The sequence below is a fragment of the Diabrotica undecimpunctata genome, chromosome 7, assembly GCF_040954645.1.
Source record: "Diabrotica undecimpunctata isolate CICGRU chromosome 7, icDiaUnde3, whole genome shotgun sequence".
Lineage (NCBI taxonomy): Eukaryota > Metazoa > Arthropoda > Insecta > Coleoptera > Chrysomelidae > Diabrotica > Diabrotica undecimpunctata.
Genome location: NC_092809.1, coordinates 136,607,365 through 136,751,543, shown reverse-complemented (window position 1 = coordinate 136,751,543; position 144,179 = coordinate 136,607,365). Strand labels below are relative to the sequence as shown.

The window sequence follows — 144,179 nt, the reverse complement described above, 5'->3', positions numbered from 1 at the left end:
TCCCAGTTCCGTCTGTGGCATAAAGGCTATCAAGATCTTCGTGGTTCGATTTAAAAATAGATGAAAAAAACAAAATGCCAAAGAACGCTTTTCCTTGTATTTTATTCTTGCAAGAGCCAGTTTTTCATTTGTCATTCTCATTATTTTAAAGAGAACATCGTCTGTAAAGATACACTGTCAAAGAGTTAGTGGTGTTGGATTTTCTAAAGCCCTCGCACTACCTTTGAGACTAGCAAGTTGCCTGAGTAGATTGGCAGCAGGAGTTTTTTTATGAGTTCTCTGAGCAGATTCCCTTGCCCATTTGTATCTGTTCCTCCCATAAAAGGCTCTTCTTTCATTAGTTGCTTGTTCTTCTTCACTACTCTCAGAAGAAGACTGTTCCATCACCGGATTCCTTCGCTTTGCTCTGTGTCGGAATTAGAGTCGTATAATTCTGCTACATTATTTGTTTCCTCTTCTGTATCGCTATCTAAATCGCTAAACCACTTCATAACAGTCTCATCAAAGTTGGGATCGTTGTAGGATATTTTTTTTTGATGACTCACTAGCCATTTTTCTACAAAAAAACAGTAATTACATAATTATCTACAGAACTAAAAAAATTACACTTACGGTGATTTGACAAAAGTAAAATAATAATTCACACGACGCTCTTCTCGCAACAGCTCTCATAAAACTGCTTAAACGAGGCATTTCTAAACGAGTCTGGCGATAGATAACCGTAACCTTGAGATATCACCAATATTTGGTAGAGGTGGGGTCGTGTATGGCACCACCTCGCCAGTTCAGGGTTAAGTATACTAGGTGCGGCAATTAAGTTTCTAGACTGTTGGTTTAACAGATTTTTTTAGCAATTATTTTAAATTTTTCATTTTTCACTTCAAATTGTTCTACAGTCGCATCCCTACACTACTCCGCCCAACAGGCTAAAGTCACAAGGTGCTAAATCTAGCGAATGGGGCGAGTGGCCTGGTTTTTTATCAAATAGTCCTTTACAGAGTGCGCGTTGTGCTCCAGGAGTTGACTGTCCACATTTCGGGCCTCTCTCGAAGTCTTCGTAAAGTCTTTAAAAATATTAATATTAATTAATTGACCTTGTGGTACTCATTCCGTATGAACTACACTCCGTGTATCGAAGAAAACAGTCAACATCGCCTTGAATGTGGACTTGTTTATGATCGCTTTTTTTACTTACGGAGCATTTGGGGTATTACACTTCACGGATTACCGTGTGGTTGCAGGATTCTATGGAAAAATCCATTTTTCAAATCCAAAATGTTATGACCCTTGACATACAAACGCCTTTACAATACATCTTCTATTCCGTCGTTAGGAGTCTAGTTAGAGCACAAGCTTAGCACACACTCCGTCATGTTTAGTTCCTCATGCAAAACGTTCTTACAGATTTTTTATTTTTGTCCATCTATTCAGCAATGACCCTAATACTTAATCAAAGGTCTTTTCGAATCGCTGTAGTCACTTTTTGCACGATCAAGGCACTTTTTTTGAAGTCACAGGCCGTCCGAAACGCTCGTCATCTTCAACATCCTCCCTTCTCTTCTTTAAACGTGTGTAGTCTGTACCACTCAAAAATTCTAGCGTGAGATAAACAGTCATCCCCGTAAATTCCCTGATAAGGTTCATAGCTTTCCAACTTTAACCCAAAACTTAAAATTCACTCTTTGCTTAATTTTTTTTTATTTTTTCGGCGCAAGCACTTGTTTGTCGTCGTTTACAACGAGACTGTTTGTTACAACTGCTTGAAATTTTTACTCAAAGTCAAGGAATATATACCACGCTCTTCCCTTCTCGCTATACAGATGTTCCTTAACAAAAATCAGTCTCAGAACTTTATTGTCATACCTCGTGTATTAAAAAATTATATACAGTATTTAGTAACTTCTAATTTAGTAGAACAAAATAGAATTCCTCAAGAATGGAGATCAAGCATCCTAATACCTCTCTTCAAATAGGAAGACAAATCGGACCCGGAAAATTACAGAGGAGTTAATTTATTAAACACAACACTAAAATTAACAACCAAAGTGATAAATAAACTGAATGAAATTATAACACTAGCGGAAGAACAAGGTTTTAGGTCGGGAAGATCATACACCGACGCTTTATTTATAATGTGGCAAGTGCAAGAGAAATTGTCTGGGCAAGAAATTGGCTAGTTCTCTATTGTTCAACCTGATTATGGATGAAATAATAAAAAAGCAAGAACTAAAAAAAGATACCAAATGGGAGAAAAGGAACTTAAAATAATCTGCTATGCAGACGAGGCAATACTACTCTCTCAAATGAAGATGATTTACAACGTATGTTGCAATAATTTAATAATCTCCAGGAAATTTAAAATGTTAATTTCCACAAAAAAAAGGGAAAATGCATGGTTATAACAGCAAATTTACTAAGATATAAATTGGAGATGGACGGTCGGATATAATATAATAGAAGTTTTAAATATAATTAAAACAAGAAAATTGGAATATCTCGGACATATTACATGTGGAGAGAAGTACACCTTGCTCCAACTGATTATGCAGGGAAAGATCCAAGGAAAGAGAAGCATAAGGAGGCGTAAAATGTCATGGCTGCGCAACCCGAGGGAGTGGTACGGATGTACATCAAATGAACTTTTCAGAGAAGCCTTTGTTCTTTTCAGAACAAATGATGAAGTTTAAAAATGTAGGCATCATACTATCTAGCTACGGAAAGCTCAAAACAGAAGTGGAACATATGGTGAATAGAGCAAGGAGAGCCGCAGATTACCTGAATAAAACAATATGGAGAAATAAGAATATCGGGAAAGAATTGAAAGGCAGAATTTACAAAACAGACATCAGACCAATAATGACATACGCGGCAGAAACACGCCCTGGCACAGAGAGGAGAAAAACACTAGAAGTACAGATAAACGACGTAGATGCAAGGTGGAGAACGTCAAGGATTGGGTAAGAAATAGAAAAGTAGAATGGAATGATCATATAGGCCGAATGACAACAAATAAAGTAGTAAAGACGGCAAGAGACCGTTCTTCAACAGGCAGACGATCAGTAGGAAGACCACGAACATGTTGGAACGACAACTTGCTGGATGCACAAAAACAGAAAGAGTCGTGTTTACATAAAAAGAAGAAGATTTAGTAACTTTTTAATTCTTTAACATTTTGCTCTTTTTTAAGCTAAAGAAGTCAGCTCAGCCAGCTAAGTCGCTAATGCAGTTTTTAGTAAGGAAATATATTCTCTTACTCTTTTTCTCAACGTATAGTAAATTCTCCCATCAATATAGAATCGAAGATTTGCTCTATAAAAATCAAAAGCTGTCCTAAATCGTAACCACATCTTTAGGACAGCGAGTTGAATGTTTGTACATCGCTCATTTTTTATTTATCATTTTAAGTGTATAAAATAGTATTGAGTGTATAAAAACTATAAAACTAAAGTCTTTTTAATGTAATTTGGTAGATATTTTACAAAAAATATGACAAAATCAATTGGGTAAACGAAAAATACCTTAAAATTGTTATAGATAATATATTTTGCAAAATGTTTGTTGTCGTTATTTCCGTTTGGTTACCGCAAAATCTATAATAAATAGTGCTAGAAAGCCAAATCAATTAATATCAATTTTGACTTGCAAATAAATTCATCCGACGCCTCTGATGTTTATGACATCTTCCATTTTCCAACGGTGTATGTTGCTTACCGTTAGGCATCCAATGCATTCCTCTCTTATATGCATTTCTATTTGCTTTATTTCCGCACGAGGAGACTTGAGTAAATAAATATATTACACGGAGGTTCAACATCACTTGTCATACTTTTTAAATAAAAGATGTACTTTTTCAAAGAAACAATTGTATTGGAATGATTTCTCCGTCGTTAAATGTATTTGTGAAGAAAGTTATTTGCTACTAACTTTGTATATCTACTGACATTATAATAATAATAGGTAGAAAAAAGTATTTATACCAAACAGAATATGAAGTAGATTATAAAGATATTCGCTTAACAAAAAACCCATGTATGTAGATTAGTGTGAAAAATTCGAATAGATTTGGAATCGAAAGGAAGTCTGTTATGATGCTGAATTAATTCCTGCTTGTTTTCCCAATAAGCATTCTGAACAAGAACTGTTCATTCATCAATAATTTTGTAACAAAAAATATTTTATATCATATGCATTTTATTGCCAATAATACTTAAATAAACATTGTTAAATGCAAATGTGTGTAATTATTTTTTAATCATTAACTATTCTATCGATCTAAAGTTTTAAATTAACATTTCGCAAATTTAATCATACACATTTGACCTAAAAATGTTAATGCAGTTTTGAAAATCAATTTATTTCTGTATTTACCGAATAAACAAAATGCTTGATTAATCGTTCCAGTTCGTTTCATATACATATGGATGAGTTTTAAATGAAGATGATAAAAGTATAGCTTTAAAAACAATTAATGTACAAATTGGAGCATTTTTTGCGCAATAGACAAAAATACACACTATATTTTTACTTGTGATTAATTTGAGAAAGATTTTATAGAATGTTGAATGTTTAAAAATTACTGGAGGCATTGTAAGACAATTAATATTTGTGTATTTATATAAACTGTAACTATTATAGGCTGTGTTGTCTTTACAAATTATTTTACTATAAAAACTATAAAACTATAGAGACTAAGGAACTATAAAAAAATAGACAGTGGTGGTATGCTGGTATTGTCCCGTATTGCATTGCTTTCCTTGACTGAATCTCTCTTCATTTTGATTTTCTTGGCTGAATCTTAAAATTATTATTGGTAGATTAAAAAACATAATAGAAGCCTTTTTAGGAGAAGAACAATACCGGTTTTAAAAATCCAGGTCCACTATCATCAAATTATTGAAAAACGGGAAGAATTTATCCTAGAGACGCACATTGTTTACAGATATGTAATGAGAAAGTATTCGTAATGAGTTTCATCTCTTTTTATTTCACGAGGTAACTGTGTTTTCTATCTCTTACGTTAAAAAGCCGGGTGGTAAGACACTCATCACTGTATTATAACATAGACATAATTCTTTTCTACCAGAACGAACTTATTTATAACCAGATGCGTAGATAACTCATTTTGGCTAAGTCCTTTTGCCCTAACACTAAAGAATAATATATTCGGAAAGATTTGTGCGGTTAGTACAATTGAACCTAAAGCTAAGATTAATACTATTACAAATTTTAATATTAAACTCACCAGGCTTTCGGCAGACTGAGACCTCGGAAGCTCTGAAGAAGACATTCAAAGACGCGGTTTAACATGGAAGCCTGGTGAGCTTAATATTAATTTTTATAATATATTAATTTTAGCTTTAGGTGAAATATATATATTGACTTCTAATAATTCTAAGAGGCTTTTTTCGAATTAGAGTCATCAGATGCCGTAATATTGGTATAAAAATTTGATTATCTAAATATTAAAAATGTATGTATTCTAATATTTATGTTTAATTTAATTTTTTACTACATCGTAACTCTAATAATACAATTTATGTTTGTGATCCACAGCTTCAGCTATACAAAAACTATTATAAGTAATATATGACAACAATAACTAACAGTAAATGAGGAGCATACATGCAAAAACCGATAAATCCATTTTTTGAATTTTTTAACCTGAATATGGATTAATATCAATTAAGTAGCCCTCTATGTTTCTAGAATATAAAATTCCAACAAAAACCGATATTTTTCCTTTAAAATGATGAACAAATTTCACCAGTTCGAGCAAATGCCGATAAATCCAAATTTCAAGCAAAACCCGATATATCTTTAAATAATTAATTCACCATCTATGATGTAAATCCATAATATAGTGCGTACTTATAGCAGGATTGTTTATGCTGTTTTGGGCTTCGTTTTATAGTAGTAGCATAAACAAAGAAGTATACTTCTTTTCCTATGGTAGTAGTTTGTAAATTAAAAACGAGAGGACTGTGTTACCATAATTACGTTGTCGGAATTAAGGGGGCAAGGATTAAGAGGTTATGTTATGTTGTTTATGAATTACGTATTAAGCAGTTGTTTAACATAATTTTATTTAGTTTTAAAAATGGAAGTAAGTGTGTTGAAAATTAGTATAGGAAATAGGAAAAAACAGAAAAGTGAGACCAAGAGACAGAAATTGCAAAAGCAAAGGTAACAGGTAAAAAATAAATTAAGACGTTCGTTACCTAATCCATTTTTTGTTTTAGATATCGTGATAGCGATCCTTATTTGGAAAACTTTACAATAGTTTGCAAACATAATGGCCCTACTTATCACTGCAATAGCATTGCTGAAAGTGACATTCGAGCCATTCAAAATAAAATTTTTGAAAATAATGTGAAGTCAGAACAGGATATCAAATTGTGTCATTACATGTCAGTAGTTCCAATTGAAAGGAAAAAATCGACAACAGAACGAGCAATCAAGGGGCGTAACTTTTCCGTACACTACTTCTTGTCAAAAAGAGTCAGCAAGAAAAAAGTTCAGGTATGTCAGGCATTTTTCTTGAAATGTGTGAATATTAAAAAAGGTCGCATAAACTACGTTGCTAAAACATTGTCAGACGGAAATATTCCAAAAGAAAATCGGGGTGGAGTCCACAAAATCTGTTGTCAAAAAGAATAAAATAAGAGAGTTTATTGGTAAACTACAAGGAAGAGAAAGTCATTATAATAGAAAGAAAGTAAGACGAATTTATTTGGCCGCTGATCTAAGCATAAATAAATTACATGGCATGTACCTCACTCAATGCGACCCTGAACATAATGTAAACTTTTCGATGTTTAGAAGGATATTCGTTAATGATTTTAACATTGGGTTTTCTACTCCAGCATCAGATGTGTGCGCACAATGTACCAGAATTAAATTCAAAATTAGAACGGAAATTAACGAGGTAAATAAAAGAGAGTTTCGAACTGAGTTAAGTATCCACCAAAAGAGGGCTAATGCATTTTATAGTCTGCTAAAAGAAACTCCTGAAAATTCCATTACATTCTGCTTTGATATGCAGCAGGTGCAGCCTTTGCCCAAAACACCTAATAATGATGCGTTTTATGCACAGCAGATTAGCATGTATGTTTTTTGCTGCGTTGATAGCGAGTCCAAACATCCAACTTTTTTTACGTGGACTGAAGATCAGGCAGGTAGAGGATCAATTGAAATAGGTTCTGCACGTGCAAATTACTTGGATTCTTTAGAGTACGATAATATTACGACACTTCGCCTCTTTTGCGACGGGTGCGGTGGACAAAACAAAAACTCCCATATTATTCATTCGCTGTATTTCTGGCTTAGATATAAAGCTCCAGTTCAAGTAACAGAAATATTACTTGTATTTCCGGTCAGGGGCCATTCGTATTTGCCAGCAGACAGGGTATTTGGGAGAGGAGAAAAGCTTCTAAGAAAAAAAAAAGCCACAATTCTCTCTAGAGAGAAATATGAAGAAATTTACAAACAAATTGGAGTTCTTAAAAAGATAGGCACTGATTGGAGATTGTTTAATATGAAAAAGCTTCAAGTTGGCTTGAAAAAAGTAAAAGCGCTAGCCGATACAAAGAAAATTGTAATAAAAAAATTTAACAATGGCAAGTTCATAAAAATACGTTCATTCCAAAACTATTATTTTACCAGTGGGTTGGAAAATTTTGAAAAAACTTTTGAAACCAAAATTTTCCGATATTGAGTTAACCATCTCAGAAAAAGAATTGGCTCGGGGTATCCCCGAAAAGAAAAAGAAATCCCTTAAACACTTACTAAATCAACAGTTCGATAAAGATTGGGAGAAATTACAAGAACTTGACTGGTACCGGGAATTGCTTAATGGCAAAAGTTCAAATGAAAAGGATGAGGAGAAAGAGGAAGAGGAGACATGTGACTGCCTTGACGAGGATTCAACACTTCAGATTTAACTTGACTTTTTTCAACTTGTTAAATAATAAAAATAATTTTCTACATTCTAGTTCGTTTATTTTCTTTTATTAACAACAAAAATATGGTGCTTTTGCAAATATCTTTCAGGCAAAAACCGATAAATTTCGGTTTTCAAACAAAACCCGATAAATTAAAAAAAAATGACAAATAAAAACAGTAAAAAAAGATAATATATTAAAATTCTAGGATTTTATTACATGACTTACTACTACTATTTAATTACAATATGATGTTTCTTTAAATTATTATGGGATTTTGCTGTATAAGTTTTTGGCATTTATCTCGAAATTGGAAAAAGTGGATTTATCGGTTTTTGCATGTATGCTCCTCAAATATGGATTCTGACAGCATTCTTTTAAACCACTAAATTTTGGCAACACTAAAACTTTTTTATTGCTCCATTCTTCTCTGTAACGTAACGTACGTTTTGTACAATACAATGAAAGTATTATACGGGATTCTTTTTCGTGAACAGTGAGACCACCGCTTAATATTTAGTTCTCCCAGAAAAGATTAATTGACAATTTACAATGTATAATCAAGTGTTATGTTCTATTGTTTGTTAACAGTACATGGTGAAAATTTGCATTGTTTAGCAGTAGCGTACCTGAAGTTTATTTACTACAGGAGTCTACGATAATACGTATAATAAATGAGACCCCACAAAATGAATATAATATTATGATCAATATGGGTGATTTTTGGCTTATGTTGCCGATGGCCTAGTATCAGGAATAAAACAGCGAAATAACAAAAATATAATTTAAAATGGAAATCTTTTGACTTCTGCCACACATTTATTATCTGATGAAACTCTTTATATTTGTTGTCATTTCGCCTTACGTGCGTAAATATTTGAACTATTTAAAAGACTTGTTTTTGCAGCCTTTGTAATATTTTTTCTGCATTTTAAAAGCCCTTAATTTTTTTGTTTTTTAAATTCAATAAAAACAAAAAAATTGGAATATCTCGGACATATTACACGTGGAGAGAAATACAACTTGCTCCAACTGATCATGCAGGGAAAGATCCAAGGAAAGAGAAGCATAGGGAGGCGTAGAATGTCATGGCTGCGCAACCTGAGAGAGTGGTACGGATGTACATCAAATGAACTTTTCAGAGCAGCCGTCTCAAAAGTTCGAATAGCTATGATGATTGCCGACCTCCGCCGCGGAGATGGCACTTGAAGAAGAAGAATTTTTTTGTTAATGCTTCTGTAAGAATTCATGTTTCAGTACCATAAAGAAAGAATCAAAAATATGGCTTTTAAGATAACCTGCGTATCTAATGTATCAAATGCCTAAACTTTTCGCAAACAGGAGAAAATGAACTATCTTAACCATTTTTTGTTCATTATTGAATTCAGATTATTATGGTTAAAACTTTCTTTATTTATTGATATTTCTTCTTGTTTATCTTGGTATTTTTTGTATTACAGGTGAGGTTTCTTCAATCTTTACAGTCTGTATGTTTCAATTTGGGGTCATTCTTTATTAATATGTTTCACAGACGTACCTTGACTGTCTTCGACAATGTATATTTTGTTTTTCTCTCCTGCTTTTGAACTTGACCATCAGCGTTTTTTAGTATTGTGTAATTCTCATTTCTTAATGATATTAAATTATGGTCTGTCACTTGGGCAACGAGTGAATTCCACTCTCTCATGAATTTTATCTCTCTGCCATAAATTACCGTCACTAGTTTTAATGAAATGTGACAAAATCATTATTGAATTAAATAAACTACATCATTTTTGTGTCTGAAATTATTTATTGTTGATGTTTCATCTGTTATGGGAGCCAAACAATGTCAAAAGCAACACTTTTAACAAAAAAAATGGTAATTACCCTATATTGTAACGAATTCCTGTAGACGATTAGTAAAAAGTGTTGACTACTATTTTAAAAGTCATTGTTCCTCCTATCATAAGACTAATAATAAATGATACATTGTTCGCAGAAAAATTCACACCTCATGAATTATTAACATCAATGTGCACTTGGAGACTGTCTCCGCAAAATTAATAGTCATGTCATTAAGATGCATTAATATCCTTGCACTTGCATGTGATATTATAAGTTATCCGAACAGCCTCCAACACAAAGATATGGAAATTTAATGTAAGCTAATATTATATATGATAGGAATGTTAAAAAGGTCAGACAATTTTCGATAGTATTTTACTAGAATTTTCGTAATAATAAAAAAGAACAAATTTGAAAAGCGAATATATATGTTACGAGCAAAGTCCGAAATTGGACAATCCTAGCATTGTAAAGAAATTATTGTCCACTTCTAGCATTGTACCACCAAACTGTACAATGTCCGAAATGATAAAAATTAAAAGTGATTATCGAAACGCTCATCGCATCAAATCGATTATTATTGACAAGCGACACACCAAATCAAAAATCCAACATTTATTGTTAATTATTTGATATTTTTATATTTTCTATGTATATATAGAGTTGTTCTTTTTCGAATCGACAATAATATGATAAAGTGCTGTGTCAAACTAAAATATAAATAATAAGAAGAAATTGTTCTACAATAGAGTGATAATGTTAGTGAAACATTTCAAAGATAAATACACCACTATTGTTGCGTTCTGCACATACGATAACCTCAATATAACAATTGAGGTCATCAGAGAGAGGAGAGAATATATTCTGTTCAATCTAGAACTCTCTGGTTTCTCCCTTTCGAATTGGGTATGTATATTCCTATAGAAATAATAAGACAGACGATCGTATGAAATTCTATTTAAAAATAAGTAAAATCAATAAACAAATTACCTACATTTAATTACAACAAATCCTTTATATCTGCAATTTAAAATATGCGTGACAAATGCTTTAAGAAAGGTGAATGAATTAACGTAAAAACGTAGCTGTTTGGAACTAAATATAATACGATGGATATCTATATATCACACAAACCACTTGTCTCCGGATGAAATTATAACAGGAATATGCTAGAATATGATACGACAGGCAATACCAAACTCAATGCAATAGAATACTTTAGTGTATATATAAAGGTAAACAAACGAAACAATATTATAAGCAATATACATAGTTACACATATTAATTAATAGTAAAATAAAATATACAATTAAACTATACAGTAAATACGCTAAAATGAATGTTTATATATACCTAAAATGTTCTTTTAAAAGTTCAAATCACGACACAATATGAAATAGCTAGTTCAGCACACTTAGCTGCGGTCTTGTGATACAGTCGAGTTTTTTCTTCCAAACGACAGACACGTGGGTTCCTGGTTGAGGATTGTGCATCCTACCACACAAACTTCGCTTGAGATTTGTGAAAAAGGCGAGCTTTTGGATTCCTGAATTTTCACCGAACCAGAGGGTTAGCAATCCCATCGTAGCTGAAATCATTTCATGAAGTAAAGTACACCTTATACTATTTGTTGCCAAAATTACATTGCTGCTTATCGAGTACTGTTTACTGGTATATGCATATTGTTAAGTGACCGAGAGAGTCGTTAAATGCAGTAAGGGTGTGGAGGTTGGTCCATTATCAACTTTTTGAGGTTCATGTACGTCGCTGAAGACATCTTTTGCAATAGCCCTTGGTGCTATCAGTTCATTGGGTAAGGTACAATACACCATTTATCTTGTTGCTGCATATGTCAAGTACGTTTACTTGGTATATAGATTTCATATTTGTTTAGAACTTTATATCAGCTGTGCCGCGATCGCGATTGAACATTGTCAATTGAACGTTTTGCATTTGTTTTGTTTTATTTACTGGTATATGCATATTGTTAAGAAATTCATCTTGTGTGCTAAACTAGCTATTTCATATTGTGTGGTGATTTGAATTTTTAAAAGAACATTTTACTTATATATAAACATTCATTTTAGCGTATTTACTGTATAGACTAATTCTATATTTTATTGTAATTGTTTTAATGTATGTAATTTGTTTATTAATTTTACTTATTTTTAAATAGAATTTATTATTAAAATTCTCTCCCCTTTCTGATGACCTCAATTGTTATATTGAGGTCATAGTACGTGCAGAAATCAACAACTATAATAGAGGAAAGATTTTTGTGAAACATTTCACATTTTCAAGAGCTGTCTATAATAATTTAAAATAATTTCATCATATAATCTAGAAGTCAGAAACCCTGATTAATTATAGCTTTATAACCTTATTAATGTTTGTTTGTATTTAATAAATGGGAATAATCGTAAAAATCGATATGACGCATCGATACTTATTGAAATTCATACATTGTACAGTTATTCTTTTATACAAAGTCCGACGATTATGTGTATTTCAGAGATTATACAGTAAAGGGGTACAATGCTAGAAGTGGACAATATTTTCCGTACCTACAATGCTAGGATTGTTCAATTTTAGGCATTGGTCGTAACATATACAAATAAAAAAGGAAATGGGGTGAGCAATAACGAATATTCCAGAGACAAATTCTAAAGAGATTTATAGAAATAACAAAGGAAAGTATAATACTACAAAAGTATAAAAAATCCAAGAAATATATAAACACTATGATGAGAATTTCTACCAACTGGCACAAAGAAACAGAGACTAGTACATGAGCCCAAGAGAGCGAATAGGAAGAGACGAGAGTTCTAGGTGTGCCTGTGCAGTGGTAAAATTCGGAAAAGTGAGGAAAGCTTCATATAAATTGCTGGTTACTTTTGTGCAATGTATCAAATGCCAGAAGTAATTTATAACGTTTTAAAATTTACAATAAATGAAGCAGAAAATGGACACTTGTTAATATATTTAAGTAAAGTGCAAACATGTTGATTTCATATTTTTCTTCAAGAGCGATATAAAAACATGTAATAGAAAATTTTTTAGGTTCCAGATAAGAGCAATGAGAATGATGTCTTTCCTTCTTTCTCGTTTTTTATGTTCTTCATATTTAGTTGCACAGCATTTTTATGCCCGTCAAATGTACGAGTAGTATTTTTGAATTTTATTCAAAAAATGTCTGTATATAGAGTATAATCTCCTTCTTAGACGCTAAACTATTAAAGGTATCGTGTTATCAAAGGTTACACCAGGTATATCAATTAGTTCACCATGGTTATATTTTCTATTTCTGATATATCATTTTGATCATTAGACCCCATTAAAACCCCGCGAAAAAAACCATCGAATATCTTTTGTATAATAACAATACACTCCCTCCTTAACATTTTTTACTTAACATCACAATAGAAACCGATTTGTCGTCTCTTTATGTTACGTCACTGGAAAGGTCCAGCTTTTCTTATTACAAAAGTAATTCACGAGAAATCGGATCCCGAATAAAAATTTTTCAACTCGTCAAAATATAGGTATAAAAAAGGGGAAAAGGATCCAGACAGACATACATATATGACAAGTCGATGTTCTTTTTTCCATCTCTAAAAATGCTGTGGAAGTTTTAAGTCAGGGGATGACAGAATTTCATATTTTAGTACGGTCCGTTGGTGGTAGAATCTTAAGGAAATGTAAAAGTATGTTCCCTTAAAAATGTTATTCTTTAACATCGACCTAATGTCATAATAATTACAAAATTTATTACTTTAATTATGTAATTTGAGGGTCATCTGACCTGACAAAGACTAGATTCCTTTTCTCATGTTTCTATTATCTGTTCCCCGGCAAAACAAAATTATCCACCCGGAATCTGATTTAATTTCATTTCTCAGCTATTCTTATTCACACAACCTACGCTCTTAAGACGCAATTTGGGCTGAATAAAAGGAACATTTATATTTTTGTTTAGTCTATTCTAAGAGACACTTAAAGTATTTTTATTTTATTTTTTCAACGGAAGTTGAAATACGAGTAAAGAGTTTTTTGAATCGTTACAGCATAAAAATATCAGCAAAATTTAAAACGGTAGGTCTTCGAATAGGGTTGTGTAGAAACCAAGAAATACACAAGAAAACAAAAATAAAATCAAATTGGAAAACTCTCTTCTAAGTTCTATTAGGATCACAAGAAACTGATAAGCCTCTCAAACAGTAGAATATGGGGACAAAAAGATGTGATCCCTGACTCTTCAACATATGGAGCAAACAATAGGGCGCAAAAAACAACAAGGTGTTGGGAGTAAAAGATCTTCACTCTGAAATACTCAAATTGTGAATTGTGAGGTGTTGTGCGACAACCAACCTATAGAACGAAGAGAAAAAGGGGTTTGTAGGCGCAATCACAAAATACAGTAAAATTACAACCGTCGTCAATAAGCGGCTCCAATTTATGTACTTTTTTTGGTTGCAGTTATCACAAAATTTGTTTGGAAAACGTGGAAATTGTGGAACTTTCGTTTAACATATATATTGCGCCTACATTCATTACGGTTTTGATGAAACTTGTTCTACTTGCTACCTCTTACTAATAAACCCGACACATTTGTTTTGCAAATATTAATTATGAGAAATTTTTATTTTTGTGCAACCCACACATAACGTTCGATATTGAGCTTTGAGTCTATTTCTATAGTAAGAACTAAAACATAAGACACTTGGAGCATAGTGGAAAGGGAAAGAGAGAAAGAACAACAGCGAACTGTGTTATCTGAATACTGTACATACTGTTCTAAAGAAAGAGCTAAAACATGATACATAACGATAGAGACTTTCCAGACCGTAGCTCAATACACATCGTTTATAAAGAGTGCAAACACCTGCTTTGTTGATGTATGAGAAGGTTGCTTTTATGTGTACTATTTTACCGTAAACTGATAGATTTTTTGCTCATACAGTCATTACGTTGTTGCTTTTAAAAGTTGCAAAATCGTATTACGACCAATAAGAGAAAATTTAAACGATTATAAATATATTTTAGTCAACAGTTTTAGGTTTATTCTATTATATTTATAGTTAATGAGTAGAATCTGGCAAATATTATAGTTTTTGACAACATCTGACCGTTCTATAAACCAAAAAGTTTCTAGGGTGACAACAATTTTACTTTAGCGAAGATGACCTCAGCCTTACGTGACTTTTTGATCCCCTTATTCTGTGACCATCTGATTCATCGGCGGCCGGTAGCCGTAGCGCCAGCCAGCGGGGGTGAAAATCACCCTCCCCCTTTCTCGTAAACACGAATTTATAACACCCTCATGGATTAATTCTACGAATTCGATTTTCTGGGTAAGTTTACCTGGACAATGGCGATCCCATTCTATAGGGTGACTGAAATGTAAAAAAGTTTTGATTTTATGGTATTTCGCCCCTACATGTAAAAAAAGTAATGGACATTTTATTACTTTTGCACATAAGCAAAGGTGGTAATTTGAAGTGTAAAAAATCTTGGAACTAAAGATAGAAAAACTTACTTATTCACACGATATACACTGGAGGTATGGAAAAAGCTGGAAATAATGTTTTTGATAAAATTAACCAATCCGCCAATATATTTTTGAAAGATTTTATGAATAAATTGCCAAATTGGTAAAGTTAAAGCCACGTACAAAGACCGCTTTGGCATTTAATGCTGATGCTGATTACTTTATTACTAGTTAACCAAGAAAGCGAAGATATCTTTTACAACTCTTTATGTATAACATTTTACTGCTCTGTTGTGTCAATCAGCGCTGACAGTTTTGATTTCTTTTATTAAAATAAGACGTAGGGAATATAATGTATCATATCCAATTCATACAGTGAATTTATTAACAAATATGTTTTAATGATTTTTGTTTAATTTTTTGTGGCGTGTAATGTACGTTTACCGAAGAATCAAAGTTATGTCTTTGAAAGAACGTATTGTTATTAGAAAAATAAGGTTTCAGGTACTGCGGCGGCGATATCTGTGAATATCGTATTACCATCAAATTCATACTTATCATCATCATATTACATTTTTGTTGATGGTTAAAAATTAAATGATCTGGTATTATTTTATATATTTGGTATTACATTTAGGTAACTGGTCAATCGTCAAAAATGTTATTTAACACATGCGAAAGGTTTTTACAATCTCATCGTTTAACTTATCGTTGGTATATGATTATATATATATATATATATATATATATATATATATATATATATATATAAATGAACCGATGACTCTTGGTAGCGTATAGGCTGAATAGCTCAATATTCCTTGAGCTTTTAACTCATTTAACTTGGTGGATTAGTCCGCATGTATTCGTTATACATATATCCTCTAGTAGTTGGTCTGTCCTTCTTATTTTTGGTCTTCCTCATGGTCTATTTATTACTGGTTTTTAGTTTGTTATCTTCCTAATTAGTGCATCTTCTTCTCTTCTTTATATGTGTCCAAACCATCTCAGTCTTTTTGCTTTAATAAATTTTACTATGTCTTCCCCTTCGGTTATATTTCTTATTTTATGATTCATTAGTCTTCTATATTCTCCTTGTTCGGTCTTTATTGGGCAGTGTATTCTTCTCATAATTTTTGTTTTCAATTCTTCCTTTTTCTTCATCTTTTTTCGTAAGACACATTATATTACCGGTCTAATTACCTGGAGTTCACTGGTCTTCTTCTTAGAGTGCCATATCCCTACGGAACGTCGGCGACTACCATGCTTATAATATTTTTATACAGATCTCGGTCTTGCGCTACGTGTAGCAATTGGTCCGCTGTCAAACCTGTCCACTGCCGCAAATTCCTCAACCAAGAGAGTTTCTTCCGTCCTATCCATTTCTTTCCTTCGATTTTACCGTTGAGAATTAGCCGAAGGAACTCATATCTTGGTCCTCTGAGTTCACTGGTGAACGCCGGCAAACCTGAGCAACCTTACCGAAGGTTGGGTAACCAACCCCAGTGGAGGGTAGGGTCAGCGCCGACAAAGAAGGGAGAAATGGTCACTTAAAAAATTGAAGTTTAAAGAAAATGCCAAAGACATTCGTAGGGAAGAGAAGTTCAAAATATATAAAACCGTCATATGGCCAATAGCAACATATGGCGTAGAAACATTAATCATGACACAAAAAGATAATAAACCATGTTAATACTTTTGAAAGAAAGTTATTGAGAAGAATATAATCTAAAACAATGCTATGTGAAGTATAAGGTTCAACCATGAGTTACATCTTACCAAGAATCCTCAATAGCAAATTATATAAAAATATAAAGATAGCAGAAGGCAGGCCACCTTATAAGAATATATATATATATATATATATATATATATATATATATATATATATATATATATATATATATATATATATATATATCAAAATAAACACATCAAATATGTATCTAATATTCTTCGAGTATGTAGTCAGTAAACATCTCCTGGACCTGATAACTTTATTTCTTAATATTTTCCTCTTTTTCAAAGGCTATATCAGAAGAAACAGTTTATGAACTAAGTATATCCTATTATTACATAAAACAATCAACGCTTTGTAACAAACAACATTTATAATTTAGTTTATGGAACAATTTATAAAAACCACCTTTACAATCATCAAGAAAGAAGAAAGTAACTTTGTATTACTTTTGTATAAGAACAATTACCTGTGCCGTAATGTAATGAACCATACATTTTAACAAAGATGCATTACCACTGCCGGTTATCCCAGCGACTTATGATCAATTATTGATTTGTATTGATTTGTTTTGCCTCACTCGTGCTTTTTGATTCCAATAGAGATTCTGGATAACTCTTGTATCTTTCTCATCAATGTTAGCGTTGTGTAGCATTTTTATCATTACATCGTGTTTTACGTGTTAAACGCTTTTTCATAATTGAGGAATGTGATTAATTCGTTGGTCCATGCAGTTTTGTACAAGCGTATTCAAGCAGAAAGCTGCTTCACGTGTACCCAGTCCACTCTTAAACCCAAATTGTGTCTCCCCATTTAGTTTTTTCAGCTTCCTGAACATTCTTGTGTGAGAGATGCGAAGAAATACTTAAGCAAATGGCTCATTTTAAACTGATCTGTCTGTGGTCTTTGCATTTTGCTGCTCTTTGTGATATAGGCGTCATTATAAAGGTTGAATAAAACTAATCGAATGTGCCCGGTATTATAGTAATGATCAAAAATTTGTTGTTAGTTACATTCAGTGATGGAATAAACTCTTCACTTATTTCTATCTGACTTATAATAATTCACAAATTATAAAGCAAGTTTCTTTTTTGAATGTTGTTGATCCAAACTGAGTATAGCACCACACAAAAACTCAGTTTGATATAAAAGAGAGTCAATACGTTCAATAATAAATATTGTTAGTTGTTTTTTCCGGCGGAAAAACAATTTTTTACTGCGCTTATACGGTCGCCTCACCCTGTATTTACAATCGAACATCGAGTGTCACGAAAAACGCGTGTAAATACTACAATATTGTGTTTGCGTGTTGTGGGTGTGAGATCAACCATCCACATGGGTGTGTATGTATGTAGTAATGTCATCGGTCAAAAATTTTTGTATTTATTTTTAGAATTCTTCGGTGTCACAACAATGTTAATTTAATAACGTTTTAATCATCGCAATTTATAAATAATTAAAGAGCTTCGTGTCTGCAACAACAACTGAATGAAATCAATTATCCACGTTATGGCAACAGTCGGTGAGAATGAACTGGAGTTTAGACAATTTCTTTGCCAATTCCTTGATCTCTTATAATATTTGTTATCATTAATAAACAGACAATAATTTTAGAATAGCTTATTTATTATAAGAGATATGTAAACAAACGTAGCTAAACTGTATTATTTGTGTACGACCAAGCAGTCCCTACGTATGATATTGACTATACTATGTGTGGGGTTAAAAAAATTAATGAAACAACAGATAAATGGGACCACAAATTAATTTCCGGATATAAATAGCAAAATTAGATTCAAACCATACATAAAACTACAAAAATTGTTGAAAATTTTGTTCATTCGAGTCTAAACACTCACTAACACTGTAACAAATAATGAATCAAAACTTTGTGAAATATTTTTGTACCTTTACATCATCATGCAACCTCTTCTGTCCACTGCTGGACATAGGTCTCTCCCATTTTTCGCCACTCTTCACGGTTCTGTGCTTCTGTTCCTTGGTGCGTGGTTCTGTCCCTTTACAGATGGATATCTAATCACGAGAAGGATGGGCACGGGAAACGCAGACTTACACCTCGTAGACAATGGTTTTAAAAGTGCAGAAAAATCGGGTAAAGGAACCTTCAGCGGTGGTAAAAAAGAAATTTTTGTTGTATTAGGCGAATATAACTCTGTATTCCAGGCAGAGATTAATGCAATATACAGCCCCGGGAAAAAGGATCAATTGGTGTTTTTAGTCAAAAGTTGATAGCCGAGCATTTATTGATCATCTAAAGTTAAACTGTCAAAAATAGAGATTCATCCGGGACGGGACACGGGACGGTACTTTTGCTGTATTCCGCGGGACGTCTGGCATGTCCTGCAAAAACTGAACTTTTATTATGTTTGCAACGTAAAAAATATTTATAGAAATTAAAAGGTTTTCTATTTTAATAATTCATATTGATCAATCATAATTAATATATTATATGAATGAAACAATATAGAGAAATAAAAATATCGGGAAAGAAATGAAAGGCAGAATTTACAAAACAGTCATCAAACCAATAATCCCATTCGCGGAAGAAACACGACCTGACACAGAAAGGACAAAAAGGATATTAGAAACAGCAGAGATTTCTTTTTATTAACTCCATTGAGTACAACAATCTGCCCATTGGCATTAAGCATTTGGTATTTTGGTATTTGGTATTTATATTAAGCATTTGGTATTTTTGGTAAAAAATGCAGACATGTAGAGAGTTACTTCAGTGAGTAACCTCTTTACAATTCTAAAATTAAAATTTTATTAGTTTGAATACACTTATTATGTTCAGTTGGACAAGTCGGATGGCAATTGCCGTTTTAGTCTACGCACTTCAAAGAGTTCCGCACATTTAGTTGTCGAGCAAACGCATTAGGATGCACTAGCACTTGTTCACAGTATTTAGCACTAAAACGTTGTGTGGCTTTTTTCACGGATTCTAGAGGGATGTCGTGCTGAATCACCTCGTTGAATACATAGTATGGCGCATTGACTATGGCACGCAGCACCTTGTTTTGGAATCTCTGTAAGATATTTGTATTGGAGACGCTAGCAGTGCCCCATAGCTGAATCCCATAAGTCCATATGCGCTTGAGGATGGACTTGTAGAGTAAAATTTTGTTATCCAGAGATAGTTTTGAATTGCGTCCAATGCCAAGTGCATGCCAAGATATTTAGCGTCCTCGGATTGAGGAATTAGACAATTATCAATATATACAGGGGGCATGTTTCTCTACGTAGCGTGAATGTAACATGTATTGACTTAGTTCCATTAGATTTGATGCGCCATACTTTCATCCATTGCTGAATTCTATTTAGGTTTGATTGAAGATTTCTTTATGCTGTTGATGGATCTGTGTGGGATGCCAGGATAGCAGTATCATCTGCATACGTTGCAACATTAGTTGTACTAGATGTTGGAATGTCCGCTGTGTATAAAAGATATAGAATTGGGCCGAGAACGCTGCCTTGTGGGATGCCTGAGTGAATAGGATATATCTTAGTGTGCTCGGTATCGTGCTTCACCAGGAAGTGTCTATTTTCTATGTAGGATTTTAAGAGGTGGAAGTGAGGATAGGGTAGGAGCTTCTTTAATTTTATTTGTAGTCCTATGTGCCATACCTTGTCAAAAGCCTGAGATATGTCAAGGAAAGCAGTAGAACAGTATCTTTTGGCGTTAAAATCCTTGTTTATTTAGTTGACTAGCATATGCACTTATTCTATGGTTCCGTGTTTGTCTCGGAAACCGAATTGATGTTCTGGAACTATTTTATGTTCGTCTATTATCGTTTTTAACCTTTTTACGTATATTTTTTCAAAGACCTTGCTAATCATAGGCAAAAGGCTTATAGGCCGATATGAAGATGCATTTTCCGGTCTTTTTCTGGGTTTAAGGATCATTATGATTTGTGCCACTTTCCATGAACTAGGGACGTAGTTTAGGCGCACGATTGCATTAAATATAAAGGTTATTTGTTTTATCCACTTGTCCGAGACTTCTTTTAGAATCTTGCCAGAGATCAGGGTCAAATCCAGGGACTTTTTTAATGTAGACTTCATTTATTGTTTGTTTTACTTGGTTGACTGTAAATATCGTGTGGGGCAGATCCATTTGAAACGGTGCTGTTAGGAATCTGCTTAGTTCTGTTTCTTCCTCTGTAGGTACTGTAGAAGGGTATGACGTGAATACTTTTTGAAAGTGCTTGCCAAAAAGATTAGCTTTTTCGTTATCGTTCCTAGCCCAGGTATTTGCCTCATTTTTGATTGGTGAGTTATGCTGTTGTGGCCGAGAAACAGCAGAGATGAAAACACTTACAACAAATGACAACAAATAGAGTAATAAAAACGGCAAGAGGCATTTCCCCAATAAGAAGACGATCAGTACGTCGCGTATCGAATGACCTTGAAAGTACAATGTTACAAGTTGCACTTTTTCTTGGATGGTATACAACGTAATAGGCATTTTATTAATTTTATTAATTATTTTTTTATTCTTTCAGAACTTCGTTTGAAATTTTTAATGCCAATGTCACAATTACAACAATTCGTACCTACTAATTTCTAATATTATATTATTTATCTATGGTACTTACTGTGAAACGAATATAGAGGTGGAAACGTGTAACATGTCACAGCGATTGCCATTGTGTTGTATGGTCATGGTCAATAAAACAATGTCGTGATCTGTATAAAATTTCGCGTTTAAAAAATTTTGTTATTTTACTAATTAAGACTGTTAATATTTTTTTCAAATTTCGTGTAGCGTTGTTTTTAATAAAACAACTGTTATTTTATTATGTTGTTATTGTAGTCTTTTATTGTATGCATATTATACATATTAGTATATTCCTGTTTGTCTAACACTAAAATAACCATGGTATAAATGGAAATCGGGTAAAAATTTACTTACAAACTTATTACAATTCGCCTAACCAACATTCAAATATAAATTTTTTGTTTTTCATTTATTCTTCCTATGTAAGATTTAAAATGAAATTCTTTGTATATAATACATGTTATATAAAGAACGATATCTACGTACCAGCATCGAGACTAGCGATACTAACATACTTTTTCTCTTTTTCAGGAATATGATTTAATCTGACTTCTGTATACGGGTATACATGTACAGACTGTACTTTCGAGTGTCTAACATCCCGCAAAGGAATGGTGCAATAATGTAACGATATATGATGTCACAGCCAAATGCAAAGCCTGCTCAAAGTCAACACAATGTGTATTTGAGAGAATGAACTACATAGACTACATACGACGATCGATTGTATATTGTGTTGTGTGTTATGTGACGTCATCTATTTATAATGGAATCCTCGCTAGGTTGATATTGTGCTGTTATTGCTTGAAAAATATGGAGAACGGTTATTTTTCCGCAAACTTGGACTAAGTATTCTTAATTTTCGTACTGGGACGACAGTTGGAACGTAGTCTATAATAAATAATTTAGTCTATACAATGATAGAAAAATATGTGGATCGTAGGAAATTTTTTATGATGTGGCAACGTTACAGTATTATTTATTACTTTTTTAAATCGATTTAGCCACAATTGTTGGTAATTTAAACAAATTAACAACTCACAATTAGGTCTAAAAAAACAATTTTCTTAACTGAGACTGTAAATTTGTTAAATGTTTGAATAGTTAAATATTTAAAGGTTGTGTAATTAAAATTAAAAGAACGAAAATGATTGTATGATCCTAAACTGCAAACTGGATCATGCTATAGGGTTAATATATCTCAATGAGATTGACTCATAAATCTTCTCTAAAGATACCATCTCTGAAGATAATAGAAATTAAGAAAGTTTTGTTGCCGTTTTTAATCGTATTGAGTGTTTTTTTAGTTTTTCTATTGTTTTTGTCGCATATTCCTCCTCCTTCATCTAAGTTGTTACTCTAAAAAGGCAAGTGTTATATATCCAAGTTGCTCATATTTTTATAATCATGGAGTCATTTATTATTGTTCCTTTCCGTTTGACTTCTTTATTTATGACTACAGTTTGTCCTTTTTTAGAGCAAACTTTTCGGCAATGTACATTCTCGTTCGTTTTACATATATTTTGATTTTGTTATCCCTTACCCTATTTCTCATTGTCATCGTATTTAAAATCTTCATATCGACTATTTCTTATTGTCATCGTATTTAAAATCTTTGTCCCGACAGATCTTAATGTGCTTTTGGTTCTATTTGTATTATGTCTTTGTTCCTCTTAGTTTTGTTCCTTTAATAAAAGATATAATAACATAATCGATAAGCACTCTTTCAAATTCATTGTTTCACTATTTATTGATTGAAATCCAGAATTGTTTCTCTTCAATGTTATTGTGTTCTTTTTCCAGTACCAAATTTTGTTTTTAGTATTTTCTTCTAATTTTGCTGGTCTTGTAAATGAATAGTATTTTCCATACACCACTGCATTAGTGGATTGTTTACATGTTGTGTGTTCCAGCTCGCTACTTTTTAAATATTAATAGGTTCTTTTTTGTTTGTTTTTTCATTATTCCTAGCTTATTAATCTAATAGTGCATGTGATAGCATTGTTGAGTACACTTTCAAGTGCATTATTTATCTGTTTTGTGTTTGAAGTCCATAGTGTCTAATTTTATTTATTTCATTTTTTTTAGTAGTTGCTCAAATTAACATTAGTTAACATTCACTAATAAATCTATTTTTCTAGTTCCAAATCCTCGGCATACCGTTAATTGGTTGGATCATTTGAACACGGAGTAGCAAGATTAGTTTACGTAAAATAAAATATCTATACGAATCTATAACTTTAATCACACAACTTAAAAAATCCAACTAATAACAAATACTATTGTTAATGAAAATATACAACTATTAAAAATCACGTGAATTTCTCTTATCTCTAATTCGCCTAGAAAATTAGTAAATGTATTTAAATGAATTATCCACAAGACGTCAAACGTCATCCTCGGTTAATGACCGAGCCTATAGAAGACTGTCAACTGTCGTCCGCATACTTCTACTAAACTCTAAACAAATTTTTTATTGAAAATTTTTAAAGTAATACTTATCAAGGAGGGAAAGACATTTTTTAGATAGGGACTTAAGGAAAAATATAATCTATTATCAATTCAAAACATGCCAAAGTAAAATATAAATATTACGATTAATGTTCTAGCAATTTATTATAACCTATACGGGAGGGAGGCAGAAATACCGAAAGGAAGTGTTCATCAATGTAAAAAAAACCGAAAATATTCTAAAGAAAGCTATTTAGACTACCCCACAATACCCAGACATTACAAATGTCGGTCTTAAATCCTGTTTGCCTCTGTTTTCTTTATTACTTCATTATGACTAACTATCTCCATTCTACAGACATTCTAGCAACAGATGATAGTTTCTTTATATCAGGCTTTTTTAGATACGTATGGTACTTTATATAAATAAATTATTTTGTTCTTTCTTGTTTATTATTAAATCCAGTCTCAGAAGTGAGTGACTTTATGTATGTATAATTTTTGCTAGATTTTATTATAATATTGTTTATTGTGAAAATAATTTCTGCCCAAATTATTATTACTATAAATATTTAACTACAATGAAAAATATTTTATTAAAAATGACGTTACAATCCGTAAAATTTTGTTAAGAACCGCAGAACGTTATTGGTATTCGCGGTACTTTTTGAATATCCGCATAATGTTTTTGATATCCGCATAAAGTTTTTGATATCCGCGGAACGGAAAATAATTTTCCGATTAAATTTTACTTTACAACGTCAATATTGAAGAAAAGTTGGGATATTTTCCGTTTTTTATGCACTGGTATAATATTTATCGTTATTTCTTCCGCCAGCCAACCTATACACATAGTTCGTATGCTCTAAATTTAGGTTGAATGTACGAACCTCTAACTTTAAGGTGTAATAAATATTATGTGAATATTATTAATTAAAAACAAAACGAAATTTTCTGCGCCATTTTGCAGTTGACTTTTGTATTATTTGTTTATAATAAAAGAGGGTGTCTTAAGGGTTTTGAGTGGTTTTTGTGAAGAACAGCGTCTTCCAACATATGCATGGCATAATAGTTTTTGCAGAAGGATATTAAAAAGTATGTAAGGAAAAACATTTAAGTTTAGCACGTCAAAACAACCTTTGATTGTGATTTTTGTAAAACAAAAATTTTTTAATCGTGTAGATTATTCAAAACTGATAATTTCAAGAGGTTTATTTCAATATTGTATAGAAGGGAACAAAATATTCTGGCTCAAGAAATTAGACTGGGGTTTACAAAATTAAACAAGGGCTTCTTCAAAGGAGCTACAAATACAATATTGTTATCGCCACAATAATTGACAGCAGTCGGTAGTCTTTTTTCATTTCGTAAAGTGTTCTAGGAAATGATAAAAATATCTCAAAAGTGAGACATTATATCTTCATTAAGTTTGATGCTAATCTTCTAAGTAACCTTTTTCAGCATCACATGTCTCACCTTTCTATCTTACGTGCAGCTCTACTAGTGATGTCCACATCATTCTCAAAGGATAAAAACTACAAAAGCTGTGACAACTAGACAGAAAATACTAATATTTTCCAACAATCAATTGAGAGGAGAAAGGAGAAAAAAATTCCACAAAATAGGGAAGTTTTTATGTTTTTGTATCATTGTTGAGGTACATATTTCATCTTCTGAGGCAAATGAAGATAATTCCCAATAAATGTTTTTGCTTTCTGTAAAAATTCTTGTCTTTGTCTAGCTCAATTTCATGCCGTATTTCTTACAGGTCTATTGGTGTCTGCAAATCCTCCTCATTATCAGCCATTGGAACTGTGTCGTCGACATATTGTTACTCATTAATGTTCACCATTGAGCTGATCTTTATACTCTCTTTATTTCACTGATGGTTTCAATGGATAGCATATTCTAAGATGTATTTAATAATATCGGTGATAAAATCGGCAGATATAAGTAGGCTACCTTGTGGAACTCCATGGTCTATTGTAAATAAAATTTAGGTTGTCACCGATACTAGATTATTTTAATATGAGTTTATCCGAAAACAACAATCAAAACAAAGAGATTGATTGATTGGATAAAAAATGTGCTAAGTGTTTATGAGAGAGAGAGAGAGAGAGAGAGAGAGAGAGAAAGAGAGAGGGAGAGAGAAATACAAGTTGAGTAACAAAGCAAATCTATCTTTGACAGTATCTAGAGAATCATTGTCTGGTTTATGTCAAATTTGTATTTAACATTGACAAAGATAATGGAAACGGATCGTTGAAGTTGTGTGTTTAAGTATTACTAAAAAATTCAATGAAGTATAGTTCCAACGTATTGGATATACCAACAAAAAGCGTGAATCTGCTTTATTGGTTGCATAATCCTCTAAAAACATTTCTTAATCTTTAAAATAATTAATAACCAAAACTCGTGGAAAACCTAACCTAACCATTTAAAAATATTTATTAACTTTAAAAAGAGCAAGATACAGCAAGAAATCCCAGGTTTTACATCAGTTTGGATAATTTTACATAATTAAAACTGCATTTAAAAAGAGGTAAATCATTTAATCTTACCAGAAATAAAATTAAATGTTTTTTAAAATTATTAACATACATATTGATATCCTTCTATGTCGTTAGCAGTAGAAGTTCATTTCGCACCTACTTTTATAGATATAAACTCAACACTTGAGACATTTCTAAAAATCTTAAGAGGATCTGGTGTCATATTTGTGTGCTTCTTTGCCAAAGCATAAAATGCTTCACTTTTTTATATATTAATGTTTTATATCAATCCGTTTAGAAAATATTTCAAGTTTTTTTAGTATACATACTACTGATATGAAGTTCGCCAATGGTCGAAGTTTTTTTGGGGTAGATAGTACTTTATTAACTTGAAAATTCCTACCATGATTCTGTGATCTGTTTTTAATTACTGTATAAGATTAAAACGTGGACTCTTAATACACAAACAGCAAACAATTGATAATTTGACAGTTTGGATAGATCAAAACATTTTTGTCAACTTTTCACTCTCATTTCGTTTTTTATTAGGGATTTAATTTGGGCAACATTTAAATTTGTTCCATGCTCCTCTCCCTAACGTTCTTATGCCTACTTTTTTGACAAGTAGTAATTCAGAGCGACGGAGCAAATTGACAGAACGCAAGTATCCGAAATTTTAATATTCGTATTTTTGTGCACAATCGAAGCAAATCGTTTGTGTGGACTGTATAATCAATAATGTGGTGTCATATTAACCTGACAGCAAAAAATACAAATGGTAATAATGAAGGAAGCATACCAGCACTAAAGTAAATTGTATATGTCCAACAGATACACCTCTAATAATTACTAGAGGTCTCTTTCTCTCTATCTATTAAACTAAATGTAGAAGAATTATTCTGAACTACAGTAGATAAAAAAAAACCATGGAATTCAGAACATAATGTAGTTTTTCTTGCTTCCCCAGTTCTCTTTATTGTCCTAAATTCCAAATTTAGTCAGTTAAATCTATCTTTAGCATATTCATACAATGTATGGGATCCCAAAATACGCTGTTTTCGAAAATCATTTGCTGTTAAAATTGGACTGGTGGATAATAGCTCAACTACAATGGTTGGTCCCTTAAGTGTCCTGCAGAAGATATGACAGATAAAAAGAAGACCTGGCAGCTTCTATGTTGGATTGGCGACGTGTTGACAAAGCTGCCATGTTAAATTGGATACGAGTTGACAGCTGACAGCCACCATATTGGATTGGCCACGTGACATAAGTGGTCCAATGAGAGCGCGATAGCCAGCCATCTTGGTACTGATACCTGTACACGTGCATACTGTGTACATAGTATAAGAACTACCAGACTAATGAGATACATAAAAAAGTTTCCCTTTGGATAATTTAGGTCAGATTTTCTAAAATACTGGAAAAAGAGATATCTTATGTGGCTTTAGTATTCAGTACTCAAGTAATCACAACGAAGCTGACACGAAGACGGAGATATTTTTCTACCCTCTATGATTTCGACAAAGTCTATTTCTAGTCAGAGGACCAGAATAGTAAAAACAGTAAACTATTACTATGCTATGTTATGAAACTAGGCTAATTAGGTTGAAAAAAGATGAGAAAATCGTAAAATTGAATAAAACCAGAAAATTAATCAATATTGCGCACGTTTGAGGCATCCTTTGTTAGATCTACTGTTGCAGTTGAAGTTAGTCTAACGGAGTTATCTATATTGCGCACGTTTGAGGCATCCTTTGTTAGATCTACTGTTGCAGTTAAAGTTAGTCTAACGGAGTTATCTAGGGAGAAACGTCGTTTTTGTCGGCTATTAGTTTTAGCTTTTCTGATAAAGAAGTGGTCAAAATGTCAACGGCAACACTGCATCTTTAACAATTTTAAGTACATGTTAAGAAAAAAAGATTCAAAACTAAATAGAAGTTGGAATGGAATTTGAAATATTATTAGTGATTCATTTAAAACTACAATTTAGTTGTGATTCAATGAAAACATCAGAACTAAAATTTGCTAGATAATTAGCAAATGAATGTGCAGTTCGGACAAATATGCAGCTTCGAGTAAGGTAAATGTAGCATTCAATTATTGGTAATTGGCAATTTGAATAACAATAATAGTCCATGGATAATTGCAACGTTGCGTTTAGTTTAATTTGGGTAATTGCAGTATAGGCTAGAAAATCTTCATGTATTATTAAAGGAAATCGTATACGACTAATTCTCCATATATATTAGTTAACACAAATAATATATATGTAGAATTCTCCATACTACAGCTATATATAGTAGTTCAAAAATTGTTTTCCCTTTTCAAAGGTTCATAGGAATATGCATTCCTTCCCTCTTCGCTCAAATAACTAATTCACCTTCCTGAGCTTTACATGATTATTCTTCAATAGTTAAAAAATATTTGAAGGAATAGTTAAAAAAGCCAATAGCATTGCATTTTAATTGGAACTTATTAAATAAACTGACAAAAAATACAAGAAAAATGTACTTATATAAAAAATACTCCGAAGGATCTCAACCATTTGCGAACCATCGGTATTATGTTTACCAAATAAAACGATGCAATTGTAGGCCTAAATTGAAATTGCTTTATTTTAATGCTTTATATCTAAAAATTTCATAATTTAAAGAAAGTTTTATACTAAATTTGACGTAGTTTAGAAAATAGGTTATAACATTCCTATAATTAAAGTAAACTAACCAACAGAAAACTATTCATTCAAAATGTTAAACAAGTTTTTCCTGTCGCTGATCGTACTGTATTGGTTATGGTGAAACTTCTTACATACCAAGAGATACCAGATATCTTCATTCTGATATTCGTTAATGCCAGTTGGCGGACAAGCTCTACATTTAATTACATATATCAGTGTTATTTTCTTTCTACTAAGTCAGTAATTAATCTAACATCAGAACAACTTTGCAACTTCGATTCGCCAGAAGAACGTACTCGATTATATTCTTCCTTGATCTTTATAAACAAATATGTGGCTTATTTGTAATGCTTTCCAATAGACTTCAAATCAACTATCTATATGTGATTTTGCACCTTGTCATTAATCTAGCAACCTTCTTCTTACTGTTTCTTACCCACTGTGATAGTGAATCTGTTAGTCTTTAATTATATTTAACTTCTTCCTGTAATTTTAAGATCAAACTTCAGCCCAACTTAAAATCTATTTAGGTCTTTGGTTATCATTTCATAAGAGACACGATAAGACTCACGATAAGAGACGAGACACGAGATTCTATGTCTTACGATAATATTTATCGATCGGACGATTCGATTCCTTCTTTATTATCATCACCCTAAGTTGGCACATCTCTAGTTGTTGCCAATTTACATCACAAATCTTCCTTGAGACTCCCTTGTTTACACAAACTTTACACCACAGCTTTGGCGTACACTTATTCCATTTTCCATATGCAGCAACAATACGGTTCCTCTGGGAGATTAGTTTTCATTCGCTCTTGACAGGGGTCTTACCAATCTTACTCTACCTATTTTTATATTATCTATATCCCCAAATCTGCTATTTCCTTAAGTATTTCTTACAGAACTCGCAGTTATATCATGTCCTTTAGATTTCATTCTTAAAAAATTGCACCAGGTGTTCTTAATATATTTCGTAAGATAAGTATTCACTCGCCAATTCCAATTCAAAGTCGTAGATCCATTTGTGATTATATTCTGCTATGTTTAAAAAATATTTGGCTGAACTGTGGTTCAAAACTACTAAACTGCTCACAACAGAGATGCTGCCAGTCCGTTCAGCTATCGGACCGACTATATTTTTTTCTTTCAAAAGAAAATTTATTATATAATGACACCATATTTAATGATACATTTTAATGGTAGTTCGTTCTTTTTGTTTGCATACTATACAGTCATTTTACTACATGTCTCATCTACTAAACTAGGCGATCGGCGAATGGAAAAACATTGTAGTGAATGTCAGGAAAGTTTTGAATAGATGGTTTATTTTGTCGGCGAGTTATTTAAAATTGTTCCACTTTACACCTAATTTAACCACTCAATACACCAAATCCTCTTAATGACGCGTTGACTTTTAGGTGATATATTTGTATATAAGCTACCTTTTTAGTCTGATATAACAAGAAATGAATAACACTCGTTATATTTTCCATTTTTTATCTTTTATTACTATGTGTAATTTGTATGTATTGTATGTATGTACATGTATGTTACAAAACATGGCCAGTCAGATGTATTAGTATTAAGTGTTTAAGTATTAAGCTTCGTGGAAGGGTATTGCGTCTTCAGACAATCTAAAATTAACGAAAAATTGAATCTAAACAAACAAAAATATGTTTTTATAATTTTTTTTACTAGATGTAAATATACTACAAAACAACTTGTTCAATACCATATTCTTGTTTAATACAATCGTTTATTGTAGCCATTTTAAAGTTAAAAAACATAGATTATCTGTAAGTTAGAAAACTCTTGTTTTTTTTTAATGTCTGCTCGCAGAATTCGAGAAAAAATTTGAAAGTATGTGAATTTTTTTGGTACAACTAGAAATGCAATGAGAATGCATCCTATCGCCATAGGTCTAATATGATGAATAGTTTGCCAATATTAGTCCATTTTCAAGGTAAAAATAGAAAAGAAGAGACTTATTCACAATTGGTTTTATTTTGTATTGGACGACCGGTTTCGGACTACAGTTGTTATAGGTTATCAAATATAAAGTATGCCACTACTAAGTCTTTGAAGAGTATATTTATATCGCGTAATATAAGTATACTTGCATAACGACACAGATAAAATGGTCTAAAATAACTAAGCTATCATCTTCATTATGTCAGGCGTAACGCCAGGATGGACAGACAGACATCGTGAAAAGAATCGCTGGGAATTAGCTGCAGGAAGCTTAAGACCGACAGAACTGGAAGAAATTAGTGGAGGCCTATGTTTAACATTGGACGTAGAAGGCTGGATGATGATGATGATGATGATGATGATGAGCGCGAGGATTATTCAGCGTTTTGTTAATATATTGGCAAAGGTAACAATATAGTAGTAGTAGTAGCGTATTCGAGTTACAGAAAACCTGAAATTGTAAAGAAAGTGATTATAGTATACTTTGACAGAGATAACTACAAATGCCAAGGTCATTTGTGACGTTAATCAAACAAGGGAGTCTTAGTATGATCCGGCTCATCGTTAACATCATTTAAAGAGCATTAAATACTAAATTGTAAACTAAAAAAACAACAATTTCTAAGCTTTGAAGACAACAAAGACAAGAATAGCATATAAGAATCAAGTGCTAGAGTACATAGAAAGATGGGACGACTAGAGGAGATAAAAGAGAAAGAATAACACTACAGCAATTGGATGTGTATTTTAAGGAGCACCTTATTGAAAGTAGAGCATCGTACCATAAACATTGTAAAATGCAGAAATGTGACTACAGCCAGATCGTCTTTTATAATTACTGTTAACTGAGGTAAAATCACTCAACTACCATGAAATTTGGGTTACCACCATCAACAGATTATATAGAAAGATCCTTAAAAATCGGGTTGAAGGCATTGAAGACCAGATGCGCTTTAGAACAGAAAAATAACACTTTTATCTGCAGCTGAAGTGTTAAAAAAGGCAGGTACCTCTCCTAAAACTGTGAAAAACATCACATGTTATTATTTATAACATTGAAGCAATTAAAAACATCTCTCCAAACCACAGCCAAAATAAAAGTTCGAGATGAAATAACACAAGTTATCACAGGTACTAAAGTACTTTCAAACGCTTTGCAAGGTATAGGTCAACATTAAGAACATGGAAGAAGGAATTCTATGGAGTAATAATTTTTCTGAAGACCATCGAATTTGCTGTTTTGCATTGGATCAGATAGTGATAGCTTAATGTTATGACGATCACGGATATATCCCACGAAAACTCATAGAAGAATATAAAAAATGGGATTGAGAAATAAATATAGAAAAAACTAACTACATTTGTACACGGAAGCGAACATCATGATTTTAAGCTAGAAAATTGGACCTCAGGAGAACCTCAACAAAATATGAAAGCAATAGAGTTCAGAAATACACAGAGTAGGAAAGCCATCTCATGACTTAATAGTATTCTATGCCATCCAACCTTATCCAAAGAACAACAAAAGACGAATTTTCAGCAAAATAATAAAAAGTATAGTGACGTACGGATTGAAAATCTGGCAAATTAAAAATACAGCAGAGAAAATCCTTAAGACAACCGAGATGAATTTTTATCAACGATCTGCTTGAAAAAATCGAGGAGAGGGAAAGTGAAAACGACCACATAACAGAGATCAAGGAATTTTGAGGAATACCTAGGGTAAAATAGAGAGAAATGGAGATTCGAATCGGAAGTCGACGAAAAACGTTATAAACTGAAATATATAATCTCATATCTCGATGAATAATTGCAGGTGTAATGTCCGAATTACACATTTTATTAATTATGTCATATTTATATAATACACGAATGTAAAACTCTAAAATACTAATTGATTGGGCAACGTGGGAGTAGCGACCGTCTTTGTAGTTTCTCAAGTTGGCGCAAATCGCGGTTTCAGTTGTTTTTGTTGTACTGTAAGAATAAAAACTAGAATATTTGTGTCCCAATAACACTGAATTGAAGAAAATACATCCAACTAGTAATTCAGACACAAAAGGTGACCAGTGCTGTATGAATTCTTATACAATTCAAGACCAATATAATTTATTAAATGTTAACATTGTCCAATCTATTTTTGAAATTAAAGTAAATGCTTTTTGACTACAGTTCTATCTTATATTGCATAAGTTAATTGTTATTTAGTATTAACAAATATTTCTTTAATTGTTGGACTGTCTAATACGCTCTACTTTTCCGTGGATAAATTATTGGTATATAGGAATAGTTAACGAGATATTTTTATTTTATATTTTTTCCATGTTTTTCATATACAAGTATGTTCATATTATATGTATGTATAAATGTATATGCTCTAGTTGTTGCACAAATCTTTTATTAATTCTTTATTTTAAATTTTATTCAAAATTTTCGTCATCCAGTCAAACTGTCGGCGAGATTTCGTATGCTAGCTTGTATTATGCTCAGTGCAAATAAACGTTAAAATAAATACTGTTAAAATTACTGTTTTTGTGTTTTATTTACCGCAACAGATTCCTTATAAGCATATAGTACTTACTATTAAACTCAAGAATGTAACTGCAAAATGTTTGTGCACAAAAGCACATGCTTTATGAACAAAGATATTACATAAAGGAATATGGAGAAACCTTGATGGGAATACAGTAAATCAAATCGACTATGTAGTAGTCGACGCAAGACACTTCAGCGACCTGTATTTATAAAAAGCAGGCAAACATAGAGACGGACCACTACCTGGTCCAAACGGAAATAAGAGCTAGAATCTCCAATGCAAAGAAAGTTAGAGAAGTTGAAAAGTTACAGTAGAGGTTAAAAACCCTGAGATAACTAAGAAATTTGAGGAAATTCTCGAAAGTAAGCTAGAGGACTATACGGATGGTATAATTAAAGATGTTAACAACAATAATTGAAGATGTACACAGGTAACGCAAAGAAAAAGTCAAGCATATATAAAGACTTTAAGTGCGATGACCGAGATACGTGGAGGAAGAGTACATGCAGCTGAGACGAGACGAAAAACTAATACTGAAAAGAAAGATTTTCCTAAGAATACTTCACAATAAAATTTGGTGCAAATGCGAACAAGATCTCGAAGAAACCCAATTTGGTTTTAGAAATGCTATGGGAACTGACGAGGCACTTTTTGCGCTAAATATTCTATTACAAAAATGCAGTGATCAAAGAAAGGATGTCTTTGCATGGTTTGTGCATTTTGTAACCAACGTTGTTCAATGTTTACTCGGACCATTTATCTAAAAAAAACCACTTGAGAGACAGCCATATGAAATAAAAATCAATGAGGAATTACTTAATGTAATGAGATATGTGGGCGATACAATAACTCTGTTAGAATTCGTTTTGAAGTCCTACAAATTCTGCTTGATCGTATTCGGGAAATGAACATTAAAGTAAACTCAAACAAAACCAATTTTTTAGGTCTTTAGCTGTAATCCACTTCCAGATGCAATGCTTCATTTAAATGGAATCCAAGTTTAGGACATACAAAATTGCATATTTAGGAACCGTCTTAATGGATCTTGATTCAGACATAGAAATAAAACTCAGAATAGTAATGACTAAGATCATTTTTCTGAAAATGACATTTCTTTGCAAAAACAATCTCAGTTTAGACCTAAGACAAATAATGATTAAGTGCTATGTTTGGTCTCTACGGAGCGGAACTATGGACTCTAAAAGTGTCAAGTATGATTCAAACTGAAACATTAGCAATGATGATTCATAGATGGATATTAAAGACACCTTTTACAACAAAGAAAACTAACGAGGAATTACTAAGGAGGGTCAACAACAATGAAAATTACTAAAGACTGTTAAACTGTCTAATCTGAGACATATATTTAGGAGAAATCGATAGACTACTACAACTAATTCTTAAAGGGCAAAATAGAAGATCGAGAAGGTGCAGTAAAAAAACAGGTTTCCTAGCTAAAAAACATTCGTGAATGGACTCAGATGCCAAATGCAGGACAATTATTTCATGTGGCAGAAGATCGAGAAGGCTTCGCAATATTGATTGCCAACGTCGGACAATTCTGATATGGCAAGAGAAGAAGAAGAAGAAAGAGGATATTGAAAACAAACTGAAAGAATTAGAGAAGTATGGTATACGTAATGTGTATAAGTAACACACAAATGGAAATGCGAAAATTCTACAGGGGGGTTAACCAGAGTAGAAAGGAGTTCAAAACTACATTATCAATTTATTGTTAAAAACAGAACAAGAGAGATCATTAGTGATCAGGTCCAGATACTAGAAAGATGGACTGAAAACTTTGAGGAGGATTTAAATATAAGAAGTGAGATATGGTTGCAAGGAGCTGAAATACTGCCCGAAGACGAAACGAAAAAGAGGAAGATGACATCCCAAAAGAGGCAAAAGTCTTCAAAGCAATAAAAAAATTGAAAGAAAACAAAGCGTAAGTAGCAGATGGTACTTATTCCTTCTGAGCTTTTAAAACATGGCTAGTAGAATTGATTTGGAAGCAGATAAAACTACCTACTAACTAGAAGACTGGAACGTAGGTATAATAATTGTACCTATTCAAGATAATAAATGAAAAGTGGATTTACGCCTGGTAGATCTTGAACTGATAATTTGTTTATACTCCAACAATTAATAGAAAAAAAATAGCGGTTGGTACCGAAGTACATCTAGCCTTCATCGACCTAGAAAAGGCGTATGAGACAGTTCGAAGACTTAAATTGTAGCAAACTTTACAACAACTCGGCATTAGTCCATACCTTTTAGGAATAATCACAGAAGTATACAGGGATAACACTACTTACCTAAAAATCGGAAATAGACTATCAGAGCCAATAAAAGTAACTAAAGGACTAATACAAGGATGCAGTATGTCACCCTTACTGTTTAATTTATATATTGAGGCAGTCCTCGAAAATTGAAAAAACCACTGCCAGGGAAACGGAATCCCCATAGCAAATGACGTACTGTTCACCCTGAACTTTGCGGATGACCAAATTTAATTTTGGACAAAATAGATCTCTGTGTGTTGGTTGATTGATGTCCATCAAAAACTTTTGTGGTTCTAGTTGATGAGGCCACATGGAGAATACATCATCTATATATATATATATATCAACGATACTATGTGTTTTTGATCCTGTATGTACACAATATTTGATTCAAATTCTTTTGAAAATCATTAATTCAAACTATTCTAAAGAAATTTACCATTTTGAATTTCAAGATTGATATCTTTATGTTGGAATTGGGTATTTATTATTTTTAAACCAAAAAGTTGACAGAACTCATTTAAGCTGTCCCCTAAACCGTTTTTAACTATTTTTCCCTTAGTGGAAGGTATTCACACTAAAAGAGTTCCTTGTGTTCTTAGGGTTAACTTTACATAGTGGTACTATAAAACTTCCTGAGATACAAGAATATTGGAAGAAACACAGGTTATTAACGACTTGCTTTTTAAACTATATGAGTTGAGATCAGTATTTGCTAATCATGTTAGCATATCATAGTAATTAAACCTGTTGTCTATTGTAATAAGATAATGAAGAAAGTTTACTCTTTCAAGAAACAACTTTTATTAGACGAGTCTATGGTTTTATAGAAAGGAAGACTTATTTTCGGACAATATCTGTCAAATGAGCGTCATAAATACGAAGTTAAACTTATGGTGGCGGTGAAAGCGAGGTCATGTATTTAGATCAAATTATGATTGGCAAATCTCGTGATAAAAGAGAAGTAATATATCTCTTCAGAATTTAAAAATGATATGACCACATGAGTTGAAGCAGCGAAGAGAAAAAGCCGCTACCTCTTGCTATGTAAAACAAATACATGGGCAGAGTTGACAAACAGGACCAACTAATGGCATATTATCCACTAATTCTTAAAACACTACAATGGTACAAGAAACTGGCAATCCATACTTTTCACCTACTACTCATTAATTCCACCAGATAGTGGACAGTTTTGTCTATCTCGGGTCTAGTATAACTAACGACGGTAACTGTGAAGCAGAAGATCGGAGACGTATTGGTATGGCAAAAAATGCGATGAGTCGCCTAACTAAAATTTGGAAAGACAGATATATCTCTCAAAATTTTAAGATGAGACTGGTGAACGACCTTGTATTCTCAATATTTCTATACAGGGCAGAAACTTGGACTCTTCGCGGACGGGAGTGCCAGAAAATTAATGCCTTTGAGAGGTGGTGCTGGAGAAGAATGATGCGCATACCTTGGACAGCTCATACGACAAACGTTTCCATTCTAAACCAACTCGAGATTAAAAAAGGCTGTGCACAATATGTCTGCAATATATTCTGCAATTTTTTGATCACGTGGTTCGCAGAGGTGACGATAGTTTAAAGAGATTAATTGTTTCTGGAAACGTTCCTGGGAGAAGATCAAGAGGACGATTACAAACTAGATGGCCCGACCAAATTAAGAATTCAGCTGGAAACTCATTCTGCGAAGCTCTCAGAGCAGCTGACGATAGAGACCAATGGTGAAAAAATGTTAGGAATATTGGAAGAAATCACGAGTCTCAATAATGGGGAAACGACAAGTGAGAGTGACTCATTAATTCACATATATTGTACAATAAGTATCATGATCAACAACTGACATCGAGTTAGGTTATGTTAGGTTCAATATGAGTAGGCGCTTTACCACCCTTCCACGTTCCACTCGACCTAAAAGATTCATCAGTTGGCGCTACAGCCCTCTGTGAGCCTTGGCCTGCTTCAAAACATTCTTCCGTCCTTCCCTATCGAGTGTCTGTCTTCTCCAGCCCCTCACTCCAATCTCCCTCAGATCTTCCTGTACATCGTCCAGATATCTGAGTTTAGGTCGCCCCCTTCTTCTTCTTCCGACCGGCCTGTTTAGCATAGTTATTTTAGTGGGATCACTCTCATCCATCCGCATAACGTGGCCCACCCACCTTAGGCGGTTTATTTTGATGGTCTTCACAATATCTGCATCACCAAAAAGTCTATAGAGTTCAAAGTTATATCGCCTTCTCCACAGACCCTGTTCGTTTACTCCGCCATATATGGTCCTCAATACTTTTCTTTCAAAGACTCGTAGTAACTCTTCATCTCGGGTCGTCATTGCCCATGTTTCCGATCCGTATGTGAGCACTGGGCGTATTATTGTTTTATAAATTTTGCACTTTGTTGCTATTGACATACTTCTCGCTCTTAGTTGAGGGCCCAGGCCAAAATAACAGCGGTTAGCCACGCATATTCTTTTTTTTATCTCGTTGGATGTGTTATTTTTGTAGTCTACCAGTGATCCTAAGTAGCAGAATTCTTCTACCATTTTTATCGTTTCGTGTTGCACCTCTAAGTTATTTTGTTGAATTCTTGATATTGCCGGCATATATTTAGTTTTCTGGATGTTAATCAGAAGTCCGATGTTTTCTGCGGCATTTTTGATACGTGTGAAAGCCTCCACTGCTTCATTTTGGGTTCTTCCAATTATGACGATATCATCAGCGTATGCCATTATTTGTATACTACGGGTATATATCGTACCTTTTAAGTTCATTCCCGAATCTCTCATAACTTTTTCTAACGCTAGGTTGAACAGCATGCATGATAGCGCATCTCCCTGGCGCAGTCCTCTGTTGGTTTTAAATGGTTTTGAAACATCCCCTTGTACGCGCACTTTACATTCGACTTTCATCATTGCCATTTTAATTAATTCTACCAGTCCTTTTGGTATTCCTAATTCGATCATCGCCGAATATAATTGGGACCTGTCAATAGTATCGTACGCTGCCTTAAAGTCTACGAAGATGTAATGGCAGTCTATGTCGCACTCCGTCGTTTTTTCTAATATTTGTCTGATGGATGATATGTGGTCAATGGTAGATTTATTTTTCAAGAAGCCTCTTTGGTAGGATCCTATTATATTGTCAGTATACCGTGCCAGTCGTTCGTTAAGTATAAGGGACACAATTTTGTATGATGTATTAAGAAGGGAAATCCCTCTAAAGTTGGAACATAAAAGATTTATTGTGGCTAATGACATTGCGTAAATTTAGAACGTCAATTATAGAAATGCTGTTACCAGAACCCTAACAAGTATCAAATACGAAAACCGTGAATCATATGCTCAGCAAAATTACTGCAACTAATGAAAAAGTTGAATTGAAAGAGTTGAAAGCTGAGAAAAGACACTTTATTTCACTGTCTGGCTTGTTCAGAGAATCCTGGATTGTGCATGAGTAATTGTTTTGCGAAATACCATAAACAGGTTTACAAATCACCTTGTTTTCCTCATTTTTTTCTGTTAATTTTGATATATTTGTACATTTCACAATGAATAAATAACTTTGTGTTTTATAACTTGATACTTTTATATAAATAAATTTGCTCCCTAGGACGCGAATTATCGTGTCCGCATTTTATGTAAAATTTTCAAAAATGTAGGAATGACGCGAATTCGCGTTTAACAAAAATTCGGCAGACCGACCTGTAGTGGAATTATCGCATCCCATATTATTTATAATTAATTCTTGAGTATAAACAAAAAATGTTTTCGCCCAGCAGTATTATATTGTTTGCGCAGTGAAAGGGTTAAAACATATTGTTCTGAAGCTATTTTCTTGTGGCATTTTAAATTAATTACTATTTAAATGGGAATAAGCCACAATTAAAGGTTAAAATACGTTTATTGAGGTTTCAATTTCCACTTCGGAAATCGTTCTCAAAATACAAACATTAGTAAATTAAACAAATTTTGTTTTTTGTTACTTAGCGAAAAATTCTTCTAATAATTTAATTTTATCTGACTCATCTATATTGACAATTCAGACATACATTATACATTTTAAAGTAGACGACTTTAAAATGATGTTGCCAATATTGTTGAGTTGCGTTCCTGGGACGACTTTACTTATAAGATAGTTCATTCGATTACATGAAATCAACTTTAACTTGAGAATATCCGTCAGAAAAGATCATAACATGTAATTCGTCTTTAAAAAGACAAATACATGCCATGATGACAGTAAAATTCTCCTGTTAGTGATTCCATAGTAAATTATGAGGGAAAAACCAAAAAAAAAACTCATAATACTATCCCGATATGGTAAGTATTTGATCGTGCATTTAGTTTACCTTCAATAAACACCAAATTCAGATTTTATATGTTTGTTATTTAAAAAACATAAATGATGTATTCTCTATATGTTACTGACTTACCAATACTGGTATTTTCATTTTAATAACTTCCTCTTTCAATATGGGTAACCAGATCCTACTACATTCTGCCGAGGAATTCGCGACACAATTGGTCTCATTTAGCATAATTAGAGCCGCTTCTTTGATTTTTCTCTTTTTACCATCCGTTTCTTTTAGGACTATATTTTAATCATTCCATTGAACCCTATGTTCATTATCCCATGCGTGTTTACATATTTGAGATCTATCAAATTCTTTATATTTAATATAGGATTGATGTTCACTTATTCTAACATTTAATGGCCTTGATTTTTCACCTAAATAAAAATTTATTTTTATTTAGGTGAAATTTTCAACAATCGATCGAATAGAACAAAACAACTTAGAACGAGATCCTACAGCATATACAAGGAATAATACGAGGAAAATAACAATACCATACATAAAAGGATTATCGGAAAAGCTTAAAAGGATAGGAAATAAATTCAACATTTCAACAACATTCAAAACAACAAACACGTTGAGATCTATTTTGTCCAAAACCAAACCTAATAATGAACAAGAAAGGACAAGGAATTGCATTTATAAAATACCTTGCGAATGCGATCAGTTTTATTTAGGTGAAACATCAAGGCCATTAAATGTTAGAATAAGTGAACATCAATCCTATATTAAAAATAGAGAATTTGATAGATCTCAAATATCTAAACACGCATGGGATAATGAACATAGGGTTCAATGGAATGATTCAAATATAGTCCTAAAAGAAACGGATGGTAAAAAGAGAAAAATCAAAGAAGCGGCTCTAATTATGCTAAATGAGACCAATTGTGTCGCGAATTTCTCGGCAGAATGTAGTAGGATCTGGTTACCCATATTGAAAGAGGAAGTTATTAAAAGGAAAATACCAGTATTGGTAAGTCAGTAACATATAGAGAATACATCATTTATGTTTTTTAAATAACAAACATATAAAATCGGAATTTGGTGTTTATTGAAGGTAAACTAAATGCACGATCAAATACTTACCATGTCGGGATAGTATTATGAGGTTTTTTTCCTGGGTTTTCCCTCATAATTTACTATGGAATCACTAACAGGAGAATTTTACTGTCATCATGGTATGTATTTGTCTTTTTAAAGACGAATTACATGTTATGATCTTTTCTGACGGATATTCTCAAGTTAAAGTTGATTTCATGTAATCGAATGAACTATCTTATAAGTAAAGTCGTCCCAGGAACGCAACTCAACAATATTGGCAATATCATTTTAAAGTCGTCTACTTTAAAATGTATAATGTATGTCTGAATTGTCAATTAGATGAGTCAGATAAAATTAAATTATTAGAAGAATTTTTCACTAAGTAACAAAAAACAAAATTTGTTTAATTTACTAATGTTTGTATTTTGAGAAAGATTTCCGAAGTGGAAATTGAAACGTCAATAAACGTATTTTAACCTTTAATTGTGGCTTATTCCCATTTAAATAGTAATTAGGGTTAAAACATGAAGAGATAGCTGGCAGTCGATGTTACAGATACGACTAGAGCCTTAAGATCAGTTAAGAACAACCCTAAGGCCAAATAAAGAAAGAAGAAGAGATAATAACATCTACAGAATATATCTACTAGACGATTGCTAAAATATGTATAGTGAAGCTCAAAAAAATAAATTAAATAATAAATTGCGTTTTTCGAATTAAACGAAAAAACTTTAACTGTCTACTAAAAAAAATAAAATATTCTTTTACTAGAGATGATCAACTAACTGATTCTGACATTTTCTATAAACCCAGACACAAACATCGACCCACAATCTGATTAACACGGCTTCAAGTTTACGGAAAAGTAATTCAATATAAGCTTCTAAAAATGTGCCATTAATTGATTTTCTCCAGTAATTTCTGTCCAATCCGCATCTAATTTGTCACAGCCACATAGCACAACAAATCTTTTTTCTCCATTTTCGAGTTTCTGCGTCTAGATCGCCCGGAGTTCATTCAGGAATCGAACGATGAGAGTGGAGCAATTATCCTAGAATGTTTGTCTAGAATAGTCTGGAGCATTAATATCCCAAGGGCGATTTTGCTAAAATAAATAAACTTTCTGTCGTCGACTTGAGGCTGCGAGTTTTGAAAGGACTGTTTCGAAAACGTATTACAAACAAAGAGTGTTTTTATGAGTGCAGAGTAAAAATATAGTTTGACGTTAATAGTACAAAAAATATAATTATCATAAAAGCATTCTGATACTTTTATTACTCTTAAGAACCAAACAGTAGAATAATTTAACATACATATAATATACATACATACAAGCATTTTTTAAAAAATCAAAAGCCCACATGAGTAACACCATAACATATTAGAAAAATTGGGCAGAGCCTTGTGATCCTACTGATAATAGTATCGAATAATAGAAGAAGCGCATAATTGAAGGAGAGCCTACTCCAGAGACTGGAAAAAACTCAATAATCCTCTAAAGCACATGGAAGCCCATATACATCCAATGGTGACTCCTCTGCAAGAGGACACCGTAAGGCAGATGTGTAACTACGGTGAAAACACGTCCCCTGACCCTGCTGGCACACATTACATAAAATATACCTTAAAAAACTCCCAGAGAGTATTCTCCTGCTGCTATCTAATATATTCAATGCGCTTACTTTTACTGAGTTACTTTCCTACACCCTGGAAAGTATCCAGAACAATCATGATTCCCAGACCAAAATCCCTAACCAGCGCATATCCTATAGACCAATATCTCTTCTGAACACACCAGGTAAAGTCAATGAGATGATTATTAAGGAGAAACTCGTAAAAATCCTAGAAGAACATCACAACATCCTTAATTTCCAATTTGGCTTCAACGCTGGACACTCCACTCATAATGCATTGATTGAAGAAGTAACCTTAATTTCACAATCCATCAACAAACAAGGCAGACTTACCATAGGCATCTTTCTGGACTTTCAGAAGGCTTTCGATCAAGTTTGGCATACAAGCTTGATTGAAAACTCCACCTTGCTGAACTGCCAATCCCCTTTATAAAAATCTTACATTTCTATTTCTCCAATCGGATATTAATTGTAAAAATCGCTAATCAGTTCTCAGCGCCATTCACTTCACAAGCTTGAGTTCCCCAGAGTTCAATCATCATCATCATCATCATCAATTAGCCTATAATATTTGTCCACTGCTGAACGTAGGCCTCCCGTAAAATTTTCCACCTATTTCTATCTTGAGCTTCTTGCATCCAGTTTGTGGTGATTTTTATCTCTTTGGTATCTTAATCTCTGATGGTAATTCCTAATATTGATCTTTCCATAGCGCGTTGTGTAACTCTCATTTTATCCATTGTTCTTTTTGTCAGAGTCACTGTTTCTGCACCATATGTAAGAACCGGTAAAACGCACTGGTTAAAAACCTTTCTTTTTAAACAAACTGGGATAATAGACTGGAAAATGTTATTCAATCTACCAGCATGCTCTATATGCTCCAAGCATTTTATGATGATCTATACTATCAAACGTCTTTTCATAATCTACGAATATAAGAAAGATAGGCTTGTTATACTCTGTACACTTTTCTATTAGCGTTTTTATAACTTGTAGATGATCATTTGTTCCGTATCTGGAGCGGAACCCAGCCTGTTCACAAGGTTGGTAACTATCCAATTTGTTCACAAGTCGTTTTGTTATTATCTTCATGAATAGTTTGTATGTATGTTTCTCAACTAGATAATAATTGGGTAATGAGCAGAGCTAACCTTCTAGTGGATCTATATGGTGAATTCGGTAGTACTAGCTCAAAATATTTCCTGAACACTTACAATATTTACATAAGGTCAATAATCGAGTAAAGACACACAAGAAAAGAAATCCTGAGGAGAGTCATGGGGAAACCTACAGATTGCCCATCGGGATTAATCCATCTACTCGCCAACATCCCCATGAAAAAAGTTCAATTCCCACCAGCCAAGCTTCTCAACTTGGCTGGAAACGAACGTCCTGATCAGCAAAAAGCTGATCCAGGAACCTTTTCCAAAGTATAGCTGGTAATATCCCAGGTACTGAAAAGGCTAAACAACCCCAACTAACTTTTAACTTTTTATCTAGATTTTAGCTTCCTACTTCAAATTTAAATCCAACATCAATTCTGAAATTCTTTTCTGGCAGCAGTTCTATCACCATCACTACTCCCATTTTGCAACTGATATTGCTGGTCCCACTCCAAGCTCCCATAAAAAAAGGAAGTAGCCCCATCTTAAAGGAGCATAAGCCTAAGCAAGGTAGAAGGAGAAGAAGAAACGTTGGTTTTAGATTTATATGGTTTTAAATTTGATTAAACTTGTCTAAAAGGATTAGTTTACCTGTGAGTAGAAGTGTATTTTTAGTAATTCGAATATCATCAAAACCTGGAGACGTATTTTATTTAAGAAGTCTTTATTATTTTTCCCAAACCTATCATTTAATTCTTCTGCTAATTTCTTCCAGCTATTTATTTTAATTTTTCTTAATATGAATAGTTTTTTCATGACATTTCTGTGTCGATTTACCATTATTTCTTTAATTTTCTTGTATTTTTCCACTTTTTTTTATATCCCTAGTACCAGTTTTTTTGTGAGAAATGCGATATTTGGGAAAATTTTATAACAATCATGATTTAATAAAGAATAAGTGTTTTTAATCTCGGTTTTTAGTTTGTTTGTGTTTGGGTTGGCTTTTAATATGGTTTCAATTTCTTTTATAGTAGATGACATTCTATTGAAGAATTTTATTTTTACAAAAAAACGTCTTAAATGAATGTCACTTTTAATGCTATTTCGGTAAAGCTATCAAACAAATCTCCCTCTGTGGTGCGAGCAAATAACTGGGGAAATGAAAATTGCCAGTAAGTGTAAATAGTTTCCAAGCCCTGTCATAAGCGTAAATGTATACTTTTACAAAGTAAATAGGGAAGTAAATAAGGAAAAAATCGATAAAGTAGAAATTCTACCCTATACGTGCACGTGACAACCGCCGCTGTTTTTTTACTCCTCGTGAGGTCCTTTTTCCTTTTTCTTTTCGTTTTTATTGATAAGCCGGCAGCAGAAAAGGATTTTAAGAGTTTGTACACGCAGAGCTCTCATCCCGTTGCAGTTCAATAGATCTGGAAATATGTCTTGTATCTGTAGGAGCGCCCTTGAGCGTCAAATGCGAAAGAGCAGTAGCCGTTTTACGGGGTGTTTTAAAGTTAACGACATTTAGCAACAGGATGAGAAAAAATAATTTTCGAGAAAAAATTTCAAGCCGAAATTTTTTGAAGGACTAATCTCTTCTGTTTTCTGTTCTCCCTATATAAATCGTCGATTTTTATACTTCTATTGAAAATTATTGATAGGACAGCTTTATGACATATTCCAATGTAATAGCAGTGACAAAAAATTTCAAAATTATTTAATCTTTTTTGTCTGGAATGTTGCAGTAAAGTTTTCAGTTTAATAAACCAATAATCCAGGTACCTATATAATCTATTGAGGTATAAAATATTACCATGATGAAGCACCTAACTTTCCTACAAGGGATTAAAATATTCAATCGACATACAATTTGTCATTGTCAATTATTTTATCAAAAACTGACTAAGGGAATAAACCCTGATAGAAAATGCCGGCCCTCCAGGTTGGAGTTGTGCTATGGACTAGCTACTTATACATAGAAAAAAAGACACTGCGAATCATTTCCTATTAACTCGGAGTAGGACAGAAACACGGAGTAGGCCTAAGTATGGAAATAACGATATTCTACTTGGCACTTGGGACGTACTATTACGAACATGCAATCGGCGTGGCCCATGTAACGGTTGCATCTCGAAAGCGACTAGAAGCTTCCAGCGATATCGAGCGCGGAAGAGATCGACCCGTCAAAGGGGCGAATTAGAGGTGGACTACTCCAGAAAATTCTAGTACATAATAACTTTTATATATATGTAACGCTGCTATGACTTGAGTTTAGTTGATAAGATATTACCGAACTGTAAACTTATAAATAAATATATTTATATAAATTCGAACCGCTCGTTTTACTTAATCTCGCTACAGTACTAAGCTGGTACAGACCAGGAATTGCGACATAGGCCATAAAACAGCTGCATAAATATAAGATGGATGTAATAGCTATTCAAAAAATAAGATGGGCAGGCTCGGATAGCCTGTAGATGGAAAACTGTCTAGTTTTCTGGTCAGGAGAAAAGAAAAGAGATAAATACTTGCTTGTTTTTAAAACATTAGAAATTTTTGTTTTTCAAGGAAAAACTTTTAAAGATTATTTTTTTTTATGGTTAATACCTTTCAGATTTACTTTTACTTCGTCTATACCACCCTAATGGTACTGCATACAACCCCATCTATTTCCCCATTACTCCGTAATATACTATTACTTTTTAAACTCATACTAACACTACATTATCAGCATACCTACATTAAGTACCAGCAAATGTTACCCTGTAGTTTCGTTGTGATCTGATCCAACACTAATGAGAATTAATAAAGACTAAGCAATGGTGCAATTCTACTTTCAATGAATTAATCAGTCTCTCCTACACCTGTCCTAACAATAGTTATTACTTCCTTATAGATGTCTCTCACAATCTTCACATATTCACCTTGAGTGTTCCCTTTTTATTGACAACCAACCATAGAATCCTGTCCAAGGAGAGATTCACAGAAATGGAAACTGAAATGAATAAAATTAAATGGGATACCATAGGTATCAGAGAAGTTAGAAAGAGAGGTGAAACTTTGAAACCACTGAAATCATGGCATATATTCACTTATATATCAGATTGGAACTGAAACTACATCAGTTGGAGGCATCGGTTTCTTTGTCCATAAAAACCACGTGAACAAAATAATAAACATCTAAAGTACATCATATAGAGTGGCATATCTTATTCTGAAGCTGAACAGTAGATATCAACTCAAAATTATCTAAGTATACTCTGCAACAACAGACCATACAGACGAAGAAATAGAAATATTTTATGATGTATCTACGGCGCTTTATGACTTTCGTAATCAATTCACAATTTTATGTGGCGATTTCAACGCAAAAATAGGGGTAAAACAAGCAGAGTTAGAAACATTCTTGGGAAAATTATGTTCCCCAGGAAGAAATGACCGAGGAGAAAGGCTACTAGGATTCCTACTCCAGAATAATTTATTCAACATGAATAGCTTATTTAATAAAAAGATATACAGAAGATGGACCTGGGAAAATCCAAACGGTAGAACAAGGAACGAAATGGACTACATCATAAGTGACAAAAAACAAATTGACTTGAAGAAATGTAAAACCGATAAGACTAAATGCACTATGGAGGAAAATAACAGCCTAAAAGTTCTACCAATTGCCTCAACAGAAAAGTATTTGACTAATGCGTATTACCAGTAATGACCTATGGGCCGGAAACTATGACTCTAACTAAGACTACTGCTTTGAAATTGAGAATGGCACAGACGAATGGAACGATCTATGCTGGGAGTGACGTTGCGGGACCGAATAAGAAACGAAGATCTGCGAAGAAGGACGAGTATTGCTGATGTTGTGGAACGCATAGCGAAACTGAAATGGAACTGACGAGCAAAATTACAAATTGGAGGCCAAGAGCAGACAAACGTAGTAGAGGAAGACCACCTACACGTTGGGCTGACGACATTAGGCGTATCACCAAAAATTGGTAACAAAGAGCGCAAAATCGTAAAGAATGAAGGAGTTTAAGGCAGGCCATGTCCAGAAGTGGATGTGATAAATGAAGGCTGGATGATGATGATGATGATGAACCATAGAATCACTGGAAGACCTCTATCATATAATTTCTCAAGATCAATGAATACCTTCTTTGACCACCCTGAGATCTTTTTATTCTCAAACTTCTTTTCTGAGATTTTTAGGTCTCTAAAAATACTGCCAAATTTTTCTAAGAATTCCTTTTATGTTCCAACATATTTTTCTACTATTTTTGCCCTGAACAAATTACTCACCTTGCTGTCAAACATTCACGTGTATCTACTTTTATTTTTTTTCTTCTCCCACTTTTGTATGAGGTAAGTTGATTTTCTCTCTTTTGAAAGAATGTATAAAGAATAGCTACATCTAATGCTATTGCTAGTTCCAGCACATCACCTCTGCTTCATTTTTAGTTCCAAAGCCTATTCCTTCATGTAGTGCTTCGTATCGTCTCTTCGATTGACCCACATGTGTATTAAAATCACTTCCTATTAAGACTCCATCCTCTAATGAATTATCGCTCAGTGTCTCCTAATTGATCAGATTGTGTTTACGATCAAACGCATAAAATTGCAATATCTGGGACACGTTATGAGAAATCAGCACCGTTACTCCCTGCTGCAGTCTATATTGCAAGGTAAAGTCAAAGGTAAGCGGGGACCCGGTAGAAGGAGAATATCATGGCTGCGGAATTTAAGAACATGGTTTAAGAAAACCTCAACGGAGCTGTTTCGAGCTGCAGCGAGCAAGGTCATGATTGCCAATATAATTTCCAACATCCGAAACGGATAGGAACCAGAAGAAAAAGAAGAAGTCTTCTAATTGATGAAAGAAAGCGTCTTGTTCTTTCCCGCCCAGACCGATTTAAAAAGCTTATGTACACCGAACAATCAACACTTCATTATCAAGTACAAATCTCGCTATTATTATTCACTCGTTCTTGCAACTTCTTATACATTATCTTTCATTTCTCTCTTAGCGTTTATACCAACGCCATTCCTAGTGCTATTTTTTCACAAATTGTATCCTTCACCTAGTCCTTTCGCCCCTTTTCCGTTCCACCTGGAATCGATTTACGAAGTAGAAACTGAAACGTCAATAAACTTATTTTAAATTTCACTTGTGGCTTATTCCCAATAAAATAGTATCTACTTTAAAATGCCACAAGAAAATAGCTTTAGAACAATATAGAAAATAAGTAATTAAACGCCAGTATAGAAATTTCGCTTCAACAAACTTCCTGGTATCGATTTCTGATGAACTATACCATTTTCTTTTCTTCTGTATTATTACTTATCGATTATAGAGGCGATGGCAAAAAGGGAATAGGTAAAAAGAGGAAGTCATGGCTGCGAAATATCCGAGACTGGACAAACATGACTGTTGACGAATTATTCCACGTTGCAAAAGACAGAGAAGCTTTTAAAAATGTGGTCGCCAACCTCCGTTAATGTGGACGGCATAAGAAGAAGAGGATTACTTATCATTAACAACAATATAAAACGCAGACTTACAATAGAAACTTTTAATGGCTTGATCTTGTGATGGGCTATCCTCTGTTTTTCTTCTATATTTTTATGGACTAATCCCTTTATTTTTTCTGTCCTCTTGACACAGATTAAAAGGAAATCGTTTATTTTTAATCCATATATTAAAATATTAGAAAACGTCCATTATGCGCAACATGACGGGCAAAATAAATAGGTAAAATCTAATATAAAATTGCCACTGAATTGATCAAATGTGTTAGTTATTTTCCAATAGAAACACAATACCACCGCAGTAACTTATGATATTAGTAAGGAGTCCTCGTATTTCCGGGCTTATCGTCTGTAGCCACCAGGTTTTATCTGTAACCCATTTCTCATTGGGTATTTGTCCAGGATTAAGACGTGTCACCAGCCGTGTATCTTATGTTGATAAAATTTGAGAAAATATCAATAGTGGATGTTTTATCCATTGACGTTCCGTTATATAGATAGAAAATGTTCGAAATGAAAGATTTCTTACGAGATTAACATTTATTTGGAAGAATTGGAGCGTGTGAAAGAAATAAGTCTTGTATGTAGTTGAAAAATATTTGTATGTGACTTCTTCGATAACTAGGGTTTTTCTCAAAAACATGATATTTTTAAATATAGAATCTTGTTCGCTCAATGCACTTATTTTAACGATATTCTAAATTAAAAATGAATTTACTGGGGCGATTAGCTCAAAATTAAATCTCTAATTGTATAGCCATTTTTTAAATATAATAATTTCTGAGAGACAAATGTAGTTTCTCACAGTGGCGGTCGGTCAGGGTCGGCAGTGCCTATTCACACCTTATATTATAGATTTTTTTTAGTTTTTGATTTAATCAGTATTTCGATAATTAATTGTGGCAGGAAATCAGTTGATGTCATTTGTTTCTGTGAAATAAAAAAAATATCTGTGAGATAATAAAGACTAAATTTTATTCATGGTTTTTAAAATAATTCGTCCAATCTGAGCGTTAAGTGATCCCTGCGTAAGACACTTTTCAAATTAATGATCCGAAATCGGAGATATCCATCCGCCTGTGTGAATTCTTAAAAAGACACGTTTCGGGGTTTCGGCATGCTGATCCCAAACTTGACGATTTACATGTAAAAATCAACGGAATATTAGTTGATGAGCAACCAAACATACATTTCTTTCCATATGAATTTAATTGCCAAGTACGGCAAATTTAAATTTGCCGATGCTTCATTTGGATTGGTGATTGGTCGCGAACTGTATCTTGCGAGCGCGGGATGAAATGTTATTTCGGGATGGATAAGTACTTCAGAACTTAAGTAGTGAAGTGATATTGAGTACACGAACTAGCTTTTCTTTCTGGGTTTTATTTTTATTTTCTAAAGTAATACTACGATACGTTACGTCTGCCGTATATAGTTAAAGGTTAAAGGGTTTTTTGATATATTAGAAGTTTTTTTTTAATTAAATTGTAAACAAATTCAGGGAAATTAACCTAAAAAATGGGAGAAACTGTAAGTATTGATAAATCTGATATTGTAAATTAAATTTTGCAAAATGGGTTTTCATCTATTCCATACGAAGAACAAATTGTTATTAAAATAAAGGGGCGTCCTTTGAATAAAATGTCCCGGCTTATAAATATTAGTGCGGGGGGTAAGGGAAGTAATAGATCATTTTCAGATAATTGGTACAGCAAGTACTCATGGCTTACCGGGAGTGAAATAAAAAAAAACAAACTTTTCTGTTGTCCTTGCATTTTATTTTCGACAAATAGGGGCAAACATCAAAATCCGTGGTGTGAATCTGGTTACGATAATTTAAAGGAATTATTTAGGGTTTTACATAAACATGATATTTCGAAAGATCATACATACAACCAGATTAAATTCGATTTATTTGGAAAACAAAATATTTATGTTTCATTAGATAATGCCTAACGTGAAAATGCTATTAAACATAACTAAATTGTAAAAAAGAATCACGCAATTTTACGTCGTTTAGTTGATATTGTAATTTTTTTAAGTTGTCAGGAATTATCATTTAGGGGACACGATAAATCGGAGCATTCATTAAATCAAGGTAATTATAGACAACTAATAAAAATGTTTAAGAAATACTATTTGGAATTCTCTAATTTACTTTCTGATTCAAAGACATTTAGCAGTGTATCTAAAACAATCCAGAACGAATTAATAAAATCAATTAGTTACATTTTGAGTAACGTTATTAAATCTGAGATTCAGGAAACCATTTGCTTTTCACTATAAGTAGATGAAACTACCAACATATGTCATTTACAATAATTATCAATTGTTGTTCGATACGCGTTAGGTGGTAATATTTATGAAAGGATTTTAGGTTTTACGGACGTGAGTAAAAGCCATAAAGCAGAATATATTTTTGCTGTTAAAGAACAGACTAAAATTTTTTGATATCAAAAATAAATTGGTAGGGCAAACTTATGACAGCGCTGCCGTGATGTCTGGTGAAATGAATGGTATCCAGGCAAAAGTTAAAACTATTGCACCGCAAGCTTTATTTACTCACTGTCATGCGCATAGAATGAATTTAGTTTGCCAGGATACATGTAAAAAAATTAAAGAATGTCGTCTCTTTTTTGCCAGTTTAAACTGATTTGCTTAATTTTTCTCAAGCTCGCCTAAATGGACTAATGTTTTAGAACGGTTTTTAACCGTTAATTTTTTTAAACAGAAGCATTTACGACACTTTACAGTACCGCCATCTATATAAATTTTTAAACAATATTTAAAAGAATAAATAAGGACTTTTGGTTCTGAACATTCATTTTGTGGGATTGGTTTTATTTGTTGTTCGTGAATTTGTGAGATAAGAATATAAAAGTAAAATTTTAGGTGTCATTGATTTTATCTTGTAAAAGACTAAAGATATTCGTTTTCTCCTAGTTTAAGTAGTGAATAAGGACTTTCAGTTGTAATATAACATTCGGATTTTGGAAACCTTTCTATTAAATTGCCATAGTGAGCGTTTAAAAAAATTTAATATACCAAATTCAAGTGCAATTGATTTATGGTTTTAAAATTGGGCATATTGTACAGTATTATACTATTGTATTTAGATTGGGTAATTGCTTCTTGACAAATAAATAAATAGCATTGAGTAAGATCACATTGTCACAAGACATGTTCTTGTATATTTTTGTTTTGTTATATTTTCTATTTATTATTAAGATAAATTTTAGTAGCAGATTATTTTTTCTAAATTAATAAATGTAAATTTTGATCAACAGAATCAACTGGCTGGTCTTTACGGACTGGTTTACTATTTTGTACCTAGTGTCAAGCAATATTTAACATCAAAATCGCTACTGTTTAAAGCACTTTTTGTCGACAATGCTCCTGGACATCCAGAATCCCTTAACTTTCCTGAATTGATTCAAATGTAGAAATTACCTTTCTACTTCCCAACACCCCTTCGCTTTAACAGCCTTTGGATAAGTGAATAATAGCTGCATTTAAATGGTATTACCTAAGGCGCACACTCAGCTGTATCTTCGACTGTATGGAATTATATCCTTTATTAGCCGTTACCGATAGTTGGAGACAATTTAATATTTTTCACTGTGTAACTATTATCAAAGAATCCACTGATGAAATACGCACTTCAACTATAAACGAGTGTTGGAAAAAGCTATGGCCTGAAGCTAAGTCAATGATAATGATCAAAATACATGGGGAAGGTTTTGAAAATCTGCAGTCAGGTAATGTTTAAGAAATTCTAGCCGCCAATGACCGTGAACTTACAGAACAGGAGCTTCTCGAAATACTGGAAAATAATAGAGTAAGCGATGAAGACGATAACTTTCAAGAAGTAACAGTCGAGACGGCATTCAAGTCTCTCACTTTAACCAACATAAATACGATATTATCACCTGCTCAAAAACTTCAGGATATAGTGTTTGACGTGGATCCTTATATGGAAAGGAGTTTGAAATTCAAAAATGGCTTGACAAGCTTATTGGCACCATACAAAGAAGCGCAAAATGAAATTAAGAAGAAAATGAAGCAGCCAACCATCTCATCATATTTTAAAAAATGAAGTTTTTAAAGCATTCTATACTCGTAATATGTACACAAAGGTATACATTTATTAAATATGACTATCTAGCTGTTTAATTGATTGTTTCATCATATATCATTATACATTACAATATAATGTACTAATATACGTATCCTAATTGGGATTATATTTCAAATTTTTTATTTGGATCGTGGATCCCTCGCCAACCACGGTTTTACCAACCGCGTCTTTCTCCTCGGAACGCAACCCCCGCGGTTGAAGAGGGATTACTGTAGGTTACAACACAGTACCTAGAGACACAAAATTTGACAACGGCACTTATCTTCTTTTTTAGGCCAATGATGATGACGTTATCAGCTTTATCTCTTTTTTAACGTTTTTTATAACTCAGAGGTGAGAAAAGCACTTGCCACCTTCTCGATGCTATTAGCCTTGGTTTAAACTGTATTTCCAATATCAACGCCTCAAATATATAGTAGAGGAATAGTATTCAGGATTTTTTAAAATATGGTCTGTAACTGGCACACGCGCCCTTACCTGAGTAAAGTAAAATTCGTTGAAATCACTGTATCCATCTATTTTCTGAAGTTCCGAAAGATTACATATTAAATATTGCCGATAGCGGCGACATCACACCATCTTAAATCTTATATGTTGACTTCTGCCAGTTCCAACGACATTAAAGAGTAAGGAAGATTAAAGTAGGGATTTAAAAATAAATTAAACTATTTACATAACTTTATTTTCACGGTTTCAATAGAAAAGTTGAAGTACAGAGAAGAACTGCAAGGCAATATTTGGGGCACCAACCCAGTAACTAAAATACATATTAAATAAACAACGCAAAATTTCTTTTAAAACAGAAAAAGCTATCGGGTTCGTATAAAATAAAACAGTACACAAGTTGAGCTTTTGAAGCTACAGATAAAAAATAGATATTCTAAAACTTAAACATTATTTGGTATTAGAATTATTCATATATGAAATAAATAGTGTTAAAAGGCTAAGACGTAGACAAGCGTATATAGGATAGTTAGAAATACTAAATACAAACAGGAGGACATACGGACTTTTTATACGCTTCAATAAGAGTACCATACTGAACGTGAAACCATGTTATACGCTATACTCTTTTTAATACACTAATAAATCTTTCAAATAAAGTTGTTACTAGTTTTTATTTTGCATCTTTTATAGTTTACGAAATTTATTAACAATATTTTGTATTTCAAAATGTCAAGTATCTATATACGTCAATAATGATCGGTCTTTTTTTCTTTTTATTATTATTCAGAACGATTTGCGAAGTGGAAATTGAAACGTCAATAAACTTACTTTAACCTTTAATTGTGGCTTATTCCCATTTAAATAGTATTTTTTTTAATATCTCAAATAAATGTGGGAGACAAACTATGGTATCCGCATTTCTTCAGTTGTACTAGTTGATTTTTTTCCTACTCCCAACCTCAAGCAGAGGTTGGGAGTGGGATAGTTTTGTAGATCGTAAGAAAAAGTGACATGCTTTGATTTTTATCGTCAAAGTTTAGATGTGATGCGTGGCATCATCCCACGTGACCATGCCAATTCAGTCTCGTATATAATTGGACGATTTTTGTCGTTTTATATGACACATGCCAAACGTTGAAATAGCGTCAAAACCGTTAAAGACCCGTTAACTTATAAGAGTGGCTTGTTGTCTCCTAGGCTTACATCAAATATTACCTGTACATCTAGATGGAAACATCAAAGGTTGCCAGTTTTTCTCAATTCTACAAAATTTTTCCATTTCAAAAGCTCCCAAATTAATAAAAAGTCATTTAACATCTTTAATAATCAGAGTACTTATTGTAAACCATCATCTGGCTATCTAAAATAATTTAAAAAGAAACCGCAACGAAAAAACAAGAAATAAAACAATGAAATGGGTAGGAACAAAATTTGTGAAGGGCAACAGACTCGATTGAAAATAAATTATGAAGAGATAATACTACCTAAGATAACAAAACCATAGAAATGTATATTCCTGTTTCCTAGCGTTAACTCTTATGTATGTATGTAGGCAACTCAAATATATACTCGCTTACTGAATTAATTTTCTACAACGCAAACTTTGCTGTTATACATCTACTTTCATACCCTTGAAGATCATAAAATATATGTTTAAAGCCTTAAAATTATAATTCACATCTGTCTGCTCAGACCAAAGATCACACGAGAAGCTATTGAGATCGAAAAGCATCCTGATTGTCTCAATAAAAGATACGAGGGAACTCTACTAAACTCAACAGGAATTATATCTCCCCATTTTTGTTCGAAATATCTATATTACAATATTTGAAAAACTATCTAAGTATTTTCTTTTACCACTTTGCATCGTTTACATGTTTATATCTTTATTGTCTTAGCAAACACTCCAATTGTCTTAACAAAAGAGATGCGGGCACCCAAATACAGTTCACACGAATTTCTCTCCTAAATCCCGTGATATATTTATTAATTTGATTACCAGTACTTAAACAAGCATACAACTCTCCAATTCTGCTTGAAATATCTCTAACTGTACATAATTTGAAAAGGACTACACAGAAAAATGCAGATTGTACTTTAAATTAAATATCTGTGGGAAAGAATATCAATCTTAATAATTTGAAAGAGGGCGTTTTAGAAACTAGTAAAATTTTTGTAGCAAAATACCAGTTACTAAAAAGACTATATATTATATAACATGGTTTTACCGTTTACATCCACAAAAACAAATTTGGATAAAGCATACATTGAATTTTACATCTGTCAAAATTACTATAATACTACTAAAGAAACACATATTCTGTAGTTTTTCACTGAACTAATTTTTCGTAGCAACCATGTATGCAAATAAAATAAAATTTATGAAATGGTCTAATTATTATATCACCATTGTGAACTATATTTTATTGCTATTTTTTTGTGAATTAAAATATGTATTTCTTAACAAGTGTCACTAATACAGTTTCCTTCGCTACCACTAAGGAAATGCAACAAAATTAGATTTTTCTAAATGCATTATAGTCAATTTTATCATCAACAATACATACATGGGAAATTTATACATTTCTTATTTATAAAGAATAATATATAACAAAGCAGACATCTATATAGCAACATAGCACATCTATTGTTTTTAATGGGTTTGCGACTATTGTACACAGCAGGAAAATTTCATGTTTTTTTGATTTTTTAGACTTAAACGATACCTTTTTCCTACATTAATTTTAATGTCCAACTTCAGTTCACGGTGTTTTTGATTCATATTCTCTGGTTCTCTGAAAGTCATTTTTAACTTTATTTTGATTTTTTTCTTATATACTGATTCTACATTATTTTTTCTCGTGAACAGTAATTATTACTATAACTGCCTCTTCCACTGATGATGTATTCGTTGCTTCAAATAAGATTTATTGAAATTTTCTGTCTTTTTAATGTTCCTTCACATTTTGTCTACAATAATTTCTTGCTCTGCCTCTCTAGTTAATTATATTATTTATCCGCCCACTTTTGCGGTCTTTCAACACTTTATATCATTGTAGAAATTTCTCTTTTGTATTTTACTCCTATATAATATACTTTTCACATTCAGTGAATGTTTTGTAAAGTTTTGTTTTCTTACAGCAAGTGTCTATATTATGGTGATTCAGTAAGTTTATCTTCCGATAACAGATGGCGCTATGTGATTCGTCATTTTTATTCGTCTAAACATGGTACAACTGTTTGATGATGATGAACATGTCTGAAGTTTCGTGTAGATCTGTCAACTCATGCAAAGCTGGGGTGACAGTATTTTTACAAAATTGAAAAAAATTAATATTGAACGGTTGTACGTATATAACGATCTTCTATCTTCAATAAGAATAGCAGGAAGATGAATTTCTAACTTTAAACGTGATCATATACGTCTTGGAGACAATAAACGAGAAGGACATCCATCAACCTTATGATCTTGAAAGATACTTGATTAACTGAGAGCGACTTAGAAACCCTGTGGATCTTATAAGGCAGTCTGAGAAATTTGGCTAAAGTTTTGGATTTTATGCTTTGTTTCAATACTATGAATGAGACTTGAGTCTACCGCCATGATCAACCATTAAGTCTAGTTTACAGAAGAAATAAATCATTTTTTATCAATACAACGCCTACTGTAACCTAGATAAAAAACATCACGAAAATGAGTAAATAAAGTAAGAATTGCTGCTACATCCACCCTTATCGCCACATTTAATTCTGTCGAACTTCTGTTTGTTCTCACAACCCAAAAAACGATTTAATCGATCGAAGCGGTAATAGCAGTCGTACAAACGTATTAAGACTTTTTTTCGTCGAGTTTTCCCTGGGCTCTCTCCTAAGTGATCCACACGTTTTTTTTATTTTTCGCTCTTTGGTTATTTTTGGACATACCGTTTTTATAAAACCTATTTTCAAGCCAATTCCCTTTGCCCTCATCTTTTTGTTTGTTTATCATACGACGTCATCGGTTCTATGACCACCAGCAAAGCAGTAATTAACAAAAAGCAAAGTTACTAATTTATTCTTTTTAAAAAATTTATAAATTCCCATGCATTTAAAATTTTCTATAACCTTTCCAAAATTTATTTTTAATCACATACAAATTAGCAATATTTATTGATATCAACAACTTTTTCTAGATCAAATAAATTTTGGAGAGAATAACAACATATGCACCATACTCAATTTTATTAAGGAAGTGTTTACATTTCAGTGTTAGTTTGTGACTTCAACAAGTACGAATACAATCCGAATTTTTAAAAAATATTCAACATTTTCAGTTCTTTATATACGTCATTTAGATTTTCCTGATAGGGTGATTTACAGATTATCCTTCTGTAAGTTGAAGTATACTCTGAGAAAATGGTCTATCCCAATAGCATTATGACGCTATTCTTGAGACTAACCTAACAGCTCACAAATGAAGGGTCTACAATAGATCGAGATCAGTGTAGATCTATCACAAGACCAGAAGAAGTCTAGAGAATTTGAATACTTCTGACACAGAATAATAAACAATCAGAACGTCCACTCTTCGCGTAGATGGAATCAGCCATGTTTTAAACGAAACCAGTGCTGTTCAGTGAAATTTTATCTGATGTGCATAGGAAAATTAACCCGGTTTAATTTATTTACGGCAACCATAGACATAATAATATGCACTATTTTATTCGTACTTTTAGTTGAAGAATATAATAAATGATCTCAAATTTACTAAATTAATAATCTCTAAAAATTTAAATTACAGTTCTGTCGTAGCTTGTCACAAATTTCTCAATCCGAGTCTATGTTTCCGTTTAAAATATGGCGATCGCGTGCTGACACACTTCAAAGGCGGCATCGGAGAGTGGGCATTCTGATTGTTATTTATTCTGTGCTACTGATAAACATCAACGTCAACTGTCATCAACTACTCCTTCCTTGTCATGTCTTATTTTAACAATGACGTCATTTGACCGAATTAGTATTGATATGGATAAAATTTTCCAAAGATTTAGCTACATATTTTTGTAAAAACTTACTGATAGGTCCCATGGCAATATCAATATTGCCAGACGGATTTTCTTTAAATTCCAAAGTGAACTAAAAATAAAAAAAAATTCGACAATGCGTGGAACCTCTGGAACTGAGAAGAAGATAGGTCTAGAGAATTTGAACACTTCTGTTTGACATTAACGTCAACTGTTATAAATTATTCCACTTGTCATCTGTCATTTCAAAAATGTCGTCGTAAAGGCTACAGATTTCTCTGAATTATGAAGTGCAATTTATATCAATATTGAAGAAAAGAGGTGCTGTGAATCCAAAAGTGGTAATTCTAAAATAATGATCAACCATAAAGAAAAGAATGGATAAAAAGCATAGGAACGAAAAGATAATGAAAAAAGCAAAGCACAGACATTAAATAGTTGTCTGGCAGTAAAAGAACTGCGAAAAATACTGTGCTGTTATCAACCAGCGACAATAAGCAGGGTATGGGCCGGTTGGAACATCGCCTACACTCCCACTGTCTAAAAAGCTTAGGAACGGGAAGATTATGAATGAAGGAAACGACATACATTAAATAGTTCTATAGCAGTAGAAGAATTGAGAGAATTGTTAAAATGCGAAAAAACCATATCCGTCAAAGGAAGAATATCTAGAAACTTGCAAATATGATCTACAAAGAGGTGATGTAAATTAGACATTACAGTATTATACAAATTAATATAAAAATATATATTTCAGAATTTTTTTTGGTCATTGGAAAGAGGTTAATGTTAAAGTAGTGACAAGTAATAAATGACATATAGCAAGTTACAAATGTCTTGCATTTTTGTACTTTTTTTTAGAATTATGCCTTTGCTGAAGTAATGCTTTATTTTCTTACTTTTGATGATAAGTATTAGTACACCGAACGTGTACTAATACTGTTACATTGAATAAACCACAGTGACAGTGCGTGGTGTAATTTTAGAAGTTGTAAAAAATATTTTGATGCAAAAGAAAGACAGGGACGATCACGGTGAACAAAAAAGGAAATGAGGGAGAAAATAACAACAGCAACCTTATACTAAAGCCTAGTAAAAGAAACTAAATTAAATTCGAGGAAAACAAGCTAAAAAAATCAACAAAACCTAAACGTGGTGAAGTTAAAAAAGAAAACAAAAAAACGGTTATTCTTCTCAGATAACTGCCAGTTTTTGTAGACCAACGATTTGTCGTTGTTGGAGCATAAGACACCCAAAAAATTACAACATCTCATATCCACCAAACCGTTGCACATCTTTTAAAGATATTCTGCTGTTCTTCTTATAATGGCACCGAATCACTTGAGCTGATAGGACACACGATGAACTTGTTAAAGAAAAGTTAACCTACGAGATCTTGATACCTGAAGCACTATATTATATTTAAAAATAAAAAAGGAGACCATGTGTATGCAAACAGAACAAATGTAACGTTATTTTAGTGACTAGTTAGATCAATCGTCTGTTATGGTGAGATGTTTCGCAATGTTTTTAGGACTCCTTTGAAATCTGTGTAAGTGAATTTTACCAGAATTCGCTATTGCTATAGCTGTAATAAAATTAAGATGGCAAAAACTTGACACTCAAAAGCAAATTAAAAAACCATCCACTGATAACCATTTTTTCCTTTAAAGCCTTTTAAATCGTTAAATAAGATCAAAAATATTTCAGCTACCTTTTTGGCAATGGCATCCACATAACAGATTCCCAAAAATAAATAAGAAGCGTGGCAATATGCGCACGTGCAAATCTATGATGGTTTACAAGTCGAGAATTGATCAGTGGACAGGTCCGAAGCTGCCGAAATTGTTTTTGTGATTTTGCTGCTATTGATTCCAAAGAATAAACGAAAAATTGAAAAATTACGTATTCGCTTTACAGTCTATTTTATGATTAGAGGAGGTATAAATGTGGTAAGGATATAAGAATGGCATAAATGTATGTAATATCTGACCAGCACATCAGACATAATCAAATATATAAGATTTTTCAAAGAACTGCAAAATCATCCATCGATTGGATGAAAAGAACAAACTAATCATCTAAAAATCCTCTTTGTGCCTTTGTTTATAGTTAACAATATACTGTGAGAATACATTATACAAGAGTAACTGAAAATGTTGAATAAAACAATTGGTTGTCAAACTTAACACCCTAAAAAACAATTATTGCATCAGATGTCACTTACTGAACGTGGAAGCATGAGAGTTATATCAAAAATTTAAAACTTTCTTCGCCTCTTGACGTTCCTCTACCCTATCAAATCGGGCGGAGGAGGTGGAGGTTGCGTCGGTTTGCTTAAATTCCTACCCTGTGCGCCTACTGCGATCCCCTTGTTCAAATCGATCATCCCTCCGTCTGACCTAGCTCGATTATGACTAGATTTCTGCACGTTTTGATTAGCGTTTTTCGTATCACAATTTTCACCTAAACTATCGACTGATTTAACCATTAAACTGCCCTGGCTCTCTAGACTATTCCTAGAGTTCTCCGAGATCGTTCTTTCGTTTTCACTGTTGTGGTTTGAATCTCTGTTTTCCGGTTTATGGCCCAAGAACCTCTCCTTGTCGGCTATCTTGTTGTCGTGACCGGGTTGGTAGAATTCCTGTTTACCCTGTATGTTGATGAAGGCTGGTTGTTGTTTGTTGGCAACGTTGTAGACCGAACATTGGGCTGACGTTCTTAAGGATGAAGGGCGAGCTGGGATTTCTGGCTTTTGACTCAGGTCTTTTCGTCTAATTTGAACTTCTTCAATGTCATCTGGTTTATTATCGGGTATCACAGTTGGGGTCACCTAATACAGAAAAAAGAACATTAGAAATGAGTTATAATTTAAGAAAATTGCATATGCGCATCCAGCACATTCAACCGTGATGTGTATATAAGCAATGAAAACAGTTTTACAGTGTCCAATACTGTAATTGTTGTGGGCCCTAAAAAGCAGCTAATTCCTATATTTTGTGCTTGCTGAAACTGATTAAAAGATAAAAGTCATGTTGATTTTTAGCAACAACCGTTTTCAGTTTGGAAGTGGGCACAGTAGCCAAATTATTAATATTTGTGAATTTCACAATATGAATTTAACATCCACTTTCTCCATTCCCACCTCTATTTTCCCTATAGTTGTTGAACTGTGACTGATGATCATGAAGAAATATTTGATCACAACATTTCAGTAATGGAAAAAAGGTATTGTTGTGTTACATGTCCTTAATTGCAGCCCTGTGCTTTAGCGATGCCGATAATACTCTTTTCACCGCGAATATTCTACGACCCAATGCGAACATGTTCTCTTCGCCGGTAACTTTCTGGAATTTTTGTATTATCGCGTGGATTCGGCCGCCATCCCTACTTCGAGAACATTTGTTCTGCTTATATAAGCCCGCTGAGGCGGTCTTTGATGACTAGTATTGGCGAAATGTTTTGTAAACGATATCAGTGTAAATTGTAAGCGATAATTATTAATGTAATCAGAATTTTTGATATTTTTAATTAAGTGAGTTTTTGCAGTTAAAGAAAGTTAGTCAAATCACGTTGTGCTTCACTTAATCTCTGAACCCACAGATAAACGTAATAGTATCAAGGTCCTTTGGAACGGAGTTTTGATTGCAGATTGCTGCTGGTTTGTGGGTGCTGCTCACGGCAGTTATTCGAGGCAACAAAAGGGATCCTAATTCAGTGAAAGTATTACGGGGACAAATTCCATGAACTCGGATGTAACTTGTCCCTTAAAATCCACTTTCTCTATTCCGACCTAAGTTTTCCCCTTAGTTCTGAAACTGTGACTAATAAGTATGCAAAAAGGAAATTTCTGTAATCAAAAATAGTATCAAGGTCAAGTCAACAGATCACTTGAGAAAGGCAATCAGCCGAAACAGCTGTAGTGATAAGAATTTAAAATAAATTTTGTGGAAGTTTGAAAACAAAGTTTTCAGTGTTTTATTGTTACATAAAATGAATTTCCATCAAGTAACGGTCGAATCCATCAAGTATCAAGGTCGTTAGACAGGAGCTATGTACTTTCTCCATTGCCACCTCGAATTTTTCCCCCTAGTTGTAAAGCTGTTAATGAGCATAAAGAAAATTCTAGCAGAACATTTCAGTAACAGAAAAGGGTATCATGGTCGTAGGAACATAGTTATGCACTTTTCCCCATTTCCACCTCGACTTTTCTATCTAGTTGTGAAGCTGTTAATCATGATTATAAAGAAATATTCCATCAGGGCATTTCTATAAACGAGAAAAGGTATCAAGGTTGTTGGAACGGAGATATATTTGCAGGGTTACTGCTGGTTTGTATGTAAAGATTCTTCGGAACTCACAAGAAACAAGCTAATAAAATGCGATCAACTGAAGCCAATACATGATTCTCTTAAATCCTAGTAACTCATTTTCTCAATAATTTAGAACTGTTGGAATATATCCCTCATTAAAGGCAATTCAAATTGACTCATAGTAGTTTATTATACAACATAAATTATAGCTAACAAAATAATTTCCACATAATATTCGTTTTTTTTATCCCAAAATTAGTAGGTAGCAATTGAAGAAAATATTAAAAAAAAATGTAGAGCAGTGAGATGTTTTGAAAGAATCTTATAAAGAAGAACAATACAAGATAAAATGTAATCAGTTTAAATAAATTCCACCAAGAAATCCACAATAATATCCCCAAATGATCTACAATACATTAAGAGCGTAGGCGCAAAATTTCGGGCCAATGCTTTTTAAATGCATTCATTTTTTTCGAATCCTGAGAAAATTACTAAATATTTTTGAAAAATTTAAACGCAGAATGATAGATTAGATTATTACCAAGGGCCGAAAGTCCATTAGAATAAACAAAAAGTTTCTTTTTAATGAGATATTTGAAATTAAAAATCACACTTAATTTTCTTTTCTTTTTGACATCTATAACTTACTAAAATAAAAATTATAGAAGTTTTCAGGGACTTTCGGCCCTCGGTAATAATGTAATCTTTCATTCTGCGTCTAAATTTTTCAAAAATATTTAGTAGTTTTCTCAGGATTCGAAAAAAAATGAAGTGCATTTAAAAAGCATTGGCCGGAAATTTTGCGCCTACGCTCTTAAAACGATATTATTAGCTGGGAATAAAATGAGCTAGTAGCTTGGCTAGCTGCTTTTGAAATAATTTGAGTATTCCATACACTTGCCTTACATTGTACACTATTGAAACATTGTACTGTTGATTCAATAAAGATTTTAAATAAAATTTAATGTTGATTAACGTCAGCATATTACGCTATGTCGCATTTTAGTTTTCACTAAAAAGGCGTAGACATGCCAGACAAAAATTCCAATACTACAAAATATTAGTAAGCAGTTATTTCTATTCCAAATTTTAGTTTAAAGCAACACTCCGAAAAAGACAAGAAATCAGATGACACTACTACGTTTATCTACTAACCTTATAGTAAATACTGGAAGTATAATTACCAACCACTTCTATTTTCTGCACCCTAACAGGCTATTTAACAATCATAGTTAAAAAATAATTTTAAAAATATTTGAGATGAGTTGAAAATATTTAGTCGACGTTTTTAAGAGATGATAAAACATTCAAATTGCATTGAGAAGCAAAAGCAAGCTAAGAACAATAAATAATAAACAGCAATGCAAATCAAAATATCCACTAGTACGATAAATAAAATATAGAGGATTATAATGTGAACATAACTAAATTTTAAATTTCCAGGTGCTCATCATATATATTTTTTTATATTTAATGTCTAATGCTGCGAGTTAGAACCGCGTCGTATGCCATTTTTTCTCTGGAACTCGTCTGCTCTACACATGGTTCTTGGACAAACCTGGTACAGTCGACTCGCGTTAATTCAAATCTGCGATAACTCGAACCTCTGTATAATTCAAAGTTATCACGACGAGTTCCCTACAAAAACTGTTTATATTTCGGACTAAATCAATATATTTTTATGCACTTGGTAATTCGAAGGAAAAAATTCATTGCTATATAACAAAACGACGCAATAATTCGAACTCATCGGCGACCAACACTCGACAATTCAAAGTTGCAGAGAGAAAGAGGCGGAAAGATTGTGCGCCTTTGTTTTCGTTATGATTAATGTGACTACATATTTGACACACACTTCTCACAAATTGGTTTGTTTATTATTAGTTACTGTTACTCTTTCGTTGGTATACAGATTAAACTTTTATTAGTCATGAGCCCTAGAAAGTATAAATGTTTGACGACTGCTGAAAAGATGAAGTTAATCCAAAAAGTAGAGGCAGGTGAGAAGAAAAGTGATGTTGCAAAAGAATTTAAGATTCCTCTGAGTACTCTCTCAACCATAATAAAGCACAAGGAGAAAATTAATGCTGCTCAAACTGCTGGAGTACGGAAAAGAACTACTAAAGGTGAATTTCCTCGTCTGGAAGAAAGTCTGGTCATTTGGCTGAGACAGTAGAGGACAAAAAGTGTCTATTAGCGGAAACTTGTTGGAAGGAAAAACGCAAAAGAGTTCGCGCCTACTCTAAGCATCAAAAACTTTGCGACAAGTGAAGGGGGGCTTACAAATTTCAAAAAGAGAAATTGAGTTGTGTTTAAAAAAGTTTCTGGGGAAAGTGGAAGTGTTGATGATGCAATTTGCTTAGATTGGCACTGTAAATTGAAGATCTTGATTGAAAACTATGGTACCCGAGACATTTTTAATACTGATGAAACTGGCCTACTTTTCAAATGTTTACCGGACAAGACGCTTACTTTAAAGAGGAAAAATGTTACGGGGGAAAACATAGTAAAGAGAGGTTGACAGTTTTACGTGCAGTAAATATGGACGGATCGGAAAAACTGAAACCCTTAGTGATAGGAAAAGCAATGAAACCGCGATGTTTTAAAGGTTTCGTTTCCTACGGATTATCGTGCTAACAAAAAAGCTTGGATGACGACAGAACTTTTTAACAATTGGCTTTTAACAGTTAATGGGGACATGAAACGACAAAAGCGGAAAATTTTACTATTTCTAGATAATTGCACTGTCCACAACAGTCCTCCTATATTGTCTCAACATGACCAAGGGATCCACAATTTTAAGATGTTCTATCGCAAAGAAATTGTTAAGCTCGTTTTAGAATCTCTCGACAAGCAGCTAACTGCAAATATCACGGTTCTGACAGCTATCTTACTGATTGACAAGGCATGCAGAGGTGTAACACCCCTAACAACTCTCAACTGCTCAAAAAATCCGGTTTCTTAAACGAAGATCAGGAAAATCTTCCAATACTTAAGGATGATGGAGAACCAGTAATAGAACCATTAGTTGACATCAGCGGTGTGAGTTTTTCTGACTTTTTAGTGGATGAAGATATTGCCGTCTCAGGTTCACTAACCATTGGCGAAATTTTATCTGCGACAGATACGAATGAAAACAGTAACGATGAAGATGAGTACGAAACTTCAGAACATTTGGTAGAGGTGTCAGTTAAAGAAGCAAGATCCTCATTCGATATCTTACAAACCTTCTGTCTACAAAACGAAAGTGATGAAAAAGCATCAGTCCCTCGAGTTTCGAATTAACGAGAGTCGACTGTATATATAATCTCTTTGTCAATAACCTATATGTCTTTTATTTAGTATACACAGAGCTCTTGTACCAAGAATAACTGGAACCTTCTCATAACAACTGTTAAGTTCTGCCAAAGCTGCCTTACTGCGTTGGCCCATAGAACCCTGGTCGGGGTCATTCAGACCTATTTCGAGCATAAATAAAGTTAGGATTGTCGAGCTAGAGACGATGATGATAAATTATCACAGTAATACCGTTAGAATCAGCATGGAATATTACCACCACTAAAAAAAGAGAGAAAATAATGCAACAATTGTTGTGAAAGTATAAATAACGCAAATCCTCTTCCTCCTCATTCCTCGAGCCCTTGTCAGGGCGCGGTTAGACTAAATATTATTAGCTTGCTGCCTCCATTGGCTGCGATCCTCTGTCATATGGACGGCTTCATGTAAGGAGTTTCCTACCAGAGTTTTTATTTGGTCTGCTCATCGTGTTAGAGATCTCCCTCTTGGTCTTCGGCCTTCTATCTTTCCTTTAAATATAATATAAGCGTATTGCAAGCATACTTACATAATGGTACACAGTACATAATGGTACCGTCTATCTTGCGCCGCTCTTATCCAGTTTTTATTGAGTCTTCTTAAATCGTCAGTCCATCTTGTAGGTGGTCGACCGACGCTTCTCTTGTCTTCCCTTGGCCTCCATTCCAATAACCTCGTTGTCCATCGCCCATCTGTCATTCTGGCTATGTGTCCTGCCCATCTACATTTTAGTCTGGCTATCTTCTCGATGATGCCAGTCACTCCGGTTCTTCTCCTGATGTCTTCGTTGGTTATTCTGTCTCGCAGAGTTATTCTTAACATGGACCGCTCCATTCTTCTCTGCGTGACTCTCAGTTTGGTAGCTGCTGCTTTTGTTAAGGTAAGTGTTTCTGCTCCGTACGTCAAGACTGGGAGGACGCACTGATCAAATACCTTTCTCTTTAGGCATGTGGGCAGCTCACATTTAAAAGTTTCTCTCAGTTTTCCAAATGCTGCCCACCCAAGGCCGATTCTTCTCTTCAGTTCATGAGTGTGGTTATCCCTGCCAATCATAATTTCATGTCCCAGGTATTTATATCTATCTACGAGTTCTATTTCTTTTCCACCAATACTGATGTTCTGGTTGGGTACCAAATTGGTCATGATTTTTGTTTTCGAGATATTTATATTTAAACCTACATTTTCTGTAGCCACAACGAGTTCCTGTACCATCTCTCTTGCGATACCTAGATCTTCAGCTATTATAAGTATATCATCGGCGAAACGTAAGTTGTTTAGATATTCTCCATCTATTTTTATTCTCTTTGTCATCCAATCCAAATTCTTAAAAGCATGTTCTAGCACCGTATTAAAAAGTTTAGGTGACATTGGGTCTCCTTGTCTAACCCCCGTTCTATTTTTATGCGATTACTGTTAGTATGTAATCTGACAGTGGTTGTTGCCTGCAGGTATATTTTGTATAATAATTTAGTATATCTATAATCTAGCCTGCATTCATTAAGCGCCTGTAATATTTTACTTAGCTCAACTGTGTCAAAGGCTTTGTGAAAATCGATAAATATTAGAACCAGAGGTTTATTGTATTCCACTGTTTTCTCTATTAGGGTTTTTATACTTTGTAGATGGTCATTTGTTCTGTAACTTTTTCCGAATCCTGCCTGTTCCCTTGGTTGATAAGTCTCTAATTTTCTTTCCATTCTCTTAACTAGTATTCGCGTAAACAACTTATATATATGGCTGAGGAGGCTAATCGGTCTGTAATTCTCTAAATTTGCTTTGAGAGGTTAGAGGCTCTAAGAGGTTAGAGGTGTGAAATTCCATACAAAAGGGATTAATTCATTAAAAAGGCGTTTCCGGTAGATTCCTTGTTTATGGAATTTCACACCTCGGAACAATAGCAACCCGCTGACCTTAATATTCATGACTCTCTTAGATAGCTTGCTAGATTATAAGCATCGTTGCAATACACTTATATTAAATTTATGTTATTATAGGCTTAGTATTGGCTTACTTTATACTTTAACAACTTACAACAATTGCAGCATTATTATCTCCCATTTTAGTAGTTAACCTTGTATCATGGACCTGGTGATGGGCTATTCAGTTTATAATTAAATCAACTGTAAGTATTTTTCGTTTTTCGATTAATTATCTTGTCTTATTTATATACATTTCCAAGCTCTGCTGTTATTCTTTCAAGCGATTTCTAGCTGGTAGCGCTCTCTAATCGCCGATATGATTACTACATAATTGCTAGAGCAACATGTTTAGAATAAATTTGAAAACAAAGTAAAGTGTACTTTACTGCCTTTCATCCAACAGATGTGTGATAGTTTTTGAGTGAAACACGTGCACCTTTTGTATGGTTTATCTAGTCGGTTATATTAAACCCTGCACTAAAACAAATTCTGTTTAAAATTCCATAGTTTGATGTGAAATTTACTTAAATCCTTTTTATTTACACATATTTATTTCAAAACTGTTCTAGATTAGTTAATACTTTCAATTTCTAATTTCTCTAGTGAAGAGTTCGTTTCTCAAACCACACATCGCCATTTGTCGAATGATAACCAAACTAACGTTGCAAATCTCAACCGATAGGAGGATCTGAATGCTTTAATACAGTAAATCAACGCCATATATATAATATATATATATATATATATATATATATATATATATATATATATATATATATATATATATATATATATATATATATATATATTGTAAGTAACCAAACCAAAGTTTCAAATTTTAGTCGATACAAGACGCTAGATGTACCAAAACAAATTTTAAATCCAATCCTTCTTAAAAAGCTTGAGTTAGATTTTCGTAAAACAGGCGGAGCTGTACGAATTATCAAGCCTTAATTATACCTTAGTATTGTTAATGTTACACTTATTTGAAACACATATAACAATATCATCAAGTTGTTCGTTAAATTGACCTGCAAACGCATAAACGACAGAAAACCAAATAAAATTCCGGTGGGTTTAAGTAAAATTGTTATTGTTCATTTTCTACATATTCGCTACCTGTTGTATTGCTGTTGAGCCATTAAAAATAACTAAAAATTCGCTAAAACTAAAATATCGGCAAAAAGCACAAAATAGAGCAAATTATATTAAAAAATTAACAGAACTGTGACAATACGTAAATATAAAATTTTAATTTACCTTATGATAGATGCTGGAAGTATACTTCGGATCAACATTTACAGTTTGTTTATTGTTCACGCCTTCAGTCATCGTACCTCTATCCGATTTCTGTATTGTCTGACTTACCCCGTCTCTCGTATTCGCCTGTTTTTTATGCGAATCGCTCGGCCTGGGCAAGGTACTGGGGTGTACTATTATTTTGTTTGGTGGAATTTCCTTGGTTTGTACTGACGGCCGATGAGGAATTTCTTCCGATTTTGGTTTGGGATTTTGCATTGGAGGAGGCGCATTTGTTTGGGACTGGGAAATGTGTACTGGCTGACTCTCTTCGGTTCTACAGCAAAAAAATCGATTATTCAGTCGTTTTTTTTAATGGGCGTGTGTTATGTATGGCAAATGTCGAAATGCCGGAAAAATTATAAAAGGTTAAAAATTATAGAAATAAATAAGTTTTGTTGTCAGTATGTTCAATATAATATAATACGCGCCTAAAATTTTTGCCCAGCTTTAAATGAGTTATTTAGATGAATCAGATGAGAGTTCTAATTGAAAATAAAGCATCAAATTTCATTTACATTGATGATGACAGATGGTTTACACATACGAAGGAGAAGAAAAAAAATATGTAAGATTGATAACTAGAAAAGAAAGAATTTATACATGACAGTTTATATTTGACATATATCGCCGTCATTTTGTGTGCTTGGCCTGTGAAGTCAGAGTGGGAGTGATGGACATGACAAAAATCTACGATCGTATTAGCAGTATAGCATAATAGTATTGGCAGACCGGCGACTGAAGATGCGCGAGGTAGCTGAGACAGTGGGCATCTCAAAAGACCACGTATGTCACATCCTGCATGATATTTTGGGAATTAGAAAGCTATCGGCGCGATGGGTGCCGCTTTTGCCCACTCCGGACAACAAGCGCAACCGTGAGACTACTTCAGAGCAGTGGTTGACGATATTCGAGTGTAATCCGAAGGAGTTTCTAGTCGAAACAGTGGAGGAAAACCCGAAGAAGATGAAAACTGTCCTGTCGGTCGGAGAGGTGATGGCCATCATTTTCTGGAATTTACAAGGGGTGATCTGCATGGAGTACCTGGAGAAGGGCCAAACGGTCACAGGGCTCTACTACGCCGAATTATTGGGCCGATTAGACTCCAAATTACAGAAAAAACGACCCAATTTGGCGAAATTCGTCGAATTGGGCTACGAACTGTTGAGCCATCCAACGTATTCACCAGATTTGGTCCTGTGCGACTTCTTTTTGTTTCCAAACTTAGAAAAAGCACTCGTCGGGCAGAAATTTTAGGTAGAATGAGGAGGTCATCGCCGCCACCTCGAGAAAACGTTTTTTTCAGACGGATTAAAGAAGTTGGAGCATCGCTGGATCAAGTGTATTGAGCTAAAAGGAGACTATGTTGAGAAGTAAATCGCCACTTTTCCAAAACTTTCGTTTTTCTTTTGTAGGCTAAGTACTTATCGGACCGCCCTAGTAACTTCTCGAAGTGATTTCTGGTTTAAGAAAATGGATGTGATTTATAATTTTAGGACTTCTGAAACGACAGCAAATAACTATTAGTGTATCTCAACCGAATTACAACATTGCTTTTGATGATCTACAAATCATGGGTGAAGTAGTAAAACAAGAATTCTAATAAAAACAATGGCACATATACGTACAAAAGAGGAGCTAACTCAAAGAGAAATACACCAAAAACTAGCAGCAAGTTATTCCGAAAGACGATAAGGACACAAAGAAGAATATATAGAGAAAAAGATTCCCAGTTTGAAAATAGGATAACTATTATACACACCAAAACATTTCAAAATTCATCGGACGCCATTATATACAACTCGTTTGGGAAGAAGTGCCACGGTTTGAGACCATACATACATATATATATATATATATATATATATATATATATATATATATATATATATAATATATATATATATATATATATATATATACATATGAAGCAATTACATATTTACTTACTTTACTAAACTCTTTGGCGATAAAGGCACCAACTTGGGCGTGCTGTCCACCTTAGCGTTGTTAATTGGAGGTACTGGAGCAGATTTCTTCTTTCTTTGATTCGGCCTTGGACTATCCATACAAAAATCCAAGTTCGAATTGCTAGCCTAAAAGAAACACAGTATAAAAATTTATTGGATAAAGAATCCGTTAGTTTTGTGCGATCCGTTTGTCGGTCTGTCTGTTCCGGGATTAGCGCAACCAAACCGGCAAAAGATACAAAAAAAAAACTGATGGGGAATTTGGATTTAGCTGTAAAAGTGATGACGGAGAAGCGGAAGTTCTCACACTCGGTTCTGAGAAAACAAGAAAAAACAATTCAAACAAATAGTTGAAATAACTACATATAAAACAGTATATACGCAAAAAATATTTCTAAATATTTAAAATACATACAGTTAATAATGTCACCTCTCATATTTACATTAGGTGAATGAGATACGAATATATTTGAAAGTCAAATTTAAAGTCTAATTATTCTTCTAAACCCCAACTTGCATGAATGGAGAAATGAAATAATTTCCTTAATACGCATCAAATAATTTCTACTTCAGCTCCAATACCCGAATTTTAAACAAAAATATTCCATTGACATTTACCGATGAAATAGACTTAATAAATTGACCTATTGGTTTCCACATGAAGATAAGTTAAGATAAGATAAAAGATGGATTGACAAGTGTGTCAAATTATTTTTAAAGTAAAATACCAAAGTAGAAATGCGAAGATTTTTATGGACGAAACCAAAATTCAGATTTTTTACTTTAATCTGTGCCTTCTATAAATTGCAAGGCAAAACAAACGATGCTAAAGGTGTAAGAGAGGTATGAGAATATAAAAGTTGCATTCCACAACATATCTCCCCATCTAAGTAAAAATCCTTGGCGAATTGGTTTCTTGTACTCATAAACAGTAAACCGAAATAGAAGAAAAGACAGTTAAGATTTGATTTCACGTATAGTGAGTCTGTATATTCGCTTATACGTATTTCCTCCTACCAGGATTCATCAGAGCGATTGGTACAGAAGCTCTAAAAGTGAAATCAAATCTTTTCCGTCCAAAAAAAGAAGCAACAGTAAAATGGCTTCAATATGGACTGTCTGGACTGGCTTCAAACTATCTTTTCTTTTATTATTAAAGTCTTTTTTTTAACTGGATAACGGAGAAGAAAACAGACTAGAATACACAGTTGGATTTACATTGTAGAAATTTAAGAGACTTACCTTAAAATTACTGGAAGTATCATCTTCCTGAAATATGTCCATCACGCTCACATATTTACTGACATCTTCAGGGAACAAATGGTCGCTCTCTTTTATCATCAGTTCGACTAGAATATTAACAGTGACGCAATTTCCAATATTTACGTCTAATTCGTGTTTGTTGCCGAGCAAATTCGGCGAGAGAACTATGGCCAGGTTCGATGCAGTCATTTTGTTCTCGGGGTGTTTGGCCAATTTCGAAAAGAACTGGAAGAGGTACGCTAGATTGTCTCGATTTTCCTGCGGTAGTTTCGTCAGGATGTCTTTTACTACTTCTAAACGGTGAATTTCTGGCACCTAAAATATATGAATACATAATATTCCAACTCAACTCATTGATATCATAAAAGAAACACTTAAAGTACAAAGCAAAATTCGAATTCAAAACGAACTAACAGATACAATTCATGTGAGAACGGGCCTACGACAGGGAGATGCCCTATCCTGTATTCTATTCAACATCACATTAGAGAAAATAATTAGGGAGTCAAAAGTCAACACCAGAGGAACAATAATAACAAGAAGTGATATTGGCATTTGCAGATGATGTTGATATCATAGCCAGAAGCGAAAGAGAGATGATAGAAGCATTTAATGCGATAGAAAGAGCGGCACAAAACAGTGGCCTAAACATTAATGAAATAAAAACCAAATACATGAAGGTCAGTAAATCGACAGGCCAAAGAAACCTACAGAATCTGACAATAGGAGACTATAACATCGAAAGCGTGAAAAATTTTACATACCTAGGTTCACTAGTTACCGCAGATAACAATGTCAGTAAAGATCTTAAGAGAAGAATACATATCGCTAATAAAACATATAATGGACTAATTAAACATCTAAGATCTAACAACATCACAAGAAACACCAAATGCAAAATATACAAGACCCTGATAAAACCGGTCCTTGTATATGGATCAGAGACATGGACACTATCGAAAAGCGATGAAAACCTATTAGGCACATTTGAACGAAAAATCCTTAGACACATATATAAGGAGGTAAAGGAAAATGCCATATGGCGCAGAAGATATAACTTTGAACTGTACACAGCATACAACGAACCCGAGATCATAACATCCATAAAGATCGGACGTCTGCGCTGGATGGGCCATGTTGAACGAATGTTGGAGACTGAAACACCAAAACATATTATGAGACAAAGACCAGTAGGAAGAAGGTCACAGGGAAGACCCAAACTTAGATACATGGAACAAGTGGAACAAGATCTGAAAACACTTAAGATTACTAACTGGAAAAACAAAGCAAGGAACAGAACAGAATGGCGGAAAATCCTAGAACAAGCCAGGACCCAGAAAGGGTTGTCGAGCTACTGATGATGATGAATATATGAGATGAGACAGATGAAAACAATTCACATCGTTGTGATACCAGGGATTTGAAAAGAAAGTTTTCTTATCTACCAGTAAAGATTCCCAGAAAATTGTGGTCTTATATGGGAAAAGACCCATTCTCATCATATTATTAAAATTGGAGACAAGTGTGGGGTAACCTTATATGCCATTCACATGTTTTATTACAAACTCATAAGCCATTAAATGTAATTGAAATAAAACACCTCCAGCGAAAACTAACACAAACAAACTACAAAAACTTTATAAATAAGATGGAGGAATGCTTAAACATAAACATAAAATTAAAAAGTTAGCAAAGGACAGATCAGAAAAATATCCAGTTTTCTGATCTGTCAGAATTTATAAAAGCTGTGATGAAAATGTATGAAATGTTTGCGTTACCTAGGGATTAGGAATGTTTTTTTCGTTTATAGTGATAATGCACAAGTACAGAGAAAAAATAAAAAAACATGGACTAGGCAGACGAAAACTATAGTTGGCAACATTAAAGTATATACGAGTAAAGATAACAGAAAATTGTGGTTGCAGATAAGAAACAACTCATACTATTAAAATAGGCGTCAGGTGTGGGGCAACATTAGTATGCTTCATCTATGATATTAATTAACATTATTACAAACACATAAACCACTAACCGTAATAGAAACAAAACATCTGAGGAGAAAGAAAACTGGAACATGAATGTAAATAAAATTATTAAATAAAACACTAAACAGGAACTAATAATTAAAACGGGATCATTAGTGGTATGCACATAAAGTAAGAATGGATCATAAAAGAGTCAGGACAAACTTGATCCAAATAGAGAATTTAGAACAGCTCTGACCAAAACAAATTAGAACCTGTGAAAAATGTTTGTTAAGTAAGGACTGTGAAGGTAAATCGCTAAAGTAATTATGGATGATTACCTGTACGGCGTCCAGCCACTCTTTGTGCAAATGATCGGTTAACAAGGGTTCAGGTAGTTCTCTTAAATATAACTTCAACAAACTCGACAAAATATGAACGTCTCTGTATTCCGGGATGAGAACGGAGAAGCATCCTGAATCGATGGCGGCTTTCAGTCTTTTCACTTTTGATGTGCTAGCGGCGACACGGAACAACCCTTCCTCGGACATGCCGTATTCCGTAAGGGCCGATATGCAAATTTCTAGGGGGTAAGCTATACGTTTGTTGGTAATTCGAAGGTGTTCTTTTAGAGATGTACCGAATACTTTTCTTACATGACTATCACCTAAAAGAACAATGAAACTATCTTTATATAGTGTTCTTATTTCTTCTTCTTCTTCTTCTTCATGTACTTACTCATTTCCTATTCTAATATTATTTTATATATATTGTATAAATAAATGTATGCAGGCCACCGTTGGCGAAAACATAATTTTAAACATTAAAACATTGTCAATTACGTGATGAAAACTTAGCGATACAACGTAATTCTCAAAAATTGCAAAACAAATTGATTAATTGATCATTACCTATTCTTTTCTCCAAATGGGGAATCAGTTCTTGTAAATTTTTAAGGGCACTTTCATGGTAACTTCTCTGCACTTTCAACAATTGTAACATATATTCTGAAATTTCGTTTTCTTTCGCTAAAACGTTAAACATTTCAACGGCCAATGCGTCACGACTCTGCTCGACTTTGGTATCGGCTTCCTCCATGTCTTCTCGTAACGTTTCCTTACCAGAAGCCTGCAAATAAAAACGAAGTTATTTTTTTTATTTTCACGAAATACCCGCATCAACCACTATGGGTTGTTAGCGGGAGGACATGCGCAGACAGTAAGATACATATTATTACATAAAAATACTTTACAATGTGGTATATAGTTTGGTTGTTTTGAGATAATTTAATCAACATGTTAAATTTGGAGTCAGAGCATTTTTTAAATTGTCACTCAGAGAACCTGCGATCCTTTAGTTCTTGTATACTGGACACTCTATAATTATATATTTCACTGATAATTGGATGTTGCACTTGGTACACATCGGAGCAGCCTCCTTGTTGAAAATATGTTTGTGCGTAAATAGAGTATGTTATATTCGAAGTCGGTTGATGATGACTTGGAATTTTCTATTACTTGGTAAGATGGCTGTTGTGCCTACTTGACCTAGGCATTCTTTGTTTGGAGGCAGTGTGATCCCAAGTAGTCTGCCACGCTCTGTAGATGAGACCTTTAATGTTTACTTTGTGATTAGTTCAAGGTATTTCATTTATAATAGCAATATTTTGATTTGTTACCTGCCAGGGAGTACACTTTCTCATTGCCACTTATTCTCATATGAGAAGGTACCCAGATAAAGGAAATATCTTTTTGTTGAGCCTGCAGATAATTCTTCTTTGATCTTTAGAAGTATAGCGTGAGTTGTATATAACTGTTTTATTCCAAGTAATGCGCTCATTGTATCGGCGATAATAACAAATTTGCTTTCATGGATAAAACTACATTTTTCCATGGCCTGGTGAATTGCCGTAAGTTCTCCACTATTCCAACAATTTGTTGAAATTTGTACTGTGGACTTGATGTTTTCGCAGATATAATCTGCAATATGTCCTTCATCACATTTGGAAGCATCAGTGAAGATTTGATGGGTTGTTGGGTATTTGGATACTAGATTTTGAAAAGCTTGCGATAAGGAAAGGACGTGTGGAAATAAGGGACCTCAGGAACTCAGGAAATGGTAGCATCTTTCTTTCAATGTTCCTGTAATGATCGGAACATTCAATTGTTCTGCAAAACATTGTTGAGTAGGCTACGTTGGTTTTATTTGCTGAAATTCTGGAAACGTAATTTAGTGACAAAAGTTGTCTTCGTTGGCTCAAGGGGAGTTCATTAGCCAGAACTTGTAAGCTACTAACTGGACTGGTTCTTGTGACACCTAAAACTAATCTCAAGCATGTATTTTGAATGTAGTAGAAAGTTTTTTTTAAATATGTTGTATTAGCAGTATCGTAGCATAAACAGCCGTAGTATAATTTACTTCATATTAATGATCTGTATAGAGTAAGTAAGGTTGCTGTATCAGACCCCAAGCGGCATTTGACAGTATTTTTAGTACGTTAATTCTGGATTGGCAAGAACGTTGCTTTAGGTGGCTCTCCCATTTTAAGTTACGTTGAAAAGAAAGTCATAAGAAATTTATTTCTTCTATCTGTTTCAGGATAACGTCCGTTTATTATTAATTGAAAATTTGGGTAATTTTTTCTTTTGCTAAAAATTAAATAACGTGTCTTTTCACCAGAGAATATAAATCCCGTGTTTTGAGACCAGATTTCAATTGTGTGTAAGGCAGTTTGTAATACATGTGATCACAGAGTTACATTGTTTGTTTTTAAATAAATGACCAAGTCATCTGCACATACAATATTATTTATTGCAATTAGAAACAGTATTGGAATTACAGTAGATTCTTATGGAGTGCTGTTGTGAAGTACTTGTCTCAAAGATGTAAATCCATTGGTTCTATGGGAAGGAATGAATCACGAATTGATGCATTTTCTAAAGAATTTATGAACATTTGCCTTCTAAAGCGGAGCACGTGGCTGTATTCCTGGTCTTGCATTCCTACTCGTAGAAACGTAACATTGGAGGCGGATTTTATACCCATAGTTTATAAGTGCTCTTAATTATGCTATTAGGTAAAGTAGGATATACATTAGATATGATTAATCGCTGGGCAGGGATTATTAGTCTTCTTACTTCAATCTGGTTATCATCAATATTTATATATTGTAGGAACTAAGAAATTGGTCAACTAGAAATTTAGACGAGAGATAGATGCATATGCAGTTGTTTGAGATTCTGGATGTCCAAACAACATGTTTGATACACTATTGAACACTACTGATCGGTTTGATTTGATAAAATTATGGGAGAACTCTCTTCCGGATACCAGAATTTACTATCAAATAGTTCTAAACTTAAAACAACCTTACAATTCTTCGACAGATGCTGTCGTTCGCTATAATTCACTATAATTTTGTTTAATTCGAATCATTATGGTATGATCTTTTATATATTTTTATAACTTACCTGGTATCGATTACTTGCAGAATCCTTATCTAAACAATACTTCCTTAAGTTATGTTTGTGCTTAAGAATATTCGGGAAATCGTTCTCCAGGACGTTCTGCAAAGGTTTGAATACCAAATCTTCGACTTTCACCTCATGATCGGCATATTCTCGGGCAAGCTGTTGTTCCGCCTTCCCGCAATCGCTCAGGATCATCTGAAGCAAAGGGCATTCGCGGAATTGTCTGGCTTCTTCGATGAAAATTGTGCCTAGCTGATATTCCAAGGTCTTTTTCTAAAAAACAAATTTAGTTATTTCAAAAAGAATGAGAAATGAATAATATGATCTGAAGGTTACCAAGTTATACATTTGGAACCATTGACAAAAATAAGGACGGAGTAACCTTATGTGAAACGAATGATAGGGATAGATTTTGATGATTAAGCGCATTAATGTTAACAATGAAATTTGATAAATAGTTATTGCTGCTCATTAACAAGTAGAGGTTAAGGTAGAAAACCTGCAACAACTCGAAACAAATCTTTGGGTGTTTTTGCCGTGTTGAATGAAGGTCCTCATTTATGCGGTAAACAAATACCGAACTTTAGAAAACATTAAGTAAAGGCGGTTACAGTTAAAACAGTTATACAATATTTAAAACTTTGCAGTAGATTTTACAACATGCCTGACTACCCCAAACTAAAATTTATATAAATCGTGCCAGCCGTTTCCAAACTAATTGAGGCGGTTCATAGCAAAATAAAATCTTAAAAAACAACCTCAAATTAGCTGTTTACAGATAAAACAGAGGTTCTGACATATTTTTAACATCGACAGTTGTCTTTGTCTCATACTTAGAAAGACGAAGAGAAACATCGTATAGGATAATAGACTACTTAAGCTCGGAAGTCACAATGGTGGCGCTTAGAAAACGTTTCCTTCTTATTCTTCTTCTTCTTGTGCTACTCCTATCGGAAATTGGAAATCATCAAGGCTATCCTGACCTTTTTTACAGCTGACCTAAAGAGTTCATTAGTGGTACAACCAAACCATTCTCTCAAATTACGCAACTATGACATTCTTCTACGGCCTGGATTCCGTTTTCATTCTATTTTTCCTTGCATTATATTTTGAAGTAATGCGTATTTATGTCCTCTCATCAGGTGACCCAAATATTCGAGTTTTCTTCGTTTGATAGTTGACAAAATTTCTGGATCTTTTCCTATCCTTTGAATTACTTCAAAGTTTGTGACTCTTTCAACCCAACTTAGCATTCGCCGTTATCCAAACATTTCTAATTTGTGTGTATTTCTCCCATAAGAACTTGGAAATATTGGTTTTTAATCGTTTAAAGAGTAAATAAGAACATTTGGTTATGAACATTCATTCTGTGCGTAAATAAAATAAATTCTGTTATTTATTGATTAATTTTGAAATAACCCCGATAAAAACAACAACAAAATACCTTGAAATACAGTTAATAATTATAATTTTAATAGAACTATAACATAACCTTAAAACATGAACATTGATAGTAAATATGTTAATACTTTGATATTCTTACCTCAAAAATTCACGAACAACAAATAATACCAATCGCACAGAATGAATGTTCATAACCGAAAGTCCGTATTTATTGTTCAAACAATTAAAAAAAAACAATATTTCCAACTTCTTATGGGACAAATACACACAAATTACAAATGTTTGGAAAGGTTTTTAAAATTCCCGCCAATTGTGACGTCAGAGGTTACGTAGTCCATTGTTTTGACAAATATTTCAGGAGATATTTTTTATTTGGTAACAACGCTTTCCTGCAGACCGCTATGAATTTAAAATTAAAATGACTAAATTTACAGAAGACTTTTTATTGGCACCACTGATTCTTGACATCATAAAATTTATGACGAGCATTGAGATATGTTTTAATTTAAGAGCATACATTTCTTTATATGTTTACACATAAAGTCACTTCTGTTTATACATCATTATGTGTTTATCTATAAATTTTGATTTTTATTCTTAACAACATGAGCAGTTTATTGCTCGAAATATTTCTATATATCGAAATTTTTCATAAAATAGAACACTGAAGAGTTCTACTAAAAATGAAATAAAAGTTTTGTTACCGTTGAAGCAATTGTATCAAAAGGGAATCAAATTTAAATTTCATGGGACAGACTTTGACAATAAGTGATAGATTCGACCATATTTTACTGACCTTACTCGACCTGAAATTTTACATCTTCTTGAAAATTGCATAAACCGGGACTACTTTGAATTTAGTAATCAAATATATACTTATAAATAACAGTGCAGGACTTAACAATGGGTAATCATCCAAGCCCACTGCTATCTGGTATTTGTAAGGATCATCTAGATTCAAAGATTTCAAAGCATCCCTTATTCAGACAATTTTAATATTGGTGGAGATACGTAGATGATATACTGGTATCTTTTACAGGAACTAGCAGACAACTTGACCAATTCTTATCGTATATTAATTCACTCCATAGTGATATTGAATTTAAAATAGAAACAGAAGAGAATCAATCCATAAATTTTCTAGATTTAAAAATTATCAGAGTTAAAAACAAACATGAGTTCTCCTTATTTCATAAACCTAGCCATACTGACAATACTATACACAATTCATCATCCCATCCTATACAACACAAATTGGCAGCCTACCATAGCATGTTACATAGATTAATAGAAATTTCCATGTAAACAATGGGTACAACAAACAAATAATAAGTAAAATAAAAAACTACATAAGAAAGTCCTGAAGTTAGTAATTTCACCACCAGAGAAAAATCCAGTACTTAGGCAAATATATTAAGAACCACAACAGCCAACAGAAAAAGCACTTACACAGTGGTGTATAAAAACTTAAATGTGGCTACTGCATAAATACTTACATCGGTCAAATTGGTAGAACTTTTGACGGACTTATATAAGAACATAAAAGGGTTTTCAATAATAGAAAAACAGATTCTACGTACGCACTTCACCTTCTATTCTAGACCATAATCATTCTTTTAATGAAGAACTATTTATTATGAAGAATCTTTAGTAGAATCTATGGAAATTAACAAATAAAGAGAAACAAAAAATAAAGACAATTCTGAATGACCAACTTAAGACAAACAGTTCTGCCCTCCTCAAGTTATTCAGTTAAAGACCATAAAGTGTACATGTATACCTAAAATAGATCACTTGAGAAAGGCACTCTGTCGAAACAGCTGTAGTGATAAAAAAATAAAAATCATAAATTTTGTGGAAGTTTTGAAAACAAAAGTTTTCAGTGTTTTATTGCTAGACTTTTCCAAAACTGATTTGACAATTTCATTAACTTTTTCTCCTTCGCAATAAAATTCGTCATTGTGGATGATTTATCGTCGAAAATAGATTCTTTTAATGTTACAGGTAATCAGAAATTTTTTAAATTCTGATTGTGGTGAGTAAACCACATTCCAAGGAGTTGACAGATTTTTTTATGTTGACAGATTTGTCGCTATATAACTGAATGGAAACATTTCAAGCAGTAGGTAGAACTTTCTCGAACTGCAAATCACGGTGAAAATCTCGTAATTGGAGAAATAAGACTTAAGATAAAAATTCTGATGAAATTCAAATATGTATCGAGAAAAACAAAGATAAGAAAAACCAAAATAAAATTAACTAAAACTAAATAAAATTAATTAAAATAAAAAAAGTTTGTTTTAGAAATTTTATATACGTTTGTAGATAAGTTTTTACAAATGGAAAGTTTTTAATGAAAATTAATTAATATACCCTCCCATTATTGATGATTGATTTTGGAATATAAGGATAATCAAAATGAAATAATTGGGCATAAATAAAATTTAAAAAAATTTCAAAATTACTAAAATCATACAAAATTTTTAAAGAAAAAAAAATTTAATTTTAAAGAACTTAAATGTGTAGTAAGTATTTTGCAATCTGCACGAAAATTACAAGTGACCCAACATAGAATGGAAAGAACATTGTTGGACATAACGTTGAGAGATAGAGTTAGAAACCAAGAAATTCGTAGAAGTGGTGTAGACGACATTATAAAACGCATAGCTAAAATTAAATGGAAGTGGACAGGACACATCGCTAGAGTGAAAGATAATAGATGGACAAAAAAAAATCTTTGGAGTGAAGACGTGAAGAGAGTGACAACTATATGCTGATCAGGATGGTAAAAGAGTATAAGCGAGCATAAGGGACTGTGAAAAACTCGTCGCCTTGGCGATTAAAGGTTATGCATTTAAATTAAAATTAAACTAAAAAAAATCACAAATAATATTGATTTACTTTACATGCATTTGCTAGGATTTCAAACAAGGTTGATTAAAAAAGCTTAGTAGAGTTCTGGCATCTTTCGTTTAGATTTAAGTTTTGTTCCTTTTTTGAGCCAGTCCGACCCTGCAACCAACTTAATAATATTTAAAATAGGCAAAATGAAAATCAAAATAGAACGCGTACATCTTACTGTTCTAATAATTCTTAGTAAACAATTTTCCCATCATATTTGGTAAATATGTTGGATTATGATATTAAAATGAACAAGAAGTTTATTAACACTAATTATGTGAAACAGCTGTTGCCCACTTTAATGCTGTAATTTAAACTTAACAATACTGTCTGCAGACTCGTTACCAATCCCGCATTCTTAAAAAAAACAAATTTAACATTAGTATGATATCTAAATAAAAGACAACAGTTATTGCTTACCTCTTCTTCTTTTTCTTCTTCATGTGTTATCTCACAAATGAACGCAATAAAAATTGTGAAAAGACAAAAAGGAATGAAAAAGAAATAGAACAGACCCTGCAGATTATATGGATGAATGGACAGATTATATGGATGAATGGACATAATGGAATGGAATAAACAAATGGAATGGGTTGCTGAATCATCAACAGGACTATAAGCAATCCTTCACTGACAAAATTAATTTGTGCCTCGTCTCTGAAGCACATGTCACAAATCAGTTAGATATTAAATTTAAATGACACGAAGTACGTGACACAATACATCCTGATAGTGCAGCCAAAGGAGGCAGTGCCGTTATCAACAAAAACTTAAAACATTAAACAAAAACTAAAACATGTGAAATTAATGTCAGTTCGTTAGCCCGTGTTGGTCCACTGCTTGCCATAGGCCTCTTCCATTTAATTCCGTTGTTTCCCCTTAGCAATTCTCATCCATTTCTTGGCCACAATATGTTTGATATCATCCATCCCACTCTTCCGCGGACTGCCCACTCCTCTCTAGTTCTCTCTTAGTATTAAGTATGTTATTTTTTGCGTCCATTTTTCAGTGTTATCTTGACCAACATGCCTGACTTATTACCACTTGAGCCTCGCTATACATTCCACATCAGTAATTTTTGTTCTGTTAAGAATGTCGGTTTTCCGAATCCGAATGCTATCTCTCAAACTGATCCCGAGCATGGCTCTCACCATTGCTCTTTGAGTTGTACTGAGCTGTTCGAAAGTTTTCTTTGTAAAGCCCATGGTCTCAAATCAGTCCGCAGTCACTGGTAAGAGAAACTTCTCATACACTCTACGCTCTAGACATATTGGCAGATCTTTGTTCTTCAAAATATGGCTCAACTTGCCGAAAGCTACCCAGTATGGAAGAGGTATAGCTATATACTTGTACTTCTCAGTACAAGTCTTATTCCAGAGATGCAGAGACGTCAACTGCGACGTATACGCATGTCTGGTTGATTACGAGAAAGCGTTAGATCGAGTACAGCACGCCAAGATGATGCAAATACTAAGAGAAACAGGAATTAACAACCAATATCTGAAAATAATTAGAAATCTTTACTGGAATCAGACAGCTAATCTCAGAGTTGAAGGTGAACACACTGACTATGTGAAAATCATGCGTGGAGTGAGGCAAGGCTGTATTTTGTCTCCTCTAATCTTCAATCTGTACTCTGAAAGAATATTTATCGAAGCTTTACACGAAACTGAAAAAGGTATTGTACTAAATGGTTACCGGCTAAACAACATCAGATATGCAGATGACACCATAGTATTTGCGGACAACTTAGAGGACCTACAAGTTCTTATGAACAAAACCACGTATTACAGTCAACAATATGGACTCAATATAAACGTTAAGAAAACAAAGCTTATGATAATTAGCAAGAAAAAGATAACATAAGGTCAACTCTACGTCAACCAATCCCCTGTAGAAAGAGTGACGCACTATAACTACCTCGGCATCACAATAAATGAAGAATGGACCAACAACCAGAAGCACGCATCGGAAAAGCTAGATCCACCTTCAATCGGATGGGGGCCTTCTTCAAGAGTCACAACCTGTCTCTTGATACAAAAGTAAGAATGCTGCGATGCTACGTCATCTCTGTCCTTTTTTATGGTGTTGAATCGTGGATCTTGAACGAAGATATGTGCAGAAAACTGGAAGCATTTGAGATGTGGCTATATCGGATATTGCTTAAGATCCCGTGGACTGATCGAGTCACAAATGAGGAGGTCCTCAGATGAATAAGAACCATCAAATCTCGAAAGTTACAGTTCTTCGGACATATTATGCGAAATGAATCCAGATATGCTCTCCTTTAAGCCATCCTGCAAGAAAAAATATTTGGAAAACGAGGTCCAGGAAGAAAAACATCTTGGTTAAAGAACCTCAGAATCTGGTTCTGTGCAGCTTTTCTGCGCTGTTGCAGATAAGATAAAGATTGCCATGATGATCGTCAACATTCGTAACGGATAGGCACATCAAGAAGAAGACTAGCTATAGTGGTAGTATGGTATGGTATGGTAGTATAGTAATACTATTAAAAACTGGCCAACAAATCTTGACAAACGTTGGAGGTTTTAGAATTACGCCAAACACTCCATAAAATAAAATTCAAATGTTATTATCTCAAAATGTATTACCCCAGGATGTAGCGTTTTCATTTTTCTAGTAATAACGGCGCTTAAATCATGATTGTGCTGTACCTATACTGTTTCGTAGACTATTTTTTATTGCTTACGCAATTAACTACCCCTTATTTTCAGTTCCCTGATAATGAATTTCGTCTGATAATGAATTTTGTCTAATAATACGGGTTATTATATTTTCAGCATTTAGTTTACCATGTACCGTTGGCATGAAGATACATAGCAAATTATAGTATGCAACACCGGTCGTTGGTGGTAGAATAAATTGATTGTGAGTAAGTCTTATTCTTATTTCTTTTTACCAATTTCGTCTGTGTTAAGTCTAGTTAAAAAGTAGGTAGTACTTCTGCCATGTATAGGTACAATTTTGCATTATTGTTTTGAAGCTATTTTACTGTGGCATCTTAATGCAATTTTCATTTTATCACATTAATATTTTATATTTTAAGAACTATTTCCTAAGTGAAAATCGAAACGTCCACAAATTTATTTTAAATTAAAATTGCGGCTTATTCTCAACAAAAATAGTTAAATGCAATTTTGTATTATAAACACAAATGCACTTTCTTTCTCGAAGTAGCTGTTAAAAATTTTTATATTATCATTTAGTTGTCTAACTAAACATTTATCTTTCTAGAGTTCTACCGTCGAGCACAGAACCTGCCACATTATTATGTCATCACATCTCCTGCTTCATTGTTTCTTTTTTTGACGACCAGATAAGATTGGATTTCGACCTTAGTTTGAAGGTCGTGACAGTCTTTTTTTTCTTTAGAACACATAGCCTCTAGGGTTGTACGACGAATTACCGACCGGCTGATATTGAGTTGAGTGTAAAGACACTTCACATTAGATTTTTATAGTTGACTTATTACGAGTATGATTTATGAACCAAAAAGCTTTTTCGGGTGAAAAATTGTGGTCCGCATCCATCATTTTTCATTTTTGAAAACTTAATTAATTCACTTTTTTAAGAATCATCTATTTTTATCTATTGCGTGACTGCAATTTATTTAGATATTAGTTTCTTTTTGTTCGTATTTACTCCAATTTAACAGTAATTAATAAATACAGTTTTTTTATTGAAGTTTATTATCGTTTTGAGTTTATTTTATTGGCAACTGTTTTCTACTTTATATAGGTAGGCATGTTAATATTAATAGTTTGGTTTGAGTAATGATTTGATATATTTTAACGAATTTGAAACCTGTATAAATATCTGGCTAAGATTTACTGGCGGCCAACAAGTGACCATGCGGACTATAAAATAGTATGGCATTCTTTCAGCCCTAAACGATATAACACACTATACCATAATATGTGGTGACTTCAACGCCAAAACGGAGAGAAAGGAAGATGAGTCAGAAACATCACTGGGAAAATTTGGTTTGGGAAACAGGAACGGGCATAGTGAAACTTTACTTAGCTTCCTGCTGAAAAAAATCTATTCCAAATCTACTACAAAAAAGACTCCGATGGATACGGTAGAGCCTGGATGGAAAATCTAGAAACGAAATTGATTTTATGGCACTGACAAGAGGCAAATCTTTAGAGATGTTATGCTCATAAACCAGTTTTCAATATGTAGCGACCACAGAATGGTAAAAGCCTCCATAGAAATAGACCTTGGGAAAGAAAGACACTGTATGATCAAAAAGAAGTCCAGATTTACCTAGATCGAGCCTGATAATATAAAAATGCGTTTGAAGAACACATCAACAATATTCTCGAAAGCAATAAGAACACAGACCTAAATGTTAACACATTGAATGTCATTAAAACGGAAGCTATAGAGAAAAGCCAGAAGATACGCTGCCAAAAGAAACTATATAACGAAAGAATAAGTCACCAAACACCTCAATAAGTCCCTCAAAGTTCTAAAGAGATATAAGAGATAAATAACGAAATTAAAAGATGGAACTATGATCACAAATCATATCATATTCTAATCATATTCTAATATTATTAGAAATAATAATGGAGAAAAAATGCAGTATTTTGACTGTAAATACATTAGCGAAAAATAGCAACTACAACTGTGAATACATTACGAGAATTAAGTAGCTTTACCCATTACTGTTGTCTGTACAAAGAATCGACTTACCTTTTGGTAAGTCCTCTCTCGGTAGCAAGTGTTTTGAGATGGTCGTAAACCGTCTGGCCACTCTTCGAGGTGGTCCATAGGAAGAGGGTATATCAATAAATCACTCTATTGCATTTCTATTTTGAATGGCGATAATTTAAATTAATTGTCACGGTAATACGATACTGTACACGTTTTGTGTGTGTATTTGCGACACAAAATAACAAAAGAGAAAGTCAATTTCTCCGAACTTAAAACAGAATAAATGAGCTAACCAGTTTAACAATGCGATTTTACGAAATAACAGGAAACAATATATTTTAAAAAATAAAAAAAATATTAAATGTAAAATATGAAAATGAATACTACATACTTTCCCAAACAAAGGGTGTACCCAAAAAGCACATTACAGTGTGGAGACCACGAGCAGACAGAAGAAGCAGAGGTAGGTAGACCACCTACACGATAGATAGAACGACGTGAAAATCATTGCTGCGACTGGCTGCAGGAAGCTTAAGACCGATAGAGCTAAAATTAGTGGAGGCTTATGTTCAGTTGTGGAAGCAGAAGACTGGATGAAGATGGAATATAACATGATTCAAATGTCCGCCGCAAGTTGCTTGAAAATATTAGACTGATCCTGGTATTGATTGATTAACTACCATAACTGACATGCCCCTTGTCGCAATTTTGTACAATTCTTTTTAATATCCCCTTTTTAGGAAGAATAGATTTAGCGTAAAAGTGTAAAAAAGATAATATAAATTAATAAACAAACTGTAGTTATCTATTATTTACATACGTGTTAATATTCATAGCTATATATTGGTTATATTCAACAATCAGATAAATTTTTGATGCGATATACGATTTATCGTAAAAAAATTTAGATATTTTTGACGATATTGTTCATTTTATTACTTTCCACAAAGGTATTTCAATGATTATTTCCTAAAAATATGTGTTCGCTTACCGATAATTTGTCGATATCTGAGAGTCCATTGGGAGCGATTTTCTTTGTGATAGCACTAAGAGCCCCTCGCAGGTATTCCACTTTCTGATCGGCATTTTGAAGTTCTTCATGATTGAAGATTTCACTTTTTTCGGCCCTGGAAAAAATAAGACAGTTTCAAAGTTTGACCAAAAAAATAGTTAAGGCGATCGTTGTGTTAAAGGAAATTTAATAAAATCGGTTACAACAGAAAATGACTTCGCCGATCGACATTCCGACTGATAGTACAGTAGCTACTTATCCTAGAGGTGGATGCCACCCCTTCTGGGGTGGCGACATTTTTTTATAAATGACCCCATCATTCGAGTCACAAATTCTAACCAGCCAAAATAAAGATAATTAAATAAAAAACAGATTGCTATTTTTTTGAAGCGAATTATATACTGGAGTTGGAGTTACTTTTTTCTCTATAGTAAAATGCTAAGGCGAGCGTCACGAAAGTAGCGCCACAATTCGTTTCTAGTCATCATATATTTACTCTAAGCAGGTGTAAATTAAAAAAGTGCAAGTGACAAATAACTAGAATAAATATAGACAAAAATATAGAAAATCTAACAAAATATAGACATTAAATGAAAAGTAAAAAATTAAAAGAATATCTGTTACTAAAAGATTAGATTCGTAACGATTGTCAAAATTTAATACACGTCGTAAATGTCATCCGATTAATAACAACCAATTAAATCATCTGTTTAAATTTTTATAATAATTCTCATTTAAAATAATGTCATATACAATTATTATTTTTAAACATATTATTTAGTTTATATATTAATTAAATTTACTATCAAATGATATTTATTTATATTTTATTATTAATATTTGGTTTGAATTTGACAGGTTTGTCATAAGTAAACAACGTATGGTTTGTTAATACGTTAACAGGTGGCGTTAGGAGCAAACATAATAATTTATTGAATTTTTTAAAATATAAAAAATAAATAAATAATAAAATTACTTTATTTAATTTTAAATATATTATTTTTATTATCCAGATTTAGCCATACGGCTCACACTCCCTCTAAGGGGAAAATTCACTCATCCCAGATACCTACGGTATCAAAAGGATTGAGCTCTGGTGGGACTCTTTCCGTGTTATCGAGCCCTAGGTGACTTGGTATGTTGAAGTATCCCCCAAAAATTTTCGTACACATCTGGACGTCGCGAGGAGTACAGCTTTCTGCATGGTCTTATAGAGATGTTCATTTAGACCCAGCTGTTTTATGTTCTCTAGGAGGTTTTTGGGAATAACACCAGTAGTAGATAAAATAATGGGTACTGTCTGGGTAGTTTCCATTCTCCATTGTCTCCTGATTTGTATTTCTAGATCTCTGTACTTGGCGATCTTTTCGTTGTATTTAACACGTAAATTATTGGTGCTGGGTATCGCCACATCAATAAGTGTTGTTTGCGTAGTAATTTTATTAACTAGTATGAGATCCGGTCTATTATGCGCCACTGGTTGGTCTGTAAGCACAGCGCGGTGCCAGTATAGCTTATAGTTGTCATTTTCAAGCATTCTGTCAGGGACGTATTGATAATAAGGAAGATGGTCGGTTTGGAGAAGTCCCAGTTTGTCAGCTAGTTCTGATCTTTCCCACTGAGTCATGTCGTTCTTTATAATCAGTACCGACAAATGCCTGGCAGCCACCGGTAACATGTTGGATGGTTTCTTAGGCTTGGCATCCATACCGGCATTTGTCATTTTGGACTTGAATATTTTTATTATATATTTTATTATTATTATTAATTTATTATTATTATTATTATTTATTTAACTAAACTTATTATTTTTAAACATCTTATTTAGTTTATATAATAATTATATTTACTATCAAATGATATTTATTTATATTTTGATAATTTCATATAAATATAATTTCATATAAATACAAGGTTGGATTTTTGCAATTATCAGTTCGGCTACTGTATTAAAGTGCGATAAAAATAGTTATTAGTAAAACATTTTCATATTTTATACAGTCACAGCGGAAGAGTCCATTCATGTACCTAACGAGGGGATGGCCGTTAGGTATACAAACTGTCAAAACTGACTATAATTTGTTATTTTGATTTTAGAAAAATATTTCACACTTTTTTGTCCAGGAAACGTAAAAAAGATCTTACTAACGAATGCGATAAAGCATGAAAAAAAGGTTAAAAAATATACACCAACAAAAACTGCTGTCGAATAGAGATTTGAATGAAAATATTATAAAATCGTAAAGAGAACAGTAAAAACAGCAATTTTGTTGATTATTATAAAGCTTCGTCTACAGTACCGCCTACAGAGCCCTTTTTTTAAATTTTTGTAGGTGTTATAGAACCTGAGATATAACTTCTTGAAGTTGGATGTCGATTTTGATGATATCTCAAATCAAAATTTGCGATGTCATTCAGCGGAAAAATCAAAGTTTTTCTTTTCTAATAATGTAATAAAAGATTAAGAAAATGAATTCAATAAAATAAAAATAATAAAAATAAATTCAATCAACAAAAAAAAAATAATTATATCATCATGTAACGTATAATTGATACGCTATTTTTTTATACATCAATTTTTACTAGGATTTTTTATAAGGAGTAGATTTTCTATAAGATTTTTCGTGAGATTAAAAAATTACAATTTATTATAGTGTATACTACTAAAATATCTCAAGCCTTCAATAATAGTTGTTTTCTTTATTTTAATAATAGAAGAGGATCCGATATAACAAAGACATTCACCAATCTGTTTAACAGATAAAAATTATTTGATATGTAACTAATTTTTATCTGCCTTTTAGCTGAAGAATTCTGCAACACATGGTCGACCATGCAGCAATAACTGCACCTGCTAAGTAGAATCCAATGACCACCTGAAGATGAAAGTATCTAAATTCAACCACATCTACAGCAACTAACCACTACATTCTTCCAGTGATGCCATAAGTATAATTTTATATTTGTAAAGCTTATAGGGCTTATAGCAAGATTTGTTTTGTGATTTTGTTCAATTTTAATTTAATATTAAAATTTCCAATTTTTATAGTTATTTATGTGCCATAAATATGATTAGTTGATATCTTGGCGTATTTGTCCCAGCCAAATACCTTCTCACACCTGAAATACTGAGTTAAACGAGGCCTAACAATTGGCTCATAAAGAAACTTGTGAGTTTTATTGTTCTACATTGGCTCCCAACTTTCGGAGGTAGTTATATTGTTACCCATTAGCACCCACCGTTTCTGATGGGTCGTTCAATGGTTACACCATTCTTCCCGTCAATATTTGTGGTTTACGATCTTTGGAATAGGGCAGGACTATCTTCGGAACAGGCAGTTCCGTCATTTGTCGGTAAATCAACACAGCTCAAAGGAAGAACGGAAGCTGATGCACAGCAGGTACTTACCCCTCCAATTCGGTTACAGATTGATACGGTAATTTTATTATGAAGCGGTCTAGAGAAGCTGTGTTGGAATTTTTATCGTTGTATAAAATCTATCTGACTAAAATTTTTAACGCCAACACTGGTGGCGTACAATAGACTAAACTAAACTAAACCACAGTATATTGCTTATAAAGAATCAGTAGGTTCACTCTCGCATTTTCACGGTTCCAATTTCGAATCCACTCCTGGAAGATATGCGCAATAGATTTGGCGAAAAATGCCGCTGTTGCAAGATTTAAAATATTCTATCAGTTTCAAAGAATATTTCAAATTTATAATAAAATAATTATTATAGAAGTTCTTCAAAAAGAGGAAAATAAATTTCATAAATGGTAAAATTCTTTACATAGCCACTATACACACTTCTAAAGTTTGAAAAATCATATTGCCTAATTGACTTAATCTATTCTCAAATAATTAATCATAAGTATCTATCCATTGATTGATTACATTTGGCAACATTGATTTTACCCAAACACGTGTTTGTGTTTATGCTGTGAAACTAGAAATTACAGTTATTTCAGTAATTTATATATAAATTTCATTTATTTGTTGTTATTTAGTTGGTTTTATAAGTTTATTTTGTTTTTAATACATATTACTGATATTTCTCCAGTTTTCTAAGTGGTTTTATTATTTGCAATACAAATTGTCTTGATGAATTTGATAAAATTTTGGCCAATATAACACCAGAAGTAATTGAAAGATGTCAAATACTCATACCTGAGCCAAATATTTTCAAATCTTTGAAAATAGAATCTAGAGACTACACCAATTTAAACATAAGCGAAAAGAATGGTTTTGTATATGTAGGAGGCTATTTCATGAAAAAAATTTTAGAGAAACACAAATGTCCTTCATGTTTACAATATGGTAAAGAACAAACTGATTTGAGTGAATCAACAATATATAGTTTTTTTAAGGCATACCCAAATGCAGAAAATGATACATTTGGTAATTTACAAATGCCCAATATGAATTTTATAACATACATCCATGCCCTAGAGAATGTGTTTTGTGAATATTTTCCAGAAATGGCTACAAGTCAAGACATTGGAAAAAATTTAAAAAATATGCTTTCCAATATAGAATTTCCAAAACCTTGTCAGGAATTTCCGGTAGATTATCTAATAGCACTGTTTGTGAGAGTAAGAATTTATTATACTATTAAATTTTTAAACCAAGACATCAGATCTTCAACTAAGACCAATAAAAGTAATTTAAAACTGAAAATTTTAACTCATTCTTGAACACCAAAACATTAAGCAGGTACAAGAGAACTGAAATTGAACATAAAAATGAACGCTGAAGAAATGAATCTAATCAAAGAAAAAATGAAATTATTTCAGAATGAGTGGACAATAGAAAAGGAAGAAATATTCAACCATAAGAAAGAGAGGAGAGAGACAAAAAGTGCGCAACAGTGCTAGTTAGAAAAAAGAAAGAACAAACACATTCTGAAATGAACCTCCAAATTAAAACGAGTCACAAAACACAAAGTTGGGGCAATGATTAGTTTAGGGCACCCATCATAACCAAACTTGTATTTGGCATTTAATGTAAGCTTAAATGGTGTCACAGTTTTCATATCTTCATTTTTTTTAATACTCTCACATAAAATTATAGAAATGCATTGAAATTATATAAAAATTCATAGATTTTAATTAAATTAAAGATAATAATTAAAAGCATATACAATAAAAACTTCTTCGGAAATTTACAATTTATGATTCACAAGTTCACATTTTACTTACTATGGCAAGTTTATACTTTTATTCAAAATTTGTAGCTTCTCATAAAACAAATTATTATTTCGTAAAAGTAACTTTAAACATTCATATACATATTTTACAAAAAAAAAATTGTAACACCGTGCGCGATGCCTTGAGGAAAATATACAGTAGACTCCCTCTATAACGAGAACTGAAATGACAGACTAATTACCTCGTTATAAGTCGATCTCGTTATATCAGACAACAATAATACTGCGCATACATATGAATATGTAATTTTCTAAACCATTAACTTCCTACAGTGAAGCCATTCGGAGCAATATAAGATGCTAATAAATATTGTTTGAATGGCGTTTTTGAAAAAAAGTTATTTAGTTTTATTGTCAATGAAATATATTAAAACATAAAAGAGTTGTTTACTTTTATTATCAATGATATACGTTAAAACAAAAAATATGTACTTATATTTTTTCCAACTACATAATGTATTTTCAAGGATAACATAAACTATTGCTTCTGCAATTTTAAGAACTCTGTCATTTTTAACTGCTTTAAATGGTCCAGTATCATTCTATCATATTTTTTAAAGATGTGAAACAGTTGTATTTATTCATTGTAAAGAAGTTTATTTCGGGCTGGAGTTAAGTTTATTGAGGGGCTGTTTGAAAAGGTATTTATTTATAGCCACGACCCGACCAAAAACGTAAAAAACACGTTTTTGGATCTTATTTTCTGTCGTTATAACCAAATTTGCCTCGCTATAGACGGTTATAGTTCAATAGAATTTCACGGGACATGCCTGCGTAGCGCAAGTGGTAGGATGCTTGACTCGCAAGCCGGTGGTCCGGGGTTCGAATCCCACCGCCGGCAAGAACATCTAGACATTTTAAAAATGTCTATAGGCCCCAGGTCGACTCAGCCTCAATAAAAATGAGTACCTTGGGTAAAACCAGGGGTAATAATAGACGGTTGAAGCGTAGCACTGGCCATGTTAACTTCCTTGTATACCGTAGGCCCTAGATATAGCAGACTACCCTGCTATACTCCCAAAGCCGCGACAGCGGTATAAAAACGGGAGACTATTATTATATATATTCGTTATATCCTCCCCTTTCATTTGCCATGTCGCATGTTAGGATTCAATCAGTTGTTTATTTTGTACCTAACCTGAGGCCTTCTTTAAGTCAAAAAATCAAAATTTGTCATATGGTAAATCTATTTTTATTCATAGTACCCTATCATATCTCGTATGTCGTTATACGTTCATTAATATTGAAGATACTGCGTAGTGCCCTTTTAATAGTCGCCTTGTTTATTTTTTCTATCTGAATATATTCGTTATATCCTCCCCTTTCATTTGCCATGTCGCATGTTAAGGATTCAATCAGTTGTTTATTTTGTACTGAACCTGAGGCCTTCTTTAAGTCAAAAAATCAAAATTTGTCTTATGGTAAATCTATTTTTATTTATAGTACCCTATCATATCTCGTATGTCGCTATACGTTCATTAATATTGAAGATACTGTGTAGTGCCCTTTCATTTAACGTATCACACGCTCCAATGTCGAAAGTGTATTTTTTCTGCCTCAACAGCGTTTTTACAGCTTTTAATTAATTACATTTAATTTTGGTAGATGTTGGTAGTTCAGATTTCTTTTCTAGGTGGCGTAGTTACCTTACTGAATAAACAGTGTGACTTTTCATCCTAGCCTTTTATATAGATAGATTCTTTCAATTTTAAATGTACGTAAAAATATGAGTTTGACTAACTACGTTATGAACGTAGTGATCCTACAGAGGGATCTTTAGGCTATATGACTTTTTTCATTTCATTATTTTGTTATTAATAAGTTGTGATTGTGAAAATATATATATTCTATTCTAACTTGTATTCATAGTTCGCTACTTGTGTTTTTATAATCCTATTTTTATTATAACTGGTATTGTAAAATTCAAATTTTCAAAATATAATTTATAATTCGAATGTATTATTATTTTTTCATCTATAGAAATTAGTTTCCTCATTAGCTCTTCGTTTTATGAGATTTCTCACCAGTAACAGTGAATACAGTGTGATTTTCTAATGAATACAAAAAATTAATATTCGATTAATCAAAACTGATGGATTCAACATAATACATTTTGAAGGACAAACAGTAATAATTTTTTTTGGGAAACTATTGATAATTGTCGAAAACGCTAAATTTAGGAAAGTATTCATTATTCCGAAAATCTAATTAAATTTTATTTCGCCACAAGCCACTTTTTTCCTATTTATTTTCGAGCAGTGTATTAAAAATTATATTGAGCAGTGTATCAAAAACTGGAATTTATCTGCGCGTGGAAGTAATGCGCGTGAAAAAAATGGAACATGAAGAACAAAGGACTGGCGGCAGAGTGAACCTACTGATTCTTTATAAGCAATATACTGTGACTAAACCCTCGATAGTCGAGGGGACACGTTCCATCGGACTGGTCCAACCACATTTTGGGGTAGGTCCAATGAATTTATCAAAAAGAAAATATTTATTAATTTTACAGTAACATGTCAAGGCCAACTACGTTCCGGGATCCGCGGATCCCGGCTTAAGAGAGTATATAATAACCTAATAATATTTTCTTGCGATTTTATCCATATTATTTTTGACACTATTATATAATTACTGTTTACAGAAGTATTTAAACACCACATCCGTAACAAACAATACCATAAATGATGGAGAAATTGATTAAACATCGTTCATAAAATGCCAACTTCAAGCATACTAAAACTGGTTTGCGGAAATTAAATATTTATGACTAACAACAGTTAAATAAATTTTATTTTCTGCGGAGGAATGTCCAAATGGGAAAAATCCGTTAAGAACATTTTATAATGTTTTAGTAACATTGGCACAATAATTTAAGTTTGTAAAAAAGGCGAATCCATACTTCCTAAGGGAACCCATGCTTTCTAAGGGAGCTAGAGCTCTTTAAAGATGGCGCCTTGTAATTAGTTTTTTTTAATACCCCCAGAAGGCTTCTATTTAGAAAAATGAAAACGGGTACGATTATTTATCCTCCATAGTTGAATTGATTTCATAAATTGCTAATTTCTAGAACCGATCATAGGCGTTCGTTTTGGGTAGGTCAACGGTTATGTTAACGCATAGCTTTTTTGTCTTTAACTTTTAAGCATTAGTTATATTAGATTATTAAATTTTCAGGTATTCTAGTACTAAAAGGTACTTTTACTCCATCTAAGTCGATAGGATACACCGTTGTCCAGAAAAATCAATTTGAAAATTTTTCGTTTTTTAGTCATGAAAGTTAAATTAATATTTTTGCACTAGTTGGCTTGGAATGTCAACAGAAGTATAACTTACGTTTTTCATTGTTAAATTGTGGTCGGTTCGCGAAGTTTATCTTTTGGTTTTTTACTTTGTGGCATTGAAATATTTAAACAATCTCAATTTAACAAAAATGGTTTTTACTAATGTGGAATACGCTGATATGCTTTAGTTTATGGCGAAACGAGGGGTAACGCTCGAGCAGCACAATGTAGATACCCTGAAAAATTTTCCAGTCGTAATCATCATACTCAATATTTACAGCTCTTCATCAACGATTAAGAGAAACAGCTTCAGTGGTTCCAAAAAATATTAAAAGAGGATGACATGACTATGAAACAGCAGCACACGAAGATGTTATTTTAATGGAAGTTGAGGAAAATCCAGAAATTAGCGTTCGAAGACTATCTGCCATGTATCCCACAATTTTAAAATCTTCCGCAGGAAATATCTTACATAATTAAAATTTATATCCTTAAAGCACTGCCACAAGGAAATTTTCCTCATAAATTCTTAGAATCTTAGATGTGCCTATTCGGTTAAACTTATAGTTTCTACATGACGGCTGTCCAGCCCACTTTAGCAGGAATGTACGAAACTTTCTTGATAATAACTACGAAGACCACTGGATTGGAAGAGGCAATGCAGTTGCTTGGCCAGCAAGGCCGCCGGATTTTATTCCTTGCGATTATTGTGTTTAGGGGTGCATAAAAGCATTTGTTTATTCCGATACAAAATCGTACACAACTCTGGCTAAGGATACAATATGCTTGCAACGAATTTAGAAATAAATTTGGAATTTTTGCAAGAATTCGGCGTTCTCTAAGCAAAAGGGCAGATTTATGAATAGAGACTAGTGGTCATCACATCGAGCATCACTACTATCTATTTTTGATACTTGTTTTTTTATGTTAGTTTCGTTTCATCGTAATAAATGCTTTGTTTTTAACCCTTTAAATAAATTTTTGTTTGAATTTGATTTTTTTGCTGCTTTTCCCAAAAATTTTTACGAATTGCGTGCTGTATGTTTTGAAACAAAAGATAATTTATAAAATTAATTAATGTACCTATTAATTTACCTTTCATGAAGAAAAAACGAAAAATTGAAAAAAACGAAAAAATCGATTTTTCTTGAAAAAGGTTTATCCTACCAACTTAACGTAAGAGCACCTCTTAGTACTAGAATAGCTGAAAATTTAATAATTTAGTATAATGAATGCTCAAAAGTTAAAGACAAAAAAGTTATGCATTAAAATAACCGTTGACCTAACCAAAACGGACGCCTATGACTAGAACAAGCGAACTTACATTTTGGAATATTGAGTCATCGAAAAAATCATAATTTAATAAGACTATGAAATCACTTATTTTTTAGGATTGTTAGTAACGTAGTCACCATGCGAAATGACGTGACATTGTCAATGTAAAGTTTGGTTAGGCCTATATTAGCCTACTAATAAATGATTTTGATTGTTCCTTTTATTATACACTAATTCACAACCAATCGACTGAACTGACCTGCGAAGTCAGTCATTTGACGACAGACACTTGAAGTTCGATGCGGGATAGCACTAACACGACGAACTACGGTTGAAATTCAGAAAAGGTTTTGTAGCGGCGTTCCCGCAGAACCTTTAGTCTGATATCCTGCGAAACCAAATCAGATCGGGCGTGGCCGCTGTGAAGGCCAACAGAGTAAGATTGAGCCAGCTTGATGAAAATGACACCTTATACACTTGCGGCCAAGGACAGGACATGAAACACCTGCTAGTGTAACCAATGCACGTTCCCGTGCACGATGGACTACCTGTGGAAGGCCAGCACTAACGCAATAAACTGCGCTCGATTCTGGACAGAAGCTGAAATGATCACGCTTGGACACGAAAAAGTAAAGTAACAACCTGTAAAAAATGTTGCAAAAAGTGTTGTTTTTTTGTTGTAGAGAAGAATTAGTATGTATTTCGACTTAAAAGGACACAATGTTCAATAATATTTGCAGCATTATATAAAGTTTAAATATAATTTTGTTATTAAAAAAAAATATTTGGTTTTTTTGTCTATCATTGCTACTTTGACGTAAGTTTTATACACTCAGATTAAGTCATTCTAATTTGACTTTGATGTTTGTACATTCTCTCTTCTATCTTTTTCTTTTATATAAACAATTTTGCTTGCTCATTGGAGGGTTGTTGCCTGTGTGGAAGATGGTCTTGGAAGATACTTCCTTTACCACTTTGTAATTTATTCCTTGATATTTTAGCAACTCTTGTGTCCGCAATTCTACTGATGTAATTGTTCTACTGAATTTTGAAACAGTGAATTTTAAAATGAAATGAATGAACTCTCTTATATATGTTACAACAGTAACTAAAAGAGCTTTAACGTGCTTTATATGATTTTATTTTGTTTAAATTTGTGTTTTAAAGAAACCAAAAAATATATACCTTGTGTGGAATACGCCACAATATACTACACCATACGGAAATTTTTCAGAGTGGGTTTAGTTAGGCCTGGAATAGTTTTCAGGAAACCAGTAGAGTTAATATATAGCACAGAGGTGCTGTATAAGAGTATTAACTACTTGCAGAATAGGATTCGTCCAGAGGACTGGACAATTTTGTCATCCAACCCTGCCGTCTTAATGAGTTTCCACAAGCTAGATACTGGCCTAGTTGAATCAAATGAAGAGGTATTTGAGTAAACAGACCTATCCTAAGGTTAAACGCAAAATTGCCTACAGAAATGCATCAAATTGTTAGAGAAGCATTGGGCATTAATGAATAGGAAAACAAACCCTTTCAAATTTGGTTTGCTTCTACAAAAGGTTATAAATACTTCAATATTTACCCTATATATACTATTTCAGAGATTTCCACATTGTTCACACTGTCTTTATCACTGAAACACAAACCACAAAATACCATTACTTCCACAATTTACGCATTTAGACTGCACCAAGACATGGATAATACCGGTGTGACATATACAATAGTGTATAAAATACTGTTTTAGAAAAAAAAACTACACATTACCTCAACAGATAAAATGATAACACGATATAAAAATCACTCAATAAAGAACTATGTATTTAGATATTGTTATTAATTGAAAACATTTACATATGCGATTATGATGATAATTAATGATAAGATTTGGGGAATTTAATATCATTTTAAAGAAATGTCAAACGAAACAACGTAAATTAAAAGTAAGCAAAAAAGCCAAAAATAGAAGTGAAAAAAAGTAACAACAATTGCTAAAATGCATAGTAATATATAGAACAATAAGTGAAAATGTCGAGTGCGTATTTTGGTTTAAGAAAAATTATTAATTTTTTATGAAAGGGCAACGACATGAAGCATTATCCACAATAATTAGCGAAGATTTAGTTAGCAATGATATTAATTTTTTCAAAAAACAAGTTTTTTTGAATTAAATCGATTTATTTCTCAACATAGTCCCCTTTTACCTCGATACACTTAGTAAAATGATGTTCCAATTTTTTTATCCCATCCGAATAGTACTTTTGCTCGAGCTCTTCAAAATAGGCTGAAGTTTTAGCGACGACTTCATCATTCGTTGCGAAACGGCGTCCAACGAGCCATTTTTTTAGGTTTGGAAACAGGAAAAAATCGCTGGCGGCAAGATCTGGGGAATACGGTGGGTGTTCAACCAATTCATAGCCCAATTCATGTAATTTTGCCACGGCGACGGCCGATCGGTGAGCCGGTGCATTGTCTTGGTGAAAGAGCACTTTTTTGCGTTCCAAACCGGAGCATTTTCGACGCAATTCGGCAACGAATCGATCGAATAATGTTGCGTAGTACTCACCATTGATTGTTTTTCCTTTCTTCAAGTAGTCGATGTGGATGATGCCCTTTGCATCCCAGAAAACAGTCGCCATCACTTTGCCGGCCAAATGTGCACTCTTTGCCTAGATTTCATCAACGGTGATAAATCGGCGAAAAAAATCCTTCGGATCGCGCCGTATCATCGCCAAAAGCGTCTCCGAAGTGGTCACACGTTTTTGCATTGGATCGATTGTCAGCAAACGCGGCACCTATCGCGCGGATAGCTTTTTCATGTCCAAATGATGGTGAATGATGTTGTGTACTCGTTCGTAGGAAATATTTAGGACCTCTATTAACTAGCGGAGCTTAATTCGACGATCTGCCATAATCATGTTATGAACTTTGTTGATCATTTCCGGCGTGGTGACTTCATTTGGCCTCCCGCGACGCTCATCATCAAAAACACTCGTACGACCCCGAACAAATTCAGCTTTCCAAAATTATACTGTTGCTAACGAAGGTGCAACCTCACCATAAACTTCGTCCAGGTCGACTTTGATTTGCACATTTGTTTTACCCTTTTTGTGGAGGAACTTAATCACCGAACGATACTCGACTTTTTCCATTTCTCCGAAAACACAAAATTTGCTTGCTTTTGACGGACGTCATGTCATGAATGGCAAATGTCAACACCGAAACCAATTCGGTATCAAGTAGCGCCATCTATCCAAGTCTAGTTTAATATCAATCTATCCTCGTACACTGACCTCTACATGAGACCATGAGAAAAGGCCTGAGACCCTGAGAATATATATATATATATATATATATATATATATATATATATATATATATATATATATATATATATATATATACATATATATATATATATATATATATATATATATATATATACATATATATATTACCACATACTTCTTACTGTGTAAATCAATTGAATTCAAAATTTTTTTGAACATCCTTCATAAAAAATCACGCCCAGATGGATAACATCACGCCATATATACGCATATATAGGCCAACAAATCATAATTTAAAAATAAAAATATAATTCAGGATTTGTCTCCCAAGTCACCAATTTTCGAAAAAATTAATGTATTCCATAATTTTGCCACTCACTGTAGATAAATAAGTTTGAGCTTCCAAAAATTTCTTCATACTGCAATGTGTAGTTTCACTAGACTAATCAGTAGACGTCGCTTAATTCAAGGGGAAATTCAAGGACCCTAGGACTAATGCATAACTATAAAGGTATATAGGATTATTCGCAAGAATCGATTAAATTTTATAGTAGAAAGTATTGCAACATTCTAATAGCTCATTTACACGATGTAGACTTAGAAACAACATTATGATCGTGACTAACAGTTGCGCAATCACCAAGTTGGTTTAAATGGTAAATAACAATGACACCAATCAATGGACGGTCGGAAATTGGTAATGACCCACATTTCAATTGGTAAATAAACAAGCTCGTTCAGATATAAAAGGATAATATTGTTCTCTTATGTCTTATGCTTGAGACTGGTATGTTAAGTATTAGTTAAACGATGATACGAAATGGATCCCCTTATCTCTTTTATTAACTTCCCTCTTAAATTTAATGTGTGTAAATTGGGGATATTGCGAAAGTTTTTATTGACAATAAAGATTTATGTTTGTCGAAACGATGCTTTTCCTTAAATAATTAATGTAAAAAGATTTTACATTCATTTTTTCATAGTAATTTATGTTTTTATTGGTCCATCGGATGTTCAACATTCGTACTACCCCTTAAGACCTAAAGGGTAAGAAGAAAATAAGTAAATTTCATTATAATTGTTTTAATGTTTTTCTTGCCACCCTGAGAATTAAAAATATAATTATCTTTAATTATAACTACTGTTTTCTATAATTGTATACCACATTTTTATATCTGCATTATATCTATGACATTATTAGCATTCTTCGAGATATCCACATATCGAAGGCTTCTAGTTATCTCATACTATTTATATCCATAGTCCATGCTTTGACACCATATGGTAATATAAAATAAATATAAGTTTTAATGAAGAATATCTAACATTATCGAACATCCAGTGAGTTTGTGAGTTTTTTTACTTATTTGTTGAACGTCTGATCTGCCATTTTTTATTTAGTCCACAGAAATAGTTATTCTCGAGTTTTTTTTAAACTACACTCACGGACAAAAATATCGAATATTTTGGAATTTTCCAATTTTTTTTTGTAGTCACTATTATTTCAAAATAATTTTAGATTACTGATAATACTCATATAGTAGGCTGATGTACTAAACTGGTATAAAATATTTTGATGTTTATTTTGACGTTCATTCAGTGGTTAGTTTCATTCGTACATTTTATAATAAAAATTCTTCTTCGCGTAAAGGAAAAATCATACTATTTCGGTTATTTTTAGTTTAATTTATTAAGTTTAATTAAATATTGTTTTGATTTAACTAAGTTTAAAACAAGTATCCCACCAATTCGGCACTGCGATGAAGTCCAAGTAGCACATATTATAATTTTGTACGAGGAAGGATATGCACAAAAAGGTATCGCTCGACGTCTCAGCAGAACTGAATCTATAGTTTCAAATACTCTAAAAAGGTTCCACGAAACAGGAAATTTTGTACGAAGGCCTGGTCAAGGATGCCCAAGGTGCACAACCGCAATTGATGTCCGTTTTTTGGTTCTTAATTCTACACGAAATCGTTCATTGACATCGATGCACCTCAGAAATGAGCTATTAAATGTTAGACAAGTTAATGTGAGTTCACAAACAATTAGACGAAGATCAAAAGAAGCGAACTTAAAGCCCAGACGCCCCGCCAAAGTTCCACGTGTTCTCCAAAATCATAAAGCTCGTGGTTTGGAATTTGCAAGAACGCATATTTAGTGGAATATCGACAACTGGAAAAACGTTCTTTTCACTGATGAGACCAGAATCCTATTATGGAAGCCAGACGGTCAAAACTACGTCTACAGTAGAGTTTGAGAACGATTCGCCAGCTACAAGTCTCGCCCAGACCGTTAGTTTTGGAGTTGATAGCATAATTCTTTGGGAAGGTATTAGTTGGGAGGTACGTACCGCACTTGTGCACATAATGCACGATAATGCTCGACCACAAGCCGCTGCCATAGTAAGTAACTATCTTGATGAGGTCCAAATTCGAAGATTGGATTGGCCACCGTCTAGCCCGGATTTAAAACCAATAGACCACATGTGGGATCACTTAAAACGCACCAGACGACAAAGAAATCCCGTTCCAAATACGACAGAGCTACTTCGGCTTGCTGCACAGGATGAATGGAATGCAATTTCCCAAGGATATGTCCAAAATTTACTTGCAAGCTTGCTGAGAAAGATGCAAGCAGTAATAAGAGCTAGATGAGGGAATACTTGTTACTGATCATGCACTTTTTTCAGTTTAAAACAGTTGTTTAAGCAATTTAAATTATCATTTAAGTTTAGAGTAAAATAACCTTATTTACCTAATATTAAACATTAATTTTTTTCACAATTTTCTCTGCATAAAAACTTAAAATTGTTCATTAAACATTGTCAAAATAAACTCTATTTTACAATAAACGACTTGTTTGACCAGAATTTATTTTGAAAAAACAACAATTTTAAAATTCCTAAATATTCGATATTTTTGTCCACGAGTGTATTTCCGGAGTGCAAATTGAAACATCAAATAACAATTTATGTAATTTATTAAGTGTAATTTTCATTACAATCAATTGTGGCTTAATCTCCTATAAACATAACCTTTTTCCTCAGTTGCTTCTTCAGAATACGGCACAATTTGACACAAATTATGGCAACCTATTATCAAAAATCTCACAGCTTCATAGATGACATTAGTTTCAGCATTAAATGACATGACCAAAAATAGTAACATTTACATTATGGCATGGTCAGATTTGACCCCATTGTTTTTGTATAAAAAGCTTACTTTTTTAACTTGCTTTTATTTTAAATTATTTTGTTTACATTCTTATAGAAAAAAACTAATTTGGTTAATTAATAACATTATTTAAGAAAAACTTTGGTATCCAGTCAAATTAACATAGCTATGCACTCTCTAGGATTATAAGAAAAATAATAAAAATGTGCAGTTTTTTATATCCAATGGTAAATTTTAGGTATCATAGTTCCTACTCAAATTAAAAAAATCGATTTAGATTTTGTATCTAAAAAATAACAATCATGTTTTTACCTTACTTTTCAACATAACTTATGCATAACATGCGAGCATGATTTTTGCAATAGCAAGTTGAGCTTTCTTTCTTTTGGTTTTTTGAATATGGACATATTTTACACCTTCCCCTCTTTTTCCTCGTTGTGGCTGTGGATTTGGCCGAGAAAACATTAGAATTTAACATTGAAACCCATCAATTATTCGTCGACTTCAAGGCCGCATACGACAATGTCAATAGAACAGTACTATACCAATCAATGCATGAGTTTGGTATACCAGAAAAAAATTATCCGATTAACGAGAATAACGACAATGTCTAACTTAGAAGCCAGCGTTAGGATACAGGGTGAAAATTCTCAATCCTTTGAGATAAAGGATGGACTCAGACAAGATGATGCCCTGGCTTGCCTCCTATTTAACGTTGTCTTGAAAAAGGCAGTCCGAGACACACGAATTAGAGACGGCGGTACTATTTACAATAGATCGATTCAAATCTTAGCATATGCTAATGACATTAATATAATAGGGCGTAGCAAGCGAGATGTTGAGCAATATTTCCTAGAATTGAAAACTGTGGCGAAACAGGTCGGTCTAGTCAGTAACGAAGACAAAACCAAGTACATGTTCGATACTAAGGATCATATGGCAAATGAGGAACGGGAAACAGCATTTGGAAGTCATATCTTTGAACGTGTTGACAGATTCACATACCGTGGCTAGCTAGTGACTAATACCAATAAAACAAGCGAAGAAATTAAAAGACGAATAAACCTTACAAATAGGACATACTATGGACTCCAAAAACAATTCCACTCAAGAAATATCCAAAGAAAAACTAAAATTATTATATACAAAACACTGCTGAGGCTGGTTCTCACATACGGGTCGGAAACATGCACTCTAACGCAGAAGGATGAAAGACTTCTGGGAATATTCGTGTCGTAACGTTCATTAAAACACAGCGACTTAGATGGACCGAACACATAATACGAATGCCTGAAAAGATGATTGCTAAAAAGCTAACGACAGGAACACCTATAGGAAGAAGAAGCAGGGACCGACCACGAATTACGTGGTTAGATGGACTTAGACCAACCTAGGAATACTAATCAGAAGATGGTAACACGTTGCCAGAAACCGAACAGAATGGCAACGAATCTTAGAGCAGGCCAGGATCCACAGAGGATTGTCGAGCCAAAGATGATGATGATGATGGCTGTGGATTTGTGGCATGGAATAACACATGTCGATTTCACTTAATAACAGAAGATACAAGGCTCTCGCTTCATGTAAAACTAAATAGGACAGAATTAGGTGGCCTGATTTCAGAGTTCCCGAGCTGTAAAAGTAGTCCAGAGATGGAAGCCCCAAGGAAACAGAACAAGAGGAAGGCCCCGTAAAAGATGGGTAGACGACGTAGAGAGGGATCTTAAAACCATGATCATCAGGCAGTGGCGAAGGAAAGTATCCGACAGGGCAGAATGGAAGAACATTGTTAAGCAGGCCAAGACTCACAAAGGGTTGTAGCGCCATTAGAAGAAGAAGAAGAAGAAGATTTTAGAGTTCCAGCATATGTGATCTTATGGCTTCTCATTTCTGTATGAGCTCTTCTGCTTCCTCAGCTTTTCCCTTTTCAGGGGTAGCTGTTCCTCCTCGGTTTTCTCTACCTCTCCTTCTAGTAATTTCTAACAGCTCTATCTTTCGTACCACATGGTTTTCATTTCTACGTCTGACATGACCAATCATTGCAGTCTTTGTGCTTAAATCTTTTTTGAGACTGTAGTCATTTCGGCTCTTTCTTTAATCAAGTCGTTTCTGATCATGTCCCTTCCATCCCATCTTCTTTTTCTGAACCTTCTTTACGGGCTACACTTCACCGCCTTACACCAACGCAGGTCTCACAACACTCTTGTATATCTTTCCTTTCAGCCCTTCCCCGCATTTTCGATCACAAAGTACCCCGCTCATTCGCTTCCAGTTAAATCAACCAGCCTGTATCTTGTGGGCAATTTCTCGATCTAGTATCTCATTTTCCGTATGTAGGAGCCAATGTATTTAAATTCTACCTAGTGCCTACCCGTCCTAGTTTTTCTCCAGGAAATTATATGTCCCCAACCATCCCTACCTCCTAAAACCACATATACTCTGTTTTCGAGCTGCTAATATTAAGTCTTTCCTCTTCAATAGCTATTCTCCAACCCTCTAACTTCTCCAACATATCTGTGCTCTTCCCTACTAACACGATATCGTCAGCAGACCAAGGAGCCCCCTCCCTTACTTTCTCTGTCAAAAGTATTATTAAAGCAAAAATAGTGTTAGCTTAAACCACCGGTGGCTCAATTGGGCAATCTAACAAATATTACTTGTGACCTGCATCGTGGCTCACATGACCTGATCAGACAAACTTGTGTATACCACATGTAGCTCACACGGCGTTTGCAGACGTTTAACTATGAGCCACATCTTGGCTCACATATACCATAAGGTAGTCAATGGGTTCATCAGTTGGCGCCATAGCCTTTCGTGAGCCTTGGCCTGCTTCAAAACATTCTTCCATCCTTCCCTATCGAGTGTCTGTCTTCTCCAGCCCCTCACTCCAATCTCCCTCAGATCTTCCTGTACATCGTCCAGATATCTCAGTTTAGGTCGCCCCCTTCTTCTTCTTCCGACCGGCCTGTTTAGCATAGTTATTTTAGTGGGATCACTCTCATCCATCCGCATAACGTGGCCCACCCACCTTAGGCGGTTTATTTTGATGGTCTTCACAATATCTGCATCACCAAAAAGTCTATAGAGTTCAAAGTTATATCGCCTTCTCCACAGACCCTGTTCGTTTACTCCGCCATATATGGTCCTCAATACTTTTTTTTTCAAAGACTCGCAGTAACTCTTCATCTCGGGTCGTCATTGCCCATGTATCCAGTCAATGGGTTAATAATTGAAAAACAACGTAGAAACTTCTGAAGAAACCTTTTCTTACATTTTCTTAGCTGCTATTGAAATTTTCTGAGAAAAACTTATTTCCCTATGTCCATAATAAAATTCCAAGGGCTTCCGCGAATGGAAAGATAAACAAATAAACAATCTTATACATACATATATAAATAGATTCATAATAATTCACAGTCGTAAAGTCGGGAAGCAAAACATGTCGAGGTTTATACTGACCTTCAACACTTCAGAAATTTTTACCAAGCTTGACCACTTTCTGTCTAATTTCACTGGACAACGTATAGACATCACAATTTGGTATAATACAGACATGATTAAATAAAATAAAACGAAAACCGGCCATTAGAATGACTCACGACTATGTAATCTGCATATCAAATTGTACTCTTATCTTGAAAATTTTAACACGGTATTGTTGATAAATTATCCCAGTAAATGGATAATACTTTACATTATAAATAAATATGTTGTATTATTGATACTATAAAATTAAACTGGGATTTTTTGTAATACGATGGTAAAGTTTAGATATCGATTCTATCAAAAAGTATATATAAATAAATAAATGTAGATAAAAAAATGTTTCCTACTCTATTTTATGTGTAATTATACGGATTAACAGCAGAAAAATGAATGAATAGTAGGCCAACATTTATTTATTTTCAGTCTCAGTCAACTATCCTGACAATGATGATATCTTAGACGTGAATTGTGATCACTCACCCACAATAATGATTCTTAAAGATGCAATAATTAAAATACGTTTATTAGACCAGGTTAGTGAGGAAATAAGTGAAAATATTTGTCAACGTCAAAGTTTTTAACGAGTTTCAGTAATCAGCTTGGAAGAACACATCCAAATAAACTTTAAAAATAAAAGTAAATGATTAGTCAACATAAAATGAAGATCTAAAAACAGAAAAAGATCCATACTCAAAATTGGGTTTGGCTACACTGTAGCTAGGTTTAAATTTTACGATACACCAATTATTTGATGAAATAAAACTATGTTTAAAAAAAAAAGAAACTTTTTAGTACAAGAAGAACGTCGATTTGTAACCCTATACCAATCAGCTTGCTCCTAAAGTATTGACAAATCCGTATAAAGTTGTCTCCCATATATCTGACATTGTTTTAGGTTTAAGCCAGCTCATAGACGTGGACCTGCTAGTAAGCGTGGCATAGTAACAACTGACAGTCCCAAAAAAGAGCATATTTCTACAACTTCTACTAAGAACTGAACAACGTTTATGCGAAGGATACTCAACCAAGAAAAATGCATAGAAAAAAAAAAAAAAACAAGTGAGGAAAATCTTCACACGTACGAAGACATTGACACGTAGGAGACCTAGTCGCCTCATGTCAGTTGGAACCTAACTAGAGAATCGCTTCAGGAAACTTCCGAATCTCAAAGAGACATATGTTGCATTCATGGAAGATTTTGTTACTTCTCAACATATGACGCCGGTTTCTGAATCCGATTTTCTAGCATACAAAATGAAGATATGCATAAGAATAAAGAGTAAGTAGCGAATATAAACAAGAGAAAAAGATAAATAAAGAGGATTGGGTTGTAGAAACGGTGGAATAACAGAAAATCGGCTTGTTAACTTTCAGAAAATCAACATCATCAACATCAATCAACATCATCAAAATAACTAACAGGTGCCTACTGTTTTCGACTTCCCAAAACCTTTGTAGAAAAGATCTATGTTTGTATACATAGAAGTAACGAAAGATATGAATAACATAGAATGAGTCGTAGAGACTAGCCCTTATAGAACATAATTGAAAATGATTTCTAAGGCCATAGGATGATTTGGTTCGCCAAGAATTTTAACCAAGATTTACGAAACGAAGAACCAATACAACACCAATGAGTATGCTCACTAAAATGCGTGATTTGGTAGATCACTGAAATAAAATTGGCTGCGGAGCCTGTATCTAGCAGGATACGAATTATAAGAAAGATGCGAAAACATATTTGATCTGTATCAACTATGTGGAAAGGACATTAAATGTGGTTGTGTAGCAAAATAGAAATGTTAGTATTTGAAGAAGTGGTTGTCTAAAGAAACAAGATGAATTTGAGCGTTGGTTAACAAACGAAGCAAAACGCGAGACCGTGATTTGCCAACCGTACAATTCGTCGCTCCGAATGAGGTGGAATTAGGCCACGTACACAATAATTATGTGTATTAACCAACGAGAAAATTTCTTGAAGCCGTTTAGTCCCAAAAAATACGAACATTTATATGAATGGTGAGAACCAGAACACAAAACGCGAAATAGACGAGGATATTAAACGTGTTTGTGAAGCAAATTAGAAATGTTGGTATTTGAAGAAGTGATTTTCTAAAGGAACAAGATAAATTTGACGGTTGGTTAACAAACGAAGCAAAAGCGAGACCGTAATTCGCAAACCGTACAATTCGTCGCTCCGAATGAGGTGGAATCAGGCCACGTACACAAGAATTATGTGGATTAACCAACGAGAAAACAGGGCCAGCAAACCCAGTTGGGAGTTTTACGTTTCCATAAAGTAAATCTGTTTAAAACTTTAAAATCAATTTTTTATCAATCAATCATTTAAAGGGTTTTTACCCATATATTTAGTGACTTCACAAATTTATACCTAGTAACACCACTGATGATGGAATATTCAATCCGAAAACGTTCTGTGATGTAGCCCGAAAGGATTCCTTTAAATAAATATACCTTTTTATAAAGGATTTTTTAGTTAAAATTGTATTATTATCCAGATTTGGCCGTACAGCTCACACTCCCTCTAAGGGGAAAATTCATTCATACCAGATACCTACGATCTCAAGAGGATTAAGCTCTGGTGGGACTCTTTCCCTGTTATCCCACATGTGGTACTCAGTTAACTTGCCATTTATGCTATAGCTCTTCTAGAGCATGTTCACCCATGAGGCCACGACGATTTTTATTTATTTAGGTTTTTGTAAGAATCTTTTGGGTTATTTCACACCATTTTGAACCTGAGTACCTATGTTGGTGCTCATGGCCCCACGAGTGATGTTTTAATCAGGGGACCATGAGCATGAGCGCCACCTCTGGCAATTGGTAGAACACTATAAGCGGACAACTGTTATAATAGTGTAACTTTTAGGGCAGAAAAATTACTGGATAGGCAAACCTTTTTAGTAGGGACACTTCGAGCCAAAAGGAAACGCAATCCAATTGATGTTACTAAAATAAAACTAAAAAAATCTGTTGCAAGGCAAAATGATAATGGTGTAATGGTTTTAAAGTGGAAGGATTGGCAAGATGTGCTTGCTATAAGTTCGAAGCATATGCCTTCTATGGTAAATGTGATACAAAGAAGAGAAGACAAACTTAAGCCACAGGGTGTAGTAGAATATAATGGAGGAAAATCCTTCATAGATGTATCGGATCAAATGAATTCATTTAATTCATTTTCAAGGTCATTGAAATGGTACCGAAAATTTGCCTTTGATATTTTACTAAATGTTGCCGTTGTAAATGTCTTGTCACTTTATTCTAAAGTGACAAATAAATCAATAAAAATAACACAAATTAGAGAGGAAATTATCAAAGATATGCTTATTAAACCCGATTGTGCAATGCCTGCTAATAATTTACACAATTTAGTAAAATGTCTAAAAAGAAACCGCTGCAGTCAATGCTATAGGGATATTGTTACCAAGCATAGAAGATAAGCAGCACAAAAGGATACTTCACGTGTTTGGACAAAGTGTTTTGCTTGCGCGAAATATTGCTTTTTTAAGGTTCATGCTGCCAAACTACAGTAATTTTTCTTTATTATCATTTATGTTAAGTTTTCGAATATTTTTTTGTACCGTTTTTTAGAGTTACGCTACTTGCTAAATAAATATTTAAGCTAAAAAACGTTTTTATTACACTTTGATAAACGACTTTTATAAAAAAAATTATAATACCATCTAGCTACGGGCTAAAATCATGGAACGGTTTTCTGAGGCCAAAACTTTTAATTTCTCCATATAAAATGTACAAGCCGAGTGACTGCTTAGGTACACTGCATGCAGTTTTGTAAGTTATACTGAGTACCATATTTGGCGCTCAATATTTGAACTTATCTTCTGGACTGAGTATCATATGTGGTATTCAAATGACTCTTTGGCAATGCAAGGAAAAAGAGGCTAAAAGTCAACCTGTTAACAGTCAATTGTTCCTGATATGAGTTTTATTTTGTTTAATGCGTTAACTAAAAGTAAATACATCCTCGCCAACTATGCGAATATCTTACTGTACGAATGAAACCGAAAAGTGTTAATCCGAACTAAACAATTTATTAACTGCACCTACTATAAATCTGTTGTAAAATTGCACACGCCATTGTTTAAGATATAACATCGATTAAAATTTATTTCATTCAGTATTACGTACTAGGGCTGGGAATTGCCTCAGGTTTTTTGTACCATTGAAACACAAAAGAATAAATGTAATTTTAAGATATGTTGTTGATTATATCGGACAATAAAAATACCATAAACTGAGATGGTATGAGATTTATTACTTACATTATATGGGTTACAGTTACTTAACGTGTTAAGTAAGTATTACGGACATTATTGTAAAAATGTGTTGGAAGATATACTTTATAACTTATTCAATGGCGAGTTTAACAAAGAATCAGTGAGACAAATGCCAGATGAAAGAAAAATGTGTACTAAAACAGAGAGGAAGTTTGGATTTATGCAAGAGATCATGCATACTGCAACTCCGCCTGCAGTTTTGTTGGGTGGATCGAGTAGCTCGACAGAACTGTCCGGATAAAGGAGGAGGGAGTCTACAGCCAGGTTAGCACACTACTGGTAGACTTTAAAACCATACAGCTCATAGAAACAGGATTATTTATGCCTCAGAACAGGAATGATTTCATTACGAAGCCTAACGCGAGAAAGAGGACAACGAATTTACGGAAAACGAGAAATATACTTTGCATCGGTATTTGGAACGTAAAGTCTCTAAAGACAAGAGAGCAGGAAATTACAAAAGAGCTTGTAGAAAAAAATATAGACATATGTGCACTACAAAAGACGAAGAAAAAAGGAAAGGGTCAAATTATGCTAGATGACTATCTGATGATTTAAAGTGGTGTTGCGAAAGAAACCAGAGCAAAAGAAGGAGTCGCCCTGTTAGTACACAAAAAATGTTTACACCAAGTACAAGAATGTTATCAGCCCATAGAACAGGCGGGTTTTAGAAAAGGCTATGGAACAAACGATCACCTACTGGTAATAAAAAATCTTATAGAAAAATGCACTGAATATAATAAACCACTAGCTTTAATATTTGTCGACTATGAAAAGGCATTCGACACCGTAAATCAACAAAAAATGTTGGAAGCCTTGACAGAATGCCGAATTGACTATCGGTATATAAATATAATTAAACATATATACCAAAACGCAACAGCCAGTGTTAGAGTGGGTGATCGTCAAACCCAGAAATTCCCGATACAACGTGGAGTACGCCAGGGGGACACCATATCGCCGAAACTGTTCACTACGCTTTTGGAATATATATGTAAAAGGGCAAAACTGACCGACAAGGGCATAAACATAAACGGAGAAAAGCTTAGCCATCTAAGGTTTGCAGATGATATTGTACTAATAGCTGATAGGATAGATGAGGCCAAAGAACTTTTAAATCAGCTCTACCTTTCCTCGCTAGAAGGGGGATTGAAAATAAATATATCTAAAACCCAGATGATGACAAATCTTGTAGTCAGCGAAGATATATGCGTAGGAACAAGATCCATAGACCAGGTAATGGCCTATAAATACCTAGGTCATGAGATTCGCATAGGAAAAGATAACCAAACCGTTGAGCTTCTCCGTCGTATAAGACTGACTTGGGCAGCCTTCGGCAAGCTGAACCATATTTTCAAATCGTCTGATATACCAATATGCCTTAAAAGAAAAACGTTTAATCAGTGTGTTTTGCCAGTGTTAACTTACGGTGCCGAAACGTTGACCATGACAAGGAGAACAGTTCAAAAGATCCGTGTGTGTCAAAGGGCGATGGAGCGTGCTATGTTGGGCGTTTCACTACGAGACAAGATCCCAAATCGCCAGCTACGACAAAGAACAGGAGTAGCTGATGCAGTAGAGAGAGTAGCAACACTAAAATGGAACTGGGCAGGTCACGTGGCTCGAATGACAGACAATAGATGGACAAAGCGGATACTGGAATGGAGACCAAGAGATGATGCCTACCGAAGTAGAGGTCGTCCACCAACACGTTGGACTGACGATCTAAAACGTTGTCATAGGAATTGGATGCAAGAGGCACAAGATCGAAATAGATGGAAAATTATGAGGGAGATCTATGTCCAGCAGTGGATAAGCGAAGATTGAATGATGATGATGACAAGAATGTAAATATACCTCTGAAAGGATAGTGAGTGTAAAAATTAAACTGGATGTCAAAACTCTGAATGTGATAGCAATATACCTATGCACCAGACAACAACATAGATACCACCACAAGGGAAAACTTCTACAAACACCTTCAGACTGTAATAAACGAGACCCCAAATGATGAATATATAATCATTATGGGTGATTTTAACGCCCGTGTTGGCAATATTATAGTTCCAGGAAAAAAACAGCGATATAACGAAAATATTAGAACTGAAAACGGAGACATTTTGACGGACCATAAATATAAACGAGATACGTATTAATAATACATTTTTCCTTCCGCGTTTAAATCGATCCGCCATGATGTAAAGTTCATTTCGGCCAAGTTTGGCAACAATGTCTCAAACCTAATTACTATTTAACTGGGAATAAGCCACAATTAAAGGTTAAAATACGTTTATTGACGTTTCAATTTCCACTTCGGAAATCGTTCTCAAAATACAAACATTAGTTTGTATATCTCACTAATGTTTGTATTTTGAGAACGATTTCCGAAGTGGAAATTGAAACGTCAATAAACGTATTTTAACCTTTAATTGTGGCTTATTCCCAGTTAAATAGTAATTAATTTAAAATGCCACAAGAAAATAGCTTCAGAACAATATGTCTCAAACCTGTGTCACTCGATAAAAACTACCATTTTAACAAAGTTGTGTTCGCGTCCGTTGTTCGTTTGCTTGTCGTTAACGTAAGTGTGTTTATTATGCTTTAAAAATGGATTCTGATGAAGAGGTAGTTAGACAAAAACTGACAAGATATAAGAAGATTCATGTGACGCCAGAAAAAAGAAAAGTTAAAAAGCAATCAGGTAAAATATACGTCACCTCGACAGGTCGCGATGTTGCAGCTAAATCATTTCAGTTAATCATAAAATGCTGCCTAGACAAATGTTTTACCCGTTTAAGTGTCGATGATCAAAAACATTTATTTCTTATTTCAACACTTTTATTTACAAGCAAAGTCTCAACAGGACTCTTTGTTGGCTCAGTGTATGAAAAAACTTAATGTAGACCGTAAACGACTCAAGAATAATCCAAAAGTTTTACGAGCGTATACATGGGAATATTTCGTGTCTCAAAAGGGCGACAGAATAAAAACATGTCAGACCATGATCCAAAAACTTTTTCAAGTATCTGTGAAGAGCATTCGTGTAGTACAAAAGAAGGTAATTGAGAGGGATTCATTTACAGAAAAGCGAGGGACACATGCCAACAGACCCCACAAATTGGCTCCCAACATTCATGACTTGTTTAAAGAGCATTTGGAAACTATTCCGTTTAAGAAAAGTCATTATTCCCAACACAAATCCGAACTAAAATATTTTGAGAATCCCGAAGTAAATATTAAAAAGCTGTATGAGTTTTTTGTACAATACTATAAAGAAAAGACATGCACAAATCTAAAGATGAAATATAAGACATACTTTCAGTATTTTAAGTCACTGCGTTCATACAGTTTCAACAATCCCAAAACAGACGTATATGATTTCTGCACAAAATGTAAACAAAAACTATCTATTAATCCTAACGATGCCTGTGCAATTTCCTATCGCCTTCACAATATGAAAGTAAAGCGACATATAGCAATAAGAAGGAATCTGATAGAATTTGACTATGGACAAAATCTACCAGTTACGAAACTCAATGTAACAATGCAGTTTTATATACGTCTACTTTGGTGTTATCTCTTTAATATACATATTCACAATGATGGGTCGTCTTTTATGTATACATTTATGGAAAGACAAGGAAAAAAAGGCGCCGATTCTGTTATTTCATTCGTCTATGCCTGCTTCTGCAAAAAAATTAATGGCGATGTCACTGAAATCGTATTTTTGTTGGATGCGTGCGGAGGACAAAATAAGAACATTTCAATGGTAAAATTTGGAATGTGACTAGCACACAAGTTTAACGTCAATATTCGACATATATTTCCGGCTCGTGGCCATTCCTTTAACCAGTGCGATCGCAATTTTGGGATGGTAAAGTCATCTTTAAAAAAGAAGGAATACATAGGGACGGCAAAGCCATATTTGGAAACAATAGTGCATTGTCGGAAAAATCCATCTCCTTTTAATTTTGTCATGGACAGAACGCTAATCAAAACTTGGACTGAAAGTTTGGAATGAGTCTTTCTAAATAAGCCAAAAACAAAGGGACTTGTTTTCAGCATTCAACAGTATGTACAAATGAAATACAAAAAAGACGGAACATTGGCTTGTTCTCAAACATATATGGAAAATTACATACCATTCACAATTTGGAAAGGAAGAAACATAAACACAAGCATTGCTCTTCAAACTGTCCCAGTGGTTGGAATAAAGCCGGCGAAGGAAAAAGACGTGAGAGATCTATTTTCGTTTTTGTCCCAAGAAGATGAACAATGGATATGCTGGATACTAGAAGAAGTTTCTGTATAACTTTCTTTGTATAATAATAACTTGTTTTAATGTTAATTTTTTACGTCATTTTCCAAATAAAAATTTTTTTAAACTTATTTCATACTTTCGCAAATGATCTGTGGAAAAAGGGCCCATGACAAGCTAATGTAAAAAAAATTATATTTACATAAAAATATGTCTATATCTTTGAAACATCTTATTGTAACTTTAGTTTAAATACAATACTTTTATTTTAGCTTTCAATAAGCTTCAAAGTTTTAATTTTTGTTTTCAAAATACTTGTTAAATTTTCAATTGCTTTTTTCTCAAAAGCGCCATTTTTCATAAGGGCCCTTTTTCCGCAAATGGCCTCAATTACAAGAGACGATGTAAACAGAAATAAAAATAGGTGAAAATAAATAGCAGATGATCGATTACTTTAAATACTTGTGGGTATTAGTAGATAGCAAAAATGGAAGGAGCGCAGAACTGCTTCCAACTTCTATATCTTCGATTTTCGTTTAAGTATGGTGAAAAATGTAAAAAAACTGCTCTGTGGACCAGGTTCTCGCTTTTGGAGCGGAAGAGTGGGGAATTAAAGCAAGCGAAGAGAAGTGTGCATTGTGTGGGCCTTTAAAAAAAGTTATTTTTTTCGTGTTATTTGAGATATCAGAAACTTAAAGAAAATGGTTGGAAGGTGTGTCTTCAAATAAAATACCGTTAAAATATAAGCAGAGATATATCCCTTTATGAGTTAATAATTCCCTTAAAAATGATTAAAATTATAAAATTAAAATTAGTTATCAGAAATCGGTAATAATAAAGATATAAGCCAGCTATTGCCACCTAGCGGTAGTTTTATAATATTAGTACAAGAAGTGACTAACAGAATGCGTCATAAGTCGCCTAGAACTCACCTAGGCACTAAAATGATAATGTTACATTTGTGATACATTCTAAAGAAAAGGGTTAACCCAGTCATCATTTACAATCCAAATGAAGATACCGACGTCATTGATTAAGGTAATATTTTTTTTCATTACGAAACATTTTGAGTGTTATTGTTATTATTTTATCAGTAAATATTTATCACTAAAATTTAGAAACAATAAAATTTGTAATTTTTTTCTATTTTTGCACTAATAATTGTATATTTTTTTTAAATTAATGTCAAATACATTATTAGTTAAAACGGTGTTTTTGCTTATCTTACTACAGTGCTACAAATATTGAGAAAATTTATGGAATGACGTTATTGGAAGACACGTTTCTAGATCAACATCTCACCCACACATTAGGATTTGGTACTTACAAAGTAAGTTTTATAGTTGAAAAAATGAGTACGAATTGCTTTCAATAAAATTAATTTTATTTTAGGCTAAGGAGAAGCCACTTTTACCATTACAACAAAAGAAAAATAGACTAAGATGGTCAAAAGAGCATAAAGATTTGACTCAGTCGCAATGGGATTCAATACAATGGAGTGATGAGTCCAGATTTGAAGTGTGTGTTGGAGACAGTAGGAGTCGCGTTATTCACAGGAAAAATGAAGCTTTCCATTCCGACTGTCTGAAGAGAAAAGTCAAATTTACTGCATATGTCATGATCTGGGGCAGCATGTCGTCTAAAGGTGTGGGAAAGTTACATTTTATCGATGGAATTTATTGTAAACATGGACAAATATTTGAATATTTTAGAAGAATCTCTTTTACCCATTATGGAACACCGTTTAACATCAGCGGAAGATTTTCTCTTCCAACAGGACGGCGCAGGTTGTCATACTTTGAAAAAGAATTTAAAATGGATTGATGACCATGGCATACCCCTTCTGGAAAGGGTTTCTAACAGTCCCAACTTGTCCCCGAGACTTTGTGGCGCGAAATGAAAAAGGCTTTGAGAAAACATCCTGTCCGGTCCGTCGACGAATTGAAGGCAAAATTGCAAGAAATATGGGATTCGTTTACATTAGAATTTTGTCAGAACTTGGTAAAAACTATGCCTCGAAGAATTGTGGATGCCATTAAAAATAAAGTGGTGTAACTCAGTAGTAAATTTTCACATTTTTTTTGTTAATATTACATATTCTATGAATTTTTTTAAATTTATTATTATTATGTTTAATCAATAGTTTTCATTACGTTATAAAATATTTTCTATAATTAGGAAATTCAAAAATATTCGATGCATTAAAACTTCTAAAATTTACGCTGTGCTTTTATTTTTGTTGTCTAAAATTTAATTTTCTTATCAATCTATCGTTAGGCCAACTGATATGTGAAGGGGCTCGTTTATCCGAAGATAGAAACATAAATATGGAAAAATAATGACTACGCACAATGATAAGGGCAAATATAATATGGATGACAGCCATTATTGTTCTTGTGTATTCATAGACATGGTCCGACAAAAATGACAAATTTAAATATTATTCCACTAAACTAATGCTCTAGAAAATTTTAATGGCACAAAATAGTTATTTCAAAACTCCGAATATTATTGTTGTTTTAAACATGAATCACTTGTTTAAACAGTTCAAATAATTTGTATATTTATGCACAAATAAAATATTAACGGGAAAGATTACTAAGATTCTATTTATAATGCCAAAGTAATTTTTAATTAATGCATGGGGTATAAAATTTTCCAACACAACAGTCCATTGACATTGGATTATCGTATACATTTGATGACGCGAAATAAAAGGATATTTAAATTTAAATGATGTAAGTGTTGTAAAACAAATCTTCGACGTTAAGGACAAAACGCTAGTTAATTGTTCATAAAGTTAACTTCGAATATTTCATTCAAGAAAGTTTTTATGTCATACACTCAGTTCAATAAAATCTATAAATAGAAACCTTATAAAAACAATATACTGGAAAATAATGTAAGAAGAGAAACAATTTTGTGAAACAGGAAATATTCATACTTCTTCTCATGGCGCCGTCTCCTTTCGAAGGTTGGCTATCCAAATGGCAATTGTAGTTTTGGAAACTGCTGCGCGAAAGATTTCTGCGGATGAGCGGTCGAACCATCTTCTCAGGTCTTTCAGCCACGAGTTCTGGCGTCTTCCTACTGATCTTTTGCCCTGTACTTTTCCTACCCGTATAACTTGAAGTAATTCGTATCTTTCACCTCTCAACACATGACCCAAGTATTGCATTTTCCTCTCTTCCTCTCTGATTATTCTTAGTAATTCTTTTTGTTTACACAGGCGACGAAGTACCTCAACATTAGTAACTCTTTGTACCCATGGAATTCTCAACATTCGTCTGTATATATACATCTCAAAGGGATCTATTCTTTTTTTTTCTATTTCAGAGTTCATTGTCCAACTTTCACAGCCATACAGTAAGACAGAAAAAACGTAACATCTGATCATTCGGATTCTAAGCTGCAGACTAAGGTCTGATCTTGTAAAAAATGTTTTCATGTTCATTAATGCTTTCCTTGCTTGTTCGATTCTTGATAGGATTTCCTTTTTTGGATTACACTGACTATTGATATTTGCTCCCAAATATTTTATGGAATTTACCTGTTCTATTATTTGACCCTTGCATACATATGTACGTTTATTGGTGTCTTTGAAAATACCAAAGTTTTAGTTTTGGAAGCGTTTAGATGTAAACCGAACATTTCGCTGTGGTGAACAACCGCATTTATTATATTTTGTAGTTCTTGTGCGTTGCTTGCTATTAAGACGGTATCATCAGCATATCTGATGTTGTCTATGGTGATTCCGTTAATCTTAATTCCGCCTTGGACCTCGTCTAATGCTTCTCTGAATATAGACTCCGAATACAAATTAAACAGTAGCGGTGATAAGACGCAACCCTGTCTCACTCCTCGTCGGATTTGTATATCTTCGGATGTTGTGTGCTCTATTTCAATTGTTGCCGTTTGGTGCCAGTATAGTTCTGAGATAATTCGCAAGTCTTGTTCGTCAACTCCAGTTGTTCTCAGAATTTCGATCATCTTTTGATGGTTAACGCAGTCAAATGCTTTTCGATAGTCAATAAAACATGCATATACATCTACATTTATCTCTCTGCATCGTTGCGTTAACACATTTAAAGCAAAAAGAACCTCTCGTGTTCCCAATCCGTTTCGAAATCCTAATTGAGTGTCACTCATCTGGAACTCGCACTTCTTGTAAATTCGTGTATGAATAATCCTGAGAAAAGTTTTAAGGGCATGAGACATCAGGCTTAATATTCGATAATCATCGCATTGTGAAGAATTCGATTTTTTTGGTAATGCTACGAATGTTGATTTTAGCCAGTCTGTTGGTATTTTACCTGTGTCATATATCTTATTGAATAGTGCTGTTATTAAGGCTAGGCTTCTACTTTCGTTATCTGCAATTAGTTTTAGTATTTCGACATTGATATTCTCTGGACCAGTAGCTTGAGATTGAGAAGTTCAGGGAGTTTAAAGGCTGTAGCACCGTGATGATAATACATGGAATACCTCAAGGGACGCTGCACGCTGATAATAATGCCGAATTTGACACACCTAAACCTTAACCTAAATCTTAACAAAGCATCTAAAAATAATAAATTCATGACTAACCTCTACAAATATGAGGATGCCTACGCAACTAACCAAATCCATATAATTCTAACAGTAATATGGAAAACAGAGCAAATTTTTTAAGAATGAAATATCGTTCGTTATGCTCAATACGAATTTGTTGGCTTCAAAACCCGAGAAATGGTTCAACACGTATACAACCAGACTATTCTGAATAAGTACCAGTAAAATAAGAAGTCATGTTGATCGCCAACATCCAGAACGGATAACGAATAAAAAGAGGATGCTCATTACAGAAAAAGGGCAACCAGTTTACCAAAATAAATGAATAAAACTTCGATTATATCATGGTCGTTTCTCGAATCGTAGTTTCCACCGGTTTCTACCTCACCAGTCGTCATCCTGCAGATGCCTTTCGGGCATGGCTTGTCTGATGTCTTCCTATTATAGTATGGTATATAGACCCAAACCCTGACATTCAAAGTAAAAGTTATTCTCCAACACCAAATTGTTCTGTATGGTCCACATATAGTTCAGTAAATGGTTCCACACTATTTCAAGCGTCGGGTTGTGTGTGTGAAGAGGGAGGGGGAGTCAGTAAGTTAGTAGTTTTTTACGTTTTTCTCAAATATTTCGAAAACTATACGGTTTAGCGTGAAGAAGGGTACATGCAAAAATGTTCTACGTCAAATGAAAACAATAAAGGTCATATGCATAATTGTTCTAAAATCAAAGGTTCTGTAAAATTTTTTAACAGGATTATGTTGTGTAAATGTAATTTGCTATTTCAGTGGCCGTTGGTATGTTGGTAATAAGCCCATGAAGGAACGTCAACCTCAGCACCTTCCCAAGGGGCGCTACTTTTTAAGGGTAAAGAGGCTTCCACAGGCCTAGGCCATATTAAACCTGTGATATGGAGAAACTTACTCTGAACTTTCTATGGAAAATGTCGTATGAATATCTTTTCAACAGTGAATTCCAACAAGATAATTTAAAATATTCAAAATATTTTTTGCGTAGTACTTAATGATGATTATAATGCAATGAGTTTAATGAAAGTAAACTTATTCATTAGTTTAAGTAAACGTATTTATCAGTTTCAGTCCTCATCAAATACAACATCCTCATCTTCTACATTTCGTCTATGATGGATATGTCCCTATTATCACATCCTGGGCCTGAGCAATTGCTGCATATGCTTGAGCAATTTAGACCACTCTTTCTACACTCACAGTTACAGATGCATTCGTTTTTGCAAGTACATACTATGGGGGAAAGTAATTCCTCAGGGGCTGCAGCAAGTACTGTTCTAATTGGTGTCAGGTGTCCGTTAATCTTCTTCCAACTCCATTCGAGCGGATTCTTCCTCTTATTCAGCCACTGCTGTACCTGGTGGTAAGTTCTGAACGAATTCTGTCTGGAAGCTCCTGCATTGGGAGTAGTGCTGCTAACTTGAGCAAAGAATGTATAGGCTGCTTTGCAACAGCCTTCAAGTAACACTGATAGCGAAAACAATCTAGATCTTTCGGTTCCTAGCATCAAACATCGCAAGAAGGAAATGCTTTGCGACGTCAACTACTGTACTGGTGTCACTTTTGGGGTCGTTGAAGACTAGAAGTTTTCTACGAAGAGCGTCGTTGGCTTGCACTTTCGTAGACAGTATAATTTTACACATACTTCATATTAAAATATTTCTTAAAGTCTCTCATCACTCCTTACAGTGCACACCATCCGATGTCTCCTAGAACCCTTGTTAATAAGGAAGAAAGTTCAGGTGTTTTAATATTTTAATACTTCGTACTTTTTTTAAGGTTTGTAAATTTTAACATTTTTATTTCGAGTTTACTTTTACAATTTTCAAAACTAATTTCTTATTAATTTCTCGTAATCTTATGTAGCATTGCTTTAGAAGGATTATGCATAGGACCTTTTTTGTTTCAAATTTAATGTAGAACATTTTTGTATAAAACATTGTTCACCGCATAGTTTTAGAAATATTGACGACAAACGTAAAAAAACTACTAATTGGTCGACTTCTCCCTCTCAAACCTCCCAAAACCCGAAGCTCAAAATGGTGCAACTTTTTAGTGAACAATATATGGACTATATAGAACGATTTGGTGTAGGAGGAAAGATGTTTGGGTGATTTTCAAGTTGCGCGAATTTGTTTCTGACTGATTCTTCCATTATCTTCAGTACTCTTACTAGCTTCAGATCTAGGCGTAGACCAAGAAAAGGTAGAAGCCATAAATCTTAAACGTTTAAAAATTTCAACTGATTATTCATCAAACCTCGTACACGTTTATATATCTAATATTGATCCACAAACGTTCACAATGTGAATTATAATGATGTAATGGTTATTTAATAATTTCGCTGACTATGTACTCAAATAAAAATATATAATTCTCGTATTTCCTCCATTAATTACAAATATAATTTTAAATATATACATACATCCATAACATTGAAAATGTGAGTTATTTGAGGTACACAGTAACACGTAATTTGATATTAATTGAACTATTTTTATGCATGTCTGTTTAGCAAAATTTTTTCCACGAAATATCCGATAGATTTTATCTAACAAAAAAAAATTAACAAATAAAAAGAACAAAAAAGTTTTAAGGAAGAATATAATATACTTATATATGGTTACGAGAGCAAAGAAGAAAAACGGAAGTTTCTTCCATAAGCTGAAATGAATTCTTCTTCTTCTTGATATGTCTATCCGTGACGACGGTTGGCTAACATCATGGCAATTTTTATCTTGTCTACAGCAGCGCGGAAAAGCGGCACATATGTGTTTAACCAGGTTCTGCAGCTCTTTAACCAGGATGTTCTTCTTACTGAGATGATGGCTTATAGGAGAGCATATCTGGATTCATTTCGCATAATATGTCCCAAGTACCGTAGCTTTCGAGATTTGATGGTGTTCAGTACCTCTTGGTTTTTCTTCATTCTTTTAAGGACCTTTTCATTTGTAGTTCGGTCAGTGCACGGCATCTTAATTATACTCCGATACAGCCACACCCCACAATTCTAATCTCCTGCACATATCTTCGTTCAAGGTCCACGATTCAACACCATAAAACCGAATAGAGAAGACGCAGCCTCACAGCATTCTTACTTTTATACCAAGAGAGAGATTGTGGCTTTGAAGAAGACCCTCATCCGGTTGAAAGTGGATCTATCTTTTCCGATGTGCACTCTTATCTCTTGGTTGTTGATCTATTCTTAATTTATTAAGGTGCCGAGATAGTTCCTTCACTTTTTCTACTGCGGATTGGTTGACGTAGATTTGATCTTCTGTTATCTTTGGCTTGTTAATTATCATGAGCTTTGTCTTCTTTACGATTATGTTGTTCTCTATATTGTAGATCGTGGTACGCGATTTTGATTATAAGGACTTGTAGGTCTTCTAAGATGTCCGCAAGTACAATGGACAACGAAGATACAATCTGAATATCTAATGTTGTTCAACCGGTACCCGTTTCAGATAGAGGGATAAAGTTAATGTCACAGACAATGAAGCATTGGGAGAGAACTGTAGAGCGAAGTTTAAGTGGAGAGACATCATCACCATCATCATCTTTTGACAATCCTCTGTAGATCCTGGCCTGATATAAGATTAGTCGTCGTTCTGTTCGGTTTCTGGCAAGGTGTTGGCATCTTCTGATCTCTAGTATCCCTAAGTCGGTCTCAACTCCATCTAACCACCTAATTCGCGGTCAGCCTGTGCTTCTTCTTTCTATAGGTGTTCCTGTCGTTGACTTTTTAGCAATCATGTTGTCAGGAATTGGTATTATGTGTCCGGCCCATGTCACTGTGTTTTAATCAACGTTACGACATCTGTTTCATTAAAGATTTGGTATAATTTGAAATTAAATCTTTTGAGTCACTGCCCTCGATCGTTTATAGCTCCAAATATTTTGCGGAGTATCTTACGCTCGAATATTACCAGAAGTCTTTCATCTTTCTGCGATAGAGTCCATGTTTCCGCCTCGTATGTGAAGACCGGGCTCAGCAGTGTTTTGTATATAATAATTTTAGTTTTTGAGAGATGGGAGAGATGGAAACGGTTGAGCGAGGGAAGGCAGTGAATACTGTAGAATCCCTAAATATATATATATATATATATATATATATATATATATATATATATATATATATATATAATTTTAGTTTTTCTTGGATATTTCTTGAGTGGAATTGTATTTGGAGTCCATAGTATGAAGGTTTATTCGTCTTTTAATTTTTTCGCTTGTTTTATTGGTAGTATTCACTAGCGAGCCAAGGTAGGTGCAGCGAAGAGACATTGATAGAAAGAAAATCGAGGATAAGATGAGAGGACTGTGTAGCAGTGAAACCTTTCTCTCTCGTTTAAATAAGGACACGATGAACATATATGAGTAGCGAAATAGAGTAAGAAACAGTGACTTACTGAAAAGAACAAGGAGACACCAATTGGTTGGCCAATCTACTACCAATATATCAAAGAAAAAATTATTAGCAAGCATTGCAATATCTTCCAGAGTATTTATCTTTATCAGTCATGAATTTCACGTATCAGATCGGATGTAAAGAACAAGATAAATAATTCATGTACATATCCAACACAAATTTCTTATCACAGTATCCATTAATACACCTGAGGTAGAGAAGTACAACATATTATATCTTTATCTTGCGATAAAAATAAATCATAAATCTACCAATTAGTATAGCTTCCTTAGAAATATAAAGTTTTATTATTATACGCTAATGCGATAAAGGCTTATCAGTTGTACAAATAATATACAATATAGATAACAAAGTGATTTCTACAAATAATGTTTACTTATTTTGGGTAAACCCAAGGTATATATTTTCACTCAAACTTTCACACGGAAACAGGTTTTCTTTATATGCATAAATATAAAAACATTTAAAAAATGAGATATTACAAACATTTTTTCAAACAGCAAACTTCAAAATTTTTATGCGTTGTTATTTTTTGTATCTTTCCAATTAAACTAAAAAGTGTGTTCAATTGCAAGTAAAAGTTCATTATTCTAAATTGTTTGAACAATTAAAATTTAGCTATAATGGAAATATGGTGGTTTTACATAAAACAAAAGTATATACTTACAAAGCCAAATAACTTATGCTTTATGGCGACTGCGATACAATAATAGATATATCCTCAACATTAGCATTCATTTACAAAAACAAAGAAATCGTAGAGAATATTGCAATAAAAAAGAAGTAATATCATGGAGTGGATCAAATGTAATCAATTTAGTACAAAAACGAAAAACAGAGAAAAACAAAAATCATAGATGAATTACACCCAATCATGTTGTTTTGATCTGATTATAAATATAAACATGTATAAAGAAGCCTTAAGAATGATTATCTTTAGATTCAAAAATGAAGCTTAATTGTAAGGAATAGGAAAATACAAAAGTTTAAAGGACTGATCAAAATTTGACCATGTTCAAACTAACATCAGTGTGAACATCAGTAGAACATTTTTATTGTTTTCCTCTTCCAACTTCTTGATTTTATGTTCATTCACCACCGATGCCCTATTGAAGATTTATCTCGAGCACTTCGTATCATATTTCCATCAGGGTTGAAAAGAAAACATTTATTTTTTAATTTTATACAAAACAATATTTTTTGTTTTAAATTTTAAATGTTTTAAACAAATAAAACTTTGTCTAAATCATAATATTTTCTTAAACATAATATTAGGTAATTGAAAATGTTTGATCCATTATTCTACTAAATAATAGATACCTTATTTAAAGATCCACTCTGTAGTCTGTACTAAACTGTAAGCGATCAACTGTCGCTCCGCTGCCGCGCCGTGAGGCTGTGCCGGTGAATACCCGAAATAAGAAAACCAGTTGCAACGAGGAGCTATTGGCCTGGAGAACCCCAGACTATTTACTATTTATCAATTCGCATTGTTAGTTGGCTATTGCAATAACGTCTACTGTAATATTTTTTTTGGTGTATTCTGAGGTTTTCTGATGTTTGGTATTTTTTTTTAAATGTCGTCTACGGGAAGGAAGAAAAATTCCATTTGGTCATATTTTGATGTTAAAGATAAAAAAAATCAGTGGTGGCGATCACTGGTTCTAAAGTGGCAATTACAGGTTACACTAATATTTGGTATTATAAGTATTTTGTTCATTCCAGAAATGGCACCTAAAAATAATTATTCGAAAGAGCAATTGGCCAAAGCTCTAGAGGACCTGAAAAAGGGAATCCCAGCAGCTACTGCAGCAAAAAATCATGGAGTTCCTCGTAGTACTTTGAGGCATAAGAGGGATGGAAAATCACCCTTAGTTTGTTCTATAGACCCTTCTACAATTTTAATCAATGAAGAGGAATCAGTCTTATTAAAATGGATTTTACATTTATCTTTCCTGTTTCAAAAGTTCAGCTTTTGGATACAGTTCAGAAAATAATGAATTCTACAGAAAGGGAGAACCGTCCCAGTGACAAATGTTTTCACTTGTTTTTAAGAAGACATCCAGAAATATCTCAGAGTGTCACAGAATTTAACTCCCAGTCGGGGAAAACATTGGCATGGTGGCATTCTATGAAAAATATAAATACAGCAACTTGAACTTGCTCAACAACTTCACACAGCCATTGCATCGTCGGCCAACATAGAAAGACTATTCTCATCATATGGTTTAGTGCATTCCAAATTACGTAGTCGACTAGGCATTATCAAAGGTGCTAAGTTGGTTTTAATTTTTAAAAAACTTAATTCCATCACTGATGAGGTGACTGATCAGATATTAGATTGATGACTTAGATTACAAGATTACTATGAGACTGAAACAGACTTTGAGAAATTGAAAACTGTTTCAGTCAATTTTTTTCAACAGTTTATTCGCCACAATCAAATATTAATAACTTGGAAGTAAAGGAAAACAGCAATCTTTTTATACCTAATTTTTCAATATCAGTCAAAGATATTTTTAACAACATTTTATCCTTACCCAATAAGTTAAGCAGTAGTCCAGATGGTCTTCCTGATTATTTTCTAAAAATTTGTCATTTATTCACTAACTAATTCTTTACATCTTCTTTTTGAGTCATCATTAAAGACATCGGTTTTCCCAACTTTATGGAAGTATTCTTATATCTGCCCAATTTTTAAATCAGGTACTTAATAAACAAGACATAACAAATTATCGAAGCGTGTGTAAACAATCCTCTATACCAAAACTTTTATGCACGATCAATTAAAATTTTATTGTAAAGAGCGCCTAATACACAATCAACATGGATTTTTTCAGAATATAGCAACGGTAATAAATTTAGTACTCTTTGAACAAAAAATATTAAACGCCTTGGAAAATAACATTCAAATGGATACTATTTATACTGACTTCTCCATGACATTTGACAGAGTAGATCATAACATCCTATTAGAAAAATTAAATGCCTTTGGCTTTAGCAGCTTTTTAAGAGACCGCACACAACAAGTGGGAATAGGTTGTTTTAATTCAAATATAATTCATGTGACATCAGGAGTACCCCAAGGAGCTCACTGTTCACCCTTGTGATTTAATATCTTTGTGAACGAAACATCAGAATGTTTTAGAAACTGCGATTTCCTGATGTTTGCAGATTATTTAAAATTATTTATAAACCATGCTATATAAGTTTATATAGAGGTTTTAAAAAATATGATACTTCTTATACAATTAATGGTAATAAATTGTCTTATGTCAAAACAATAAAAGACTTAGTAGTCACATTTGATGAACAGTTGCATTTTGTACAACATATAAATGAGTAACAGTTAACTCATTCAGTTAGGCTTTATCATTCGCAACTGCCTGGGACTATCTGTTTGGGCTTTAAGAACAGTTTATTATGCTTTGGTCATATCTAAAGCGGAATATGCATCTATTGTATGGTCTCCACAATACTAAGTTCATTCTACTACATTGGAGAGATTGCAGAACAAATTGTTAAGACATTGTGCATTTAAATTAAATATATGCATTATAAATTATGATTATACAGATATTTTAAAAACGCCGAACATGAATTTATTAAAAACCCAACCAGAACACTCTGATTTAGTATTTGTGTTTAAATTAATAAATGGTTAAATTTGTTGTCCTGAACTTCACGAAACTATTAGTTTTTATGTTCCCTCTAGAAGTCTTAGATATGTTGATCTGTTTAATATACCATTTCACCATACAAATTATGGTATGCACTCACCCATTGAGCGAACACTGAAAATTATGAATAGGAACAATTTAGAAATATTTGGTGTCTCCTTAGCTTCATTGAAAAATCAGATAAAAAGAGATTGACAAGTTATAGGTACATTTTTGTTTATTTTAATTCATCTTGTTTCATATATCATTAATATTTTGTTTTATTTATAATTAGGATTTTAATTTCACCCACTTTATAAGCAATTACAGATATTGATTTTATACTGCATGTTATCATATATATATTTTCTGTAAATCCTGTATATTAATAAATAAATAAATAAATTTATTAAATCTTGTACTTATACCAAAAGTTTTTAATTTTTGTTGTGTTCCTATTATTAATAAATAAATCATATGTATGTTAAAAAGTTTGTATAATATATTTAAGATTTTTTCTTATGTTTATTTAATATGTTAATAAAGAAAATGAAAAAAACGCTTGTTTAATGTAAGTTTTAAAAAGTTTAAAGCATGTTTAAAACAGTTTATGAAAACAAAAAGAAACACTCCTGAGATTTATCTCGAGCAATTCTTCTGCTTCCAACTTCAATTTTGTTAATGTGTTCATTTCACTCTCTTTTCTTATTGTGGCCAATTATTAATTTCTTGCTGCATGTGTGTTATGTTTCCTTTATTATTCTGTCTAGAAGTCTTCATTATCCGTTTATTTACAAAATAACACAAAATAAAGTTTTATAAAATAAAACTGCATCAACTAAAACAAAGATTTACTTAAATGTTTGGTAATGTGTTTCTGACAATGACTCAATGTCGAGATATTCCCAAGCTGAGTGAACATATTCCCAAGGTATGTTGCAGTTTATACATTACCTGCTGGACACGCAATGTTATTTTAGATATAAACAATTGTAAAAGGAGGAAAATTCTTGGGCCAGATTAGCTTCCAATCCGAAAAATAAAAAAAAAAATAAAACAAGCTCACACATACCAGAAATATGTCTTGGCATTTATCTATGAGAACACAAGCAATAAAACAAGACTACAAGATAAAAAAAAATCTGTGTGTCACTAAGTACATGCAACAAAATGATTTAATAATAAAGATCAAGAAACACTACAAGAAGTATATGACAATATAATCCATACATGCACTCTACAAGAAACAACATAGAATAGAACACAGTAGTATAAACTGACTTAATAGATGAACCAGAAAATGACTTAAGTTGCAATAACAATACACATAAAGTGCAAAAAAACTGTACACAATAATGTACTTATACATATTCACAAATCTTATCCGTAAAAGTGATAAGAGAAGGGAAAAAAATAAATGTATGATTGATATATGCATCTGAAAACATTTTTACTATTACATATTAATAAACATGACCTAATTAGCTGGGTAAATCTAATACAACTTAGTCCTAATGATTACATTTACTCATTATATATATACCATTTTTAAGAGATAAAAGAAGTGTATAAATATTTATAATAATTAGTACTTCAATTTACAAGAATAATTTTACTTTTGACACAAAATATTATTATTAAATCAGAAAATAAGGTAAAAGTGTATGTTTATTGATAAAAGTTTATCTGTATTAAAGCACTATGGATCAAAAATTAGTGTGCCCATTATTAATTTCAATTTAGAAAATGGATTGGTAGAACTGAATTACTTGTTTGGCAGTTAACATATTTGATGTAAGATATTGCCAATGGCATGGCGCAGAGTCTGAGATGGCTGGGACACATACAGAGGATCCAAGACCAAGGGGAAGGCCTATAGAGCACTGAGAGGACCAGGTTATGAGATATATCAAAATCCTGAAAGTGGGAAAAAATATAAATACAGTAGACTCCCTCTATAACGAGAACTGAAATGACAGACTAATTACCTCGTTATAAGCCGATCTCGTTATATCAGACAATCATAATACTGTGCATACATATGAATCTGTAGTTTTCTAAACCATTAACTTCCTATAGTGAAGCCATTCGGAGCAATATAAGATGCTAATAAATATTGTTTGAATGGCGTTTTTGAAAAAAAGTTATTTACTTTTATTGTCAATGAAATATATTAAAACATAAAAGAGTTGTTTACTTTTATTATCAATGATATATGTTAAAACAAAAAAGCTGTACTTATATTTTTTTCCAACTACATAATGTATAAATCGTATTTTCAAGGATAACATAAACTATTGCTTCTGCAATTTTAAGAACTCTGTTATTTTTAACTGCTTTAAATGGTCCAGTATCATTCTATCATATATTTTCTAAAGATGTGAAACAGTTGTATTTATTAATTGTAAAGAAGTTTATTGCGGGCTGCAGTTAAGTTTATTGAGGGGCTGTTTGAAAAGGTATTTATTTATAGCCACGACCGGACTAAAAACGTAAAAAACACGTTTTTGGATCTTATTTTCTCTCGTTATAACCAAATTTGCCTCGCTATAGACGGTTATAGTTCAATAGAAATTTCACGGGACATCTAATGTATCTCGTTATAAGCGAAACCTCGTAATAACCGTGTTCGTTATAGAGAGAGTATACTGTAATTTGCTTATCAATGCCATGAAGATAAGCAAAAGGAAGTTGTTGTAAAAGACTTGTTTGGAAAAAGCTTTTTATAAAAACTAGAATTTTAGATGGCAAGTATAATATGCTTAATGTTATTCCTTGCAGACAAAAGTATGTGCAGGAAACATAAGATAATTTTGAAAAATATTAGAAAACAGAATAAGAAACTGTTGTGCAGTTTGTGGAAGATCAAAAATACACAAGCATTAGTGAGTCAATTCATTCATCTTTATTGGTATGGATACTTTATGGATAAGTGGATGAAGTTTTTTCACTTAGGAGTAATGGTTTAATCCCCAAGGTAATAGTTTAAAATCCAAATGGATCTGTCACTTAAGTTAGAATACTCCTGTGTATCATATTGACCTATGGATGCGCAGACCAGCAAGAAATGGGGGCTCACCATATCCCGCATTTGAAAAATTATTATGACGTGACATTTTCACAAAAAACTCTACCACAATAGAAGTAATCTTCCGCTTTTCAATTACAATTATTGGTTTGGCAATTGTAACACAAATAAATGACATCAGCCTACTTAATCTTAAATGAGCCCTACCGATTTTGTTGTTCCAAGAGTTGAAAAATATTATAACTGTTAAAGATTCATGAAAATTTATGATTAGAATTAACAAAATTTATCAGAAACTTGGTTAAAATATTAAATACACACATATTATGTATTTTAAACATTACATTTAAGTGCAAAGAATTTGAAAACTACTTACTCTATCACATTAAGACACAAGGATAAAATTTACATAAAACGTGGCGAAGAATCAAAAAAACATGCTTAAATGATTAAGATAGTGCCAAAGATTGTGAGTGGAAAAAGGGACGTATATATCCCTACAGCACACCTCTGGTAAAAGCGGAAAACTATCTTATAACACTAGTTAAAGTATCCTAACATGTGTAAACTGTTTGTAAAGATTGAACAAAAAATATTTTAAGGTGCTAAAACAGTGGGCTAACATCATTTTAGAATATTTGTAATAAAACACTCTTATCTCGGTAAGGAGGAATATTTTATTTAAGTGTTTATGTTAAATCTTCGAATTTTGTACTAAGATTTCTCCAGTTATTATAAGGACAATTCAAAATTGAACACCCTGTATAATAGACGCAGTGCATTTTAAATGATTTTATGCCATTATTATGACAAATTTTGTTTATTCAAAACGAAATACAAATACAAGACAAACAAAAAGAAAACATGAGATAATTCTGGAAAACCACTAAGTATGAAGAGAATTTTAGTAATTGCCTTTCATATTGAAATAAAAAATCGAAATTGGGTAATGTATAAACCTCTCTACACTGTCAAATTGGATTTACTACTATGTCACCCAATTTTACCCATGTTCATTGCACTTATGTCCTTATGACAGATTTTACTTATTCTATTGTTGATACAATCATTTTTAGAAAGAAATGTTTACTATAATTAGTGATGCAGTACTTTAACCTAGACTCTGTCTTAACATTTAATCCTCTGTATGAACAAACTGTTTGTGATAAAGTTTGGGTAATGTGAAATCTTGTCAACACAGCAAAATTAGTTTCCTACTATGCTATTCTACTTTATGTAGGTTTCATTGTACAAATTTTATTATATGACCAGTTTTTAAAATATATACCTCAACACATGTACCTGAGAAAATTAGTAGTGTACATTTAGATGACCTTTATAAATATTACAAAAATCTGTAGCTGAAGGAAGATAAAGATGTAATTTGTTAATACATAATACCTGACTAGCATAAGAGGAACTGGTAGATTAGATATGAAATACTTAGAATTAAGTTACGAAATACTTGTGAGCAAAAATCAACATTCAAAGTCATAATTGAGAAAATATGTTTTTGAGACCAAAATGCCTCAAATTCTTAAGAAAAGAGATGACAGTGTCAAATAAGTGACAAAATTAACACCATTCATGCTGGGATCAAACATGAACATGATATTATGTATGTATTTCTTTTCTGTAGACTAGACATTACAGTCAACCATTCAACCATTATGAGTTATCAAATGATTACAAATATATCAGAAAAGTAATATATTTAATTATATCTGCTAATTAATCCCACTTTTAAATCGGGAAGTAGGTATAGCTAGGAAACCAATATAACTTTACATGTTTTGTGTTTCAAAGATTAAGATTAACAAGAAAATAAAAAAGTCTTGAAAATGTGATCAAATTAAAAGTCCTGTTAATGTATGAAAGCCATATTCAGGCTATAAAGCCAGGCTTTAGACAATTTACGCTCAGAGTTAAGGATACAAAACATGACAAGAAGGTATTGAGGTAATGAATATATGAAAAATATAACCTTGAACTAAAAAATAATGTAATGATTGGTTTTGATTTCGTTATAATGAGATGCTATCTTGGGAAGACCATAAAATCACACACTACACAAATATTTTTTAATTAAGTACATTGTTTTTTTAATTTTGTGTGGTTAGTATTTTCACTTATCCCAAAATTGATAGAAGTTTGCTTTAGGGGGTGTTTTAAACCAGTGATTCTTATAACTCTCAAGTTAATGTATTAAAATGGTTAAAATTACTGTTTATTTATAGGCATTCTATAGCCTAAAATATTTTGTTTGGAATAGGCCATTATAGACAACCTCACATATTATGGGAAATGAACTGGACATTAAAACTTTGACACATAAATCAGCCCTTTCTGTTTGTAAAAAAGCAAATCATCAATATTAGATGATAGGGAAAAATTCACATTAGTCACAATTAAACATTTTGTAGCTACCTATTGAATAAGTATATAGTTATTAGTATGTATTTACATATTTATCTATTATACCTATTCAAAATCTGCATCTTATTGAGATACCCGTACCTGCCTAGATTTGTTGCACTTGGATACAATTGATAAGATAGGATTCCAGTAGATATGTTCACAACTATATATAAATCAGAAAACAATAAAATTAAAACACTTACTTGAGAAAGGTTTGGTCAGCCAACTGCTTTACACGAAAGAACTGTTTCTTCATATTAATAGTCAGTCTATTCAGATCATCCTCTATAAAATGTGTTATTATTTAAAATAAATTGCTGATATGTTCAAAGTAGAACCGATGGATATTCCTTCCTATTACAGCACCAATAATAAACGTAGTATTTACAAAACCACAGACATGCTTTACGAAAAATGCACAAATTTGTTCCTATTGCTCATCAATAACTTCTTATCGTAATCTCAAAAAATACTAAAGATAAGAATTGAAAAATAGAAACAAGTAAATATTGCAGTTCATGAAACTAACGCAAGATCACGCATACTACTCAAAATAGATAGACGTTGACACTGACAGAATTTACTGTTGACACTGACAACGGGTGGGATGGGCAGTTAAAGGGTTGTTCACATCTAACAATAATTGATTGGAATGATATTTATTTAAAGAAAAACTTTTTATCTGAAATAATTTTTTCTTTGTCAATTTTGAAAATCATATTTTCGTATAACAAAGTTTTTGAAGTAAACTCAAACCTATGAAGTCAATATTTTGATGTGTTGTATTTTATTAATTTAAATTTAAAAAAAATGAAAATACAATTTTAGATTTAAAAGTAAAAATATTTTTTTAGGATATTCTAATGAAACATTTCAAATATATATGGTTTACATAAAAACAACTTCCAAGTCAATACGAAATAAATTTCATAGAAAAATTAAATTACGTATCAAAAAAATTTAAAGACAAATTGATATCTTTATTAAAATATTTATGATATAAGGATTATTTACTAACAAACTCGTTGAAATAATCTAATATCCCTTATTTTTTTTTAACCATTAAAAACGAAGTGATTTTTTAACTCAAGCAAGTACTTTCTTAGTATTTGTTTTGACATTTTTAAATATTATTTATAAGAACAATACACGTTAAACCAAAGAAGATAGACGCTTATAGAAGACCAGTTCAAATGGGCGATTCGGTTACGGTTTAAGAGGGTGGCTGCATAAACTCACAGCGTGGTGCCGTGACCGTCGGCTTAAAACTATCTTGAAAATTTCATAATGAAATATGTAGTTAGGGGGAAGTGGGAAAGGAGTACGAACGGGTAACTTTGCATCTACGCCTAAACAAATTTCGATGCCATTGATTTGCAAACTGTCTTTTTTTTTGTTTTTTCACAATAAAATCTTTATTTTCAATATATTAAATTGTTAAATTTTTAATTTTAAAACTTAAAAATGTATGATATTTACAATATTCAAAGTATTTATTTTTTTAATTGTATAACTTTGAATTAAAAATTGGTTTGTTCCAACACAACGAAAAACCGTCACATAACTTTTTATTATACTGTTTTTCTGCCCAGAAATTAACGAAACAATTTTAAAAAATTTCAATTTAAAAAAAAAGTATTCAATGAAACTTTTTACTAAATTATGAAATTTTCCATTTCGCCAAAACTTCCATTTCATCCATAATTTTTCAATAACAACAAAAAGCATTCCTGATTTATTTTTGAAATAACAAAATAAACTTTAACAGTACATTTTAATGAATAGTACCTATATGTGAAAGTTTTTACGCTGTATGGGTACTATTTAATCTTGTTTCAAAATAACAACTAATAGTATCTAAAACATAATTTTCACAATGAATGAATATTGGTGAAATTATTACAATATAGTCTTAAACTGATTTATACTTAAGATTTGTACATATTTCAAGTAAAAATTTGAATTATAATAATTTTTCTAAAAAGATTAATTTATTAAAAATTAAAATAATATTATTTTCTTTAAACAATTTTATAAAACGCAAAAATTTAATCCTATTCTACGACCACGCGGCATCTACATATAAAAATATCTAAAGTTGCATTTATTGCCCCACTCTTTCATATTTTAGAAGCAAACCGCTCCTTAGTGGTACCACGTGCAACACGTGCGTTCCACTCGTCCCACTTTTCTTTATCTATGTCACATCTTTTGCTATGCTCAAAAATAACAGTGAAAAATTCTTCTATAAGCGTCTATATTCTTTGGTTAAACTTTGGAAAAAATGTAATAGGAGCTTTAAATTTACATAATAAGTATTTTTATAATTTTACAGCTTTTTATTTAACAGAATAATGCCTCTAAAATCCAAGCAGTTCATCTATTCCAACATAGATGGCGTGTAAAAACTTTCAATATTATACCTCATTGGCTTTCAACATTTTTCAGCGAATTGCAGGAACGGCCTAAGTCAAAATTGGAATTAGTTTAAAATATTAGTAGGATTGATATGTTAGTTTTTGTTAAACAAAAGGTAAGACTAACGTCCTAATAAAAGTAAAAAAATCGATATATAATTTCCGAAAGTTTCTTATCAAATATCACCATTTGTAAATAGTGGTCGATCTCTAGTTGTTTTATTTAGACTAGATACCTATATCTACTTTGTCTCGTTATGCTGCTTCTATCGTAGGTTTCTGATTTTCACGCTTCTTTACCTTATGTTGATCTTATTTATAGCTGATCTAAAGAATTCAGTTGTAGTTCGGGCAACACATTTTCTCTAATTTTGCATCTATGAAATTATACTTCGGAAATACTGCTTTTTCTAATTCTGAATGTATTGTGTGAATTAATATTAGGATTGTATTTTTCCTCTTAAAAGGTAACTCAAGTATTTGATTTTCCTTCTTTTGGTTTCGGTAAATCACAAAACGCGAACCACGATACTGAAAATGTAAACAACTTCAATATAACTAAATCAAACCAACGGTTAAAAAGATTTAAATATTACCTAAATATACCAAAAAGTTATAGAGGCATAAAAGTTTTAAATGTCGTCTACAATATATTATCAGGAATTATATACAGCCATACATGAAAAATGTGTTAAATATAACATACCTATTTACAACTTGTATATCGATTTCAAACAGACGTTTGATGGAGTAGATCGACAAAAGATGTTACAGCAACTATCTATAATGACTCTGGAGGGTTCCAAAGCTATGGTGAGAATAGATGGAGATATGACGCAAGCCTTAGATATTGAAAATGAAGTTAGACAAAGTGATGCCTTATCCACAATACTTTTTAATCTAACTTTAGAAACTGTTGTTAGAAAACTGATATAAACGGCTGTATTAATACAAGATCAATGCAAATATGCGCATATGCGGATGATGTTGCCATAATAAGCCGTAACAAAAAGGGTTAAGCGAAAAAGTTATAGAACTGAAACGAGAAGCTGCTACGTTTGGTCTATATATAAATGAAAGCAAAACAAAATATATAGAGTGCACAAAATCGAATCAACATGAGAATCTGAAGGTAGGCAACCATACCTACAAATACGCCTCTACTTCTCCCTACCTAGGCTCAATAATAAATGAAATCAACAACATCAGTCAAGAAATACAAGCACGGATTCTTAGCGGTAATAAGTGCTTTATGGATACAAAGACTTAATGAAAAGTAAGTTACTGAATCGTGAGTCTAAGCTTAGAATCTACAAAACGGTAATTAGACCAGTGGTCACATATGGATGTAAAACGTGGACCCTCTCAACTACTGATGAAAATCAACTGAGAATATTTGAGCGCAAAATACTAAGGAAGATATTTGGACCAACCCAATGCAGCGATGGTTCGTGGAGAATTAAAATGAACCACGAGCTGGATGAACTAATGCAGAGCGCAGATATTGTTAGATTTGTAAAGTCACAAGGACTAAACTGGCTTGGTCACCTAGAAAGAATACCAGATAATCGAGCTGTAAAAGTAGTCCAGAGATGGAAGCCCCAAGGAAACAGAACAAGAGGAAGGCCCCGTAAAAGATGGACAGACGGCGTAGAGAGGGATCTTAAAACCATGAACATCAGGCAGTGGCGAAGGAAAGTATTTGATAGGGCAGAATGGAAGAACATTGTTAAGCAGGCCAAAACTCACAAAGGGTTGTAGCGCCATTAAAAGAAGAAAAGGATACCAAAACTATTTTACGAAAAAACAAAAGGAGTTATTAGGAGTTATTTATTCCATAAAACAAACAGAAGGCAGAAAGGCTACAAGGAAGATACCAATGGAACTATTAAAATTATTTAAAGAAGATAAAATCGATATTTTGACAGATTTTTCACGATCTATGTAAGATTGATACATATACATATTCAAAAACTAGCTTCCCCAATTTTAGTGACGACCGAAAAGAAAAAATGCAAATATTATTCTGAAGCAATTTTTTTTATGGCATCTTAAAGTAATTACTATGGGAATAAGCCACAATTGAAGTTTAAAATAAGTTTATTGACGTTTCAATTTCCACTTCGGAAATCGTTATCAAAATACAAACATTAATAAATTAAATAAATTTTGTTTTTTGTTACTTGGTGAAAAATTCTTCTAATAATTTAATTTTATCTGAATCATTTATATTGACAATTCAGACATAATACATTATACATTTTAAAGTAGACGACTTTAAAATGATTTTGCCAATATTGTTGAGTGGCGTTCCTGGGACGAATTTATTGTAAGATAGTTCATTCGATTAAATGAAATCAACTTTAACTTGAGAATATATGTCAGAAGAAATCATAGCATGTGATTCGTCTTTAAAAAGATAGCCACATGCCATGATGACAGTAAAATTCTCCTGTTATTGCTTCCATAGTAAATTAAGAGGAAAAAACCAGGAACAAAACCTCATAATACTATCCCGACATGGTAAGTATTTCGTCTTACATTCAGTTTACTCTCAATAAACACTAAATTCATATTTTATATGTATGTTATTTAAAAAAAACGTAAATTATGTATTCTCGATATGTTATTGACTTAGTAATAGTGGTATTTTTCTTTTATTATCTTCCTCTTTTACTATGGTTAACCAGATCCTACTGCATTCTGCCGAGAAATTTGCGACACAGGAACGCAACCAGCAATACTGGCAATATCATTTTAAAATTGTCTACTTTAAAATGTATAATGTATTATGTCTGAATTATCAATATAAATGATTCAGATAAAATTAAATTACAAGAATTTTTCACCAAGTAACAAAAAACAAAATTTGTTTAATTTATTAATGTTTGTTGTCTTCCTTCCAAACTGTACATCTTAACCGGCGAAGTTAGTGTATAGTAATTTTTTGACTGTATCCTTCCATCGAATTTGTGATCGCCCTAAACTTCTTCTTGTCTCTGGTTTACCTTGAAATACTCATCATCATCATTAGCCGCTTCGAATTCACTGTTAAACATAGTTCTCCAGTAAATAATTCCATTTGATCTTTAGCACCTTGAATCCAATAGTGCTGGATACGCTTGATGTCGTCCGACCATCTGTCTAGGTCTAGATAAGCATCGTGTCTAGGTCTCCATTTTAAAATTTCCTTGGTCCATCTTTCATCTCTGATTCCGGCAACACTTCTATTTCAGCGTTGTAATTATTTCAACTGCGTCCGTAACAACAGTTTTTCTCCTAACAATTTGATTCCAAACTCTACTTCTGGGGGATATTTTCATCATTGACCTATTCATTGATTTCTGTGCTATTTATATTTCACTGAATATTTTCTGATAAGGGTCAATGTTTTGAACTGGAAGTACACACTAATCAAAGACCATCCTTTTTAAGCATATAAGAATATCAGATTTAAAGACTTTCCTCAGTTTTCCGTAATCTGCCCATGTTAGTCCTATTCTTCTGTTTAACTCTGTCGTTTGAATGTCTCCTCCTAATTTAATCTCGCGGAGGAATTGGACTACTGGTATCTAAATATTATCGCCATGTGCTGTATGTCCAAATGTTAATATTTTTGAAAATAACAAATTGGAGAGACGTTGTGATATTTAAACCTCCGCAAGATCAAATGTGTTTGTTTTTCTGGCTTTCTGGCCCTAAAAATGATTAATGATTGGTTATGGTGATTGTGTTAGAACAACATCCTGAACAGTATCATTGAACGTTTGGATGAAAATTGTCCAAAATAGGCTTATAGACCAATTTTTCATAGACAGAAACTTGACATTGTGACAAGTATTTAAATTTACTAAATAACCAAATTATTCCAAAAAGTGTAGGACTAATATTATTAGTCGTGTGCTTCAACAGAATGACCAGTTACCACAAAATTTTACATTTAACCAGGTAATTGGTCAAATGAAACTAAACTAATAGATTGACAACTTGTATGTATAACATTCCTCGGATCTTCTTTACCAAAGGAAGTCATAATCAATAGTTGTATTTTTTCGGTGGAACCGTACATACATCCTGCTATAACGTCTATTAGAATATTCTTTAGATTTTAAATAACCTCATAAGAAGTAATAGAGAGGAGTCAAATCTGGAATCTAGCCGGCCATTCGATCGTACCACGTCTTCCAATCCACCTATTGGGAAAAACCTCGTTTAAATAATGTTTAACTATACGTGCAAAATACGGAAGAGCTCTGTCTTGTTGGTAGTAAATAGATTGATCTATCTCATTTGTATGATTGACATCAGGAAAAAATCTTCGTAATGTAGGCACTAAAAAGTTAATCAAAAATGTAGATAAACCTCACCATCAACTGTGCCCTCAAAAAGATAAGGACCAATAATTTTATTGTTAATGATACCAGCCCAAATGTTAATTTTTTTAGGATATTGCGTGAGTCTCACACACCAAGTGAGGATTTTCTCTGAGTATGTTAACCGTTCCATTTAAATGAAACGTCGCTTCATCAGAAAAAAAAAACAATTTGGTTTATGAACTGCAAATGTGCGTTCATTCTGTCCATCATCATTTCACAGAATTCTTGCCTTCTATCGGGATCATCTTCATTTAACTCCTGAACCAACTGAACTTTGTAAGGGTGGTATTCTTCTTTATGCAAAACTTTCAAAATAGATGATTTACTTACATCATTGACGACTTCCAGTTTTCGAGTTGTCTTATGCGGATTTTCCTTAATCTCTAGAAGTACCTCTAACATTTTCATCAGTAAATTTAACATTTCTACCTGGTTTTTCAATATTTTTTACATGTCCAGTATAACGAAACTTCTTTTCAATTTTTCTAACTGTGACTGTGAAACTTGTTGACCAGGGTATTTATTATTAAATATTTCACAAATCTCCTTTTGAGTTCTTGTTTTATTACCAAAACCAATCATAATTAAAATGTCTATTCTTTGAGTCTCAGACGAATGAGCGATAATTAAATTTAATAAGCGCACAAATATAATAGAGACGCCTTTTAGTAACTTTAAATACCTAAATGACACCTACTAGATTCATATCAATTGTTTATTTGGCTTTTTGACTAATATTTTATTATATTCAAAGTTTTTTCCCTAATGTTGAGCAGAAGAGATACGAAAATACCTGATTATTTCTAAAGTATATTTTAATAGACCCCGAATATTGCTGATTTAAAAGTTAGGATAATGATAGAAACCAACAAAATAACCAATAAAATCGCCTCGGTTATTATCAAGAAGTGGATAATGGTAGTCAAGTTGAACATTTAATTTAATTGTAAAAATCAATTTTCTCAGTTATAATTACACAAACTCAAAAAACTTTATATTGCTGAACAGACGACTAAAATCCCTAACAAGGTGCCACACGACCACCTTTGCTATTTAAAATTTTCGAGGGGGTGCTAATAATTCAAAGGGGGTGCTTGAGGGGAATAATATTTTCATACTGTAAATTGTCAATTTAAGAATAAAAATCGACCAGTTTCAGGTTTTTTTTCAGATAGTACATAATAACGCTAAAAATGAATTTATTCCATACATATGGACCGCATGGTATATCTTGTGATTAGGTTAAATCTTGTTCGAAACAAAGGCATTATTTATTTTTCTATTTTCTATTTATTTGACTTTATTTATTTTGGTATACTTTATCTTACAATGTACATTACATAGATTTATATTCTATAATTATAAATAAGGTAGATTCGTAGTAATGTAAAAATCAATATTGTTCCAGGGTACATATAAAATAATTCTGCAGTATATTTTAACCGTTGTCGACCCTTTATCCTTGTTTAAAACTTAGCACGAACTTTGAAAGAAGGATTACTCCCATCTCCAAGGAGAAACTCTACGTCTCTGCGACCGTTTAGTTGTTCATTTTTTGTTACTTACGTACCTCCATAGTCGAGAAGTTGCCATTGCTTTGAAACTCACGTGCGCCCCACACTCTCTGGGGTGCACTAACACGCCAGAGAAAGCGCCGCAGCGGCAACATCCCGAACTACGAATAATAAAGTCGACTTATGGGGGCGCAATTACACAAAATATATTCACGGTTTTTTATGGCTCCTTGCGGCGGAAGAATTGCCCCATTCTTTTATTGTTCCGAGGAGAAACGGAATTGATATGTAATTGTTTTTCGGTCTGAGAGATAGCAGGAGTTTTCCCGCCTTTTTCCAGCGCCTTTCCAACGACTTCAAGTGCCCATTTTCTCGAAATAGCTGGAGTTTATTATTTCTAGCGAGAGTCGAGTGAAAATTAATGTTTAAGTTTTACAGCCTGTTTTGTTCGGTGAATTAAAATAATGGCGTCGTAAATCATTTAAATTTAAGGAGAATTATTTATTTTTCACACTACTGAAATCAACTTTTTAATAATTTCATTTAAGTATCCTTCGGTGCATCGTTCGCGTCTGCGAGAATACTGATTACATCAAGTATATAAAAAGGATTTTAAGATGGAACCCGTTGGTAATATGAACACCTCAACATACTGATCACAGGTTTTATTCCTATATAATGTTTAAAATACCTAC

At 33.1% G+C, this 144,179-nt stretch overlaps 2 protein-coding genes across 4 annotated transcripts in view; one reads left to right on the top strand and one right to left on the bottom strand.

The window, feature by feature from the left end:
- The window catches only part of LOC140445886 (Krueppel-like factor 7), a 730,239-nt gene extending 696,544 nt beyond the window's left edge, over positions 1-33,695 (top strand). For both annotated transcript variants that reach the window (XM_072538295.1, XM_072538296.1), the window contains exon 5: positions 22,108-33,695. The gene's annotated coding sequence lies outside the window, so the exon portion shown is untranslated. The remainder of the gene's footprint in view (positions 1-22,107) is intronic.
- A 20,755-nt stretch (positions 33,696-54,450) lies between these two features.
- LOC140445885 (rho GTPase-activating protein 44-like) lies at positions 54,451-135,731 on the bottom strand. Of its 2 annotated transcripts, none has more exons than XM_072538294.1 (9): positions 135,381-135,731; positions 88,733-88,868; positions 78,754-79,026; positions 76,195-76,411; positions 75,625-75,950; positions 73,299-73,634; positions 72,037-72,182; positions 70,048-70,363; positions 54,451-62,073 (listed from the first exon to the last, which is right to left on the bottom strand). In XM_072538294.1, the coding sequence occupies exons 1-9, from the start codon at positions 135,431-135,433 to the stop codon at positions 61,531-61,533; spliced, it is 2,346 nt and encodes a 781-aa protein (XP_072394395.1). In that variant the 5' UTR covers positions 135,434-135,731; the 3' UTR covers positions 54,451-61,530. The 2 variants fall into 2 exon arrangements, with proteins under 2 accessions (XP_072394395.1, XP_072394394.1); XM_072538293.1 differs by lacking the exon at positions 135,381-135,731 and adding an exon at positions 100,111-100,273.
- Between the last annotated feature and the right edge of the window lie 8,448 nt (positions 135,732-144,179).

Bases quoted from the DNA above. Each gene is read 5' to 3' on its own strand.
- LOC140445885 (XM_072538293.1), bottom strand. From the start codon at position 100,187: ATGGTATTTTGTGGTTTGTGTTTCAGTGATAAAGACAGTGTGAACAAT. The intron at 76,412-78,753 runs GTAAGTTATAAA...TTTTATTTGCAG, and splicing joins CTGCAAGTAATCGATACCAG to GCTTCTGGTAAGGAAACGTT. The intron at 73,635-75,624 runs GTAATCATCCAT...CATATATTTTAG, and splicing joins AGTGGCTGGACGCCGTACAG to GTGCCAGAAATTCACCGTTT.